The following is a 144,179-nucleotide window of genomic DNA, read 5'->3' on the forward strand; positions in this document are numbered from 1 at the left end:
ATGCTGTTTGATATTGTAATCATATTGTATTGTATCCTATCAAATACATAAAAACTAGTATAAAAAGTGCATTATATGATTTTCAGTGTTGGCGCAGTTGTTATTGGCCAATAAGAGAGAAATAATCTGAACTCGTTAGCGTGGATGTACCTAAGTGACAAAGTCAGAGACACAAAATCACATCATTGCTCAATTCAAATGAACAGCCCTTGTAGGTAAACATTTTAAACACACTGAATCTCCATGCTTTACCATCATTAATGAACCCAAGACACATTGGAATGGAAAATAGTTCCAGCTCTGGAGAAGCATTGAAGACAGGAAGAAGGAGGATCTATGCAGAAAGTCCTTGGAAAAACAAAAAAAGCATTTTGAAAGCATACAGCTTGGCAAACACAAATGCTTCTGTTGATGTTGCCGCGTGTGTGTGTGTGTGTGTGTGTGTGCGTGCGTGCGTGCGTGCGTGCGTGCGTGCGGTAGAGACACCATCCTTCCCAAAGCCTGGAAGGTGTACTTAAAAAGTTGAACAGCTGCGTTGTTGTAACATTTACATAACACCAAATATGTTTGTAAAGTTGCAAAAAGAGGGAAAAGTGCTTTTACAGATTTCTGGGCAACATGCTAATTAGATGTCAGAGGCATCGACAGAGAAGGGGGAAAAAAATAAAAATAAAAAAGCAGCTTTGGTCAAAGGACTGGGACTTGTAAATGGACTGGACTAAGAGATTAGAAAATTAAATAAACAAATAAAGCATACACAATAGAAGAAACCATGCAGACCTCACAGCAACTGGCACAGGATTATATACAAACTGTGGGTGGTACTGTGAGCGACTGTAGAAAAAGAAGTGATACATCTTCTGTGATGCAAATGGTTTTGTTCTGCTTTAATTATATGTTCAAGTAATATAGGTTCATACCAGATAATATGCAATTTGTCAAAGATTAAAAAGATATTCCATTTTCAGACATTTTTTTCAGTATGTCTACAGTTACAGTAAACTAGGCTAAATAAATAGTCCGGCTTACATGATAATGTTTACAGAGAAATAACAACCATGTCAATCAAGTTATTGTCACTAATGAGCGCAGATTTAAATCTGAATAAACATTAAACTAATTCTAAGTAGCAAGTAAGTTTTGGAAATGAATCCAAAAGGTGAAATATTGCATCTCCATTAACACCTCAAGGATACAACAGAACATCATCTGCATAGAGTGACTATTCACTCTGTTTCAAACAGTTATTGCTGTCAATGTGACTCAGTGAGTTTAGTGTCGTTTCTGATTGGTACGTTTAATTAATGTGAATGATTCAGTTTGTGACATGTCATTTGAATCTTAACATTTTAAAGAACTTGCATACAGAAAAAATCAACTTTGGTTTCACTCTGTTCACTCTTCAGCATTTACTAAAGGGACAGTATCAGAATCAAATGTACATATTTTTCCTCTTACTTGTAGTACTATTTATCAATCTGGACTGTTTTGGTGTGAGTTGCCAAATGTTGGCGATATCGGCCGTAGAGATGTCTGCCTTCTCTCCAGCGTAATGGAACTAGATTGCACTTGGCTTGTGGTGCTAGAAGCGACAAAATTATACGTATGAAAAACTCAACAGCAATGTCTCTTTCCAGAAATCATGACCCAATTAGTCAAGATATGAATACTTGGTTGTGGGCAGTTTCATGTAGGAACTATTTTCTTTCTACTGAACTACATCTGCAAACTGTATCACTGCGCAGAAGGAAGCGTGCGTCTACTCATGGACAAGAGGCTTGTGCTCCTGACAATGTAAGATGTAAACATTAAGGGTGTCCTCCTCTGCTGAGCTGTAATATTAGGTAGCTCAGTGGTGCTCGGTGAGCTAGCAGTAGATGCACGCTTTCCTCTGTGTGGTGATTTGGTTGTTGGGTGTTGTTCGGTAGAGAGAAATAGTTCCTACATGAAACTGCTCACAACAGCACAACAGTGAATCTTGAGTAACTGGGTCATGACTTCAGGAAAGAGACATTGCTGTTGAGTTTTTGAAATGTATTTTTTTGGCACTTTTAGCACCACAAGCTGAGTGTCATCTAGTTCCATTATATTCAAGAGAAGGCAGACATCTCTACGGCCGATAACTCCAAGACTCAGCAACTCACACCATAACAATCTAGACTGATAAATAGCTCTATTTTGGGGTGAACTGTTCCTTTAAGATTGGAGTTGTTTGGGATCATTAGTTACTGATATCTGCTTGTAATTTAGGTTTACTTACTGACCTTTTCTCTCTCCTCTTACCTGTCTTCCTCTACTGTGTGCTTTCTAATGAAGTAAAAAATGTCTATAGACTTATTTTGTCACTAAATGCATTTCCTGTCCTAAGACAGTGCCTCCAGGACACAATGTGAAGTTCAATAAAACTCTATTCTCATAACAAGCCTCTATATTAATTATTTCTCGAGCCTCCAAATAGGTTCCACTGGGCATAATTTGGGCATAAAACAAAAACACAACAGACCTCAAAAGCACTGTATAAAAATACTTACAAACCTTCAACTTTGTCCCGTTCGGAACTCTCAAGGTGGATAACAAAGCAGGAACTGAAACTAAACAAAATGAAAATGCAAAATGATCACAGAGGAGGAACTTATCATTGGCACTGAATAATGAAATCCAGCTGATGGAGAATAATAACAGTCCCAAACCGACCCTAGGGATTCCAATTTCCACTCTCATTACCCAGTAATGGTTCAGGCATTAGTGAGATGAGGTGAGTAGAATGTCAGGTCCAGGAGAAAAGGTTCCCTTTCTAATGCTTTTGGACACAAATCAGTGGTATCCGATGGACTCTGAGTGAGGCATTAATGACAGAGGCACACTGCAATATACACATCCTGCAAAGTATCTGAGCTGTCCTTGGCTGTTGATCAAAGCTGTAGCGTTTACAGTACGGTGGAGTTTCGCAGGAGATTCATTATCTGTATGAATTGACTTTGGCATAGTGACACATTGCCCAAACTGCGGCTGCAAGTAATGTGAGATTCAGGGTTAGAAAAGAATGGATTTATATTCTTGATTATGTGAGCTTAAATGAATTTACATTTTGAATCGTATAAAATTCTTTGTAATTAACTGGCAGTGAATTATAATTTCTAAGATACAGTAAAATACTTTCACAGAGTGTGAGATATTACTACTCACATGACTACAATCCATAACCCGCTACTTCAGATATCAAATCTGCTGTTAAGAGGGAGTAAGGTGTATTTCTATTGGATTTTGTTGACGCATGCATGTTAAAGTTGCATTAATCAATCTTTAAACACAAATGAAAAAAGCTGACAGCCCTGATGTATTATTACCTAATCAAGTTGTCATGGCAGACAGGTTAGCAAACAATTGGCTGCTTACATATTCAGTAGTCACGAGCAACATTATAAGGTCCCAATCACACAGAAAGTGTTTTGTAGGTTGGCGCACCGCACTGGCTTTTTCAAAGATTGAACGGCGCTAGTAAAAAAAAAAAAAAAAAGCTTGCCGTGCCTTTTTTATTGTCACGGTACATTTCAGGATGCCTCTGGGGCAGTTTGACTAATACGCTTTCTGTGTGATCAGGGCCTAATCCCACTGTTGCTATCTTTTTGGTCACCATATCTATATTTTTGCACCTTTTAGATCTGGTTTAGTTGACATCTCTGTGCAGGTTATACAGTAGGTTTGCTGAAAACCTGTGGACTTTAAGGGGGACCTATTACGCTCATTTCAGGTTTATACTTGTATTTTGGATTTCTGATGTTTACACGCTTTAATGTTCAAAAATTATTTTCCTCACACTGTCTGTACTGAAACACCTGTTTAGCCTTCTGTCTGAAATGCTCTGTTTTAGCGTCTTTGTTTCCCGAAAAAGCCCAGTCTGCTCTGACCGGTCAGTGTTTCCGGGTCTTCCATGTCTCTGCATCTCTGTATCATCACTGCAGCCAGGGAATGACTGTAACAGAGTATAGCAGCACTTTCTACCATAAAAAAAATCACCATTAAAACATCTGCACCAAAATCTCCACAACTGGACATACTCTGACAGGAATATGATCTGAAATCAGGGAGAAATTAACAACGTCAGCAACCAATAAGTTTTCCTGACATTAGCTTGTGGCTACATGTAGCAGTGTACTTGCAGTCGAGGAATGACTGTAACGAAGTATAGCGGCACTTTCTACGATGAAAAATCACCAATTAAAGCATCATAACCAAAATCTTCTCCACCTGACATGTTCTATAATGAATACAGTCCAAAATCAGGTACAAATTGAAAACATCTGCAATCAAGATTACATGCCTCCCTGACGTTAGCATGTGGCTATGTGTAGCAGTGTATTTTCAGCTGGGAAATCACTGTATCGAAATAAAGTGACACTTTCTACCATGAAAGAAAACACAAGTAGAAGCTTCTGAACCAAAATCAGGGCAAAATTACCTACATCAGCAAACCAAGATGACATGTTTCCCTGACATTCGCATGTAGCTACATATAGCAGTGTACTCTCAGCTGGGGAATCACTGTATCTAAGTATAGCGGCACTTTTTACCATGAAAAATCAAAGTAAAAGCTTCTAAAACAAAATCTTTACAACTGTTCCAACACTGATGCAATCTGAAATCAGGGAGAAATCAATCTGCAACCAAGATTACATGTTTCCCTGACATCAGCATGTAGCTATGTGTAGCAGTGTACTTGGGGAATGAAGATGCTGGGAAATGAATGCAACGGCATATTGCAACACTTTCTTCTGTCCCAAATACACCCTTCTAAACCAAAAACGTCACAAGCAGACATGTTTCGGCAGCTATATGCTCCAAAATTGGGGAGGATTTAACAACACTGGCTACCCAGATTACATGTTTCCCTGATGTGCGCATGTAGCTACATGTAGCAGTGCACACTAGGTAATGTAAACTCTCAGTAAATCAGTAACGTGCCTGAAACAGTAGAAATCTGTCACAAGCTGAAGTCAGCTTCTCTCAAAAGTAAAAAAAAAAGACGTTGGAAACAGAGTATTTAGAATGAAGGCTGAGGTTTTTGCCCACAAGGATTACTTCTGCATACATTAACCTCACTATTCTAAACTTCGGCCAACCTTACTATGAACATGCAACACCTTAACATAATATATATGACAGAAAATAAGGAAAAGCATAACAGGTCAACTTTAATGTCTAAACAATGAGCTTAAAAAAAAGGCTAAAATGCTCCACAGAGATGCAGAGCTGAGTGATCATTACAGCGAGTTCATCATTACAACTACCTGAATATGACCCTTTGTCATTTGATTTACTGTTAATATCTAAAATATTGATTGATGCAGCTTTAAATTAAACAAACATGCAGACATTTCCTGTAGAAATCGATGGCTTGGCTGGAACTGGACAATTTGTCCTGCAGCTGTAATTTCAGCGTAATGGATATTCATTTTCCGAGATCTGAACACCTCAGGAGCTCACGTATTTATCTGTGGGGACTACAAGAGGCAGGGAAGACGTACAAAAGAGGCCCATTGATTTCTGAATGTACTCATTCATTCATAACAATAGTGTGGGGAAAATATGGCTTAAAATATTAGTCACTATTGAATATTACCCAATTATGTGGTTACAAATTTGGTCTATATGGATACTTGAGAAACACATAAAAACCACGCAATTTCAATGTTCAGCTTTTTCTGTTTTTTACAAAACCACAATTATTATGCCTTTGTGAGAAGATCGTCCCTTACAGCCAGCCTACTGACAAAATGTGGTCGATACACTGGTTAAACCCCATTAAAGTGCCAACTTCTGATATCTGAAGCAGGTCCCTGATTTTCTTTTAGTCCCATCCAACCTCAAGTTTGCATTAAATGAGGTGAATGAAAATAATGAAGCAGATATGCCCATATGTTGTTGACTATGCTGTAAAATACAAAAAAATAAAGGGGTTGGAGATGGGAATATGCTACTTTACTACTACTGTGCAACTACTGTCTGTGAGTAGAAACATCTCAATGCTGCAGATTCAAAAGTCACCATACAGACTTTATTATGCTAGAACAGTCTTCTCTCAGATTCTCCTCGCTGCCACTCACTCAACATTCATACATTCGGATAGTCAAACTGGAGCAGAGAGCGAAGAGGAACTGTAGAAGAGCAGACATCCCCCCGTGTCCCTGCAGTCTGGCCCCTCACTGAGTCACTTCCCCAGATGAGTTTAATTAAGATCACAAGTTTGAGGAAAGCCTGGATCTGACTTTGCTGTGGTCTGTCTCAGGAAGGCTCACTATTGAGTCCTTCTTGGGTCGTCCCGAGTCCCCCAGACCTGTTCCCAGACCCCCTACTGCCAGCCCTGCACCGGGCCCGAAACTCTGTGCAGAGCCAGGCAGGGATGCTACAGGGAAGGCCCCCACAGACATCTGGTGGGGCAGTACCACTCTATATGGTATAGCGCTCCGGACGCCTGTGAGACCTGCTGGGGTCTGAGGGGGTCCAATGGAAGTGGAGGAGACTTGTGTAGACTGGGGGGGACTAGGGGCACCTGGTTGTGCCCCCTCATGAGGCAGTGAGGGCTGAGAGGCTGACAGTGCCCTGGCATCTTGGCTCAGACTGCCCATTTGCAAGGAATGAGTACTCTTATGTGCACTGGGTCGGTGTGCTGGGCTGGCTATGTGCTGCTGGGCTAGAGAAAGCTGGGAGCCTGAGGTCTGACCAGCCAGGGCACTGGATCCATACTGGAATGATCGTCCTCCAAGGGCCAGCGGGCTCTGAACAGTGGGGCTGGAGAGGACAGGAGCAAAGGCACCAGAAGCAAGGAACTGAGACTGCAGTGGAGAGGCTGAAGCAGGAGTGGACACACTTTCCATCACCTGGAATCTCCTCACCATCCTGGGGGACTGCAGGTTCCCCGCTCCCATCGTGTTTCCTTGCATGGGGGCACAAAAGTTCATGGCTACGGCCTGCTGCAGAGTGGCGATCGCTGAATTCGGAGCATGGCCTGGAGAATTAAACATTCCACCATGTAGAGGAGGCGTCGTGGACATGGCCCGTGGTCGTGGTACATCAACTTGTTGAACCATCTCCCGATCATATTTAACTATCTCTTGGATCATCTCGTTCTCACGGTTGTTGAAAACACCCGAGTTCAGATCGTGCTGAACTTTGTGCATCAGGATTGAGTTCTTCTTGCCTGCAATGACAAAGAGAAAGAAAGTAGCACTGTTGCTGAAGTAGGCACTATGGTTGCTAAAGGAAACACAGCCTGAGTTATAAAAGTTTGGTCCCCTATCCTACCTTCTCTTATTCACAGTCAATTTTACCAGAGACAGAAATAACAGCTTCACTGTTTACCTTTATCCTATTCCTGGCCGTGATGGATATAGTAGCCTATAAGTGGAACTATCTGCTGTTCTCTCCATGCACAATATCCATCACTGACAACACACAGAGATAGAGAGCAAAATAGAGATCATCTTATATTTTGCACTGGTGGGGATATGGGGACAGTGTTTATGCCAACCAGTGTTTTTGCAGAGTCACCGCAGTGCTGACAGTGTGAGAGAGAGAGTGTGTCTGTGGCCAAAGCATTTGTTTATTTGTGCCTCTATGTCTATGGATGGACCACCTGTGTGTGATTAGACCATGCACGTGTTCTTGTGTTTTATTGTACATGGCTAGTGCTTGGCAGGCATTTGCCAAGCACTGGGGAAAATAAACATTATTTGGATATAACTCCAGCTCTTTGGGTGTAGCTATTGAACAGACCTCACCTTTTCTTAACCCCCACAACTATGCAGCACCAGAGACAACTGATGCTTCTTTGGCTAATTAGATGGTGGCATGCCCTACACAAAGAAACAGCAAGCTCACAGCTTGAACACTTGGGTTTGATGGGTTACACGGCGTATCAAGGGTGATGTGAGGCTGAACAGAGACATTATCATTTCAGCTGTTATTGTGGTGACAAAAACACATGGTTGAGCAGTTGCTGTTTCTGTTGACCTAACTGCAGTGTGCACTTTTTGTAGCTGATGGAAAAACCCTGACATCTTATGTACCCTCATTTCCTGTTGTGAGGGGGGAAAGGCTCAGCAAGTTGTCTATGTAGGCTACATCAGAATCCCAAACGGACCGTCTCTTTGTACTGAGAGAATATGCAAAGATGAGAGGACACCCAAATGTAAGAAGAGAAACAAAAGATGCACCTGCATTCAAGGGCACAAGCAGTGCACAAGCCTGCAGTATACAGAAAGGACCAAGAACAACTTCTTATGATCAAGACTCAACTGTTTACTGCATCCAGACCTCCCTTCCCAAGCATTTTCACACCAGTTCACGCCGTAAAGGAAGACTTTGTCCCCCAAATTGATGATTTGTATATCAGTTACTCATCCTTTGTTATGTTGAATTTGTGAAGAATGAAGAATCCAAAAATTCTTGATAAATTACAGTCATAGGCGACCCTGGTTAACAACAGCAAAACTATATCAAAATATCAATTAACAAACTCTGACACAACTTGTGCAGTATAGTCCAAGTCACATTTATCCAGTCGTATGCTCAGTACTTCCCAAAGAGACGGGCCATTCCGACGGGAAGCTGAACTTAATTTTTTTTAAATTTTTTAAAATTTTATATACTTTATTAATCCCCAAGGGGAAATTCAATTTTTTTTTCACTCTGTTTCTCAATTACACACAGGTCCGAACACGCACATGCACAAACTGGACCTATACTTGCACTAAGTGCACATGCACAGGCACTCTGAGCGGTTGGGGGTTCGGTGCCTTGCTCAGGGGCACCTCGGCAGTGCCCAGGAGGTGAACTGGCACCTCTCCAGCTACCAGTCCACGCTCCATATTTTGGTCCGGACAGGGACTTGAACAGGCGACCCTCCAGTTCCCAACCCAAGTCCGTATGGACTGAGCTACTGCTGCCCCTGTGAAAATGTGAAATTTATCTATGCTCTCTTTGTAGCCAGACTCCGTTAACAAAAACAGTAATTTTACCTCGCTGAACACAGGAGCTGCTCGTCTACCTCTGCCTCCATCAGTTACTTTTTTTTTTTTTGGTGAGTCCAAACTAAGCGGTTACAGAAAATGAATGAATGAATGAATGAGAGTTGTAATATAATGTAATAAAGTAATAAAGTTTCGCTATTGTTAAACGCAGACCCCTGTAACTTCATTTTTATTAAAAAAAAATTCTCCACTTCTGGATTTCCCGTTCCTCGGAGACATGCGAGAAAAAGCTGTCTTCATAAATTCAAAGCAACATCAGATGAGTAATTGTCATTTGGGGGTAAAGTATTCCTTTGATTCAAGTGACCATGATGAAGGATATGAAGGCTATGCCACCTTCACAACTCTCATGTGACATCACGCTGTGAATGAGCTTTTAATGCTTCTGACCTCTCACCAGTAAGTAAAACTGTGGAAACTTCTTGGAAGAGTGCACTTAAGACTAAATCAGCAAGTCCAAGTTTCCCTCTGACTCTCTGATAGATTACAGAAGGGCGTTTGTGGAATCAGACTGAATGCTGTTAAATGTAGACTGATGACTGAGCTGTAGGATCTCACTTGGTCCTGGAATAAGGCTGCATGGCTATAGCCAGGCGAAGTAATGCCAGATAGAGACATCACAGCAGGAAAGTGTGTGAGAGAATCATGACATCTAATCTCACATGGTTTCATCACAGCTGTGCCGCTAAAAGAAAGCAGTATATACGTCACAAAGTGGTGAGGTTCAACCCCCCCGGGTTCTCACCGCTTTCAGGTAAGATGAGTGTCTTAAAGACTGCTGTGTCTGAAACCTGCTGAGAGTTGAATTTACAAGTTCCACCTCTGACGTAATGGCCAGGAGGGGCGATGGGGGAGGTTAACAGAGACATCGCTCTTCCTGATGGAAAAGGAGAAGGAGCCTATTTGGGGAACAATTCTGTCTAACCAGTGAATCAATTGCTCGGACATGTGAAGAGAGGTAACTAATGGCAGATCAGTTAAAGAGAAAATGAGACAGTTGAACCAGACAGGATGCTTCTCTGTGTTAGATACACATTAACCCCTGCACAGCTGAACCAGGCTCAGGTTTAGATGAAGTAAAAGAAGCAAAGAGTTTTCCTTGATGGACACTGTTATTTGTTTTCATCTTGTTTTTACTGGATTTTCTGCAAGATGGATGGAGTTGGCACTCTGACTTTACCCAGGCCTGCACCCAGCTGATAGGAGGGCTGAAATGTTGGAGCAGCCAGCCAGTGATGATGATGATGCTGATGCTAAAGGGCAGTCACAGGGCTGCTCTCTGCTCATAAATTCTGCTGAGGGAAAAGGTTGTGACCAAAGGCTAGATTTCAGCTGCTTGCTGGCCTTCTTAGCTGCATCCAGATGATCAACCATCTGCTGTACATTGGAGACACAGAGGGCTTCATAGGAGACGGGCATGTAGAGACATGTGCATGTGCCTGTGGGAGACTTCAACAGCTCATATAGCTCTTGTGCATTATTGTCACTTGGTTCTCTGACGCAGCAGGCGGTCTAGAGAGCTGGCAATAAAACTAGGCTGTTAGTCAGCACAACAGCTTCAATGATACCCATGTAAGAAGAGGTCAATAAGGCTGTTGATGAACTGTAACACAGTCAGCCACCCGACCAGAAGGAGGACACAGATCCAGACTGTGGTGACTCCTGTACTCTCCTTGCATGTTGTATGGGTCCCACCTGTGGACTTTCTGTAAAACACAGTTTGGCAGTCAAGACTTTGTGATGACATCCCCTCTATGAGTTCGGAAGTTGGAGACAAAGGAATCTCCATTTGCTGTGCTGCATCTTAGAAAAGCCTAGGTGCAACATTGAGAGAGTTCTTCTTTAAGGAGTAGGCATGCTACAATACCAGAAATTCAGTACTTGATACCAAAACCGGTGAAAGTCCCTAATTTTTGATACCCAATTCAATGCAATGCAACATTAAAACAGAAATTAAATTTCAACTCTGTTATTAATCCCTGAATGCAAAGTACTCGTCAGTGTGGATTCAACTCATATTCACTCACCTCACCTTGTCACATATTGATGTTTGGTCATGGACTTTCCGCGTCCAGATACAACCTAGAAGTTACCCTGGGTGCATTGGTTCTGGAATGCTGTGTCAGGTTCTGCCTGTTACATGCATTGTCTTCTTTCAAAATACACTTCCATTCTCACGAGAAATTTACCGTTTACACCGTCTCTTTCAAAATACACGCACAACGTCGGTACAACATCGCAAAGTGACTTTTTTTCCCCTTAATCAAACTAACGGACACAAACACTGCTCTCCCACTTGATAGTCGGTGTTTGTTGGACCTATCCACGCCCTGTCCCGCCCACCCTACTCAGACTTTCACCGCCTTTACTTTTGTTCTTGTCCTGCTGCGTTTCCCTGCTGATGCTGCCAGTCGCTGTCAAACAATATCAGCGACTGGCCATGTATCATGTCGACGTTAAAGGATGGCTTTTTTGGTCTGTGTCTGACGTTGGAAGTCACAAGTGCCAGATTTTGATGACTTCAGAGTGAGAACGGGTTGGTGAGTTCATGAGATTTTGTGGACAAGGATACAGCATTTGACCCAAAGTTGAACATTTTTCAACTCTCTGCCACCAGAAAAAAAAACACCAAATGTGCAGCACTTAGCACAGAGTAGTTGCACAGCAACTACTGTAGTAGCATAGTGTAAATACATGGTGCTCCCATTGCAAAGAATTAACAACTTATGCTGGCCTCAGGAAAAAACACTTCTTTTCGACAAGTCGAGGCAGAGCTGTTGATGTGTTGTTCTTCTGCAGTGGTAGGCGTTCTTTTTCTTCCTCTGGCATTTAACACAAGGAGGTTAAAAAGAGGAGAAGTCACAACACTTTACTGGAAACCATCCCTTTATTTCTAGCCCTGTCTGCTGTAACTCTCCAACATTACAGTTCCAGTTGCACCATGCAGGTGTCATACCCGTAGCTCCCACGGGGTCAAATAGCATGTCAGGGCCTCTTTTGAATAGCCTTGATTTGACGTCAGTCTAAAACAGTTGTAGGTGTATGTGCTGCCCCGTCAGGTCCGGAAGATTTGCATCCCCAGTACCTATGACACCTATGGTACAAGAAAAAAAACGACTTCTGTTTGGTTTTGTAGAATGTTGGCATTGACTCAGTACCGTAGTATGAATTCTTGTGGCACTCCTATCAAGGAGCACCAGGTCTTCCTTGCAGATGCTGGGGTTGTTCCCACTACACTTCCCTCTGAAGAATCAAGAAACAGCAACGGTGTCTGCCTCTGCCCGGTAGCACTGACCCAGTGTTACCAGGCTGCCACCACTCTTGGTAAGTTATAGATGGCAAATAGATGCTATAGGTGATACCTCAGTGTAATAATAACTCTGATGGCACTGAAAGAAAAAGGAACAGCGCAAGCAACCACCTGACTGAGACGTAGGCACATGAGTTGTTTGAGGTGTCAATGCAGAGCTGAAGCTGCCTCTTCTGCAAAACTCACACATCAGCTGCATAGCTGTTTTTACAACAATGCCTATTCATTATCAAGTAACACCTCCATTCCGCCTTAAATCACTGCTATACTGCCCCGTCTGCTGATCTTATGTGCCACTGTGTTCAAAATGTGATGCATTAAGGGTGTGAAGACGATGGACAAGGCATTGGCTTACCTCTATGTAGGAATGGCTCAAAGGTGAGGGACTGTTTTCATAAGAAACGGATGAATGGCTGCTAGAGTGAGCTGAGCTCTTTCTAAAATGTGTTATTATGGTCTGTCAGGCTGAACTGATCCTAAAAAAGCACTCCTGGTCACAGATGCTCAGCAACAACAAAAAATATGATGCAACTTAAAGATCTGAGTTTGATTGATATTTGAAGCACTGGATTTTATAATGAGGGCGTCATGGAGATGAATCCAACAATCGCTCTTTACATTTGAAAGGAACAAAGCTTGTGTCATTATTTGCAAGTCTGTATTTACATTTCATATTCTTAACATGGCTTTGTTCTGATAGCCCTCTGTGTGTTTGATCCAGATGCTTTTTCTGACAAACACTGCTGACAAAGCCAAACAAAGGAACAAATTATTGGTGATCATTATTCATCACATGGAGCCTAATGGGAATATTTGGTCGGTGGATCTGTCCTAAAACAGTTAGACAACCCCCTCAAAATATGTGAGCGGGCTGACTGAAGGCTGCTCATGTGTGGAATCTGGCTGCTATGGCAACAGCTGGCAGGTGGCAGATACAGGGCTTTTGTAAACATGGGAAGTGTGGTCATGTGAAAGGGGGATGTGACATCAGAAACACTGCTGACCTTGGGAGGCATGATGGGAGGGGAGAGGTGTCAGCATTGTGAAGAAAAATAACATGTTTGTGTTTACTTGTTGACAAGGGGCCCCCATGGCTTCGCTAAGACAAAGCAGTCTTTGCATGTTTGTGTGTGTGAGTTTTGTGGGTGTGTTTCAAAGACAGATTCACTGCCGAGCAATCATTTAACAAAACAGTAAACTCATCTGGAGCGAGCACAGAGGCACAAAACAGTGATTTTGCGCAGCAGTTTCTGCCATGATATTCACAAGAGTCACATATGTTTTCAATATGGCAGATACCCACAGAGAGCATTAAATTGTGAGGACAGATTTACACTCAACAAACGACATGACAAATGATTCACAGCCATGAATACATTTTCACCATCGACTCCTTTCCTCCACCGCGCACACCGTCTCTAGGATCATTCACACAGCTGTCAGACAGTGACAGAGACATCAAGTTAATGAATGAATACATTTTCCTTATGCTTCATTTCATCTTATGAATGACTCATATGCCTATGAAGACACCATACCTGTGGCTTTTATCAGTGAGACGTAATGCTAATTATGCATGACTAAATCTCCCAGACACATTTCATAAATCAGGTCTGGATGGAAAGATGAATTTGTTACTTTCAGGACTAAGATCTGAGAATTATGTTACTAAGTATGAACCTGAGTTAGCTTCTCCCCAAATGAACCAAAAGAAAACTAGAATTACTGCTTTGTTGCTGTATGCCTTCACAAACCCCTCAAGTTGCAAATACAGTTTACATCCATGTCTGTGAAAACCTGGATGCTTCACAAACATCTTCCCCTCATTAGCACAGAAGATCTATACAATCAGTACAGTTTCAAGGTGGCCACTCAAAATTAGAGTCACCTGTACAGTATCTGATCAAATGTCTCCCTTTCTGTTTCTGAGTTATGGTGTGAATAACGTCCAGCAAAGTGTTTCTGCAGAACATTATAATGTCGCAGTGAAGTTGACCTTTGATCTTTTGGATATAAAACTTCATCATTTTCAACCAATTACACATTTGTGAGAAATTTTGTCCTAATTAAAATTAAAATTCCTGATTTAAGGCCAAAAACATGTTTTGGAGGTCACAGTGATCTTGAACTTTGACCACCAAATTCCAGTCAGTGTATTGTGGAATTCAAGTGGATGTTTGTGTCAAATTTGAAGAAATTTCCTTAATGCCTTCTTAAGATATCATGACATTCACAAAATGAGACGGAGACTGACGCAAGGTCACAGTGACCTTTGACCACCAAGGTCTAATCAGTTCATCCTCGAGCCTAAGTAGATGTTTGTGCCAAATTTAAAGAAATTCTCTTAAAGTGTTCTTGAGATATCATGTTCACAAGAATGAGATGGATGCAAGGTCACAGTGACATTTGACCTTTGAACACCAAAGTCTAATCAGTCCAAGTAGATGTTTGTGCCAAATTTGATGAAATTCCCTCAAGGTGTTCTTGAAATATTGCATTCACGAGAATGCGACGGACCAGGTCACAGTGACCTTTGACCACCAAACTCAGATCAGTTCACCAATGACTCAGAGTGGACATTTGTGCCATGTGTTCTCTCAGAGTGTTCTTGAGATATCACATTCACGGAATAAGATGGTTGCAAGGTCACAGTGACCTTGACTTTTGACCTTTGACCACCAAAATCTAATCTGTTCATCCTCAAGTCAAAGGAGAAGTTTGTGCCAAATTGGAAAAAACTCCCTTAAGGCATTTGTGACATTTGTGCCAAATTTGAACATTTTCTCGAGGCATTCTTGAGATGTTGCGTTCAGGAAAATGGGATGGACAGATATACAGACATATGGAGGGACGGACAACCCAAAAAACATAATGCCTTATTTATAGCAATCTGTATCCTTCCAGTGGTGCTCCTTCTGTATCCAATTTGGAAAATTCAAATTTTGGTTCTTAGTATGTTTTTTAGCATCAAAATACTTTTTTTCTGTAGCCTTTCTTAGAATTTGATATTTTGGGGTCTCATGCTCAGTAGTGCCCCTCACAAAAGTTCTGCGAAACAGCCCCCAAAGCTGCTTTCACCTACATGTACAAAAATCGGTAGGCAAATGTAATGTCCGAAGACATACATAAGAGTCTCTTGGACCCATGCTCTAAACCCAACAGGAAGTCGGCTATTTTGAATTTACTGTGCAACTTTTGTGCATTTTTGGCCATTCTAGGGGTCGTACTTTTGAACTCCTCCTACAGATTTAATCCAATCGACTTCAAAGTTGGTCTGTCCCATCAAAAGACCTTATCGGTGACATACAATTAAATTGATATTGATTTTGTTAGGTGGTTTTTTAAGGTGGTGCGTATACTGGACAAATGCAGCGTTCACCCGGTTAAATAAAGGTTTGATAATAATAAAATAGCACCATCTTCCACTTCAAAGTTCAGATCTTCTGAGCTAACACTTTCCTCACTCTCTGTGCTTACACTGTCAGCAAACAGCGTGTCTGGGGGTTGGCATCAGCGCTGTAACCTACATCAATGCTTTTTGATAACAGCACAGCAAGAGCTTCCATTTAAAAATGAAGAAGAAAGAACACAGATGGACCTGCCCTTTAAATAATATCACATAAAGTTCACTCTCCTGGTGCAGGTTACCAATCTTACCTATCCTGTCCAATCTGTCAATGGCAACTGTCTCAAAGGCCCTCCTCATCATGGGATACTCCTCCAGCACCTCATTGAAATTGTCCACAGAGAGAGAGTACAGGCGACAGTAGGTGTCCGCTCGCACGCTGGCCGTCCGTCTGCCACGGGTCAGCAGACAGATCTCTGGTGAGGTGAAAGAGAACAGACAAGAGACAAAATCACAAAATGGCAGACTGACAGCTTTCAGGGTGTCAGACGGCGACAGAGAAAAGAACAGAGATACTATAAATATGGAGGGATCTGTTTAGCAGTCTGAAATTGACACCCCCAAAACTCTTAGCCTCGAGCAAATGTGTGATCAGAATAAAAGTGGTTCATGCATGCAGAGGTTCTGTGTAGCCAGTGTGACCCACTGACAGTAAAACTGAGTGTGCTTCCTCCAACCCTGGCACAGCACTGACAGCTGTGTGAAGGAAACACTCTATATTTGGAGATGTGCAGCTAAGCTTCATTACATTCAGTTGTTCCCCTTCCCTTCCCCTAGTATCTTTATCTCTCCAGCTTTCTACTTCTATGATCTGGGGCTGACGGTTGTCTTGACAACCATATGCCCTCCTTTTCCCCCGCCTAAAAGGTTGATCTCCTCTGACTCTCTGTGGGAAAGAGAGGAAAATAACGAAATGTGAGGAGACTACATTAAGAACATACATAGGGGCAATACAGTGGAATGCACTGTGACTGTGTGTTAATGACCATGGTGTCCCCTGCTGCAAACAGGAAGCAAATAAACCAGGTGAGCTTCAACATACTGCAGACACACAAACATACGCATGTCATTAAAGCTAGAGTGCAGGACTTTTACATATAAACAGGGCTGGTTATTAGTATTTGATACCTTTAAGATATGAACCTGGTAGTATTGAAACTTCTTCAATAAAACAATATTAGATGCATTTGATCATTTTTGTATCCAGATCTAGAAATAAAAATTCAATTTATATGGTTTTGCAAGCAGCCAATCACTGCAAGCGTTCTTTGATTTAATGCAGTGTGTGATTGGCCCACTACCCCAGCAGGTACAACCTATACAGTCTGTGGCGTGGTGAAGTTGAGTGTGGTGTAATTGACCGAGCTGGCAGTTCAGTGTGATGAGATGCCACCAAAACTGTGGCGTCTAGTGGCATTTTGCTCAAATGAATCAAATGAAGTATTCTATTAGTATTACACTGCTCAAAAAATTAAACCAACACTTAAATCACACATCAGATCCTGAAGAACGAATTATTCAAGTTGAAAATCTTTACTGATGTTCATTGTATAATTTGTTGAGAATAAAATGACATAACAACAGTCAATGGAAACCAAAATCATCAACCCACTGAGCGCTGGATTCAAAATCACATCGAAAAATCAAAGTAAAAATTGAAATCACAGGCTGATCCAACTTGTGCAAATTTTATCACAGCAACTCATAATAATAATAATAATAATGATAATACATTTTATTTATAAGGCGCCTGTCATGGCACTCAAGGTCGCCGTACAACAATTAAAAAAAAAAATACAGGTAATACAATTAAAACACATCTAAAATACAACAGAAAACAGTGCAGAGTTTGCAGCAGAACATTAAAAGACAGAGGAAACATTAACACTCATACGCCTGCCTAAACAGGTAGGTTTTGGGGTGGGACTTGAAAACTAAAATGGAGTCAATGTTCCTGATGTCAGGGGGGAGGGAGTTCCAGAGACAAGGGACAGAGCGGCCGAAGGCTCTGGACCCCATGGTGGATAGACGGGCTGGGGGGACAGTCAGGCTGACGGAGGAGGCAGACCTGAGAGACCAGGTGGGGATATTGATGTGTAGGAGGTAGAGAGGTATGAGGGAGGGAGGTTATGGATGGCCATAAATGTATGGAGGAGGATTTTATAGTTAATCTGGTGTTTGTTGGGGAGCCAGTGGAGTTGATGTAGAACGGGGGTGATGTGACTGATGGATGGTGTTCTGGTGATGATACGGCCAGCAGCGTTCTGGACCAGTTGAAGTTTATGGAGGAGTTTGTGGGGGAGACCAAAGAGAAGGGAATTGCAGTAATCCAGGCGGGAAGTGACCAGAGAGTCAACCAGGATTGTGGCGCTCTTGGGAGTGGGTGAAGGGCAGAGGCAGTTGATGTTGCGGAGGTAGAAGTAGGCGGACCGGATAGTGTTGTTGATGTGGGTGTGGAATGATAGGGTGCTGTCGAGGACGACACCCAACCTGAGGGGAGGGGGAAACCGAGGAGTTGTCTATGGTGAGGGTGAAACTGGGATGTTTGGTGAGGGTGGACTTTGAGCCAATGAGGACTACCTCAGTTTTATTACTATTGAGTTTGAGGAAATTTGAGGAGAACCAGGCTTTGATTTCCTGCAAGCAGGCACAGAGGGAGGAGGGCGGGAAGGTGGAAATGGGTTTGGAGGAAACGTAGAGCTGGGTGTCGTCCGCGTAACAGTGGAAATGGATATTATGTTTACAGAATATCAGTCCAAGTGGGAGGAGGTAAATAATAAATAGGATAGGGCCAAGGACAAAGCCCTGGGGAACACCGGAGGAGAGGGGGATGGATGGGATGTGTATGATTTCAACTGGATGAACTGAGTACGGCCAGAGAGATATGAGTGAAACCAGTCTAGGTGTGTGTTATACCAATGGAAGCTAGTCTGTCAAGGAGGATGGAGTGTGATACAGTGTCGACGGCCGCGTTCAAGTCAAGGAAGGTGAGAATGGATAATAGTCCAGAGTCAGCTGCCAGGTCATTTGTGATTTTAAGGAAGGCCATTTCTGTGCTGTGGCGGGGGCGAAAACCAGACTGGAACTGTTCGTAGAGGTTATTGTTGGAGAGATGAGCCTGAACCTATGATGCCACTGCCTTTTCCAGTATTTTAGAGAGAAATGGCAGGTTGGAGATGGGACGAAGGTTACTGTACTTGCTGGGGTCTGAACCTGGCTTTTTCAGTATCGGTGTCACTGCAGCAGATTTAAGAGATGGTGGGGCAGAACCAGTGGTCAGGGAGGAATGGATAATGGCGGTAATCAGGGGCAGCAGAGAGGGGAGGCAGGCTATAACCAGGGAGGATGGCAGGGGGTCAAGTTAGCAGGTGGATGACTTGGATAATGTGACTCAGTAGTGTGTATGGCCCCCGCGTGCCTGTGTGCACTCCTGACAACATCTGGTCATGGTCCTGATGAGTCTATGGATGGTGTCTTGGGGGATCTCCTCCAAGACCTGGATCAGTGAGCTCCTGGACAGCCTGTGGCTGATGAATTGAAACATGTCCCATAAGTGCTCAATCTGATTTAGGTCAGAGGAACGAGAGGGCCAGTCAATGGCATCAATGCCATCGTCATCCAGGAACTGTCGACACACTCTGGCCACATGAGGACGGGCATTGTCCTGCACCAGGAGGAATCCAGGGTCCACTGCACCAGCGTAACATCTGACAATCGCTCTGAGGATTTCATCCTGTACCTAACAGCGGTCAGAGTACAGTTGGCTATGACATGGAGGTCTGTGCAACCCTCCAAGGATTTGCCTCCCCAGACCATCACTGATCCACCGCCATGATGTTAAAGGCAGCATAACGTTCACCACAGCATCTCCAGACTCTTTCAAGCCTGTCACATGTGCTCAATGTGAACCTGCTCTCATCTGTAGAGAGAACGGGGCGCCAATGGTGGACCTGCCAATTCTGGTGCTCTCTGGTGAATGCCAGTCAAGCTGCACGGTGCTGGGCTGTGAGCACAGGTCCCACTAGAGGACGTTGGGCCCTCATGCCACTCACATGTTTAAGAGGTCTTATAGAACAGATTTATGTAACTTTATACAAAAAATAAAAGTCTAATAAAGGTCAAATAATTTTTCAAAAACATTTTCTATGCTTCATTTGTCTTTTTAGCAAAGGTAGTGAAGCTGAGCTAATGTAATTAAAACTGACTATTTGCTACAAAACAAAAACACTTTTGATCCTTTATAGTTGTTAAATATCCATATTATATATATGCTGAATTAATTCAATCAGTATGATGTTACTGTCTACAGCCATGCTCAACCAAATGGTTGAATTGTACCATGAAGTGACTTCTTATCTGTCTCTGCACAACAGATACTGTAAGTACAGTACATTCACATACACCCACACACTGTGAGTCAGGATACAGCAGCTTTATATTCAGAGATTATTTAAGTGTGACCTTGAGTGTAACTATGTTTTCTGCCCGCCTGTTAAAGGATTTATAGTTCCTCTGTAGATTAATGATTAATAACCTACGCAGATTGACGCTCCACTGCTTACTATACGTTGGTGATTGCGTCAGCAGCTGTTTGAACTGTATGAACCTGACATGTAAGAACTCACAGCATTACTCTGTACACTGATACACTTTGTGACTCTGAATACAGTGTAGTCAAATTAGCTACATGTCAGTGAAAAGAAGTTTCTGAGTTTTCTGTCTTTCGTATGTTTGGTCCAGTCATGTTTTAAGAAACAAAGGTTAATTTTTATGCATTATAGATGCTCCAGTTTTGTAGGAGTTGTCAAAAAAACTCCCACAAGAAGTTCCCGACTTCCTTTTATAAACTGTCACTTGGGATCTTCCTGCTTATACAAAACACAACCATTTACATATTGTCGGCATCATTAGTGGGACGTGCTGGGAGAGAATAATATTCTAATGAAACCACTGGGGCTGCATTAAAGAGCTGTTCAAACCACTGGGTAATCATTTGTAGCTTGTGGATAGGGCAACTGTCACACTCAAATATTATGAAAAATACAGAGAAATCCAGGACAGGTGAAGTGAATTGTAGCAGTGATTTAAATATTCGTAGCACTATGCAGGATCATGACTGCTTTAGCCTTTTCCTTTAGCTTGAGCAGCAGTGTTTCCTGTTCACATTAGTAGGAAATACAATATCCAAAATTCTCTTTTACAGTTTTATCGTCCAATATCTTCACAGGGACACCCCTTCTCCTGTTTCTGATATCAAACATATTCTGTCCCTTATTCTCCTCTTCTGAATTCTGTAAATTGATGCAGGATTACAGATAATCAGTTAACCATATAAGCCCCTCCTAGAGTTAAGTCAATTTCAGGTTTTGCTGGTCTGGTCCAGTGTATGATGGTATGATGGTGGTGGTGTGCCATATTATGTCATTCACAATAATACCGGTATAATTTTTAATATTTTATGAAAAATTCATATCATGATACTTGCCACATTTTGACTTGTTGAATTGTTGACATATTGACGTCATACTGTTACCCACGGCAACAACAAGCATGGCTGAAAGCAAAATTATTACTGAATCTGCGGTGGTTCCAAAAAGAGGAGCAGCTTCAGTAGTGTGGAATAAACTGTGGCGTCCTGAATGTTTTATGAACAGCCCTGGACTTCTCAGACTCTTTTAACGAATTACCGCTCAGAGGGAACTCATTCAGCGGCTCCTCTGGCAGCAGCACAGCGTCTCTCGTTCTCCTCTTTAGCTGAGCACACATGGTGTTGTCAAGTGATTTTGTCATAAACCTTTGGTAATGTAAACCAACGTGACGCTCGAGGCTCGACAAAAAAAATCCATATATGTGAATGTGTGATAGTTGTGGTATCATAACAGCCTGTCACAGGTTACAGCGTGATGATCAGAGGAGAAATGGCAGAGCATAAAGGTCCAGGTGGGGAAAAAAAACGACTCAGTCATTTAGGATTTTGCTAAAAGAAATCACCTGTTGATTTATATATATAGATCCCAGGGAGCATTTTTGTATTTGGGAGCTGTTTAAATGTGTAATTTGTGGTAGATTTTATTATTATAATGTATACAGAATCTGAATCTCACTCTGAGTTACTGTTGTTCACAAACTAAAGAAATGAGATTATTTGTGTTTAATTTTTACTGAAAAGGCAAAATGTTAAACAATATCACTTATTTTGTTGCATTCTATATTCTTAATTTAATAATAGTTTTCTTTCTGTCATATTGTCAAGAATATCATTATCAAAAAAAATACCCTGAAATATTGTGATATTATTTTAGGGCCATATCGCCCATCCCTATGAAGGACGTTAAATTTTGGTGGAGGAGGGAAGATGAGAAAAGTGCATGTTGTGTTTGTCTATCAAAAAGTTCATGTGTTGGGGCGTCAGTAGCGTAGTGGATAGTGCCGGCGCCCCATGTATAGAGGCATTGCCTCGCCACAGTGGCTGAATCCGGCTCGCGGCCCTTTGCTGCATGTCAGTCCCCACTCTCGCTCTGTCTCTCCATTTCACCCTCTGTCCTGTCAATAAAGGCAAAAAGCCAATAAAAATAATCTTTAAAAAAAAAAAAAAAAAAAAAAAAGTTCATGTGTTTTTTGGGGTGACAAGATGAGACGAGGCAACTCTGTCAAGCCCCTTTTACACAGCCTGTTCACAGCAGGAATGTTGCGCCATTAGATTTCCACAGTTTATTCCACAGTCGGTAATAATTTTTCTTTCAGTTTTTCACATGATATTAAAAATTATACCAGTATTATCGTGAACGAGATGATATGGCACAGCCCTAGCCTACAATAAACATAAATGAAAATTAAAATGTTCAGAGATAAACGTAATTCATTTCCGTGTAGCCTAATTTTTGGTCAAAGCCACAGGGAACCACTGGAGAGGGGTTTAAGAACCACATGTCACCTACCTCCAATTTAGAGGGATTACTTCCTTATGAATGTACTTTTCTTTTTAAGGAAAATCCTGCATTGTATGTCTTTAATATCAAATCACTTTTTTTTTCTTTTTACAGTTTTTTACACTTGCCCAACCCTAGCCCCTTCACCTCTACTATTATTAATAAAAATTTTAATTAGAAGAAAAAAATGTGACTATGAGGCAACATATTGTGAAAGTTTTGGCAGTTTACACCAGTCACAGCAGCAGTAACTGCAAACTAACGGAGCAAACTGCAAACTCTGTCTCCAATATTTTCAGCAGTTACCTAATGAGTAAATGCAACTGTAATGCTTGTGATGGCTCCGGCTGGACAAGTGGTGCATTGTTCTGTCTGACAGCAATTTGGACAAACAGCCAGAGGTTAAGCTGCAGACTCAGCGGCATTTACAGCCACAGAAAACTGTTTACAAAGCTCTGTCTTCTTCTAAATACATTAATACAATAATGGAGTCGGTCCAGCCAGAGTTATAAATATACTGAATAACACAGAAAAGAGACAGTAACGTAATGATTCCCTTCACTTCTCTAAACACAGCTAAATTCTAAAAATATGAATTGGAGCAAAGTCATGTTTGGCCTGACATCATCTACTTACTGCTACTTATTAATTTAGAGATTTTACCACAAACACACACTGTACTGCAAACACACACTGTACTGGTTAAACCATCTTGCTCCTCCAGTCCGACCCTGCTGTTAGTTTTGTGTTTAAAGAGGGACCTGTGATTTCCTCCCTTCTGGCAGAGACGGCTCTGAACAATCTATGCTTGACATTACAAATTGCTCCGTCATCACCGTGGTACTATGCTAATTAGGTGATATTAATTGGATGTGCGTACGTGGGATGTGTGTGTGCATGTGTGTCCATGCCACTCCAACTGTGCCCTGGGCAGCTGGCACATCAACATTACTGCCGGTGAACTCTGGTCTGCTGCTGTGGGCATCGGATGTTAAAAAATGCAGTCCGAACCATCAAACCACGAGTAAAAAAAACGGTGTGTGGGTGTGTGTTTGTGCACGCCTGTGTGGGTTTATGGGTGGCGATGGCAACAGAGGCACCACATGTTTCTAAACAGCCACAGAGGAACAACAGCCTGGGAAAGTGGGACAGACGTGGCTGTGAGGCAAGACTGCACAAGAAGTCCAAGTAAAATGTCAGGGTTTCTTTTTTTTTATTTAAATGCTTGTTGCTACCATTCTTATTGAAATAGTAAACACACATGTCTGTGATATTACTGTAGTGGATTCTATTGGGACTATAATAGTGAATAACACAGGCCTGGAATTATCGAATAGAATAGAATAATTATTATAAGACAACAGAATGTAACAGAATAGAGTTCTGTCGAATCCTGTTATTCTTTTCTGTATGTTTAGGAATATTTTATTATCTCTTCTATCCTATTCTACTGTGCTCTGTTGTATTCTATACTATCTATCATGTTATAAACAGAATATAACAGAGTAGCATGCAACATAACATGACATAATACAACCTGACAGAACATGATAGTGTAGAATAAAGCTGGACTGCAGGAGTTTTAAAATGCCAACTCAAATCAGTTTGCATCAAGTGCATGAGGAGAAACTTCACAGATTTTCTTCCTTTTAATCTCAAACGTGAACAGTAGGGATGCACGGTATATATTGGGCCGATAATAGGGCTGTACCCAAATATTCGGATACTCGAATATTCGTTTCTATGGGTAGGTATACATTATGAAAATCTGGTATTCGATTTTTGTTTTTTAATTTACTTTTATTTATATATATATACAGTACAGGCCAAAAGTTTGGACACACCTTCTCATTCAATGCGTTTTCTTTATTTTCATGACTATTTACATTGTAGATTCTCACTGAAGGCATCAAAACTATGAATGAACACATGTGGAGTTATGTACTTAACAAAAAAAGGTGAAATAACTGAAAACATATTTTATATTCTAGTTTCTTCAAAACAGCCACCCTTTGCTCTGATTACTGCTTTGCACACTCTTGGCATTCTCTCCATGAGCTTCAAGAGGTAGTCACCTGAAATGGTTTTCCAACAGTCTTGAAGGAGTTCCCAGAGGTGTTTAGCACTTGTTGGCTCCTTTGCCTTCACTCTGCGGTCCAGCTCACCCCAAACCATCTCGATTGGGTTCAGGTCCTGTGACTGTGGAGGCCAGGTCATCTGCCGCAGCACTCCATCACTCTCCTTCTTGGTCAAATAGCCCTTACACAGCCTGGAGGTGTGTTTGGGGTCATTGTCCTGTTGAAAAAGAAATGATCGTCCAACTAAACGCAAACCGGATGGGATGGCATGTCGCTGCAGGATGCTGTGGTAGCCATGCTGGTTCAGTGTGCCTTCAATTTTGAATAAATCCCCAACAGTGTCACCAGCAAAACACCCCCACACCATCACACCTCCTCCTCCATGCTTCACAGTGGGAACCAGGCATGTGGAATCCATCCGTTCACCTTTTCTCGTCTCACAAAGACACGGCGGTTGGAACCAAAGATCTCAAATTTGGACTCATCAGACCAAAGCACAGATTTCCACTGGTCTAATGTCCATTCCTTGTGTTTCTTGGCCCAAACAAATCTCTTCTGCTTGTTGCCTCTCCTTAGTAGTGGTTTCCTAGCAGCTATTTGACCATGAAGGCCTGATTCGCGCAGTCTCCTCTTAACAGTTGTTCTAGAGATGGGTCTGCTGCTAGAACTCTGTGTGGCATTCATCTGGTCTCTGATCTGAGCTGCTGTTAACTTGCGATTTCTGAGGCTGGTGACTCGGATGAACTTATCCTCAGAAGCAGAGGTGACTCTTGGTCTTCCTTTCCTGGAGTCGGTCCTCATGTGTGCCAGTTTAGTTTGTAGCGCTTGATGGTTTGCGACTCCACTTGGGGACACATTTAAAGTTTTTGCAATTTTCCGGACTGACTGACCTTCATTTCTTAAAGTAATGATGGCCACTCGTTTTTCTTTAGTTAGCTGATTGGTTCTTACCATAATATGAATTTTAACAGTTGTCCAATAGGGCTGTCGGCTGTGTATTAACCTGACTTCTGCACAACACAACTGATGGTCCCAACCCCATTGATAAAGCAAGAAATTCCACTAATTAACCCTGATAAGGCACACCTGTGAAGTGGAAACCATTTCAGGTGACTACCTCTTGAAGCTCATGGAGAGAATGCCAAGAGTGTGCAAAGCAGTAATCAGAGCAAAGGGTGGCTATTTTGAAGAAACTAGAATATAAAACATGTTATCAGTTATTTCACCTTTTTTTGTTAAGTACATAACTCCACATGTGTTCATTCATAGTTTTGATGCCTTCAGTGAGAATCTACAATGTAAATAGTCATGAAAATAAAGAAAACGCATTGAATGAGAAGGTGTGTCCAAACTTTTGGCCTGTACTGTATATATATATATATATATATATATATATTTTTTTTTTTGGTGCTAAATGTAGTCTTTTTGTTGTTGGTAAATGTAGGTTATCAATAAAAATCAAAACTTTTAAATTTCATTGTTAAAAATGTGAAAATATAGTATCGCCTACCAATGGAGCTTGTGCGCACGGCACGCTTGAGCGCATCCGTCTGAGGCTGTGGATCAATGCCAAGTTTTACCACTTTATCACTATTCCCTCTAACTTGTAGCTGTTTTTTCGTTATCTTTTGAATTTAATATGAATTATAGAACCGTTTTTGTCAACATTTGTTTCCCCCGTTTTGTACAATGAATTATTGTTTAAAGTTTCAACAAGGTTCTTTTGGAGTGCGTGACACAAGCGTGTTTTGAAAACAACCACAGACTGTCACCTGCTCAACGCATCAGTTCCTTCGGATGCCATGACAGTAATAGCCAATAAAGTCAAAATATCATTTACAGACCGATTTAACAGACGATCACTGCTGCCCAACCCGCAGGTCCATTTGCGGGTCCCGCGGGTTATGGGTTGACCCGCGCATCACTACTCAGCTCAGTCTATAAATGCTGTACACAACAGTAAGGCTGTAGACATTATATTCTATTCAGGCCGGCAGAACCAGCAGCGCATCGGCTCTACAGTGCACGGCACTGCTGATTAACCACTTTATTGCAGCACAGAGTGTCTGCCAGCAACCAATTACTTGCAGAGGCTTCCTACAATTTGTTTCAGCGGTTCCGATTTAAACAGAAGACAAATGAAACAGGATGACTAGCCAATGTGAAAATTAAAAGAAAGCATAGAATAATGTACCGCTATACAATTAGGTCCGAAAAACTGCCGGAGTCCACCAGCCGCCACCTAGACTGAACATCAGTACCGACCAAAGTCTCAAAATGGATTTTTCCTCTGATTGTATGGAGAGGTGAATCGGATATACGTATATTGGCCCACAACTGCTGTGGTCTGATCCCAGTTTTAGTCACAGAGGAGTAATATAACAACACACTAGAAAAGAATAATAGGAGAAAACATAATGGAGTCTATTCTATCATATCATCTAGGGATGCATGATAATATCTGGACGTCATCGGTAACGTCCAACACTGGCTTTAAAAAAATTCTCTAACATGCTTTTTCTTAGTTTGCAAAATGAATGAATATTACATACATACAATAGCATTGTATTTCATGTCTGCATCTGCTGATGGGCCATCATGATGGGAGTATGCATGTATAATATGATGTTAATGCCACTACAGAAGAGACTTGGTGATCACCAAAATTAAGTGGGAAGAAAGTGGATATATCCATATCGGTATCAGTTAAATGAGTTGTTGCATATTGGATATCGGCAAAAGAATCCAATAATGTGCATCCCTAATATGATCTATTCCAATCTGTCATGTAAAAAATATAACAGAACAATGAGATAAAACAGAGCAGAGCAGAACATGACTGAATAGAATCAAGCAAAGTATAATAGAGCAGAACAAAACAAACCCATAAATAATAAAATACAACAAAATAGAGAGGAATAAGGGAGCAGAATAGTGCAGTAACTGATGATCCAAAGGTGACAAAGACATCGACATACCTCCAAAGTAGGAGCCGTCCATCAGCTTCATGCCGATGCTTCCTTTGGTCAGGACGCTGACCACCCCATGCTGGATGAAGTACATCTTCTTGCCGATGGTGCCCTCTCTGATGATGTAGTCTAGAGGCTGGAAGACTTCAAATCTCAGTTTGGTCAGCATGGCCGTCACAAAGTTGGGATCAGCGTTGGCAAACAGTGGCATAGAGGCCACCAGCTTACGGCAGTTGAAGTTGACGATTTCCTACATTTGAACAGGAAATAGCAGTGGATCATAACAGTGTACTGGATTGTTGGGCGTGTATGTTACACTTTATAAAGGCCTCCATCTGTATTAAGGCTTTCTTCTGCATTGCTAAAAAGATTAATTCCGACATCAGAAGAAACAGTGAGTTGTGGAAAGTAGGTGATAAGATTTAGCTTTGTTTTGGGGCTGGTCTGCTTCAGTATATCAGGAAAAACAACTTGCATAACTACTGAGTTTATGATTGATTCAGGGTAAGCACGTTTCATAACTTTCATTTTTGTATTTTGAAAAAAGGGAAATAATCAGAGTTTAATTTTTTAAAAGATTTATATAATCAGATAATAGTAACACAGTTTCCTGAGCAAACACACATGTACGTGTTTTTGTTTTTTTAATTACCCTGAGGACCCTGGCAGAGCTCATTCGAGTATTCTCCCTATTTTCCTCATTTTCTGTTACCTTAAGCGTACTCTGGGCTGTCCTTGAAGCAAGAGGACCTTGTTTACTGTAAACTGCAGTAAACAGTGTTTGCTGGCAGCAGGAAAAACAACTCTTGAGTGCGTGGGAACATAAAGTCCATGTGAAAATTACTTTTAACCCATCTGTTCCTTTTCTTTTAAACCTAGTTATTTTTCAGTGAGATCTGGAGGCACTTGAAGTAACTCCACTGACTACCTGGTGAGTGAGTAAATTAACAACAGTTAATGAGTAAATCAATACAGAGAAAGCTGGAAGTGACATTTTTAAACATTGGGTTTTTCTACGGGACAACATAGCTGAGCATTATAATGAATTCATTCCAGTCCACTTCATCAGTAGAGAGCTGAGAAGTGTGTGTTTGTGGGTGAATGAGCACATTATAGTGGATGCTTGGGTGTTTTCATACCTCGCGCAGCGGCTCATTAAGCTCCTCCAGGATGCTCTCCTCATCAAACATCTTGCCCTGGTATCTGTGCTCGTAGTAGTCATGGATTTTCTGTCGGAAGTCGGCTGGTAGTTTGTGGAACGACATGTACTGCTCCACTTGTTTGTACTGGAGGATGGAGAGAGACATGACAGATAAGCATAAGTTGATGAAATCAGGATTCAGCAACTCTTTTGTTAATTCTGACAGAGTCTGTCCTACTTTGCAGCGTCATGTGCAGCTGTGGGGACACCATGCATTTCTCGTGTATACTCAAAAAGCTTATTTCTCACTGTGTCTCGTCACGTGTGCAGTTACTGAGACATACAGCTTGGCAAACATGACAATCCTGCTACCCATTTATACCTTGTAGCTATGGGAGGAAAACGGTGATGAAGCTGTTAAGGAAACATGACAGCTCTGTTAAGCCCTTGAGGATTCATCACGCTCTGCTGTGTTTAAAGAAGAAAGACGCTGCTATTGTACATCTCAACAGTGAGTCTCTCTTTATGTTTTGGCGCACTAAATGCTTTATTTTGATAGGACAAATGTACAGAAATTTATCAGGCTTTCCACGGGGAAAACATGTCTATTACAGCTCTGTGATTTTCATGAGTAAAATATATAAAACAACTCTTACATGATCTGAAAAAAGACACAAGTAAATAATTAAATGGAACCAGTGGGCATCTGTGTACTCATGTTACTATTCTCAGAAAGGAAGATGTTTGCTATTTATGTTGGATTTGATAAATATGTAACTATGTGCAGAGAAAAAGAACACAGGAGGCTGGCTGCGGCACATTGTGTTCACTAACCCAAGTGATTCACACCATCACATATTCGCCACTGTTATGTTTATCTGCATCGAATGCAGCCAGAATGTCCACTTCTCTCAACTCATTATGACGCTCCATAACACATTTCATGCCTGGATTCCCTGTGAAAATAGCAGCCGCTGGATCTACTGTATGGCTTCTGCTGTGAGGTGGAATTGCATGGCACTATGTCAGCTGGGGAGTAAATCTCGCTATTATTCGCCATTCTATGTACACAAATGGCTTTTGGGGATGCGGCATTCATACCAGGAAGATGGGACATTGTATGGCGGTTTCACACATCACAACCTTCCTGCACCACCTGGCTTGTGTTTTAGAACAAAAGGCCAAGAAGATAACCCCTGAAAGCAGTGGAGAGCTGTTCACTTCCTGTTATATCAACAGCAGATTCAACACTTCAAAAAGATGGCTTTCGAGCCAATCACAGCACAGAGAAGGCACTGGTCAGGATAAGAAAAAACTCTCTGTATTTGTACTACTCGATCTTACCGCAGCCTTTGATACAGTCGACCACTAAGCCACTTCACAATCTGGTTGGTCTTTCTGGTACTGTTTTTAGCTGGTTTAAATTTAAGGTTTCTGACAGAGAATTGTATGTAACAAGGGATGAATGTTTATCAAATAGCTATAAACTGGATTGTGGGGTCCCCCAAGGTTCAATTTTAGGTCCAGCACTTTTTAGTCTCTACATGCTGCCACTTGGAAACATTACCAGGAGGCAAGGCATCAATTCCATAGTTATGCTGATGATACACAACTGTACATCGCCTAGTCTCCTAATGCCTCGGGGGCAACTGATGCCCTTTTTTACAGTATCTTAGATATCAAGTCCTAGATGTCAGAAAACATTCCTCAACTTTCTTCAACTCAACTAGGACAAAACCAATGCCTAAGTTATTGGTCCTGAAGCTTATAGAGAAACTGTTATATCAGCAGCAGATTGGCTAACACTCCAAAAAGAAGTCGAAAGATGACTTTCAAACCAATCACGGCACAGAGACAGCACTGGTCAGGGTTGCTATTGACCTGAGGTCAAATATGGATATGAAAAAAAAAACTCTCTGTATTCGTACAACTTGATCTTACAGCAGCCTTTGATACAGTCGACCACTCAATTCTTTTAGCTAGACTTCATAATCTGGTTGGCCTCTCTCGTACTGTTTTTAGCTGGTTTCAATTTTAGCTTTCTGACAGAACATTTTATGTAACAATGGATGAATGTTCATCAAAAAGCTATATACTGGATTGTGGGGTCCCCCAAGGGTCAATTTTCTGTCCAACACTTTTTAGTCTTTACATACTGCCACTTGAAAATGAGTCATCAGGAGTGTAACAGTATTTTAACGGAGCAAGGTAAGCTAATTGCAAGCATGCTTGGTTGAAAAGGAGTAAAAACAATGCTTTGAGATGGCTGTCAGAGATGGCAGAGGTATGGTCACATAATCCCGTTTGAGCTTTAACAGGTGATGTGTTCCACGTTTTTTTCCCCCTATTGCTCTTGGAAAGAAGAATAGAGTACTGTAAAGAAACTGTTACCATTGGAAATCGCTGGTTGAGGTTCAACGCTGGAGGTTGCACCCATAATTCACGCAAGGGATCATGGGGGCTAGGAATAAGGTGTTTAGCGCTTTGTGTTGAATTCTGCTTTTATGAAAAGTGCTGCATAAATAAAGTTTGATTGATTGATAGATTGATAGATGCAACAAAAATCTAATCGGGTAAGAATCAAACATACGAGCAGGAATAATATGATTGGATCAGTTTTTCAAGGACCCTAAGCTGCTTCTGTAACAGAGATCAATACTGTGCAATACCGGCTTCAAAATGTTACATAAGGTCTCCCTCTCACCCAAGTGTTTGTGTGTGTTTAGCAGCATGAGTCATCCCTCTGTGGGATAAACTGTCAATTGGATGAGTAGTAGATTCCAAGCAGAGGGGTCAAGGGAGAACCTCCCATGTTCAACACCACAACAAGACGCAGCTTACATCTTCTATACAGAGCTCAAATATGATTGTTAGAAAAACATTGCTCAAACAGCCTTACAGTGCCATTTACTGCCAGTGAAACAGAAATTGATTGCACCCTGTCAAGCAAAGCCATCGCTGTGTACCGCTCACCTGTGGTTTTGCAGGGTCTGTATTAATCAGCAGAGTTATAATTTTTTTGAAGTTATAGTTATTCTGGCTGTCAGTTTTCAGCATTTTAACCTCAACTGGGGAATAACATGTTAGAGAAACAAGCAGAATATGATAAAATAAGACTTGGCTGAGGAAATCCTTTCAATTATTAGTTGAGTAAACTCAAAAATGGTTCACACAACACACTCAGCTGACATTGGTGGCGGTGGAGGAACACATGAATGTACCTCCATACAGGGCACAAGGGGTCAGTGAACAATTTATGAGTAATGATGTGAATTATAGAGGACAATATTGATTTAAAGGAGTACTTCACCTCGCAACTGACCATTTGTATATCTATGACTAACCCTATGTTACAATGAATATGTGGAGAAAGCTTTGATTTTCTCGTATGCCTCCATGATGAACAAAAAATCCGAACATGAAGAAAATTCTTGATGAGTTCAAGTAAAAGTGGTCCTTGTTTAAGCCTTCATTTATCCAGTTGTATGCTCAGTATTTCCCAAACAGACAGCCCTTTCTGACAGGAAACTGAACTGAAAGTAAAACTTATTTATGCTCTCTTCGAAGCCATACTCAGTGTTGTTGTGTGTTGTCATGTCATTATACACTACCTCATGGGTGCCGGTGATTGTGTGTGTTATCACATCCAGGGTGTTTCCATTCACATATCAACTCCCTATCCCATATCCTGGCCGGTTTTTTTTCCTCGTCGATGGTGCTGCTGTAGCTGACCGGCACATCGGGAACCCACAAGCGGGTCTTCCAGCTCTGGTGTATTAAAGGAGCTATATGTAAGAAATCTAAAGCACATAGTCGTAAAATCCTCCTAATATGTCACAGAGACTAAGGAATAATGTTCATATAACATACTGATCTCACCGACAACAATAGCACAGCCAGAATATTCGCATTTAAAAAAATATTTTATGATCCGCAAATCATGTTTATGTTTTGAATTTGTGTTTTGGCCTGTTGCGCCACCCACCGCCGTCTACCAGTCACGCAGTTAGTAGAGTCTCAGCATCAGTTACAGTTACGACTGAACTACAGCAGCACGGCAAGCAGCATTAGCAGTGTCCCAGTACATAGCATTAGCAGCCGGCTCCTCCTCAGCTGTATCCCGGCAGCAGCGTTAGCAGCAGAGAAACCGGACTTGATGAAACGGTCCGCTGGAAAACCCAAGATCACGGACGCGGCAACACGGCCCTGCCACGGCAGCCGTCCGTGGGCAAACAAATCAGTCTCCAGCGTGCTGCTGTCCAGCGACCTCGAATCTGTAGGGGAGGGGGGGCAGACACGACTCGCGGCAGTATTTTGAATTTGAGTGCAGTAACCGTTTTGGCCACATTCTTACATACAGCGCCTTTAATTTGTGCTTGTCATAGTGATTTACTTGCATGCCATTCTGTTTGTTGCACTAACCCTATTTGTTTATTACGTTACATATCATAGGCCCCAAAATATTTATCCATATCTCAGTACCGAGCAGACGACTACATAACTGAGACTTGGATTACATTCCACAAATTTTGAGAGAGTTTACATTGATATAGTTTTGCTGTTGTTAAGCACAGCCCCCTATGATTTCAATTTATTAAGAATTTTTTTCTGGTTTTGGATTCTTAATTCAACAGATGCATGAGAGAAAAACAAAGTTTTCTTCACATATTCAATGTAACATGTGTTGAGCACTTGATATATAAATGATTATATAGTTGGTGAAGTATTCCTTAAAAAAGGAAGTGTTTAATGTTACAGACACTTGGAGACTATGTCAGCAATCATGAAGGCTTAAATGGCTCAACACTTTACTATGATGGTCACAGCCACACACGGTAATGTTTTCCCAGTCCACACTCTTTAAACTCATCAGTTTGTTACTTACACAGGTTACTTTAATTTATGGTCAACCACACCTATAACTAACATCACACAGTTGGTTTGATTTAGCATCTACTTATTTGCTTTTAACTTCACATGGTTTAATTAAGTGTACATATTCTAGCATTATAGGGTTACACAGGCAAACTGTTTGATATTAATCATCTGTTTCTTTGTGTTTGAGTTACCATGGTTGTTTGGGGAGGTCACTTCCTGGTGGAGCAAAAGGCGTGGCTCAGGGCTGAGGACTCATAAATGGAGCCAACTCGTTGGACCAAACATCTGCTGCCGTGTCATGGGAGGGATTTGGGTTTAGTTGGTTATGCGTTGTACTTAGTTGTAGTTGCTGTCCATTTTGGTTACACCTTGTGTATTATTTGTTTTTTCCAAATCACTATATTTGCTCAGTCAGGTGTGTTTGTTCATTTTTTTGGTTTGGAATTTTTCATGCACTTTTTGGGGCATATAAAAACCCACGGTTTGGTCAACAGCTCCTGACAGCACCTTTTGTTCTTCCTTTAATTTGCCACCCATCTGTATCTCATTAAGTCACTAGATGGCCAACAGAAATTAGACCTATATAGACCTATGTATGAACTGAGGTGTGGAAAAAGTGGAGCAGATCTAACAAAGGATAATCTTCAGCTGCCTCTTTTTGTACGTACTCCATCCACTTCTTTAATCATCAAGAGTGCCGATACCACCCAATCAGGATTTATAAGGACACGCCATGTATGGAGGACCAGCAGGGGCGCTGACAGTAACCTTGCATGTAACAGCCAATGACAGGTGCATGTGATAGGATGGCTCCCTGTGCGGGAAATTACACTGTGTCACACTCTAAGGTGACATATGGGTTAGAGAAGAAAATGGAGGCTTGACCCTGGCGGCTTGGGTGGCACGGCAAATCACAATATCCTTTATATAGCACATACTGGCTGTCATGGTGGGACATCATTAATTTTGTTTCTCTACAGGAGGATTTTCTCCCCATAATATAAAGCAGCGACAGAATGTAAGAATTATGTAAGAATTGCAGCATCGGTGGAAGAGAGTGACATTTATCCTTATTTTCAGGAAAACTTCATTTCTATTTAGATTACTATAAATCCACTTTATCTCTTATAATCCTGCTTTTTATTAAATTTTCCACATACCCTTTCTTTCCCTGTCTCTTTCAGGCACTTTTATCCAATGATTCCCCAGTATAATACTGTTCTACAGTGTGATGCATGTCCTAACAGATAAACACTACATACACAGCATGACCTTATACTTGACAAAATGAAAATCTGAGTGGATCGCTTACTTTAATGAGCTGCATTATGAAATTACATCTGCAATAACAATTTACTGCATCCTATTCTTTCTTACATAAACCAATTTCAAACTCAATCTCATTCAGTCTTAATTAATTGCCTCGAGCCACGGTTCATTTGGCATGAAATGTGGTGGCAGCGCTAAATGAAAACCTTTACAGGGTGTCATCTTCAGCCCCCCGTTCAGATTTCTAACACATCTTGAATGTAGATGACAACAATCTGAATTTTTCTTTCAAAAATTTGTAAGAAAAATGAATTCAGGACATCAGAGGGGGATCCCCAAAATAAACATACTCCTAACTAACCCAACAAGGACGAAAGACATGTCACTTAAATGTGACAAATCTCGCCCCATTTGCAGTGAGTCAGTAACAATAAAGATGCAGACGGCTTCCAGCTCATTCAATCAAGCACGGGGATAAACTGAGGGACTCCTATTAAGTGTTTCCTGCCTCAGGATTCAGCGTGTGGCAGTCTTGATTAAACTGGAATGACATCTCTCTCTCTGTCTCTCTTTTGTTCCCCACTTCTTTAAACGTGCTCGTTGAAGGAGCTGAGTTTTATCGACTTTCTGATTTTCTCAGCATTAGACTTAAAGTCAGTGGGACTGGAGTGAGAACTCAAATTTACAGTAAAAAAAAAATTTGCTGGTTTAGTAACTACACAATTTGTTGTGGCAAAGCTGTTCAATGATTCCTCTTGGTAGGATATATTAAGAAAATATGTTAAAAATCCTTAATGCATGCTGTGTTACCATGCGGTTATGTTGTTGTTTGAGAACAAAACAAAGTGAAAGATGGGAAAGATGACGAGTGTCTGGCACTCTAAACTGTAAATCAGTGCTCTGACTCACACTGTATTACACACTTCTGAACAAGTGAAATCTGAACAAATGCCAGCATTTACAACCAGACACTATGAATATCTACCCTCCATGACGGCAAGTTCCACTCAGTTTGTTTTAAAGTGTCAGCACAAGGAATACATACATGTCTGAGACACAGACTGTATAATATAGACGAAATACATGACAGCTCCCATTTTTATATACAGTATTGGGTCTGACACAGCTAAGATCCTCTTATATTATAGTAATAATGCAGTGTCCTTCTTATAAAATCAAACTTTGCTGTGGGGGATGTAGATAAGGCTGGACTTAGACCCTCCAGAGGTTCTTGTATAAAACCAACAAATGTATTACATTACTGAAATCCAATCTGTTCTGGACTTAGTTAAGGGGGGGAGGGTTGAGGCAGCACTGAGGTTTTTTATGGGACATAAAGCCTCTAGTTGGTGGCTTGCAAGCATGATCCATGGCTGTCACTGTAAGCTGCCACAGAGGGAAGGGAGAAATTGAATTGGCCCTCCCATTAATGGGTCATGTCACAGAGCGTCAGGACTCAGGATGTGACAAGTCTGTGTGTGTGTGTGTGTGTGTGTGTGCGCGCGCGCGTGCGCATGTGTGCGTGTGCACGCGTGCATGCGTGCGTGTGTGTGTGTGTGCATGTGTGTGTGATGTCCTGCGTGTATAAAATCCGAGTTGACTTCAGCAGTATCTTTTAGCTCACTGACTGACAAGTGGAGACAAACCCACAGAAGAGTTGCAATTTTAGTGGAAATAGTTATTGGTTAAAAATATATATAATTGATAATGATGTGATTTTTTTTTTTTTTAAAGATATTTTTTGCCTTTAATGGACAGGACAGTTAAGTGTGAAAGGGGGAGAGAGAGAGGGGATGACATGCAGCAAAGGGCCACAGGCTGGACTCGAACCCGGGCCGCTGTGGCAACAGCCTTGTACATGGGGCGCCTGCTCTACCACTAAGCCACCGACGCCCCAATGATGTGATTTTTGCCAGGGAATGTACCAAACAAGCATGTTCCCTTACGTCTGGAATATAATTTGTAGACCGCAAAATCAATCATGATTTATTTTGCAGCCCTATTACAGCCCATCAACCCTTTGAAACTGAAGGAAGATATGACCCAAAAAAAATGAGTAGGAAATTGGTAAAAAAGAGAAAATTAAAAACAAGAAAATTTGTAAAGAAAGAAAGAAAGAAAGTTACAAACAAACAAAAATGGAAATGACCCAAAAATTACAATAATTCTGTAACGTACTCTTAAAATGTAACAATAATCATTATTACAAATAAAGTTTTTCCATATTTTTTAAAAATAATTTTCAAAATCTTTTTTTTTTTTTTGCAAGTTGCTCATTGCCTTTTTCCCCATGTTTTTGAAAGAAATCACACCAGTTTGCTCAAGGCTCAAAGGTTTGAATACTAGTGAAAGGCATCTGAAAGCAGCACAAGAAAAGTGATGTTGCTCCAGCTTTCAAAGGGTTAATTACTGCATGACCTATATCCTGATTTCATTATGATTTGACAATATATTTCGGTTGTTACATCTTGTGATGCAGTTTCTTGGACACATCATCAGTGATAGTACCTAGGGTCATAGGGGGTCTCGGGTCTTTCAACTTCAGTCCCACTCACCCAGACGACCCGACCGGGGGTGATCAGTTCCCGGCTTGTGTCCAAGAAGGGATCGCCCACTGCTTGTCCCTCCTGATCCACAGCCATCGTGAGGCTCTCTCTGCGGCCTTGGAAGCTGTACTGATGGCTCTTCTCTTGCGTGCTCCTGTGATGCCCAGGAGGCTGTAGGCCTTACAGAGTGACTTTCCTGCAAAGCCCCTTCCCCCGACTTCAGCGGGCAAGCACGCACATGCCACCCCCGTCTGCGGCACTCCTCCACCAGCTTCGCATATTTCTCCCTCTTCCTCTCACTGGCTTCCTCCATCCTCTCCTCCCAGGGCACCATTAGCTCCAACAAGATGACCTGCTTGGATGTCACTGAGAGCAGGACGATGTCTGGTCTAAGGCTGGTTTCCACAAAGTTTTCAGGGAATCTAAGTTGCTTTCCCAGATCCACCCTTAGCTGCCAGTCCTTCGCTGTTCCAAGGAGGCCTGTTTGGGCTTTCGGTCGGGAAGGTAATTGTTCTCCGGCTCGCACGAATGAGATTTCACGCCTTGGTGGTTGCAAGCGCTTGTTCTGGTCGATGGCAGTGTTGATGGACTCAGCAACCGCCTTCGGCACCTGGTCATGGCGCCAGCGATAGCGGCCATCTCCAAGTGCTTTAGGACAGCTGCTGAGGATGTGCTCCAGAGTTCCTCTTCCTTGGCACAAGGGACATGCTGGAGTATCGACCTTGCCCCAACAGAAGAGGTTCGAAGGGCTGGGCAGGACATCATAGACAGACTGAATGAGGAATGTGATGCGGTAGGATTCTGCCTTCCACAACTCAGGCCATGAGATCTTCCTATCCATGGCTTCTTCCCATCTGGTTCATGCACCCTGTTGTCTCAATCTCACCGTCAGGCTTGCACGCTGCTCCTCGACCCCAGCCCTCATTTCGCATTGGACCAGGTCCCGCCTTTCCTTGTCCTCAAGTTTGTTGTAGTGAGTTGTTGGAATGGTTCCCAGGCCTGCACAGCCGGTCGCCACAGATCCCACAAGCTCTCTGTGACGCAGCCATGACTCTACATGGTCCACAGCCTCCTATGCCCTCCACGTTCTGCCAGTCCTCACCTTGATGCCAACTTGAGATACTTTTGGGTCCTAGGATTCCCTGTACTGGAGCACCTCCCTCGCTCTGGTAACTATAAACTCCTCGGTAAGGCTGTTGATGGGGAGCGACAGCTTGTTCTTGTTGCCGTATAGGGCAATGCTGCTTAGACTTCGAGGTAAGCCCAACCAACATCGCAGGTGGCTGCTGACCCTCCTCTCAAGTCCTTCCACAGTGGAGATTGGAAATTCGTATACCAGTAATGGCCACAGTATCCTAGGCAGGACACCATGCTGGTATAACCTTGAAGTTCCCTGGAAGACCTGACTTGTCGACTGTAGTCAGCCAACTCTCCAGTTGTTCATTGGTTGCCCTGATGGAAGCGGCATCCTTTAGGGAGCAGTCAAAGGTTTTTCTGAGGCTCTTCACGGGTTTCACTGTGACTGATGGAATACAGGTACCTCTTAGAGAGAAGTGGAACTGGTCGATCACCTTCCCTCTCTTCAGGACTACAGACCTGGATTTTTCCGGCTTGAAGCGCATCCAAGCCCAGGTGGTTAGCCTCTCCAAGCCCCGGAGGATCCATTTGCATCCAGGGACTGACACTGTTGTTACTGTCAGATCATCCATAAATGCTCTGATGGGGGCTGACGGGTTCCGGACTTGGTTTTGGGGCCTCTGCACTCCGCCTCGGCAGACTTGACCAGCATGTTCATGGCCAGGGCGAAGGGTATCACTGAAATGGTACATCCAGTGATGATCCCTTTCTCCAGTTGGTGCCGCTCAGATGTAACTGTGCTGGAGGTGAACCTCAGATTAAAGCTGTTATAATAATCCATGATGAGGACTTTGATGTTGCTCGGGACATTCTAATATTAGAGACACCGCCTCCCCTCATGTGCACTGATGACATAACAATCAGTCATAACAGTATAGCAATAACCTCTGGTGATGTGTTATGTGCCTGTGTTATAAATTTGGGAAGGGGTTTCAAAGATGCAGGCATTTGATAGGCAGGGACGGTTTAACAAATCATGTTCTCAACCATGTTATGGGAACTGACATTAAAGGCATTGTAGATCCAGTGTTTTTGGATCTTGACCAATGCCAGGGACAACTGTGGCTCAGAGGTAGTGCGGTACCCCCCCCCCCCCCCCCCCCAGTCCGCATATCGAAGTAACATGCAAGATACTGAACCCCAAATCACTTCCGATGTGTGTGAGTGCGTATGAATGGTTACTGAGGAGGTGGCACCATGTTCAGTAGTCTCAGCCACCAGTGTTAAAGGGCTTTGAGTGGTTGGAAGACTAGAAAAGTGCTATACAAGTGCAGGCCATTTACCATTTAAAAGTCAGGACATCTCCTCCTCTGGTGCATGAATTTTGGCCAATAAAATCATTGGAAAAACCCTTGAAAGCCACTATCTATAGGATTTGAAAATGTATGACTTTAGCACCTCCAATAGTCATATGAAAAAATCCATCAGCGACACTAAGAATGACATGTCAGCTGGATTTTTACAAAATAAAACATACGATATCTGAATAATTTCTAAGAGTCTACAATGAGGAAAAATAAATCTACATATAGTGGCTATAAGGCGGTGAAGACAGTGAGAAATCGAGCAGTTTGGACTTGGACTCTTTAAAATATAAGTTTCAGAAGAAGTTGAGTGTGGCTGACAAAAAAAAAACTTAACTCAAGGTCCACTAGCAATTTCTGGAGCTTTACACCGTATCTGACTGACTATGAGATTTGGTTGAAAGCTTCAGAAAAAGCAAGTGAGTGGACCTTGAATTAAATTAAGTTTTTTAAGTGTCAGTGGCTCAGGTAGTCCAGGTCAGGCTTCAGTGGGCATCCAGGTTATGAAGTGAGCACTTCCTCAAGTCGCTGTTTCATGTGTCAAGGCCCAATGGATCAGTGCACATCTCCAGAGGCCCCAGGGGTCACATCTCGCTCCTCTCACTACCATTCGGACACGCTGCTCTATTGCTCTTGAAGGGGGGGAAGTGATGGGGGAGGAGGAGCGGGAGTGCAGTTACATAATGGCTAATGCCCTCTGTCCATGCGCGGTGTCCGCTGGCAGATGGTGTATTGCCCAACAGTCAAGGGCAAATGGACATATGAAGCAGGGGAGGGCTGGGGGGATGGAGGGACGGAGATGGAGATGGAGATGGAGATGAGAAGAGTGTTGTAGAGAAACACAGGATGAGGGCACCAGTCACCTCAACATGAAGACGTGGATGATGAGGGAACACTAAGCTGCTGCCACTGCCTCATTTAACTGTAGTAGTAGTACTGTTTGTAGAGATGCACATCTACAACTTCATGTCAGACACTATGGTCCTGTCTAACCGTTGGCCGCATCACACTCCAACATGTTTAAGAATTATGTTTGAGAATGGAGATGCTGTGAATCCCAGCCACGGGTACTTGTATCCAGGTGATACTCTAAGGATTGTGGGGTGTCTTATGTAATTTGAAAAAATAGAATTTACGATTTGATTTTAAAAAAATCAAACATGTGAAATGGCAAAAAGTAATGCAGAAATGGTTGAAATAGTCAGTGGTGAAGTAATTGATAGGAAAAGGCAGGGGCATCATTTCAGCAAAAGCTAAGGTATGGCAATATGACAGAGCTACTGATGATGGAGTTTCAAAAATATAAACTTAAATAAAACTTCACTTTGGTCTTTGACCTGTCAGAAGTACATACTATGCTATTGAAAACTGTTTCAAAGGACATGAAGCTGTTTCTCACATTCATAATACCTCATGTCTGCATGTAATGCATGACTTGGTAAGAGCAGTGAAAACATCGGACCTATTTCGGCGCATATTTCAGCACCATGGACAGCGAGTGGACATTTAATTATCATTAGTCATGTGTTTAACTTCACAGAAAATAAAGAAAATAAATTAATTACAAGCTCATTTCCAGAAGATAACCAAGGGATCAGGTGTATGAAACATAGTAAAACAAAGGCCAATTTGGTGCAATACTGTATAGGCGAATTTATTGGAGTGTCTCCAGAGACTGAAAATACAAGCTTAACATGCCGACATGAAGAAAAAAACCCCCACATACAATCAGACAGGCTTCAAGACATCATTTAAACAGGCTGTCTACAGCAGCAGAGCAAAATGCTTTTACAACACACAGATACTGTATTTTTCCAAATAGTAGCCCGGGCGTTTATTTCACAAAATCGATTTTGACCCCAGGCATTTAAAAGAACCAATTTTGTTAAAAGGCATGGCATATAGGTCCACAGTAACTTATTACTATTATTATTATTATTATTGGGTCTAAGAGTGAGCTACAATGAGTACCGGGCCATCATATCACAGCATCCGCGGTGAGAGGACACGGAATTGTGTGCGCTGTTACGTACACGGGTGTAGGTGATCACGAATATTTGATGCGGGAAAGATGGAGCCAGATGTATTACCTGTTTTAGATACGTGGCTGTCTGTCCGTCTGTAGCACGAGTCATGTGCACCACTTCACCACCGACCCATGAGTAAAAGCGCAAACAGTCCCTCAAGGATGGACAGCCATGAGGCAATGAATGAGGAAATAATCGCCCGGGCGTTTAATCGGACCGGCGTTTAATATGCAAAACGAGGTCAAACCCCTGGCGGCTATTAGGTGCCCGGCGGCTATTTGGAAATATACGGTAACTCACATAACTCATAACTCACGGAGGAGCGAAGTGGCGAACAATTTGATTCAGTAACACTCGTATTCACTAACACTCGTATTCACTGATGAGCATGTTATTGACCTATTTAAGCACAATACAATGAAAACAACCAGCCAGTGCGCCTCCAGTAATGACTACAGAACCTCTCTCTCTTTTTTTTCTCCCGATTCCAAGGTATGGCAGCTGCCATACCTCGCCATACCTAAATGACACCTATGGGAAAAAGCTAAAAGTAACAGATCAATAGTTTAAAAATTGAAAGCCAGCTAAAAGTTACCTAAAGTAACAAATAAACAGGTAAAACAATAAGCAAAACATAATGAATAGAAAATGAAATTGTCAGCTGAAAGTAAAGGACAAACAGGTGAAATAATTAGCTTAAATCAAGGGTACAATGGTTGAAATTGTTAGCTTGATCAATGGATAAATTGTTGAAATAATTAGCTAAAAGTAAAGAATAAATGGTTGAAAAGACTGACTAAAAGTAATGGAAAAATGGCTGAAATCATTAGCTAAAAGTAATGAATCAACAGGTGAAATAATTTGCTAGAAGTAATTGATTCACTGTTGAAATAAGTAACTGATTGATGATAACTGATGGTTGAAATAACGGCAAAAGAAAAAGATAAATGGTTGAAAAAAATGGACTAGAAGTAATGGTAAAATGATTGACATAATTGACAAACGTAATGGATAAATCGTGGAAATAAGCAGCTAAAAGTAGTAGGAAAAGGGTTAAAATAATTGACTAAAAGTAATGGACAAATGGTTAAAATACTAGACTAAAAGTAACAGAAAAATGGTTGAAATACTAGACTATAAGTAACGGATAAATGGTTGAAATAACTGCAAAAGGAAAGGAAAAATGGACTTGAAGTAATGGTAAAATGATTGACATAATTGTCAAAAGTCATGAATAAATCGTAAAATAAGTAGCTAAAAGTAATAAATAAATGGTTGAAATAATTAGCAAAACTAATACATAAATGATTGAAATAACTGACTAAAAGTAACAGACAAATAGCTGAAATAATTAGCTAATAGTAACAGAATAAATTTGCTAAATGTAACTTGATAAACAGCAAAATAATTAGCTAAAGTAATGGATAAACAGGTGAAACAATGAGCTCAAAGCAGTGAATAAATGGTTTAAAAAAGTCCATCTTCAGCCACCATAAATGGTATTAGTGCGAAGGCAAACCAACATAAACACTGACAATTCAACTGAATGAAGAAGTAGTTGACAGCTGGGAACCACTGCTTCACAGTGTTTCTCATTAGCGTCTCTCTCCCTTATCTCACACTTACGTGTCTCTATTTATATTCCTGTTGCGAGACCTGCTAAACACACCGCTCACCAAACAACATGTGTCCATTCTGATAAAACAGAAATATCACCAGCAACTCTCCAGCCCACACTAAACAGTTTGGATCAACACTCTCTTTGGTCAGCAGGCATCTGCATGCAGACAGGACAAGGTGCTTAGTGCTGGAGCTATTATGACATTTCTGTCTCAACGCTGAGCACGATGCTAACTGTTTACTCTGTGTTGTGTCAACACAAGTCCATGCTGTCGCTAGCATTTACATTATCTTGGACAAAGAATCTGTTTCGTCAGAGAGGCAAGTTTCACCCCATAGCTCAGTCTCCAGCCTGCTATCTGGCGGTAATTTATTGCGGACTGCAGTTCAGCATGGTTCAGTTCATTGGTAAATGATGAACAAACAGTCATGGGGGACTGGAGAGGGACGGACATGTTGGATGAGTTGTCTTAGTCCAGCCTAGCAGGGTGTTTCCACTCTGTTCATTATTTCACTGCTGTGCATCATGGAAGAAGAGGAGAATGAGACTGATGGCAGGAACTGATTGCTGCTGACGTAACAGCACTGACAGAGTGCAGCTACACATAACTGACATGAAACAGAGACTCCAGCACAGACTCAGCAGCTCATTTGGCCTTTCTCTCAATTTTTCTCTTCAGTGTCTGAGCTCGCTGCAAGAGGTCGTCCTGTAGACTTAAAGCATTAATGTCAAATAGCCCGTCTGGAAACCAATTACAGTGTAAAAGTACAGCAACTTTTTTTCAGGTTAATCCAACTAAGTTATGTGCCACATTTAGCTCGGACTGGATGAAAGTTACAGGAGGTAAAAAACCCACTAGAAGTTTATGGCGAAGTATTTCCCTGCAAAAACTCTGGTCTCTGTCTGTATTACCTTATTTACATCTTCTGTTCTCTGGACATTAATGGGCGTGTACCCCACAGCTCTCAGGTAAGGTCGGGGCTTTATAAAAACAGAGCGACCAGGTGCCAGACTATAAGCAGTAGGCATCCAAGAGACACAATACAGCAAGACGTAACACCAAACGAGAGTGAATCTGGGGTTGGCAAGCGTATTTACAAACAGTAATTAAAAGCGGCTGTGGTTCAGAGGTAGAGCAGGTCACCCATTAATAGGCTGCTCGATCCCTGGCTTCTCCAGTCCACATGTTGAAGTGTCCTTGAGCAAGATACTGAACCTCATATTGCTCCCGACAGCTGTTCAATCATGTATAGTATATCTGTAAAATGGTGGAACGTCTGTTAAGGCAGATCAAATCTTGATCTCAGACCTTGATCTACCTTTCTGGCAAATTCCACTAAAATCTTTCCACACTTTTTGATGTATCTGCAAACTAACGCCGCATTTCCACCAAGCACTTCAGGCATAGTATCCTTAGAACTGGAACGTAACCTGTATGGACATGAAATCCTAGATCTGTTTGGCGTTTACACCACAGACCGCACTCTTAAATGTAGAGTTGTTAGTGCATAGTAATAGCGGTGCCACTGCTCTGTCCAGCTCTTGCTGTATTTCGTCTTCATGGGCAATTCAAAGGATTGTCTGCACCTTGTTCATCAGGTTAGCAACAACAACAACTCATTTGACTGATAACTAATACTAATATCCACTTTTTTCCCCACCTAACTTTAGTGATCACCAAGTCTATTCTGTAGTGGAATTAACATCATATTATGCCCGTATACTCTGATCGTGACTGCCCATCAGCGGATGGGGACGTGAAACGCAATGTACGTAATATTCATGCAATGTGAAAAATAAGAAAAAGCATGTTGGCTGATTCTGTGTTTATTTTAAAGCTGATATTGGCTGATACCAATGACATACCAATATTATCAGCATGTTGGACGATTCCAATACTTAATTTCAAAGCCGAAATCGGACGATACCAATGACCGTTGTTCTAATGCGTAGTGAACTGAACTAAACCAGACTGCTTGGTGGGAACGAGACTTAACAGAAAACCACAGGCAACAATATAACCTTCTTTGCAGAGACGCTAAACTTTGAAAATAGCACCTAACTAAACAAAGTTTATTACAGGAAAGCAGAAAGAATGAAATAATAAAAGGCGAAATAATGAAGAATGAAACACAACGAAGATGTAAAAATAGAAAACATGATCAAAAGAAAAAGGAACTTTAGAAAATGAAATTAGATTTTAAAAAATGCATAGAGAAACAACACAAGGTTAAAAGTTGGCAAGATCAAAAGACAATTAGATAAAAGCAAGTCTATGAGAGGAGTGTATTTTGAGAAGTGGATTTAAAAGATGGTACTGAATTAGCAAGTCTGAGTTCTTTAGGCAGTCTGCAGATCTGAGGCCGCTGACTGAAAAACACAATCACTGTTTAAGGGTCTCAAGTTAAAATCCAATATGTCAGTGATGTTAAAAATTTTTTATGATGATAAAAAATGTAAATATAATATTTAAAAGTTCAGTTTCAATATGTCCAGGTGACTGTGGATAATCACTGTCCACGATTTTTAGTTAAGGGGTAAAAGTTATTAGAAAAAGGGGTCATTGTTTTCTGAAAAGAGATGTTTCTGTTGAATTCTGAATCACTGTATCTTTTACCCACACAACAAAGACCCGTTATGTGTTTATATGTATCCACTGTGTACAGTGTAGATGGATGTTGTACCCCAGATCCATTGATAATGCATCCATTCGCTGCAGCATTAACCATTCTCATGAATCTGACACATACATACAGTAGCTTCATTACTTTTTCAGTACCACCACAGCCCCTCCCACAGGCATGTTGGTCTGCTATAAACTCAGCATCATCATGGATGCTCACTGATATCATGACCTAGAAAGTAACGCAAGATTATTAGCTCCTCAACATGACGCACAGCCAAGCCTCAAGAGCCAGAAAACAAACAGAATAAAGTTACACGTTAAGGCCAAAACAGCATATGATTGAATAAGAGGGACGTAAACCTGATCAGTCTTTGTTTTAAACATTGGCCAGAGGCTTCGGCTAAACAACAAAGCTCAACCAATCACTCTGATGTGCATGTGTGTGTCTGCACGCATGTGTATGAGTGATAGATAGCATGAGACTTCTCCACATCACGCAGGATCTAAGGAAGCTAACAAGACGCAGAGCACCGCTGACACCATGGCCTTATAAAGCAGGAGCCTGCAGACACCAGGAGCTTTGATCAGCCGGCGTACGGAGACGTCAGACAGGACGAGACCCAGCAAGCTGCAGCTGTGAATATCGAACCGATAGAACAGATGCTGTTCCCATCAAAGTGTGTTTGAATCAAATGAACGAAGCTTCGTATCAAATTGGATAACCTTATTCACATCGTTGTAGAGGACAAGCACTGTAGATTAAAGCTCTTTATGGAGTCTCGTTATGGCGCCGTGCCATGCTCCAGATAGAGGGACCACCTGGGTGCTCGTAAGGTAATCCTGTAGCTACCTGTGATGTAAAGTGATCAAAAAATAGACTGTAGTAAAACCACTCAATAAAAACTAGCAAGCTGTGCTATTTACTCAGATATGTTTGAGTTTAAAGCCACAGTGTGTAGGAATTTCTCCCGTCTAACGTTGAAATCATATATTGCATTCAAACGGATAGCGCACTCTGGCGCCTCACTGTTTCAAACGCGTATTGCAACAACGGTAGTCGCTGTGTACCAAAAAGCTATGATAACGTTGATGAAACCATGTCATCCGATACTTCATGGAGTATTCATTCAGGCTCCTACACAGACACACGGGATGCAAGTTGACAAACCCCCTCCTCACCATGCTGGCTGTGTTTACAACGTAGGACTGTTGGGGCGGATGTAAATTGAAACAAACCAATCACATCTTGTCCTTTGACAACTGACAAGTGGCTCAACCTCACACACCTCATCCCTCTCCTCGCAACACTGCGCCGGCCAGCGCCGCTACTACCCCGGCACTACTGCAGCATAACAAAGTCCCACTCTTTGAGCATAATGCAGGATCATGTATTATGCAGCATCACGGGAGACGGAATCCTCGTCGCCAAGAAGGCGCAAAAGGGAGTCAAAAAGGCAACGTGACCGGCGATTGCATTACCATTCTCCCTCAGCAGCTCTCTCCACCTGGAAAAGGCTACCCCGATGTGGACCCTCATTTTTTAAATTCACCGGTCACGTTGCCTTTTCTATTCTCATTTGTGCTTTCTTGGCGACGAGGATTCCGTCTCCCATGATGCTGCATATGCATGATCCTGCATTATGCTCAAAGAGTGGGACTTTGTTTCAAATTTGCTGGGGTAGTAGAGAAGCGCCTCTTGCTCCTCTCCTTCAGCTCCTCAGTCATGCAGCGCTAGCCTGGCTCTCAACGAAAACGCCGAAGGCGGTGCTGTATGTCCCTTGCTGGCGGATGTATTCTCAAGATGGTGAAACATTATGGAACCCCACAGATGACTTACCCGCAAAATGTACAAGCAAATCCGAAATTCTCCTTTTACGAGAATAAGTCAGATTATTGGTGGAGGTAATAGTACACCAGTGATGACATATTTATGAATGCAGACATCAATTTTTGTCAGTAAACAACTGAAAATGTTACACAATGTCCCTTTAAAGGGTTAGTTCACCCAAATGACAAAAACAAAGCAAATAGATTAAGATTTAAAGATTTATTTTTGAGATGCCCATAGACGATTTCTGCTTGCTCACCGCTCACAACATTGAGAATCTAAATTTAAAAATATCAACAGCAGCATCTCTTCCCGGAGAAAATGTCCCTGTAACTCAGGATAATCCACAGAACACACAGTCCACAGTTTCACAGGGATTATATCTTTGGTCTAAGGTTGTTCTAATCACAACTGTTTACAGCCCAGTCTGTGGATCACTCAGAGTAACCAGGACACTGTTTCAAAAGAAGTGACGCTGCTGGATATAACTAAATATAGTCTGGAAGATAAACATCCTTGCTGTCTTTCCGAGAGTCAGGTGAGAACACTGACACCACTGTTATGTCTATGCACTCAGTTTGAAGCTAAGACTGGAAGAAGTGGGAAACAGCTGGCGTGGAAGTAATTCTTAATGCATGCAACTCCCGTAAAAACACAACTTTTAATTGTATTTTTGATAGATACAGTGTGCTAATTAGTGACCTTTAAAGGTGCAAGTGTGCATTTTTTTTTTTTTAACTTTGCACGGAGCCACCTATTACCTCTTTTCAACAGTCATGGGCTGGCTTGGTTTGGTTTTGGCTGTCAGCCCAGCACAGCAGGGATTTGCATTTCCATTACAACAGGTCTACCGTCTTGAAGGTGTGTCTAAAACTGATGATGGCTTGTCTTGAGTGATGACGTTTAATAGCACAGTGCTGATCCACAACTAAAGTCCCCTGTTATTTTTGCTGTATATGTTTTTCCACAGCAGGACAGGTAAAAGAAGTTCACCTGTTGGAGGTGAGCGGTTTGCAGAGGTGCAGTAAGAGCCTGTTGTCTGCAGCTCTTCATCAACATCTCACTGTGCTCACTGTGGCTGTTTCTGCTCCTACTCTTCCTCCCGGCCGTATCATTAGACTTGCCTTTATTAAAGAAAAGCTGCTAACAAAGCTCTGCTAATGCAGTGATAAACACATTTCATTTCTCCTCATTATTTTGTTACATATAAACTTTTATTGTGAAGCACCAAAATACGGAAATGTTGAGTTTTCGAGCAGCAGCTTCACACAACCTCTAATCCGGCGGATAGCAAACATGAAACAGTAAAATAAAGCAGATATCTAAAGTAAAAACAGGACGCAGGAGAGAAACTAAACGTCAAACTACAGAGATTCAGTGAGAAGCTACAAAAGTACTGAAAGCTGAACACACAGAGACTTTGAGAACGTCTTTCTCTCTGGTCTCCTGCAGACAGAGGTGAGTAGGGTCTTGCAACATACACGCTTACTTAGGGGGCAGAACGGGGGTCGTCGAAGGGTTGGCTGCAGTCGGCGAAACACCACCGCTACCCGCTTAGGGGCGGGCGGCCCGGCTTTTGGACCTACTCTAAAGGAGATCCATCCCGGGCATAGCTTGGCGTGGCACAGCGCGTCTAAACTGACAATGGAAACACAAATTGGCTCGGCACAGCCAAAGTGACAATAGAAAAAGGGTATAACTGATCCTGCTTGCTTCGCCTTTATGCTAAGCTAAGCTGCATGCCTCCTGGCTCTAGCATCATACTTAAAGGAATACTTCACCTGCCTAATGATCATTTGTATATCAGTTACTCACCTTGTGTTAGGTTGAATTTGGGAAGAAACTAAGTTTGTCTCACATGTCTTCATGGTGAACGATGAGACCACAACAGGGAAAATACTTGATGATGTAAAGTCATAGGGGGCCACATTCACAACAACTATATCAAAACATCCGTTTATAAACTTGATCTGCATCCAGAAACATCCAGCAGTAAACATCCTGTCAAATAACTCAGGACACCAAAAACTAGCCAGATCCTTACCTTCTCTTGGTATTGCCGTCTGGATGAGTCCAGAGATTGGATGAGTGCAGTTGCGTGGCCGATGAACATGGCGTAGCAGGTGGCTCCTACGATCATACTCAGCATGGTCAGCCAGATGTCTGACATGCTCTCCGGAGCTTGTCTTCCATATCCAATACACAGCATGTGGCTCATGGCCTTAAAGAGGGCGAAGGAGTAGAGCTCGCTCCATGTGTCGTTCTGTAGGAAGAGACAGAGGGAGAGCAAAGAGACAAGAGAGAAAAAGAAATTAGGGAAAGAGGAAAAGTTATTCTGCCCTCCTAGAATGGGAGAATAGTTTCCTTCACGCTACAATGATTCTGACCTGATGACCTGAGCCGGTCGTCTCTGCCAAAGGTAGACTGTTAAGGCACACAGCAGTGAAATTTATACAAGTTAGAGGGCGACAGAGGCGGTGGTACAGAGTGAATTAAAGTATAAGCAGTCTAAAGGGTGAGACACTCCCTGTGAAGTGAATGAATCTGTGTCTGGTGATTGTTTCAGGTTTGGTGGAGAGCTTTATCATCATCACTGAGCTGCCTCGCCCCGTCTTGGACAGAGCAGAAGGAGAAGAAGCAAAAAAATAAAAAAGCAAGTGTTAATGAGGAGCCTGTACATCTGCCTGCTCCAGTCTGGCTTTGATTGGTGCTCACACACTCAGTCAAACCTAATCCTCCTGTGTTAGATTCATTAGACGGCCCTCCACAGGCCCAGCTGAACCTCACATCCTCCTCTCAAACAGCTGTCCGGGGTTCACCGCTGTATGTGTGTTTCCTCGCAAACTCCTCCTATCCCTCTCCAGGACAAGTGTTGTCCTCAATCGCTGATTGACTGCTTGGATTCGTATCTGATTTTTGTTTTTCCAGGAGCATTTGCATATCATTTGAGATTCAAATTCGGCTGGTTTTGCAGGAGGTGAAAGAGGACGAACTGGCAGATGAAAAGAAGTGTTTAGAAAGGTGATTTGAGCAACAGCAAAGGAAGAAGATGAGATTTTAGAGGCACTTAGCCTCAGGCAGAGGGCCCTGGTGGCTGACTGTGAGCCCCAAGCGTGGCTCAAAGTTTCATATCTGTTTTGAGCTGTCAGCTGGATCAGTGGCTTGGATTAGTTTGAGGAGATAAAAACCGGGCCGAGTAATCTTAGATAAAAGACAGAGAAACACACGACAAAAGTTTGAAGCCTTTAAGATTATAAGCACCATCATCACATCTCCAGCTTTGTTGTTATTTCTATACGACGCAGCCTTGCAGCTGCAGTCCTTGTCTCACTGTCATCCTCGAGCCTTAAGCCCATTACAACAAGAAATAATGCAGACGAACCCTAGCAGAACATTTAAAACAATTTCAGGCTGAGCGTCATCCCCGCTGCCCCCCGGGTGGTGAACAGACCCGCAGCTGAATCCCTTCAGTCAGCCATCAGCACGCTGGCCACAGCGCAGCAGGAGAAGGAGGACCTCACCCAGAGCCCAGGCACAGAAATAAACACCTTCTTACACATGGCTGCACCTGTCTGTCTCACTCTCACAGACACACACACATTAGGATACAGTATTTCAGTAGACAGAGCACAAGAGAATGCCTTACATGTCACTGGGGTGAATCCTAAACATACTGAACAATACATTGTACAAAAGAAACTAAATGCTAAACAATAAAAATGGACTGCTGAGTAGATCTATACTTATCTACTACTCTCACATACTGCTGCAGCATTTATAAGACCACATTACTGTAAACGCACCCGAGTCCTGCAAGTGGATTTTTAATCATCTTGGTACAGAATCAAGAGGTAACAGTATAGCTCATAATGGGCCGAGGGTGCATTGCTCTCAGTCTGTGTGTGTGGTGACTGTTAGTAAACGCCCATGGGTATAAATCAGCTCGTCTCTCCTCTGTTCCCAGAAATGTTTTTGTCGATGTAGAGGCATACGTTCCAGGTAAGTCTCCTGTTTCTGATCTGATTTCCATAAAAATGCACAGCACAACCGTAAACCTGGATTCAGCAGAACTGATACTCTGAGCTTAGCTACTGAAACAAATGGATGCATTTATATCTTACGAATGTTTATATATGCTGCAGTTAAGGTCAGTAGACTGGTTACATGTAGGCCTGTTTTAAAGAATAGTGCATTGCATTCTTGTCAGGAGTTAAGATGAGAGGATCGATACCACTGTCATATCTGTGTGGTAAATATGAAGCTACAGCTAATTAGCTTACCTCAGCAAAAAGACTGGAAATGGGGATACCGCTAGCCTGGCTCTGTCCTGAGGAAACAAAATCTACTGACCAGCATCTCTAAAGGCCCAAACACACTGAAAGCATCTGATACTTGTGCTTTGAGGTACACATATTGTTTAAAATGGCCGAACACACACCATCAGCTTTATGAGGCTGGGTTTGTTTTGCAGGTTTTGTTTTCTGATTTATATATTTCAAATTTGAGCATAGCGTTAGTTCAGGCAGGACACGATGTCAACCTCAGCTCACATCCCAGCTCCATCCCCTGGTCTCAAGCAGTCCAATCAACTGATGGAGCAGCTGATTGATGGAAGGGAGTCAGGTGATAGATCACGTGATTCCTGTCATGCAGCCAATTGGTAAATCTCATTCAGGACGCCCTATTTAAACTGCTCTGGCCTGCCTACTGTTGCTGCTTCCTCTGCAAGCTGCTTTGCGCCCTGCCTCCACCCCAGCTCCTCCTTTTCATGCTGTGTCTGACTTATCAATGTTCTGTTTGTCATTGATGCTGCTCTGTTATGTTCCCAAGGGGTCTTTGCTGCTGCTCTCTCTGCCTCAGGCTTTCCCTGTTTGCACATGGAAGGGCAGAGAGTTGTACTCTCTTCGCCTTAGGCTCTCTGCGTAGGCCTAGGAAAGGCAGAGAGGCCCCAGAACAGAGTCACACCACCAAATATAATACCGTAAATGGAAATAAAGCTTTCTTTGACTAAAGTGGTCCTGACTGAACTAAATTAAATTGGCTGAATAAATTGGTCCCTCTCACCCCTTAAAGATGCAAAATGGTTTAGCCTGCCCCTACACCAGGATTCTTCTCTAAACACAGCTAGATTTGAGTGAGTGAATGCTTACGCTGCTAAAGCACCAATGCACACTGCCACGTCTATACCCCAAGAAAGGGAAATCAGGGTTCCAAAAAAAAGAAAGAAGAAAGAAAGAGAGAAAGGGAAAGGAGGCAAACTGACTTTGTAAAAAAAAAAAAAAAAAAAAAATTAAAAAATCAGCTAAAAGGTGCATGAGAGAGACATGGACCCAGAGAAGAAGGATGGTGGGCCCACAGAGACTGCTTATAGCGCGCACAATGTGGTGCTATGCCCCCAATGTGGTACTATTTCTTAATTAGAAATGTATGAAACATTTAAAGGGGTATCTGTAAAGCATACAAACTTGTGCCTGCCTACAAACTTTTCACAAAGCACTGCTGGTTATGTATTGTTAAACAACTGAAATGTCAGCATTATGGCCCAAACGCCCTCAAAGTGATAACTGATGTACCTCATTTGACATTTAATCCTTGACAGTACGTTCAAAAAGCACACGTTATTGTCTTAAGGGGTTTGTGTCTTCTTCGCTGGACACCTGGCAGCTAGCCAGGGTAGTTATCTCTTCCTGTTTCCAGTTTTTATGCTAAGCTAAGCTAACCAGCTGGTGGCTGAAGCTTCATATTAAGTGGGCAAATGGTATCAATCTTCTCATTTACTCTAAGAAAGAAGACAAGACAAAGAAGGCAAAATAAACGTGTATTCCTTTACAAGTGAGCGCATTAGTAGAGAAACCTTTAGAGACAGAGACAACACACACGGAGCAGCTGTAACCGGCCCATATGTGTTTACGTTTGAGATAATAGCTGATTAAAACTGACAGTGTACAGCTGTCTCTTACTATCAAAAATTACAGCCTTCATATTAACACAATAAACTAATTGTACAGAGATACCACTCTGTGAGGGGCAGGGGGGGAACAAAGAGGAAACAAATGAAATTAACTCTGGTGTTCATTTTATTTGCTCTCAGTCCTCACTGAGCAGCATGGATTGTGGCTAATTGTACATAATGCATTTAGGGAGGAACCCAGGGACATCTATGATGCATGATGGAGTAAGTATAGAATAGTGAGTGTACGTGCATGGTGGCACGTCCGACTGGGTTTACATGCTGTTTGGGACTCTGTGTTTGGATGTGTGTGTGTGTGTGTGTGTGTGTGTGTGTGTGTGTGTGTGTGTGTGTGTGTGTGTGTTAGATTTGTGCCAGTCATGCTGCCAAGCAACTCCTTGACAGTGTGCAGTCTCTCTGACACTCAAAAACTGGCACAGGGAGTTTGTTTGCTTGAAAGGACTGACATTTAGATGACACTGACATTTAGAATTTTAATATGTAAACTGCCATAAAAGAGCTTGTTAGCACTGTTAAGATTCATTATTTAGAAGCAGTGGGTTCGAGTTTGTATCCATTATTTAAAACCAAACGAGTGTGGAAAGTTGCAAGACGGGGTGGCGTCTGCTGGAAGCACTTGACAATATGAATGAAGAACGCTGACATTAAGGGCAGAAATATTACTCTTGATTGGAGTACTCATGCATAAACTTAGATAGGAGTGTGTGTTAATGTGAAAATAACAGACTAATCAGCAGAATTTCAGCACATCACGGTGGCTGTGTTTGCAAAGGTAACTGCAACATCACCAGTTTGAATTCAGAGCTCGCACAGGAACATTTTCTGTCTCTGAATATAACAAGCAGCCTATTAAAAGGTCTTGGTTGACCAAATGTAGCATTTGTATGTTTGCTGAAAGACAGGCTGACTTAACAGTAAGTGGCAGCTATAATGTATTTTCTACAGAGCGAGTTACTGCACCACAAAATGAGAACATAGAGGCTCATACACACCTTCAAAAACTTGCAGATGTGTAGGAAGACACTTTCCACAGATAAAGAAATAGTGAATTCCTGCACACTGTCCTGTTTCTGCAATAAACGTTATTAGATAAACAATGTTTCGATAAACAATGTTTCGAGTAAAACAACAAAGAAAATAGAAAAATTCTTCTTTTACTGACGTATTTCATGTTGTAGATAGGGATGTCCCGATCCGATCCTTGGGTATCGACACCGATCACGTTATTTTTACAAAATCGGAATCAGTAATAAAAGATTGGAGGAATCAAAACCACAAAAATGGCCAGGTTTTTCATCTATGTTGTTCATTGTTGCCTCCGCTTTCCAATGTACTGTAACCGAGTGTCCTGGGACCGCCTAACTGAGTGCAGCTAATGAGAGTTGAGACAACAGGTTCAGCGGCCACTGTTCTCTCTTTATTCCGAGCAACACAGCCACACCTAACAGCGGAACTTCGTCTACCACAGCCCTACGGCAACTCTGGAAGGACAATTTGTTTACAATTCAGAATGTGTTTACATTTTGTGCTGCTGAACCACCGATAAGCTTTTTGGATACTATTCAAATAAAAAACAAACCTTATGGGACAACTTGGATGCATTCTTTTTTTTTCTTTCTTAATTCTTTGCAAAGTATCGGATCGGACTCGGTTTCAAATTAAAGGACTTGGTATTGGATCGGATGCAAAAAAAAAAGTGATTGGGACATCCCTAGTTGTAGACAAAATGTTTAAGTCCCTCAAGCTTGTGTTAACCACAAACGTTTTTTCAGGCGTTAAAAAACCTGCTGACTCCAAAACGAAGTAACCAGCAGTGCTTACTCATTACTGGTATTCAGGATTATGAAAGTTGCTCAGTGGTGTTTGAATTCTTGGGTTTAAAATGACCCGTATCTTCTGTATCACTGCGCCCATAGAGCTGGCATACTAGAGACTTTGTCAGCCAATCAGCTAACTCCTGCCAGCCGAGCAAGTTACTTCCGGTTTAGCCTTGTGCTAACTTGAATGGGTATAAAAATGACTCTAGAATTTCAAAATGTTAAAAGACCAAATGGATCAAATCCCGATAGTGAAACAGGTCATGTTACTGGGGTTGTGACGCTCAAAATAAACAGCATCCATTGATTTACAGATGTCTCTTTCCTAATGTAAGTCTATGGAAAATGTCTTTGTGGGCCCGATGGCATCACGGTGCTGATCCAGAAGTTGTAGTTACACAGCTTGGCCACTATGTCAATGGGCTTCAGAGTCTGGCACACTTTCTGGGGGCCTGGTCTTGGCCTTGGATGAACAGTGCAAAAGCCACACTACATAAAATACAAAATATGTTGTGTTGTAAAAGCTGATTTGAGTCTTTATCTCTGGCTCATTTGTGGAAGTCTTTCTCAGCTGACTCCTGTGTATCTTAAATTCTGACTTCATCAGACGTGAAACGGATGCTTGTAAGTCACGTGGCAGGATTTTAATTGATTTGCGAGAGGAATTGGACTCGACGGATCATAGCTTTGCTGCTCAATAAGCTGTTGTTATTGAGTTTGAGTTCATTAGCTTGAATTGGTTTTTCATCTTTGACAGATATTGAGAGGAAGAAGTTAAACATCATGTGCTTGATGAACAACGTCGACATAAAGTACTAGATGAGATGAAAGGGTCTGGACTTGTTGATTAAACTAACTATATTTCATATCTTTTGTAAAGTTACAGTGGAGACTCAGCAGTCACATTATTTATACATCACTGAACTGTTACATAAAAAGATTACAGCAGCTAAAGGGAGGGTAGTGTGTATTATTTGGGAGAACAGGAGAGGGGCGAGTTTTCTCTCCCCAGATTTATGTTTTCAGCTCTTCCTTTTATAATCTATTGTACTTTTTTTAAATATTAACTTCTCCCTTCTGACAACACAAAATACAGATTCAGCAGGATTTGTTGCTTCGTAAATCATTGTTATATATATATATATATATATATATATATATATATACACATATATGAACACATATGTACAGTATGTAAACATTTTGAGAAGGCTACATTTTCCCAGCTTGACATCTGTAGGTTTTTTTTTTTCATCCTCCTCCCTGAGGTATTCAATGTCGGCAGAAGTGCGATGGTGAATACCACAGCTGTCATTCCTCTGCTTTCAGCAAACCAGACAATTTGCAGAGAAGGTGTGCAGAGGAATGAAAAATACAGGTGCATTTGGAGGGAATCATTTGCAGAGGAGGAGCAGGTTCAGTCAGGCCTTCAGATCCTGTGAAGGACCCACCTTGGTAGGCTGTGTCCTTCACAGTATCCAGCCTCTGAGTTGAGACACAGCTGTAGATTTCAGACCGCTGCTGGTGTGCAACCATGTGCATCCAGAGAATGTGTCTAGTTGATGATGCAAGCTGTGGCCATATGACTCAAGCTCAAAGCATCTGTGCTGTTATGGTCATGACAAGTAAGAGGCAGACCCTTGTTGTAGTAACAATAATAAGATACAGAGGAATAATTCTATAATGCTTAAACTTAATAACATTTGGAGGAGCCAAGTGCTTTTTTAGCCGCTGCAGCGTGGCTCTATAAACTGAGATATTAGTCGGTCCACTCCTTCGGTCCCGAGGGAAATATCTAAACTGGATGGATCACCATTTGTCCGTGATAACAAAATGTCTGTTAAGCTAATGAGATTCTCATTAGCCTCAGTTTTTAACATTAGTGCTAATAAGCAAATGTTAGCCTGTTTGATCAGCTGTAGTATCACACGGCACCGTGCAGTCAGTCCTTTGCAGCAGGGGGCTGTGGGCTGGAATTGAGCCTGTAGCCGCTGCGACAAGGACACTGCCTTTGTACATGGGACACCAGCTCTACCCACTGAGCTACTGGGGGCCCAGTAAATTACAAATTAAAATAGAGGCATATAGTGTCTTTTACAGAAACTCCGGCATCTGACAGAGTTTTATGAACAGAGCTGCCAAACATGCCGAGTCACATCTGTTTTTATACAATCACATAACTAATTAAAAACAAACTAATCAAGGAAAATGACCACATGGACAAACACCAACGTGAAGAAAACCCATCCAAAGTGATAGAAATCACCTTCCTTGGAGAAGAATTTATTTGATGAGAATTTGGGGGTGGGGTTTATGACACTGCAAACAGCTGCCGGGGGGCCATCGCATAGATGTATAAAGAGAACTGGATACAGAGATGGAGGATGGGCTTGGTTTATTCCTGTCAAAGTTGCTCAGTGGTGCATGAAGCCAAAAAACTTTCAACTGCAACGAATAAATTACCCGGACGACTGGCACTGACTGACATTGTGTGGCCCACAGAGAGCAGGCACACTAGAAACTTCTCCTGACAGAGCTAGCTACTTCCACTTTCGCCGACCGCTAACTAGAATTGGGATAAACTGATTAAATTGTGCAGCTCTTCTAGACTTTCCAAATGTCATTGGACCAAATTGATCAAATTCTGGTAGTGAAACAAGTCATTTTGCAAAAGTTGTGATGATAAAAACAAAAATCATCCACCTATTTACAAACATCTCTTTCGCTGTGTAAGTGAACAGGAAAAATTGTTTTGGGCCACACGGCATCACATGATGGACGTAATTATGTTTGACTACCAGGATGTAACGATCCATCAATCTGGATATATCGATTCAATGATCAATGATCTAGATTCATCGACGCAAAGTGACAACATCGATCCATATCATCTTTAGTATACGCTTTTATTTTGAAAGTCTGTGTCACCATCAAACAACGGCAGGCAGACAGCAAGCAGCCAAGAAGACAATGTGGATAGTGTTATTTACTCCGTGATAAATCAGCAGTGTCAAAATATTTTCAATTTCAGAGAAAATAGAGATCAACAGACAGAGCACATGTTGTATGTAAAACAATTTGTTATGAGATAGAACAGGACGTAACGTTACCTGCCTGGACGGCATCTCACTCTGTTAACTTCTCACTACAGTAACATTAGCTGCTGTGTTTTAACAACGTTCAGCTGAAAAAACGCGCATGCAGGCTGAAATTTTAACGTGCTTAGACTTTACAATATCAGCAAATATTGTATTGTTGTCCAGAGAATCAATATAATATCGTATTGCGATGAAACTGGTGATTTATACCCCTATTGACTACTATGAAAATTAACCTCAAAGCCCGGCACGCTTCCTGGGGCCTGGGCGATTGTATTAGTTTGACTTTAGGCTACCTCTGGAGCTGATGTGGTCCATCTTTACAGTCTATGATATAGCCTCAGAGAACTGCTATGGTGGCTGTAGATATTTTCTTATTAACAAGTGAAACGATTGATACATTTCTCATCTTAAAGTGATTATATGTGACAGTTTCAAAGTGATAAGCTGTCCTGAACCTGAACTCACTGAACTTCATCACTGCTCAGCTAAACATGACAACTTTTCTTCTAAAAAATGGGGTTGGTCTCACGGGGGGAACTTGCCCCACAAACACAGCAGTGCCAACCAGGCTGGGCAGTATTATTTATTTATTATTTATTTATTTAAATCTAGCTGAGGCTTGACCCAGCAAAACACAAAATATCTCAGATTGGAGTCAATAACCCTCTTTAAATGAGTCAGTTATAACCTATGGCAAATAAAACTACTTTACCTGATGGTTTCATGTTTCTAGAGACCTGCACATCTCAAACACCCCGAAAAGAGCTGTGTAAGTTAAGAATTCAGTCACTCTCTTGTGCTGCCTAAATCACACACATTACTGTACCGCCCACTTTAAATGCTGTTCTCTGCAAAATGTACTTAAGAAATGGACGTTAAGTCACTGACATCTGTTACACTTTATAGGAGATAAACCAAATTAGTACGGAGAGAAGCTGTTGGATCATAACAAGCAGTTGTCACTCAACTCACACACACACCAACACCTCCACACACACACATCTCACACAGTAACTGTCCATTATTCTTATGCGCGCTGACAGGCCTGCCTGCCAGTCAGATCACTTCAGTAATTGAATGAATGGGGGATATCCTTATTAACTTTCACAGCTGGAGGGTTTCTTGAAGTGCATCTGTGCGTGTGTGTGCATACAGAGCACATGCATAGACAATAAAACCACACAAATTGGGGAACTATTGCAACTCTTCCTCTACAGTAAAAATGTCTCTCAGCAGCCTAAATATTGAACACAGAAACACTGCTCAGACTGAAGCAGGACAGGAAGACAGAGGCTTTATTCTAATGTCATTGATCCCAGAGCCAATCAGGCAGAGGCAGATGGGACAAACCCACCTGACATCCATGTAACAGAACGCTACTTAAATAACAGACTGTAATGACTTTGGTATCTTGTGATCAGTATGCTGTGAGGCTTATAATAAACTCCAGTCTGCTGCGTGCGTATCTTTTACAAATGACAGATATTGTTTTTTAATGCTTTGAGGCAGAGCTGAAGACGTTAAAGGAAGGAAGGGTCGGAAGGAGGCTATTTTGATTATCATGCGGGTATTAGAGTGCCTTCAGGGCGAGTTAATGAATCACGTGTTGTTTCTGTCTGTCTGTTTATAGCCTAAGTGCACAGATGATGCAAAAAGGAATAGCAGGGTGGAGTCCGGTAAACGTCCAGCGCGGGCAGGCAGCCAGCCTGAAGTGAGGATCATTTAATGCTGCGTCTCTCATTCAGAGCAGCTCTGAAGAGGATCTCTGACCTTGATTACCCCGAGATGGAGAGCAGCAGAGCACACCAGGCGGCCACACCCACATGGGTGCTTGCTGGCATTGTGGCATCTCGCTTGGATTTTGGCACATGGGCGTAAACAAGGCGCATCACTCTGAGGCATTGAAGAGAAAACTGAATGTAAACATGGTGAGATATATTTCTCCGCATTCATTCCCTTTGGTGGTAATAAACATAATGCACAAAAATGTCTTTGTGCCATATAGGAGCTGCCTGAGATTGGAAAACATTAACACAAAATGAAGCTTTGAATTGGGACTTTAATGCCTATAAGAGGCTATCAACACATTTTTATTTGCAACTAAAAGCTGAGGAAACAACTCCAGATGCCGAGGGAGCAGCAGGCGTGTCTGAGCACTATGGGCAGGATACAAGTGGAGGTTAGTAACATCCAAGCTGTTGTTAGTTTTATATCTCAGTCAAACTCTGTCAAAGTCTACGATACTTTTAACGTTAATGAGTCAAAAGTGACATATAAAGTTGGCACACAGAGGTAGGCGTCTTGTGTGTGTGTGAAGATGGTCAGAGCGAGGAAAAAAAGATGGCCAGAGATGAAACGAGAGGTGGAACGATGGAGAAGCAACAGTCATGCCCCCTAGGGTCAATGGGTGTGAGATCCATCTGTTCCTGGAGATCACACTCACACACGCACACACCAATGAACGCAAGCACGCACGCCACTGTGTCATAGTACACAGTGTTTTCAGAGGAGTATTTTCGAGGGTGGGATGTCACAAATCTACGTGCCAGAATTAGAAGGTTCGGCATATGAAGCATTTCTCAGCGACAGCGGCGTCAGACAGCTCAGGAAACAGACGGCATATGACGAATGCACGAGGAAGGACTCATCTAGTCTGCTCAGCTTCCTCAGACACAACAAATATGTGATTTCACTCCAAGAGATAGTTTCAGCTGGTTAAAATCATTTGCAGCTTCTGATGCTGCAGCAATAAGCAGCAGTAGGCCAGCGACACCGTTTGGCTCTCTCACAGTGGCGGGGTGGTTTATAGGGCACATGATGTTGATGTCAATCAGGAAACTGTGTCATTTCGCACTAATGCCAACTATTTCTCCTCGGCCTTAAGCAATCACTTTACTCCACATTCCTCCTGCAGTTATTACCTCTGCAGTCAATACAAACTGTCCTCTCTAACTGCCGAGCCATTTATCCTAATAGTGCCATTCTCTCTTTCTCTAGTTACTCCCACAGCATTTCAACAGTGTTCCCTAATGCACAGCATATATCAGGGCTGCAACAAATGGTAATTTTCATCATTGATTACTTTACCGATATTTTTTTTTTTACGAATGACGTATTAATCATTTGGTCAGTAAAATGTCAAAAAAAGTGAAAAATGCTTATCACAATTTCCCAGAACTCATAGTGACATCTTCATTTTGCGTCCTTTGACCAACCAGTGGTCCAAAACCAAAAGCCCATCATATATTTACAACATCATACATCACTGACTGTCATAAATGGCAAAGAAAAGCAGCAGAACCCTACATTTAAGAAGCTAAAACCAGCAAATGTTCAACATTTTTACTTTAAAAATGACTGAAACTGTAAATCACTTATCAAAATACTTGGTGATTAATTTTCTTTAGATCAGCTAATCAATTATTGAACTAATTGTTGGAGCTCTAGTATACACACCCTGTTTACTGTGTGCTCACAAGCAGGATTCACAGCCTTTCATTAAGTCCATTATATGCTCAGGCAGTATCTATTTTTTCATACCTTCATACCTTCCTGACCTGCATCAGGATATACAGATATGACAGTCTATGTGAAAAACAAACAAACGATCAAACGAACAAAAAAGTAGCCTAAAAGCTGAGCTACTAGTGATAGGAGTCATTGTCACATGTATGACATTGTCTATCCCAGTGGTTCCCAACTGGTCCAGCCACGGGTCCAGATTTCACCTTAGTCGTCAGTTCAAGGTCCACACAGTTTAATACATTCAACGTCATACCTGCGTTTGGCCATGTCGTAGGGTAGTTTTGCTGTCTCTGCCAATTAGCTGTCCGTTATTTACTCACTCTAAAGCAGGAAATGGCACTTCAAAATAAAAACTTGCGTTTGCGAGTCACTTGCCGTCCATTCAGAATGGACCCGTGACCCACTTTTGGACCATGACCCACCAGCTGGGAACAACAATGCTGTGTTTTTACTGTGCAATTAGCCCACATAGACAAGTTGTTCTAGGTTTAAATACATACAGTACGGCCCATAGAATAATGAATAGATAGGAAATAAGTGGCCTTCTTTATACAGTACAGGCCAAAAGTTTGGACACACCTTCTTATTCAATGCGTTTTCTTTATTTTCATGACTATTTACATTGTAGATTCTCACTGAAGGCATCAAAACTATGAATGAACACATGTGGAGTTATGTACTTAACAAAAAAAGGTGAAATAACTGAAAACATGTTTTATATTCTAGTTTCTTCAAAATAGCCACCCTTTGCTCTGATTACTGCTTTGCACACTCTTGGCATTCTCTCCATGAGCTTCAAGAGGTAGTCACCTGAAATGGTTTTCCAACCGTCTTGAAGGAGTTCCCAGAGGTGTTTAGCACTTGTTGGCCCCTTTGCCTTCACTCTGCGGTCCAGCTCACCCCAAACCATCTCGATTGGGTTCAGGTCCGGTGACTGTGGAGGCCAGGTCATCTGCCGCAGCACTCCATCACTCTCCTTCTTGGTCAAATAGCCCTTACACAGCCTGGAGGTGTGTTTGGGGTCATTGTCCTGTTGAAAAATAAATGATCGTCCAACTAAACGCAAACCGGATGGGATGGCATGTCGCTGCAGGATGCTGTGGTAGCCATGCTGGTTCAGTGTGCCTTCAATTTTGAATAAATCCCCAACAGTGTCACCAGCAAAACACTCCCACACCATCACACCTCCTCCTCCATGCTTCACAGTGGGAACCAGGCATGTGGAATCCATCCGTTCACCTTTTCTCTCGTCTCACAAAGACACGGCGGTTGGAACCAAAGATCTCAAATTTGGACTCATCAGACCAAAGCACAGATTTCCACTGGTCTAATGTCCATTCCTTGTGTTTCTTGGCCCAAACAAATCTCTTCTGCTTGTTGCCTCTCCTTAGCAGTGGTTTCCTAGCAGCTATTTGACCATGAAGGCCTGATTCACGCAGTCTCCTCTTAACAGTTGTTCTAGAGATGGGTCTGCTGCTAGAACTCTGTGTGGCATTCATCTGGTCTCTGATCTGAGCTGCTGTTAACTTGCGATTTCTGAGGCTGGTGACTCGGATGAACTTATCCTCAGAAGCAGAGGTGACTCTTGGTCTTCCTTTCCTGGGTCGGTCCTCATGTGTGCCAGTTTCGTTGTAGCGCTTGATGGTTTTGACTCCACTTGGGGACACATTTAAAGTTTTTGCAATTTTCGGACTGACTGACCTTCATTTCTTAAAGTAATGATGGCCACTCGTTTTTCTTTAGTTAGCTGATTGGTTCTTGCCATAATATGAATTTTAACAGTTGTCCAATAGGGCTGTCGGCTGTGTATTAACCTGACTTCTGCACAACACAACTGATGGTCCCAACCCCATTGATAAAGCAAGAAATTCCACTAATTAACCCTGATAAGGCACACCTGTGAAGTGGAAACCATTTCAGGTGACTACCTCTTGAAGCTCATGGAGAGAATGCCAAGAGTGTGCAAAGCAGTAATCAGAGCAAAGGGTGGCTATTTTGAAGAAACTAGAATATAAAACATGTTTTCAGTTATTTCACCTTTTTTTGTTAAGTACATAACTCCACATGTGTTCATTCATAGTTTTGATGCCTTCAGTGAGAATCTACAATGTAAATAGTCATGAAAATAAAGAAAACGCATTGAATGAGAAGGTGTGTCCAAACTTTTGGCCTGTACTGTAGATTCTTGCTCGTTGCCACGGCGGATACCGACACATCAGTGGGCTGAACGGTGATGATGTGTGGAATAAAATCACATTGCTGATAAACTGCTTTTGTAATTGGAAGACATCATCTCAAATTAGAGTTTTATTTGGCAATACTCTCAAACAGGGAAAGAAGCATTTTCCTTTTTTTTTTTTTCCGACTCCTGTAACGTTATTCCCACCATTCACAATCCCCATCTCTCTCAGCTAAGCCGCCTGTTCCACCGGTACAGACTGACCTCTAATGGTGCATGCTGTGCACTAGCAATGCACGATATTGGATTTTTTGCCAATATCCATTACACCGTTATATAACAACTAATTTGGCCAATTACCGACTATATTGATTGATAATTCCACTTTTTCCCCACCTAATTTTAGTGATCAAGTCTCTTCTGTAGTATAATTAACATCATATTATGCATGTATATTCTTATTGTGATGGCCCATCAGCAGATGGAGACATGAAATACAATACTTTTCAATGTATGTAATATTCATTCATTCATTGTGCAAAATAAGAAAAAGCATGTTGGCTGATTCTGAAAGCTCATTTTGAAGCCAGTATCGGCGAATACCGATGATGTGCTGATATTATCGTGCATCCAAACTGAACAACACAACATCTTTGTATCAGTTTAATTCATAGAGGAGCATCTGTATATTTGAGGGTATGGAAAATCATACCTTTGGGATTTCTAAATACCCTGGTATACTGTAATACCTTGATACCGCCCAAGCTTAGGCCATAGTCTGAGCAACAAGAACTGTCAAGATGCAAAATGTTTAAGTCAGCTCTGAAATCTAGGCTTGAATATTCTGCATCATGAAAACCATGAATATTTAAATTTGTATTTTTGGTCTCTCCTGGCTGCACTGCCAGCAGGCATACCACAGGCAATACAGGCAACATATGTTAAATTGTATAAGGGATGTCGCTGATTATTTTAATTTGTAATTTAAAATGCTTGTGTGTTTTTTTTCCTTCCTTAATGTTGAATAATGAACTCCCTGATTAATAATTGTGAAAGCTGTGAAACGGTGATATTTCCTCCGCCAGAACCCACGATACCAGGATCTCATATAGTGATACCTCTAACATGTACGTGTTAGTGAAATACAGCATACTGTATAAGTTCAAAGAAGAAGTGTGACACAGGCAGGTATTGAGCAACAGGGCAGACAGGCAGATGTGTTTCACTGCTCATATCCCCTGACTTCTCCCTGCCTCCGGCTCTGTCTGTCACCACCTCCCAGCCAGTTATCTCTGATAAAGAATGACAAGTCAGACAGGGTGGAAGGGGTTAGATTAGAAAATGATAAATACATGGGCAGGGGAAAAAACATTTGCAAAAACATGTCCTTCTGTATTACTGTGCTTTTCCTCTGTTAAGAGTCCCATATTATGCTAATTTTTTAGGTTCATACTTTTATTTTGGGGTTCCTCTAGGACAGGCTTACATGCTTTAATGCTCAAAAAATGCTTTATTTTTCTCATATTGTCTGCCTGAATATATCTGTATTAACCCTGTTTGAAACAGGTGACTGTTGCTTTAAGCCCCCCTCTTGGAAAAGCCTGGTCTGCTCTGATTGGTCAGTGTGTGCAGGTCTTCAACAGCTGCGCTCTCTCTCTCTGCTTACCTGCCCCGTTATTGCAGCCAGAGAATGACTGTAATGGCACTGTAGTGGCAGTTTCTACCTTTATATAGACCCTTTTATTGTTAGTAAACAGTATGATGTTTTTTGGTGGGCGGGGCTTAGCTGGAGGCAAAACAATTCTCCACAGACATTAGTTAGCACTTGCTAGCGAGTTCTGTTGGCTTGTGTTAGACAATGGAGGAAGATGATCACTCAGTGGATGGATGATGTCACAGGAAGCTTTGTGGTTGATTACTATGCTAATCTTACAAAGGAGAACGACTGAACGGTTTCCACCAGTTTGTTTTGCTATTGAAGCTATCGTTAGCTAATGTGCTAAAAAGTTAGCGTTACAGAGAAATCCAACAGTCCTCTTAATACTTCCCTATTTTCTGATGAGGTGGACATGATAACTTTTAATACACATAACTTTATTCATCCCTACAACAGGAAATACTTCTCCCTTAACCTGATATGAAGTGTGCGCTGCACATGGGAGCATTTTTGATGATTACTTCTGTCCAGTCCACATCTAGGCCTAACCATTGTTGTTTTTGTTTGTTCACGGGCAGTGACGGCTGGTATGCGACAAAATTTAAGTTTTGAGCCATGACTCCTTCTATTCTGGCTCCCAATAACACAACAAGACGACATTTTAAGACTCCTATGTTGCCTACAGCCCTGTGGTGGAGAGTCATGTTTTGCCTCCAGCTAACAAACTGACGCCATTGTGACGTCAGACCTAAAAGGGCCTATAGTATAGATGTGACATCACAACCTCCTGGAAGTCCTGACGGCTTGTTTAAAGGCAAAAGTTTGAGCATTTCAATACTTTCACAGTATTCAAATGGCAACTATTCCTGCTATGTAATAAAAAAAAGACACAGAAATGTGACTTTTTTCAGTATGGGGACTTGAAATTCCACTAAAATACCAAACTAGTCAGACTGAGTTGTGGGGAAATTTGTCCAAAAAGATAGAAAATCATATTGAACTTCTTCATCTGATGTAATTGTGCAGCCATAAAAAACATCTTTCCTTTAATAGTGTTGTAACGAGCAGATATATACTCTCAGTTGCCAGTTTATTAGTCCCTCCTGCCAAAAACTAATGCAGTCTGACAGCACTGCAATAAATCATTCCTTCGTTAGGTTGTAATACTCAGTGTTCCTGGAAACAGTTTTAGAGAGATTTAATTCAACTTTATGGTCATTAGGAAGCTGTTGTATTTTACTAATGTGTGATATTGATATCTGGATTTTTCTCTTGTCTTAAAGCTTCTGGGGAGGAGATTTAAAGTGAATATTAGGGTTCAAGAGGAGCAATTGCTTCTCCTGTTTGGCAAAACACTGGTTCACAAAGGGTTAAAGTTCGAAAGAAAAATGTTTTTAATAATAATGATTGTTCATTAATTTTCTGGTTAGATCATCACTTCCTGCAGCTCGAGAGTTTCACCACTTGCTCTCCAGAGAGGGTTTTTTCTTTCGTGCCAGCTATAATTTTGGAGAAAACCTCTCCTAATGGCCTGTCTATCAGCAGATGGCCAGAAGCTACCTGCCAGCTAGGAGGAGGGAAGGACATCTGAGAGGAGAAGTAAATAGGAGAGAGAGAGAAAGAAGAGAATGGCTAAAGAACAAACCACATGGTGTGCTGTATGAACCGAGCGAAAAAAAACCCTCTTTTCTCATCCCTCACTCCTGCTTTCTGTACACTGGCATGTCTCCTGGGTTTAACTAGAGAGGGTTTAATTGAGGCCGGTCCTGTGTGTGTGTGTGTGTGTGTGTGTGTGTGTGTGTGTGTGCAGACTCAACCTTAAATAAATTCTATTTCCCCATCTGCCTGCAGATAACACACCCTCCTGCTCCACGGGGGATATGTTTCATGCTTTAGTTTTGCAGTAATTCTTCTTAGTATACTGATATTCATGTGATCGTGTGACTTACAAACACACACACATAGACCGTTTAGCTTACCACCATCTTGTTGAGCGAAACCCAGCAGTCAGACGGAAAGTCCTGCAGCATGGGAACGAGGAACTGGAGACAGCCATCCCAGTGACACAGCAGCAGCATCATACCAATCAGGTTGAATATTCGCATCACAGCACTGGCCAGGTCATAGGTCATGTGGAAGATCTGTCAGGAGGAAAACAGACGGGCAGAGAGAGGGTTAGAAAACTGGAGAGGGGGAAAAGATGTGTGAGGGGAATGAGAATTGAGTTTATGTTTATACAGATGGAGGTAAAATATAACAGCATATTGTTATAGTGAGGAGAGACCTGGAAACAGCTGGTGATGTTTTACTGTATGGTCTACAGTACATCAGGGGTCCAGATCCTGATTCATTCAGAGGTTTGGACAACCTTCATATAGTGAAAAGAACAGGATGTATGATGAAGTGACTATTCAGTAACAAGCCGACACCCTGTGTGTCATTCCTCCTCAATCTTAGTCGAATAATAGCATCAGGCAGACGGTCTACATTATAACCAGGTGGGGAAAATGAACAGGAGTCTGCGGCCTGACTTAATTCACGATGAAACCTCGTCAGACGCTGATGAAGCTTTGATCAGCGGCGCGGTCCGGCCCCCTCTCTGCTGTTTCTTAGATTTACTCCCCTCAGGTAAGAAGGCTTATTTGTGTGGAGCTGGTGTTGTGGTCACAGCCTTGTAAACACCACTTGCTGTGGCTTTGTTGGCTACTGGCCAGGCCTTGTTACCAGTACATGTGTTTGTGCATTAGAGTGGGTTTACATCTGTGTGTGTGTGTGTGTGTGTGTGTGTGTGTGTGTGTGTGTGTGTGTGCACACTCCTGTGAAATCCTTAGCGTAGCTGGGCCAACTGGGCCTTTGCTAAATTGTAAGTAAAAGCATATTCCCCACAAGGGACAGAGAATTATCTTTAAAGGGAAGTAGGCCAGATGCCACACATATGTCTGCATATTATATATACTTATGCATACTGTACAGCCCTGCTTTATGGGCCAGTTTATGGTATGTTACCGGAAACAAAGGCTCATCTCTCACTTAAGACACAGGAATCGTCCTACATGTGAACTAGGCCAGATACTGTGTGTGTAAATGTGAAGGGGCACCCCCGTTTTGAGTTTACAGTTTGGGAGCAGCCACGTCGGGACATTTGACGACTCATCCCGTCACCTCAGAGACCTCACTGCCCTAAACCTTCAGCTCACTTGCATATCAACACCTGCATCTCCTACAGAACCCCAGGGTGCAAACATCTCTTGTTAGTTACAGTGCCGACACAAGAGAGTCAACCGGTCTAACATATTCCTCCATCACAAATTATGCTCCACTCACTAATGTGCAAAATTGATTCTTGCTCATGTCGCTCTGGGCCTGTTTCTTATAGTTGGTGTGTGGCCGTGCTCACCAGATCCCATGAATTTATCTGACTTTTTCTTACATGTAATTTACAAAGAAAGTTTTTTTTTTTTTCATAGAAAGGGCAGCGCTAGTACAATTATTATCATTATTCAAATCCGAAAATTCAAATTTTGGTTGAAGTATGCATGTTTTAGCCTCAACATGCTATTTTCCTAAGCCCCTCTAGCAACTTTTTGCCCAAGTGACGTGATGTTGGTCGCTACATATAAAACCATGTACTGCTGTGGATGCCATGTGAGTCCTGCTCCGAAAGTCACACAGTAACAGACAGATTAAACAGATGAGTTGGCGGTAAACTAGCAACTCACTGTGTGATGTGAGGTAAAATTCCTGTTTCTGTCAATGGAGTCTGGTGGCTTTGAAGTAGGGCTGCCCTCAAATAGCCGATCAATCATTAGTCGACTAGAAGGGTCATTAGTCGCAGAAAACTTACAAACAGACAAACGTGAAACTTTATTAAGAGCTGTGCAGGAAGAGGCCACGCTCAGCAGTCAGACAGGAGTCAGGTTACAAACCAATCACAGCCGACAGATATCTTTCCCTTCTTCTGTAAATATTCAAAAGTTGATCATGTTAGTGCAGGGCTACCCAGAGCTTTACATCTGTCCCACGGACGATAGGCCTGCACACTTATAAACAGCTCGTGGAAGAAGATCAGCTTAGCACAAGAGTAGTGCCCAGTGCCCGACCTCTCATTTCCAGGCAGTTAGGGACGGGGCGTGTGTATTGCGCCTAATTTCCAGGGCTGGTACCTGCGGTTATTCCACAGGCTAGTTAATAACATGTCGGGCAGGAAATCCAAAGTGTGGGATCATTTTGAGAAGGTGAAGGACGAACCCAAGGTGATATGTAAACTCATCTTCATTGGTCGACTACAAACATGACGTATGATCTGAAACATGGAAGTAGCTACATGCCCATTAGCCCACAGCGTCATTAACAGGCGGCTCGCTCAGTGTGTGACGTGCACTTGTAGATAAAATATAGGCCTATATTAATGAAGGTTCATTAGTACGGTTTTGTATTTCTCTGTAATGTAGCACAGTGTTAACAATGTTACTGATACTATTCTTTTTCACACCTTCAACTCAAACCATTGTGTTGCCCTGCCTAAAATACATCATTTAGTAATTAGATTAATATCATAAACATGCAGGTGACTAGTCGACTAATGGCCATAAATGAAGACTATTGGTCGACTAGTAAAATTGTTAGTCGGGGGCAGCCCTTGTGCATTGCTTAGCTTTTGTGTACCAATACTCCTGCCTGCTTCTTCGCACTGGAAGCTGACTATGGATCTATTAATGTGTTTATACAGTACAGATTGCAGTATTATACTGAATATCAATGCATCTTCATCTGGTTAAATAAAGACGTAATAACACCATGTTCCACCTCCAAGCTCAAATCTTCAAAGCTAACACTTCTGTCACTCTTGGTTCTCACTGTCAGCGAACAGCATGTGGCGTGATGGGGGTGGGGGTAATATGGGGTATCAGCGCTGTAACCAGCGTAACCACTTTGTGGTAATGGTTGTGTGGGATTTCAATTTGAAAAACACAGAAAAGAACACAGATGGACCCGCCTCTTAAATGCTCATAACCCTTTTCCTAGCTGTCTAAACATATCTTTAGCTTCATACATTCAGCATCAAGGTGTCTCTGCTTGGTGGATTACATGCTATTTGACTATCTATCAAATATATGTTGAGTTTCTTCTTTGTTCTCCACTTTTCAGCATATTTTAAGTTCCCCTTTCCCCTTGTAAATTAGCTCCAGACAAAATGCCAAAGACACTACTTTCTCTCTTATAGCAGCTAATGGCCTTCGCTAATGTGGAGAAGGAGAAAGGGAAACACACTGTGAGGCCCTGCCCTGTGATTAGGAAGCATTCCCATCATGATTAATGAGGCTCCAGGACTAATGTTCCCCCCCGACACCCGAACAGCACCTGGCCATGTGTCACTGTCAGACCACAATCTGGGTCAAAGCACATTACTGTGACCACAACTCACAGCCTGAAAAACACAGATAAAGTGCTTTCCTGCTCCCGTCTGCTGCACATTGTCAAACACACAGGATGATCCAGTCGGTTCCGATGACAACTTTCAGAGAAAACTATTGAAGCTGATGAATATTACTCCCACGACCAATCTCCACTCTCACGCACACACGGACGATCCAACCCGTTCACCGTCATTGTCTAGCTTATGAAAAAGGCATCCTCTGGGGCATGCCAGCAAGTGGAGAGCCTTGATACGAACTTCCTGCTGCAGGAAATTGCTCTGGTTATTCCCGACAACCCTTATCTCTACCTTTGTGTTGGCCGCACACAAACACACGCAGCAGTCTATTCAAAGCTCATGTAGAAAACACACAACTTGTTCTTTCCTTTTATTAATTATGAGAACGGCTGTTGACTCGGTTGGCCTGCAGCTGAGCTGAACGGGGGAAATCATCTTCTAGGAAACCCCGCCGCAGCAAGCTGAGCTAAGCTGAGCCGAGCTGAGCTGGACAGAGACGCAGCCAGCCACGTTTGGATCAAGCTGAGCGGAGCAGAGCTCAGGATGAACTAAGCTGATCAGGGGGCAGGGCTGAGCCGAAAGCAAAGGAGCATTCAGTTGTGAGTGTTTGAATCAGTAATTAGGGTTCTCATGGAGCTCAAATTACCACTCGGTAATCAGAAGAGCAGTGGTTATTTTCAGAGTGAGGGAACACACACTTTTGATTCATGGATGCTCGTCAGGGGTCTTCAGTTTGCATACGCAAGCACATCACAGGCCAGGCTTAATCGTGATTCTGTGGCGTATATGATGGATGATAATGCATCTATCTATTGACAAACTGGTGTGTATGTGTTCAGAATGTGTGTGTAGCTGCGATGCCACATTAAAATAATTATAGAAATGGAGGCAAAAAAGGTAGCTTTGTTACGAGAGCAAAAAAAAAGGCAATTAGTGTCTCCCGTGGTTGAGTTCATTCCTCGGAAAATCCCTCTTCACTTTCCCACTGATAAGCACAAATTAATTTTTCATGAATCCTTAACTACATCAGTACACTCAGTTATAATGAGCCATTATCCAGCTATCAGGCTTATTGCTACACAACACTGTAAAACCTCAGTTTTTGTGTGTCAGGGAGTAATTATACAGAGGATTGTTTTGTTGATGAACAAACAGAATTACTTGTATACTGACATAAACCACTGCACTGGAATCCAATATTGTATTATTAATTAGAGCACAGTCAGAGTAGCTTTTTTATGAGGCAGGGAAATACTTTGTCGTGATATCCACACTGCAGCTGGAAAATTGGTGATGATTAATACAGCTCTGATGCTTTGATGTGTCGCAGGAAGCTGATGGGTCTTTTCTGTTAGACTCTAAAATTCATCGGCAGGATTCATAATAACTGTACTCTAATGTGAAGGCTATATTATAATCTGCACATTCCTTCACAGATGATGGTGAGCCTGCTTCACAGCAAGGAACTCAAAAGAACTGACAGGTAACTCAGGATGACTTACACTGAGGAACTATTAGGAATGTTGTCTGCAAAGGCTAACAGTCGTCTTATATGGCCTGGTTGGTTTCGATATACAGTTTTAAAAAATCTGATAAAGATATATCGGCAATAGTTTTTATTTAATTTTTTTAATACGTCAAATAATTATCGTGTTATGGATCCCTTGAATTTGGTTTTTAACAAAACGAGACATTTCGCAGTTGAAAAAAATCAACTCATAAGTGCCCTCTGGTGGAAAAACTATGTCATAAATGACCACAAACCTAATTTGGCATTTCTGTACAGCAATTCCTTTGTTAGTCATCAACCAGCATAAACACTGACACCAATATATCTGTGATAAACTATCATTTTCATTGTTGATTAATCTGTCGATTACTTATTTGATCAGTTCTATAAAACATTCGAAAATGGTGATAAATGTCAATCACAACTGAAGGAGAATCTGTTTAAATGGTGAATGCGCTAGGAAAGGTAGTATCGGCACGGTCGCTACCTGGAGCTCGCATAAACGGAGCCTGGGTTTGTTGAAGGTGGCAGTGTTGTTTGGGCTGAGAAGGCCATGTGTAATGTAAGGTAAAGGAGGTTGTTGGGTCGGTGCGGGGAGCAGTGAGAGCTGGCATTAGGGGAGCGTCTCTGGGATGCCAGAGATCACTGTCTAGCCTCCTGGAGGTGTCGTGGGACCAACTACACGAAACAAAGGAGGTTTCTTTCTCTAGAGCACAAACTTCTTGTGTTTATTTGAATGAATTAAAGTCATAGAGGAGTAAAAACACCACCTTAATAAACTACTCAAACCGATTAACTGATTATCAAAATAGTTAGTAATTAATTTAATAGCTGACAACTAATCGATTGATCCACTAATCATTGCAACTCTAATCAGCCGACATATTACATGGCCAATTTAATAGTTTAGACCTGGAATCCTTTAACCAAAAACAAACAAGTGTTAGTTTCAATTTCTGTTTTACTATTTTTCATAGTTTTACATAATAAAAGTTGTTATTTTTTGGGTTAAACATGAATTAATTGATGAGTAGAGAAAGACAATATTATTGGCTATTACTGGTTTATCAGATATAGTAGATATGCAACGACAAAAATACAAATAGACTTATGTAAATGTTTAAAACAGTGATTTTTCCTATATAAATGACCCTCATTTTTCAAAATAAAATTGTTTCTATATATTTCTGTTTCTATTGATGATTATTATACATAATCCAATTTTTTTTTATTGTTTTTTACCCTGACACATTTTGCTGTTATTCTTCTTTCTTCACTGTATTGTTCAATCATTAAATACTTAAAAAAAAATCTTGATTAATATAATTTGATACATCAACTCCTAAAATGTCTGTTTCTGAAATATCTTCCCATATATCACATCCCATATCAGTCAGGTTATAGACAGGCACAGCTGCACAGATGGTTCAGATTCACTGCCTAAATATTGCACACTACCTAAAACAGTGGTGCTCCTGCTGCGTTCCTCCCTTGTTGTTTCTTTAAATGTCTCACTACTACATGAGTGTGTTATAAGCATGTGTTATCAGCAGTATGCTCACTGTATTCTTCATATACTGTCAAAGGGATGATAAAGATGAATTCTCCACCCTAAGTCTCTCGTCCTTGAGTGGTCAGAGTAAACCCCAAACCCTTTCAGTGAAGATCATAAATGTTGAATCAGCCTACCTCCTCCCACTGGTGGATGTAACGGATGAGTCTGGACAGCCTCAGCAGCCGCAGCAGACTGAGGATCTTAGTGAAGCGGACAATGCGGAGCGCCCGGGCCGTCTTGTACACCTCCGAGTCCATCCCTTTCTCCACGATGAGGAAGATATAATCCACAGGTATGGAAGAGACAAAGTCCACCACGAACCAGCTCTTCAGGTACTTCTTCTTGATCTTCTTGGGGTCGAGGATGATCTCGGTGTTGTCCTCGAACACGATGCCGGTCCGGAAGTTCAACACCAGGTCCACGAGGAAGAAGGTGTCAGACACCACGTTGAAGATGATCCAGGGCGTGGTGGTCTCGTCCTTGAAGAAGGTGATGCCCACGGGGATGATGATCAGGTTGCCCACCATGAACATCAGCATGGTGAAGTCCCAGTAGAACCTGATGGCGAAGCAGAGGGAGAAGACGATTAGAGACAGAGACACTGCCACCCTAAACACCGTGACAAATGGTTTAAAGTGCACTGTATCTTGTTCTGGGGAGGTAACCTATACCATCTGACTCAAGACAAGGTCAAACTAAGGACGAGCAGACAGACAGGTGGATAATCAGAAAGATGAGCTGGGTGCAGTTCAGTCTAAATCAAAGAACAGACACAGGCACCCATACAGTAACGCTACTGATGGAGGATGCGTCAGCAAAACGCTCTGCAATGCTTAATCATCACCACAAAATCAAACTGTAGTTTAGAATTTAAAGCACTGCATTGTAGAGATGAGATGATTAGTTGATAAAGAAACATTTTTGATAATTAAACAATCGCAACTTTTTAGGCAAACATGCCAAATATACTCTGACTTCAGTGTGAGAATTTCCTGCTTGTCTTTATGTGATGTTAATCTGAAAATCTTTGAGCTGCACCACATTTAAAGACTTCAGGAAACTGCTGATTTTTCCCACTATTTTCTAACATTTTATGGACCAAATACTAAATCTATAATAATAAAACAACCCTTAGTTGCAGCTCTCTATGTGTTCTTGCCATGGTTGTTCACAAAGTCACACTGCTGTCTGGCTGAAAGTACGTGGGAGCCTGCAAAGCAAAGGGAGGAACTGATTGAAGAGCGTTGCTGAGTCATGATTGTTCCCTGACATAATTCCCCACAAAACCACTAATCAGTATGCTTATTAAATTATAATTTAACGGCAAAATCTGAGTCACAGCCAGTTAAGAGCTCAGAAAGTTGGCTCTCTCTTCAGAATGCTGTTGATGTACACTTGGGATACTTGGAGGAGCTGTCCTCAGTGCTGAAACAGATGTTCAGACACATTCCAAGTAAAGACGTAAGTTTTTCAACTTGACATCAAGTTCAACAAAGACTTTTTGAGGACACTTGCTTGTTATAAATATATATATCATATTGCAGATACCTTAACATTTTGCCAAAGTGAGCAAGAGTTGCCCAGAGCCGATGCATTTAGCAAAACCAACTCAATGTGGGAATCACTATCTCTCTAAGGAAACACAACCCTTTGGCACCCTGACGAAGACCTTAGGGTTGAAACCGGTTGGTGTTTTAATGTAAGCAGCCATGTTTGGAAATAAAGGCTTTTTAACTTTATTCAAATGCATCTGAAGTTCCTTTTTTCTTCCCAAAACAAAACATGTCTTCATCTGTGCCTTGAACTGGGGAGATCAAAACAGTCAAAAAATAAAAATAATAATTCTTTATAATTGACCAAGTTCTCCTCTTAAGTTTCATTTTTTGCTCCTGAGAATTTTAAGAACAACTGTCTAAGGTTAAAATGTCTATATTTGGATATTTGGATCATTTTGTGTAGGTATTTTTGATTTATTTTAATCTTGTCTCCAACTGAAGGAGTTTTTTAAAGATGAAATTCTATTCCCAAAGGACCTTTACGCATAAATGCCTGAATTTTTATTATATGTTTTGTCTTTGCTCACACACAGCTCGACAGAATCAAACTCTATCTTCCATGTAAACCAGCTCAGTGTAAGAGTGTGAAGTGTTTATGGACCTAACTCAATTTGACCCATACCTGAAGTCGCTGTATGGGTGGATAATCCAATTACCCGCTGACTTTACGCGCTCCTGCTCTTTCTCCACCGCCTTCTGGCTGCCAAACATGCGCAGGGAGAATTTGTTAACTCCGGGCTGAAGCATTGAACTAAACTGCCGCTGCATGTACGTCCGGTTCTCCCTGGTGTCTCCATCATCCGGCACTATCTGAGAGCCGTCCTCAGCTTTGGTAAAAGTGACAGAATTTCTCGACTGAGTCGGAGTGTGTCCTTTACTAGTTGGGGCGTTGGAGAAGGAAACTCTGGAGTCCTTTTTCTCCATCACTGCCGCGGTCCTGACCTCGGCACTGCCCGGCCCCTGTGTCAGGGGCCCCGGTGAAGTGACAGAGCCGTCCATGCCTGCAGCCTGCCCCTTGCAGTCTTCAGCAGCCACTACTCCATCTGCCTGCTTCTCCTGCCTTGAGATGAGAGAGGAGAGGCTCCCTGAACTGGTAGGGTCCCTTCTACAATCTCCGTTTTTGTTGCATATCATACCGATGGCTCCCTCTCCTATCACGCCTGTCTCTGAGACTGTGTCCCCTCCAGCAGCATCCCTCCGGCACAACTGAGCAGAGGCTGCGCTGCTGCCACTGGCACTGACAGGTGCGGAGTCCTCCTCGTCTCGCAGGAGCCACAGCTCATTGTTGTTGGAGTTTTTGCGCGCAATGGACGCGGCCCCGCCTCCTGGCGTCAATTTCTTCATCTTGGTTCCTCCGCTGCTCCCATGGTCCTCGCGTCCGGCCGAGCTGAGGACTTGAGGTGGTGGAGGCTGCTGGAATTTGGGCTCCTCCTCGCCGTCCTCCGCCTCGACGTCCATCACGGGCAGAACAAAGACAAGAGGGATGCTCCCAGTACCTTGAACCTGGCGACACTGGGCGGCGGCGGGGGAAGGAGTGAGGAGTTCAGAGCAGCAACAGCCCTCCTGCTTTCCACTCCACCACTTTAGGATAACAGCGCACCGGTGGCGTTGCTATGGCTGCAACCTGGCTACTGTAGTTGTGTGTGTGCATGTGTGTGTGTGTGTGTGTGTGTAAGAGAGAGATGACAGCATTACCTTTGGGCTGCAACCACTACAGTTAGATTATATTGAAGATACGATCAAAACAATAACAGTGAAAACTCTATTTTGCTAATAAATAACCACATCAAATTTATTATTAAACACAAATAAAATCACCTGATGGGAGCGAGGAACAGCAGGACAAAGGTGACAGATGAAGGTCACAAGAAACAACCAACTTCTCCTTTGTCATCCACAGCTTTTCTGAAATACACTATAAGCAGATAACCCACTCTGTCATGATCAGGTGACCCATAGTGATTCTAATACTTGATCTAGTCTTTCTTCACTGAGAGACTGTTTCAACAGCGTCTGCCTGTTGCTTTAGGTTGACAGTCTGCCAATATGGTTAGCGACCCACCATTCTTGGTTAAATGGCTCCACCTTGTGGACAAATACACGCATTGTACCCAAGTTTCCTGAGCACCCATTAGACCAGGGGTGTCAAACATGACCCTCTAAAGGTCCCAATCAGGCCCCCTGGAGGAGTTTGCCAACTAATAGTGATGCACTTGTGAAGGCTAAGAGGTGTCAGATTTCAGGAAGTTAAACAGTGAGGCATAAGCGCTGTATTGTAGGCAACTGGACTCACTTGTGTTTCTTGAAGGCGTTTCGCCTCTCATCCAAGAAGCTTCTTCAGGTCCAAGTGACTGGGGTGGAGTGGCAGGCTTTAAACTCTGTGTGGGTGTGAACCCTACAGAGTGGTTAAGATCACATGTGAGACGCTGACCCACCTGGCCATCATGTGTGTCGTTAGGGTCAGATGGCACCAGGTATGACTGGGTGTGAAGTCGTCTGGGGAGGGATCCCACGACCGCAATTTAGGTGGGTGATAAGTGGTGTTGTAGGTCACCTCCTCTGTTTAACAAGGGTCACTCTAGTTTGACGTAGATGGCTTCTTTCACAGCGCTTTCAAGGCATCTTTATTCTCTGGCCAAGATGTGAACATTGCTGTCCTCAAAGGAGTGTCCCTTCTTCTTAGATGTAAATGGACAGGTGAGTCTTGACCCGAGGAGCTGGCTCTCCTGTGCTGTGCCATGCACTTGTGGAGTGGTTGTTTTGTTTGACCTATGTATAAATCTGTGCATTCCTGGCTGCACTGAACTGTATACACTACATTACTCTGCTTATGCCTGGGTGTTTTGTCCTTAGGGTGTTCATGCTTGTCTAGTTGTCTAGACAAGCATGTTGCTTCTTCCTACTCCTTTTTGGACATGAAACTTGAATTTATATTTCTCATTTGTCTCTGTTTTGTAGTTTTTTTCCTACAATATATTCTATTATTATTATTATTATTAGTATTAGTACTATCTAAATGTTTGAAATAAATAAATCAAAACTTGCCTCTGTGTTGGATACAGATTGCTGCCTTTGCAATATAAACATCACCTATCTCTTCTGTTCTCTGTGTGCGAGTCCGTCCCCCCCCCACCTCCCCGAACTACCACACCAGAGGAAAAGACCAACAAAGGACAGTTTTTAGGGCGCAGCGCAACCCTTGTGAACCACTGTATAAAGATTAAAGACATCTGTACTTTACTATGAATTTCAGATGGACTCCATTATGTTGCATCGTGTTTGTTAAATTAAACCATGACTTATTAAAACTGCTGCTGCTGTCAAAAAGGAGGATTGATTTTAAGGTTTTCATTTATTTTCATGCCCATACATTGCTGAACCTCTCTGCCCTACTCAAACTCCGATCTCTTAGATCCTATGCACAATGTCTTTTAACTGTCCCACTATGGAAGCTGGTGGGTAAGGGAGATCTTGCCTTTGCCGTAGCTGCTCCAAAGCTCTGGAATAGCCTTCTAGTCTCAAACAAATGCTCCCCTTTCACTGACACTTTTAAGACAAATGTTAAAATATACATGTTTTCAATGGCCTTTGGTTGTTTGTAGTGGTTTTAATATTTTAGTATTTTCATCATTTTACCTATGTAATTGTTCTTACCGGTGTTATTCTGTTTTATATTTCATAAGATATGCAAAAAAAATCCTCCGCACACTGACATAGACTTTACTATCGAAATTTTATGAAGGGAACAATGTGTTTCGCGTTTAGCGTCATCAGGTTCACCTCATCAGGTCAGGCGTTGTTCCCTTCATTAAATTTTGATAGTAAAGTCTATGTCAGTGTGCGGAGGATTTTTTTGCATATCTTATGATTTACGTTCCTGCTGCCTACCAGCACCTGACGATCTGTGGCTGTGCAAGGAGATTTCATTGATTCTGTTTTATATTTGTTTGTATAGTATATATATTTGTGTGTCATTCTTTTATTTTGTACAGCACTGTGGTCAACTGTGGTTGTTTTTAAATGTGCTATATAAATAAACTTGATTTGATTTAAAATTACCGCCTTGCAGTTGTATGTCTCTGTGAACCAGTCACAGTTTACATCCATTCCTGTCCAGACTCATACGTAGCCATCAAAGTTGACAATGCTTCAGATGTTGCTACAAAGATGATGCATATTCTGAAACGTGGATGCTTCACACACATCTTCAACCTGGCAGCACAGGACGTCACCACAATGACTACAGTTTCAAGGTGGAAACTCAAGCTTAGTGTCCCCACGTCAGTATCTGACCAAATATCTCAAGTCTCTTCCTGAGTTAAGAGAAGTGTTTTTGAGAAACATTATGGTGTCACAGTGAAGTTGACCTTTGACCTTTTGGATATAAAAATGTCATCACTTCATTATCTTTTTCTGTTTGACAATTGTGTGAATTTTTGTCATAATTAGTGGATGAATTCTTAAGTTGTGGCTAGAAACATGTTTTGTGGGTTCACAGTGACCTTGCCTTTTGATCACCAAATTCTTACCAGTTCATCTGTGCATTCAAGTGGATGTTTGTGCAAAATTTGAGAAGATTCCCTGAGGGCCTTCTTGAGAGACTGCGTTCACAACAATGAGACAGAAGCAAAGTCATAGTGACCTTTGATCGCCAAAGTCTCATCAGTTCATCAAGTCCAAGGGAACGTTTGTGCCGAATTTGGAGGATATTCTTTCAAGGCGTTCTTGAGACATCACGTCCATGAGAATAAGACAGATGCAAGGTCATAGTGGCCTCTGATCACACTGATCACAAAATCTGATCAGTTGAGTCCAAGGGAATGTTTGTGCCAAATTTGAGGATATTCCTTTACTTTAAGACGTTCTTGATATTGCATCCGTGAGAATGAGACAGACGCAAGGTCATAGTGCCCCTAAATCTAAACACTTCATTGTTGAGTCCAAGTGCACATATGCGCTAAATTCGAAAAAAAAAAATCCCTCAAGAAATGTGATATTACGTTCATGACAGTGGGACGCACGGACAACCTGCAAACATAATGCCTCTGGCCCTGGCTAGTGCCAGCCCAGAGGCATTACAAATAGATGGAGCATGTTTTTTTGGTACGTCCACAACTGCTCAGATGTGCAAAGTTGCAGTGGAGTTCTTGGATTCTCAAAAGTAAAGCTTTCAATAAGGTTTAACCTGCATGTTTAAGCATTTCAAAAAGGTATGGGATGAGAAAGACCAAATTAATTCTTTAAGTTTTAGAACTTTTTTTTCCTTGTGATCACATTGTGTTTGTTTGCAGGACTGTGACTCCAACAAAGTGATTATGATCAGTGCAGCCATTTTGGCCTCCTCGTATACAGTGCTTCCTGTCTCGCTATTCAAGTCACCCTTTGAGTTTAAGGTTGAGCAAGTAAACACAAACACATAAAATCAAATACCTTTATTCAGTTTGTGCAAGTTGTACAACAGATGGTTGTTCCAGGTATTCGGAAGGTACAACACTTGACACAATTCTGACTAGGTCTTCTTAATTTGTGTAACTCTGAAATGGTAACATCCAATCACAACACTACTCAGGTTAAATGGAACATATGGCTTCTGAATCATCTACACAGTGAAGGGAACAGAGACGACGGCCCAACAATCGCATACAGGATGTTTTCTATCTCAGATCACATCGAGTGAGAAAGAAAAACATCTGAAACGATAATCTCCGGTACTAAATATAAACTTCAGTGTGTAGTATTCAAGTTGCGTTCGACAGAAGCAACAGATGTTACTTGCACTTGGTCCTTAATATATTTTTACTCTGGATGTGACATCGGCAACAAAAACATCAGTGACTAAAACTTTGATTTAAAATGTTAATAGGAAAAGGAAATAAAAGCTGGATTTAAAAGGACAAATGCTTTCCTACTAAAAAAAAACTGTAATTTCTTATGGCAACCAAACCTTCATTAATTATTTCAGCATTTAATTGTAAGTATCACATTTACACACAAAAGAGAAAATGGTGCTTGTTAAGGCAAAGTATAAAACTCTGCAAAAGGAGGTGTGCGGTGGAGTAGGGACAGGTCAAACATGAATTCAAACGCACTCCAGTGGTTGCTATAAGAATGGCAGTGATAAATTAGGATCTAAAATGTTTCAGATCCTCTCAACTGAACTTGTGCTGTTTTGCAAGGAACCATTCCAGATAGAATATAAAACAGGGTTCCCACACATTTCCACTGATGAAGTTTCAAAACCTTTTCTGTGACTTTTCCATAATATTCTACCCCATTTCCACGACTTAAAGTTGTTTCAATAGGTAAGCCCATACAGAGATACAGCCATCATTATGAGACACATACTTAAGGCATGTGCGCATAAGCAAGCTCCTGGTGTTTGATAACTTTACTCACTGGTTAGACATTCCTGCCACCAACTAGATGCATATGTCAACAGACCAGACTGGCACATACAGGTACTTTGCAAGCTGCAGTTAACCAGCTACAAATAAGCTTCTGTTTCTCTTCCGATGTCATAGCTTATTCCCCTGGTCTTATTCATCTGGTCTGTGATATTAGTGACATTTCAACAGTCATGCAGCGCAGCAAAAGCTTCAAGGAATGTATTTTGCTTAACGCAAGACATGGTCTGGGATTTTTAGTAATGCATTTTAAACTACAGCCAAAACGATGCATTTCCAAAACTCTGTTAATTACAAACCACCTCCAAACCTGGTTATCAGTTTTTTCCAATTCCAAAACTTTTTCAAGTAGCTTCATGATTATGGGAACCCTGTGTAAAAGCAAAAACTGACAGCTGTGAGGTCTGTGCAGAATCAGCATCAACAGAAAAATAACCACAAACGAGGCATTCCTCACATGAACGGTCTAATGATTTTACAACGAACACACACTTTGCTAAAACGGCATTTTAACTCATGCAATATTTGCCCCGCAGCCTCAAGCAGAAATTACTTCACACTATGTTCTGTGGCTGCACAATGTGGAGAAGAATACAGAAGAAAAAAAATAAAACAAGAGGAAATCAGTCAGTTTCTTAGAACATTAACACCCAAGCACAAAAAAGGTACTGAAAATTGCAGGGTGCACAGTATGATGTGCCACACAACAGCTGAGTCCTGGACTGCCATCTGGATGTCCATCTAGGATAGAAGAAAAGATGCATGAGTGAAGAATGAAAGTGGTTTAAAAACTTTTGTCTCATATTCAGACTCTTATTGGGTTTGAGTAGAGCAGTAGCCCACAGAATTTATATTTCAGGGAGAACATCATAGTCTGACGCACCTCATTCAACTTCTAATTAGAATTCCTTTGCCTCACATTCTTGTCTTTGTGGTTTGCAGTAGAATTGCTCTTCCTGAAAAACATTACAGAGCAAACATGAGTTCTGTAAAAATATATAATCTGCAGAGACAAACAATATATGGAGCTGCTGTGTTTACTTACAGAGGAGCAGAGCCTGAGTCGTCATCTGTGAATGATCAATGAAGGAGGGCAAACAAAAACAAGAGTCAGTTGATAGCAGGTTACATGTCTGTTACTGGTGTGAGCAACACATGCCTGCCCCCCTCCCCCACAGATGATGGTAGCAAACGTTAGAACATGACATCCTCTGCAACATGATCCAATGAGGTTATGTTCAAATCCAACTAAACATGAACTGAAGCATGCCAACCTGCTGCATTTCTGGCGATGAATGATGTAACAAAATCCTTTTACGCAGCAAATCTACACACAATCATTTATGTTCTATAAAAAAGATGTCACTTAACAGACTGCTGTGTCTTTTTAGCAAATCTGTGATAAGATTTGAACATTTCTATTCATGAACATTTTTGTACACTGTCTAGAGTCACCCCTTAGCATCACAGAGGCTCATGCAATACAAGCAAAGAACACCAAATGAACACTGCAGTGGCTGTAATAAGATAAAGAAACAGTAAACACCTTTGAACTGGCAGAGCTAACACACAACCTGGCATGTACAGTGGCAGTATCACACCAGAGCAAGAGCACGTAGTCACAACTTAAGGCTATCTCTGTGGCCAAATGGTGAATGAGACAGATGTAAATGATGTACTGACCTGGAGAAGAGGGTTGCCTATCATTTATCATGCATAAAGTACAAGATGCAGGAGACATGCAGACAGAATGCTGAAACCTCTCACTTGTCAACCTGTTCAAGTTCATGTCAAACCATTACACTAGCTTACGTGTCTCATTTGACTCTTTCATTGGCTCAGACGCATGTTTTAAAGGGGGGACCAATAGAGAGTGGGGAGAAAATACTTTAAGCTTGCTCTGAATGCAGGGCCAGTGAAAGAGTGACCAAATCTTTGAGCACATTCCTCTTAGAAGTGGTGACTATGAAAGCAATTCATTCAGACTCCCATAGCTTTTTCCACTCGGTCATCTCAGCTCAACCACTTCAGTCTGACATGCAGTTTTGTCCACTTACCAAAATGCAAAATCAGCAGCGAACAGAGAAGTAAAAATGTAAATAATAAAAATAATAGTTGCTATCACAGATCGTTTATACAAAAACGGAAGCTAACTCCTGATCCTCAGTTTAAAATGTAAATTATAGCAAAATCAAAGACAATAAGGATTCATATTGAAAGCATGCAACTATAGTCCATACATCCCCATTTTAATTGTCTTAATAGTCTTCAACATGCCACTGAGGGATATAAATCTTCTTAAACAAGGCCTACAGTTTGACACATTCTTGTCCTGTTGGAAGTTGAATGATTTCAAAGGGGCTTATTTATGTTCTTTTAGCCACACAATACAAGAAAGGACAGAGGATGCAGGTTGGAAAATGTCCATATCTGCCCTCAAAATGTACATTTACTTCCTGGTGGATATTTGGTCACTGTAGTAGCAAACTATTCATGATATTCGAGTATTTTTCCTCTACCAAAACCTGTGTAATTTAAATTCCTGTAAAATAGGAAAATGGCTGACAAGTTTCAGAATTCATTAATGATTGTGTTGAATTGACAAGTAAAATTCTCAATTCTGAGTGGCTGTTCACACCAAAAACAGCACTGTGTTAAAATAGGACAACACTGCTGACGACGTGTTGCTTCAAATATTGTTGAAAAGATTAAATACGATCTAGGAGGCCTAGTAACTGTATCAGTAGCACTTTGAGTGCTTTACAATGAGACAACTGTAGTAAGTTATCACAGTAGTGATAAACCATGGGCACAAAATAATGTTGGGCCTTCGGTGAACGTCTGTCGCCCAAGTTTTGGCAGTGTGTCCTACACTGTTGGCACTAACTGCTTTTTTTTTTGGATAATTTAGCATGTTGAATCAGCATCGGAGACAGCAGAGCCCGTCAATTAATGAAATCTTTCTGATTGGCAGTTCTGCTCAGAGCACGTAAAGAGAAAACAGAAGTTAAGAAATTAACAAATGGCTAAAGCCAAGAGCATACAACAGCAAAACAAATTTGTTAAATGAGGTAAGGTTATGTTTTTAGCTTTTTGTTTATGTTTTATTCGCTAGCGCACAATAAATATCTTTTGTTCTTTTCACATCAGGTTGTGTTGTCAATGTGCTAATTGGCCAACTAGCATCTTTAATCTGTCTAATCCCTAATACAGACTACCGCCGCCTGCTGGCATGGAGAGTTATTTCCTTTCACATGTGCAGAATGTACGTGCTACCTGGCTGTTTGCTGTAGATTTTGAGGTGTGTTCAAGTGCAGCTTTTTAGCCAAGACACAGGTGACATGAAGGGACCCAACGGTCAGCCTTTAACGACACTAGCTTGATGTCGGTTTGGTGTGTTTGGGCCTTTGTATTTTAAAGTTTGCAAGGTTAAACAGCACAATGAGCCTATTCACATAACAAAATAATGTCACCTTGCATGTATTTGACTGGGAAATTCAGTGCCAGACCAAATGACGTTTAACTTATTTGCCCATAACCTGCCCCTTTTTGTTTTTGAGGCAGCATTTTTTCACACAGTGCTTATGTCAGTTTGAATACAACCGCAGAGTTGTAGTGGTGGAGGTAACATGGTGTACGTACCGTCGTTGATCTCATCAGGCTTTCTCCTCTTCTCATAGATGAAGATGATGGTCACCAGGATGATGACCTCGGCCACGATGCCAAGGAAGGGCCAGAGAGCGGCCAAGCGACTGCGGACACGCAGGTGGATCTTGTCAGTAGTTGTGCCAAGTTCATTGGTTCCGGCACAGACGTAGTCTCCAATGTCGTTTTCGATGCTCAGGTCTTGAATGGTCAGAGTGGTCTTGTTAGGGGTGCTCTTGATCTCATATTTGTCACTGGTGCCGTTTAAGATAGGCTGAGGGTTGTGTTTAAGCAACAAGTTAGTCATGCAAATAGCAAGACAGGTGTGACCATTCATTATTATTCAATGTCCTACAACTGAATTACTGGACATACATCATTTACAACTTATGAACCATCACAATATTTAAGTTGTTAAAAATGTTTAGTTTTATGTCCACCGGTTTAGAACTCTAGATCAAAAACATCATAAATAATTTTAACACATACTGTTTGGACACCATCTTTCTCTTTGTGCCAGTTCCAGTTAGTGGGCAGTGGATAGCCATGGCTCACACAGACCATCACACCTTTGTCTTTCTCATTGCCGTGCTCAGAGTGCTTGTAGGCAGCAACGTGGGGAAGTGCTACAGCAGGAACAGAAGCACATATTCAGATTAGAATATGAAGGTTTGTATATTAAATAAATAAACTCCCTTCATAGTTTATCCTGAAGCAGGAGGCATCTTCACATCTTCACAAGAGTTTGAAGGAGCTACCCACATTGTTTAATTCCCATTTAATCCCCAGTTTGCTTAACTTCAGTTCAACTAAATTATCAAACGGTCTCCCCTGTGTATGTGCAGATGACACCCAGTTTTCAGCTGTGTTTGATGCAGATTGATTTTCTTAAATGGTGATTTGCACAAAGAGAAAAAAACATCATAGGAAGTCAGGGCTTATGTCCGGTAAGTATTTCTCAATAAAGCTCCAGTGCTGCAGATGTTCAGTGACTTATGTCTCTATACCAACCACAATTTTAAATAGCTTCAAGCATATAATAAATGAAATGTATTCCTGGTAAATCCCTAGGGCACTGTCTATACTATATGTTGTGAACAAATGGCCACATATAAGGGCTCATTTATGCTCAATGTTTGATACCGAGATGGAGAAGGACGGAGCCTTCTGTCCATGATCTGCATTCAATTTGCACATTTTTGTGCGGGCTTCCTGAAAGCTTGCAAATATGGACGAAAAGGAGCAGCTCCCCAAAAGTGAAGCCAAAACATCTCAATCGTCCCCTGGTGGCTGGCTGCAGTATAGGTTATAAAGCCACGCCAGATCAAAAATCATGTCAAATGAATTTTCCCCAAACATGGTTTCTGTCATTTTAGATATTCATTCTCATTATTTAATTTCATAAAATGGCAGATTTGCATGATTGACAGCTGTGTGCCAATCAAGTGCTCGCCATCTACAGCACTGCCTGCAACTGGTCGGATGACGGGAACTTAGTACTGCAGAGGAAGCTATTGCATAGACTATGGCTCTAAATAAAGTCACTAGTGCCAGATGGCAGCGCTGGTATCCAGGATATTTTGGCTTCATTTTTGTAAAGTGAAGGTAAATGGAGACTTCCACATCCATATAGCCAAAGCCTGCCCTTAAATATTAGCAGTACTTACTGTTAATAAAAACAAACATCAAATTACGTTTCCTGGAAAACTGCTGCCGCTTCAGGATAAACTGTATGTAAAACGTCTATAAAAACATTTACAACCATGTTAAAACCCCAATGTAAACATGGACATAAACTTGACATGAAATAACCAACAAATACAACTCTGATCTGTCATATTTATGAATTAACTTACTTTTGACTTCAATTGTCTGCTTCACCTCTGGATCAGTCAGAAACACACATTCATACTTTCCACCAGAGCTGTGGGTGATCTTGTCCAAACTATGAGAGGAAAACAAATAAAGGATGTGAGAACTCTGGGTGTCACTCCTAATTAATAGACCACAGGTAAATATTTCTCTGTAGATGTAGCCTAGAGCAGGTGGACCAACTCTGCTGATGCCACTTCAATGACTGATTAGTTTTCCACTTAGTTTAGTAGAAAATTCACAACAGAACTCTGTGTATGCTCAAGAGCCGGGGGTAAAAAATAAAGCTGCTTGTCCATGCAACAAATATTTCAAATTTCCCCTGGTAATCACAATCCCACTTTTGTTTGGTGCTGCTGTCCCGTACAGTTCTGCCTGCTCTCTCTAATGGGGAATTAAGGTCAGGGCAAGTGAGCACACTGCTAGGGGCGCTTATCCCTGCTGCCAAGACTACCGGCAAAGCTGCACGACTGCACGGTCCATCTCTCTGCTAATCAAGAGCAGTGAATGCCTGAATGGCGCCCCTAGCTTTGCTGCTAATGGAGGCAGCCAGGGAGAAAGGGAGAGTCGTGAGAGGGGGAGGGACGTCACGACAGACGAGCAAAAGGCAGAGTGCGATGGAGAGAACATTAGAGAATAAAGATGGACAGTGACTGTAGTAACAAAGCCAGAAAGGGACAGCATAACCATCAGAGTAAAGGACTAGAGCAAGACACTTTCAGGCTACAAAATGGCTTTCTAAACCAATGACACTCTTAAGTATCAAAGCCAGCTCAGCTTTCCATTTTCTAGTATGGTTAATTCACTCAGTACCGCTGAGTAAATGATCATAGGATGAGCATATTTACAGTGCCATAGTAACTGCGGGGCAGATCTGCTCATATGGCACAATTGGGTTGACGTAGCTACTTACTGGAGGACTGTGTATGAATGGGCTTCATTGGACTTAGATTCTTCCAGGACTTTGCCATTGTGCACCCAATGGGAGCCCTTGCTGGGAAGGCTGGACTCTGTCAAGTTGCAGCTGAGGATCGCGGAGGTCTGGTTGGTGACCTCAGAAGGTTCGGTGATGATGTCTGGGGCTTCAGATAAACAGAGACAAAAAAATTAATCATTTGCCATCCTTTTCTAAAATGTAACATTTCAGCTAACTGGCATTAAACAGCATTTTTGCAGGTATAGACACCAATGCTGCCCTACAAAAGCAAAACCCAGTAACTACATATTTGGCCATGTTAGTTTTAACATGTATCTGGTTTTCTGTTTTACAATATAAAAATATTATGCCATAGAAATGTGTAATTTCTGTGAAAGCTTTTTACATTTGCAGTAACAAGAAAACAGAGTACCTGCACTTTGGTGTGTAGTTCCTGAACTCTGCCTTTGTAGGTCTTAATACCTTTACACTTCATTACTGACCTGAAGGTATTGCCTTGGAATGTATCAGTATCACTGGGTGATTCGTTTTTAAGGCATGTTTAATTTACATTTTGGCTCTCGACACTCAACAATTGTCTTTACAAAAATAAATGATTAATGGAACTAAATGTCATCAGGCATACCATGTATGTGACAGTCCTATTATCGCACTCAATAAGCAAGAAAATAAAAAGGTAGGCAAGGTAGAGGAGGTCAACTATGAGACCACAGCACTTGATTGTTTCAGTTATTCTTCTTACTCTTGCCAGGGTGCAAATATAGATTGGGATTTTGTTAAGACAACAACTGTTGGGTGTCAAGAGGATATCGAAGTATCACCAACTATGTTATCGGCATTATCCTTCAGCTTACCGAGTTTTAGGTGGAAATCCATTCTCACAAAATAGAACAAGAAAACAGTGTGACACAAGAACAAGTTCTGAACAAATGCGCAGAACTTTCCAATAAAGGTGGAAAGAGCTCCCCAATACGGGGAGATCTGTCCCACCGACACTAGAATGGAGGGGAAAACAGGAGTTGTACTGGAAATCTAAAAGATACAGTAGTCTACAACAAGGTCACAGGGAAAAGATCTTTAAATACATGCAGAAGAAGCAACAGGAAGGGGATGAAAAACTGTTGGCAGTTATCGCTGCCAATCACATGGTAAAATGTTATAATTAAGGATTTTTGCTTCAACTGGGTGAAGAAACTGACCAATTCTTCAAAACAATAATACTGGACCACAAGGCAGAAAGATACCCCATGGCTGAGTCTATTTTTCATAAGTAGTTGCCATCTTCTGTGCCTTCAGTTCAGTCGGTTATGGGCCACAGGAATGGTCTACAAGCATTAAACAAAAGGGGCATTGCCAATGTTAGTATCAATTAAGGAAAACACTAGCAAAATAAATATCTACCAAGAAGCGATAGTAATCAAGAAATCTGACACCCCTTTTTTGTCTTTCTTCAAACAATTACATACTGTTTACATGCAATAATTTTCCTGCAGGAGCCATCTGCAAATTTCCAACCTTATGACCAGTATTATATGAATGACAGCCTATCATAACGCTACCTAAGCCCTGAAACAGGGTAAAAAAAGGCATCAGATTGAAGACATTATGTATCAAGTAACACGGGATTAGGGAGCGGCCCAGCCATGCTTTATGACCAGGTTCGGTTTCTACTACAGGATAACCGTGGAGCTTCTGAGGAGAGGAGGGGGAAGTGTGGACTGGGTGAAGCAGGATGGAGAGGGTACTGGACCGGGAAACATGGGAGTTGAGTGTAACAGGAGCTGAATGTCCAGGACTTCACTAATGAGGAGATAACAGCCAAGCTACTTTGACCGGAGTCTCCTCATGCTTCCTCTGCCACTCACTTTCAATCACAATAATGTTTGCCTGCGAGCGGATCCACTTGATTTTTGGCGTCTTCCTCAGATCATTGCGGTCAGGGTCGTTGGAAGCGCGGCACTCGTATGTGCCTGAGTCGTTGAGGGTGAGGCTAGTGAGGTGAATGGTGCTAGTGGCGTGTGCTATATATGTGGCATTTATTTGCACACGGTCATACCGTGCCCCGTCAAAGAGCTGGGTGAAGGTCTCGTTGGGCTCTTCACCCTCTACAAACCACCACTGCACCTCAGGGATGGGGTTCCCTATCACCTCACAGTGCAGCTCTGCGCTGTCATCGATCAGCTTCATCTGAGACAGGGGAGACTTGATAAAGCCCGCTGAGCATGGTTTACAGTCAGCCCAGCAACAAGAGATTTCAAGAAGTTTTTGAATGTGGTGGGTTTAAAGCAAGCCAGGTGATTTCATGGATTGGTGATAAAAGGCCGTGATGGAAGAAAGACAAGCAAATAGGAAAAAGAAAGAAAAAGAAACAAAGTTAATTAAACACAAATGAAATGAAAATATGAAAGTACGCACACAGAAAAAGCATAGATCAGAGCAGCATTCCCCCCCCCAATTATTCTGATCATTCCTGGTACTCTGACCCATCAAGACAAAAAAAAGAAATGCAATTAGGGATGACCTGAGCTGATCTGAGAGCACAGCATAAAGCAGCACACTCAGTTAGGCCTGTCACAATAACTACTTTTATTGGACGATGTATTATTCCAGAAATCAGTAATTTTGAGACCATTTCATGTTGCAGACTTAATGACGATATAATAGCATAATATTGCTAGTACAACCATTCGAAGAGCAATGCTATTCTAATTCTTAAAAGTATTCAACCGTTGGAATTGAGTGTATGAAAAAAAAACAACATTTTTTTTAAAAAAGTAATTAACATCCGCTAATACATACAAGAAAGTATATATAAAATATATCTTATTTTAGTATCTTCGTAGGAGTAGCCCCAAAATACTCATTTGAGACTTAGTACAAAATCTGGCCAACAAAAGTAAAACCAATTTATGCCTCTTGGGGCTAATGAACAAGCTTAGTGAAGATCCCAGAACACAGCAGGTACCTCCGTAACCAGGTGGCTTGATGGAGGATTTATAGAGTGGAGGGTGAAGTCGTTTGAGGATAAAACTACAAATGACAGACTTTTTGGCTCATTGCCTGGGGTTGGCAAGCTAACCGCCATCAGGACTGTGTGTCTTCCTTTTCAAAAATGCAGCTGCAGGCTAACGGTAAGCTGTGTTGTGTCATCTTTGAAGTGTTGTTTAGTTTTTCTTCGGACTCGTGCAAAAAGGTGAGAGTAGAGAGAAAGAGAAATCTTAAAATGGTAAGGAAAACCCTGCTGTTGGCTAAAATGTTGGTGACATTCGTATGTCACTAAATATGCATGTAAACACAACAGTCAACATCAAGGCCAGCAAAATGATTGAGTTTATGTCCTTATATCGCAAGATAAATTGAAAACATAATTGTCATGACAGGCCTACACCCAGTTTCCAATTTATTATGTACATCATGCATCAGGAAGGCCATGGTGTTTCTGTTTATACTGTTTTAGAAAGGTAATCACTCAAGGCTATAATCATTTCAGAGGCTGTAATTTGTGTTGCAGTTGAACTGTGCAGCATTGCACTTGGAGGTGTTTCTTTTAAGGACTGGGTAATCATCTCTGTGACACACTGAATTCGTTATCAGAGGATTTTTTTTAGTGTCAATTCAACATACTAAATTAAGTGCCTTTAAAGGCCTTATATTAGCAATTACTCAATAATTCATGTTGGGCCTGTAAGCTAAAAAAGTTTGATCAAGACATCCCTAAAGGCAGTTAAAGCAAAAAAGAAATACACAAAGCAAAAAGACAACAACAGAACATTAAAAGCATCCAACAGCATTCCTATGAAATCAATACAAATGAATGAAACAGAACATGAAGAGAAAAGCAGATGAGGTTGAAATGAAAAACATTTCACATAATAAAAATAATAATAAAAAATAAATCCATGAAAGCCTTGGGACATGCAAGCATTCTGAGCCGGTGCCATTTTTCTGCTGTGCCTTGTGTCACCCAACGGTGGTTAGGGTGTTGAATTACACATCGCCTATTTTTCAGGACATTCTGCAAATGGCTTCATGCAGGCTGTACACATGACATCAATGTTTGTGAAAGTCAACACAGTCGGTCTCCACTGAGTGGCAAATGGAAACATACTGCATTTGCCAGTGACACATTCACATGGGAGGAACATTAAAAACACTTGTTTGTAGCTGTTGCGCAATCAACTGTACCAAACAGATTAACAAAGGAATGCATGCATTGTTTGAATGAAATGTGCTGGTCAGCTTGATTAGGGTGTCAAATCCTGCTTGGGTGTGTATCAGGAAACTTATTTTGTGGCTACACTTTAAAGCGTACAAACCCCCGACTGACTGTTGCATGCATGCAATGCATTTGCTTCCAGATATTTGTTTGCTTTCAAGTATCGCAGCTCTCCACAGTCACAGTGGGCTGGGTGGACTTGTTTGGGCACTCAGTGGTGGTCAGCGGGATGATACACTTAGGTGGGTCCAGTGAGCAATAACATTCTCACGCTACAGGCCAAGACACGGCCAGCTTTTCAATCCAAGACTAATACAGGGCACAGGTTAACAGCACAAATGAAAAGTGAGTTTATCCTAAACTTACATATCTGTTTTTTGTTGTTGCTGTTTCACATGCAGACCCTTTTTCTAGATTCCTTCGATGAAAATATAGTCAAGTACAGGTAAAGCTAAATCAGTGATTGCTCTCTTAACACATTATACATGTTAAAAAATGCTTGTTGAAAATGCACAAAGACTTCCAGGATTTTTTTGGGTGGAGCCTGAAAACATGGCTTGATGACGCACTCAGTATGTTTACATGCACGCAGTAGTCAAGCTAAGCTCATAGCTCAGCTAATCAGTGAAGTCGGACATATTAGGCCCGTTTCCACTGAAGAAGTTCCTGGTACTATTTGGGGGGCAGGAACTACTACAGGAACGTCCTCTCGCTCGGCCCTCTCAACCGCCGTGTCTCCACTGAGAGAGCGGAGTACGAGGAAGGTTCCTGTAAAGTTACAGGCTCTGGATGTTACGTAATCGTTGCGCGACCATTTTGACCGGGGCGACGTAGGGACGCCATTAGCCGATAGCGGTGTCTGTAATAACTCACTAAATGGCCCGTGAAAAAAATATTTTTTCCAGTGGATGTCTTAGTTACAACATGATTGAGCTAACTGGAGTAGTTTCATGTTGTATCCGACAACGGGAGGCTTTTAACAGATGACGTCCTGATGTTAACTTTGCTGCTGCTGTTAGCTGATGCTTTCTAGACATCGTGACTTCCCATAACTGAATAAATACCACACACAGCAACACAAAACTGCTTTGCTAGCTCAATCATGTTGTAACTAAGATATCCGCTGGAAAAAATATTTTTTTCATGGGCCATTTAGTGAGTTTTTTTAGATGGCGGCGGAAGCTATATGAACGAGCTAGCCCTCGTCTGCTGAGTTTTAAAAATGCCGGCTATTTTGTTGCTTTCTGTTGTCGTCACATCCCTCCTTGAGTATATCCAATCAGCACCAAGTAAATCCCAAGCCCCAGCCAGGAGTCTTTCGGGGCCGTTCTGAGTACCTACCCCGAGGCAGGGACTTGTTTCGCCCCTGTAAAAGTTCCAGGACTCTGTCCTTCGGGGGTGGTTCCTGCGGTGGAGACACACACCAACGGCCCCGGCCCCGTAAAATTACCCCGAAGTTCCTGCGGTGGAAACGGGCCTATAGTCTTGTCTGAGTATACATGCAGAAGAGAAAATCGAATTTCTGACCAAGTACATCCGACTCCGCCTCGATAGGCAGCGCTGTGTCCTTTTTAATATAGCGCGTATTGAAGTAGTACCAGTTGACCCGAAGAGGAAGCTAACGACGAGCGAAGATGGCGGAGCATAAATGTAGTTTCCTCATCCGTCCAGAAGTGTGTCTTCTGCTTCTCAGTTGCCATGGTGTTTGTTGTTTTTCCGGGAATTACTACACAGCTACATACTGAACTGCTACTACGTCATCTCCTTCTTCTTACGGGTGAAAGTGCGCAAAAAAAAAAGGGGTGCATGTGCAGAACGCCGAGTCTGACTCCAAGACAACATGGATACATGCAGCAATAGTTCGATTTTCAATCGTATTACCTAGGTGTGTTAGTCGAGCTACAGATAGTCCAGTTTCAGTCGGACTAAGGCAATAATTTGATTTTCTCAAGGTGCATGTAAACGTACTGACTGAGACGATCCTTAACATAACCCCTCCCCCACTATATAGTACCTAATATTAGACCAGATGGCACCAGTGTTGCTTTGTTTATCTACTGTGTGTGTGAGTGTGTGCAGCAAGTTTGCTCTGTTCAGCAAGTTCTCACGGCCTTTTCTGTCTGATAAATACAGGAATAAACAACTCTATTGTGTGTGACATTGTGTGCTACTGGGTTAGCTCCTAACGGGAGTTAGGAGTTTCAGAGCAGAGAATACTGCTCATATTTTTCAGGAATTTGAACCTTATTTTTGTATGCTTGGTGATTTTCTAATTATTCATATTTGGCTGGGTGGTTAATAACACATTTTCTATTTATTTTTACTTTAGCCTGACTTTTATTTTGTGTTGGATAATCAACTTTCAGAGCACTTCCAATTGAAACTGTCAGCAGATATTAATTAAAGACAAAACAAAAGAGGCAGACCTGTGGATTTGTCAACAAGAACTTCAAGCTCAACACGTACATCACGTACCCTTTCAAGCTAAGTAGCTTCCACCAGCACTACCAAAGGCCACCTACATACCACATGCTGAATGAAAGTTCAAAATTAAATATAGTCTACGCCCTAAACTTAGCTGCCAATAGATGTATACCACATGAACCCTGACAATGTAATTTAGTGCCTTTAGCCCTCTGCTCTTTAATATGAGAACCAGCTCCATGTGTTTAAAGCCCTTTCAAAGAACAAATTCCATAGTTGATATTTCCATATGCTTAACAACAAGCTACATGAGCAGAACAATGTGCAAAAAAAACCCTTGGGAATCTAATTTTACCATACAGAGGAATAAAAGATTAAATATTTACTGTGATACAGAGATAGCATGCCCTTTGGTAAGCACAATAAAGTAGAGAGGAGCCAATAAACACAGACTATGGGGATACATGCTTTATCTCCACAGTTTGTTTTATATTCAAGCAGCTGGTTGAAAATTAACATCTCGTGTAGGAATTTACTGAGCCTGTTGAAAATACAAAAGGCTATACACACAAAGCCTTAAATATGTAATCCTCAGGCCATTTCCAACCCTCAAGTAACAAAGTATATTGAATTTTCCACGCTGAACAGGAAAAGCTAGCACAATGTAACATCCTTTCCAACAGAAGATGGATGCTAATGCTTTCCATATGAAGAAAGCAGTAATACACGTGGAAGTAGGTGCACTGTTTAAAGAGGTCATTTCAAGTTTTCATTTCGACCTTGTATTATTTGGTGAAGGTCACTGTTTGGGAATAAAAAAAAAACCTCAGATTTGGAAGAAAATATTTGTCACTCAAAGCCCACAGACATTCTCTGGATGTGACCTGATCTTTAAGGTCTGTCTGTCTGTCTGTCTGTCTGCCTGTCTGTGAGCAGTGCACTATTCAGGTAGCCCACTCAGTCTGATCACTCAGCTGTGGTGGGACCTGACATGTGTCACTACTATAAGAATGTCAACTCCCACACCCTAAAGAACAGCCTGCCACTGTCAGTGCTGCTGGCTAGACTGCAGGCTTTTATCATAAAAGGGTAATTTAAGTGAGAGCAGGTTTAGCAGCTGGGATCTCAAAATGGTGGTCAATAACAAAAATGGGTCTGTGTTCACCACCATTTACCAAATTACTGTGACTAAACATCCAGCACTTAAAATGTGTGAAATGGCTGCCTTCTCGTGCCTTTTTCACACACATCAGCCTTACCTACCTGCCTGCCTGCCTCATAACCCACTTTCCATGCCAAAGTTAAGCTAGAGAAGAAGCTGAACCTCTAGGGAAATCTAATTTTACTCATGATCTACTCCAGAGCTGTCGTGACCAAAGCAGGAAACACAGAGCGGTATGAGGGCTTCTTGTGTTCGACGCACATGCACACATAAACAGCCTGGTTGCTGGTACCAACGCTCTGCAAAATAAAAGTTGCCCGGTGTTACCCATGCTTCAGTAAACCATGGCAAATAAAGGGTGCATTTGACTTTCACAGCCCATGGTTTAACAACATATTATGTCAGAGCATGTGCTTGCCCGACTGTCTTAACTGCCTTGGGATGACGAAACACCCGAGGGGAAAATGACGCAAATTGGATATTTTGAAATGTACCTATGAGTAACTCAATGTTAAAACTCAGTAACACAGAAAGCTCAAAGGAATTTCAACATTATTTACTTTTAAGCAGGGGTGACAAAATAAAAAAAAACAGCTATTAAGAAGTAAAAATTGCAGATTTGAACAGAACAAGTTTGTATTGGTAAATTTTTAAAATATATTTTTATTTATCAACAAAGTGGACTAATTTGGAAAACCCTTGGGCTTAAAGAGTAGGTTACGTACTCATAAAGCCCATGCTGCACTTTCGACATATTTGGACAAATTAAAGAATAAACATTAGAAATTGATATAAATTAATTACTAACACTTGAAATGAGAGATAATACTTTAATTTTAACTAAAATGCTTCTACTACAAGTGGGGCAGTGTATTAAAACGACACAATGAAAACTGAATCTATCACCTTTGTATACATTTTGAATTGAGTGCTGACTGTCATGATATTTTAGGGTTTACAAGCTAATTTGGGGGATCATTTTTAGGAAATTATGACAACGATGGTAGCTTTATAATAAAACTAAAACACTGCCGCGATTTGCATTGCTGACAGACATTTAATAAGCAACTAATATCGCTACCACCGAATTCCTAGGGGCATTCATTTCTTCCTTCTTTCTCTAACAGCTGTCACTGCAATGCTGACACACACATCACATCTGACACATTCAACAGATAATTGATAAGGATCACTGTAACCAAGCAAAGATCTGTGTGTGAATACATTTTAGCTTTTCATGTGTGGTCAATCAATGAAGACACAAGGTGATAGGAAGCCGTTGATAGGAAGGGCCAGTGGCAGGTCATTTAATGGCCATCAATACGACTAGGATCGCCAGCCCTTAAGAGCAAACATGCTGTTACAGAAAATAAAAGACGACTTAAAATACTGTATTGTGACAGCTGATAGCATCACGTGGACTGGGCCTACTGGCTCGATGAATCAAAGACAACTGATGACTGTCTGATCAGAAAAAGCAAACATCTATGCTCAGTGGGTGAAGCTGTCATTTCTAACGTTGTTACCACGCCGGAGCTGCGGTTCCTTAAAGGCTGTGCAGAAGAGACTTATCAAATGACTAAGATTATTTAACCATCTGGGGTGAGAGTGAAGACAACAGTCTTTATTAATTACTAATGGATGGCAACCCTTACTGACGTTACATAACAACGAGCTCAGCGGACACCACAACAGCAAACATTACCGAGGCACCATACGTTTTAAATTAACATTGCAGCTCATGTGATCGATTACATCAGCTAACGTTTCAAAAATATCTAAATCCCTTTGTGTAAAGCTGGCACATACGAAGGAAAGAGACACTCAACGTTGTGTTAATGCTGTTTAACCACAGTCACGAAACAGCCGGTTAGCTTAAACGTCCGAGTGGATTTTGCGACTGTAAATTAGCAAAATGTGCCGCTAGCATTCACACCACGCTTAGCATTGCTATATATGACTATGTTTGCTACTAACGCCGGACATGTTTTGTATTAAAATCAAATGTTAAAAAGGTATTCGACCTCAAATAACATACATGTCGTTACGTTAACAAAACAGGAACCTGAATGGACATTTTAATGTTCGTAGTCAGGGCAAAGTCTACATCTTCTCAACCAACATGGCTGACACAAAATTCTTACCTGTGGACGCATTAGCTCGCCAACAGCTCAGCAGCAGGGCACTGACAGCCCACAGTAACTTCATAGCTGATATTTCGGTTTACTAATTCGTCGAATAAAAAATAGCTAAGTTGATTACGACGGCTGAATCTCGTTCCGTCCTGTCTTCAGAACTTCCAGCCAGATGTAGGAGCTGAATGCTCAACAGCGGAGCCGACGGAGTTGGTCGTCCTCTAGTTGCACCCGTACGCACACGCCCTGAGCAGCACGTACGCATGACGTATTGTTTCGGGGGCGTGGCCACGTCCGACGAGTTAATGTTCTTATATAGTTTTGTAAAACACATCTCAGTTTAATATCTAATGAAAAACAACCAAACAAAATAGATAATAAGAAGTGTTTGAAGGAAATAACATTTTTAAGGGATATTAATGTTTCAAAAAAGTATGTAATGATGTCATAAAATCATATTAATGCCACCATTTAGTGTCAAAATAGCCATTGAAAACTAAGAAATTACAGATTTTAACAGAACGAGTTTGTATTATTAAATTTGTGTGCAAAATGTTATATTTTTATTTAAGCAACAAATCTTGAAGTGAGCTTATCTGGAAAACCCATGGGCTTAAAGGGTACATTACATACCCATAAAGCCCATGCTGGACTTAGGACATATTTTGAGAAATTAAAGAATAAAACAATTATAATTTGGTGTAATTGAATTATTGACACTTTAAATGAGAGATTAGACTTCCATTTAACTCAAATGTTCTCACTCAAGTGGGGCAGTGTATATTAAAATGTCTGAAAGGCATTAATGACAACTGAATCTGTCTCCTTCGTATACATTTTGTATTAAGTATTGACTGTCATTATATTTCAAGAGTTACAAGCAACTTTGGGGGATCATTCTTAGGAAAGTGTAACAGTAACGGTAGCTTTATAATGAGGGCCAGAACCAGCCGCCAATGGGTCCAATCTAGATGACTTTTCTCACCTAATATCCTCCTGAGACCTAAACTTTTCTTTTGTATGCACTTTCAATTTCTATTTGGGATTAGTAGGACTTGATAGGTATAAAAAACATAACATTGTCAACAATAATAAAGTCCCAGTGTCCTCAAATGAGACGATAATAAAGTCCCAATGTCCTTTAATGAGCTGAAAATTTCCAATGTCTTCAGACAAGTAATTTCAAATAAACAGTGTCTTAGCTTGTTGCTGTCTATACTATATTGGATCTATACTAAAAATGTATGTACAGCAAAAGCCAAGAATGGCGTGTGCCAAACAATATTCAACAATTTCTACAATCAGGCCTCCACCTCACCATTTGTCTCCCCAATTTTCTGTCTCCAAAATGCTGGTAAGCACAGGTCAAACTTTCTCCCATCAAATCTGTTTTTATAGATCACAACTTTTGCCTCTTTCAGGCCTTTTTCTGTGTGTACGTTATGTATGTAAATGAGACCCTAGGTTTCATCGAACATGTACAAACAGAAAGTACTAAGGACTTTCCAACAGAGAAGGCAGGACTGGAGCACACTGATCAATTTACAGATTTTAATTGTGCAAATTAAAGGCTGTAAATTGATCAGAGTGCTCAAGTCCTGCCTTCTCCCTTGGAAAGTCCCTGTCCTTGAATTGAGAGGCACTTAATTTAGCCACATGCTGTTGGATGATAAGCAGGGAACACTGTTTCAGACAAACTAGGGTCTTTCTTAATCAGGTAATGCACTATAGACATTACACTACACTAAACCATTTCAAAATTCTAGATTGTGTTGCAAAATGACAAAGTTTGTAAAAAGGCAAATAAAGATGGATGACAAAATTGAAGTATTAAAAAAAATATATGTGGGCGTAGTTGTCCAATGGAGACTTGAAAAGAGAAACAAACTAAAAAACACACACGACAAATTACTGACAACCTATTTCAAAATAAAAAGACAGGTTGAAAGTCTGTCTGTGGCCTCACGTTAATCCCGCTATTTAAAAAATAACAATTTCATAGTACTACCCAGAATTTGAATGTTTTGTCACAAGATATTTTGCGTATTTTAAATCCAACATGGTGGCTCCACACATTGAATCTGTTACTACATACCAACCATATCGCCATATTTCACGATCCATAGTTACAATGGCACAAAAACTTGCAGTGTTAACCACAAAGGCAACAATACACCGATAATATGAATGAGCTATTTCACATTGTAAAGTCAAATTCATAGCCACAAGTGAAGTGGATGCATTCATCCTCTAGGTACACCAGTGATGTGCGTATAACAATCCCCTCACATTAAAGGCCTTTGAACCTGAACCCCAGGGGGGGAGCAGAGGTACAATGCAGAGGAAATACACCCATATGGCTGCACAATGAAAGGAAGCAGTATTTATTGGCTTATTGATAGTACCTAAACAAGCAAGCACCCAAGAATTGAAAGATTTAACAGAGACTGTTTACTATCTACGTGCCTTTGGAGCTGCCTGATCTCATAAACTGCGTTATGCATTGAGATCACTTCCAGCCATGCTCACTAATGATGTTTTTGTTCCCTGGCTGATGCCCGGTTGTTCTAAGAGCCGGCGAGATGTCATTAAAGGGACAAATATTTGAAGCTGGGAAACACAAACCAGCACAGCTCATAACGTGTCCATTTGCCACAGAATGTTTACCATAGTATTTTTTTCTTTATTTGATATTAGGACAAACAAGTGACTGTTTTTTTATTCAATTATAGCTTATTTGCTGCACCAACGTCTAGCCTGGTTTATTGTGCTCCCATCTAGTGTCGAACCACAGCACCACACATTGTGGTTGTTCACATACAATTAAAACACATTTTGTTTGAAGTTAAAGTCCGTTTCATGACTACTGTTGCTCATGATTAGACCTTTAAAGAACAATGTATACACACACCGAGAATGCTTTACATGAATTTTGAGTGGTAGCACCCAAACAGTTTTATTTTCATATCAGTTCTTTTTTTTGACACAATCATACTGCAAGTCAGTTTTTTTTTTCAACTGCCAACTTTAGAAAATATTTAATTTACCTTTAAGTTAAAATGCACTGAAATGTTTCTAAGTGTTTTTCAGCTTTAAGATAACTTAGCAAAAATCCTTAAGTGTGTAATTTAGTAATGATTATCCACATCATTATCCAAACAGCACGAGATTACTGCAATTTGACGCATCATTTTAAGTGCAAACAACGGTACCTGTGTGGTGTCAGGTAATCTGTTAGGTGGATCTTGACGATAAAAATCACTTCATAAGCTATATGAATTTTGTTTTGAGAGCAAAAGGAATCGACTGTATCGTTCTAAACCATGAGGAGACTTAAGCGCACACTTTCACAGTGCACTACGGTGCACTTTGGGTCGTTTTAAATGTGAGATATGAATGCTACTTATAAAAAATGAATAACTGTACATTTCTTTTTGCTTCATAGGCAAAAGGACGTCGTTTTAAATCATACAAATCTGGAGATTAAAAAAAAAAAAAAAAAAAAGAATAGCGACTGTCTTCTTGTCCCGAGTCTTCTACCTTTGGATTCCTTTGTTTTCTCTTCCTGTATGAGGTGATTCAGGCAGATTGAGCCTCTTGAAGTTTCCATGCTTCTCCACGTCCTCCCTGACAGAAGCTGCACTCCAGGCCTCCGCCTTTCCTTTGTTCGGATGCCTGACGAAGGTTGGAGCAACAGGACGGGCAGAAATACATGAACCTCACGTATCACTTTCCCCTGAATCTGGCTTGAGTGCTCCTGGCGAGATGCACTCGGGTCTCTGCCCCGAAGCGGGGAGAGACTGGAGGTCACCGCTCTGAAGTACAGCAGCCTAGGAGCTATAAACAGCTCGTGGGGTGATAAGGACAAATGGTTCTCTATGAGTTATCAGTGGAGTTCTCATTGCTGGTCGAACTTGAGGACTGAGGGGTAGACGAGGATGAAGAGGACGAGGAGGAGGAAGAGGTAAAGTTCATCCCTGATAATTCTGGAGGGTTCGTCGCCGTGTTCTGTCCACTTAAGCTTTTCCTGCACACTGGACACGTGTCATGCTGCAGAGAAAGAGTGGTATAAATGAGAATTAGCGTCACTGCTCATGCTTCCCCATTACACAGTTTCAGTTAGCACACAGTGAATATTTGAGTGGGAGGAGCATTAGATAGCTGATATTTAATACCTGCTCCAGCCAGGGGACTATGCAATCGTTGTGGAACATGTGATTGCACGGGAGCTGCCTCACATTTTCTCCAACACTGTAATCTTCTTTACACACTGGACATTCCAGTCCTGAAGCTGCAAAACAGAACAAGTTGAAAATGTCAGAAACATGAAATATGATCTATCAAGTGGTTCTGGATGAGAGGTTTATAAATAGTTACATAACATTATGAACCATCGATGTTATTTAGATAATATAATCTACTCTTGGTAACTCTAATAAAAAATAACTTTCTTCAGATTTGCTGAGAATGTCACTATATTCACACAGCACTAAATGAGACAGATAACCTATAAAATACATAATACTCCTCTGCCTGGTTGTGCTTCTAATGGCATTACTGCATGTAAACGAAAACAACCAATCAGAATCGAGGAGTCCCGAACGCAGCACTGCTCATGAACTGCGATGTAACTGTCAAACTAGGCAGCGCTGATCAAATATTAATCAAGATTCTGTAAATGCGGGGGTAGGGCTGGCGTCCGAGTACAAAGGCCATGCTCTTACCGCAGCCACCATTCAACTCCTGTGCTGCATGTCATCCCATCTCTTTCTCCCCCCTTCACACTTAATACCGTCCTATCAATTAAAAGGCAAAAGCCCCAAAAAATACTGAAAAAAAAATATATTTACTATATACTGTTTCTCACCTCAAATGTTTTCAGAAACATATTCAAGTGTACTGTTTAGAATCATGTCCTTCCTCCTCTTCTGAGTGCCTCTAAGGCAGGGGCATCAAACATATGGCTCGTGGGCCAGAACCATCCAGTCAAAGGGTCCAGTGCGGCCCACTAGATGACTAGATTAAGAGGAGCTAGGTTACAGGAGCAAGTTAAACAGTGAATATCTGCTTCATGTAAAATGCTGCTTCAGAGGCTTCTCCACCCTGACCAGATTTTTGTTCTCTAAAAAACACTTAATACTTAAAGATATTGAACACTGTGCAAAACATTGTCAATCAGCAGCTTTAGTACCAAAGAATCTGAATCAGACTTGTATCTTAAAACATTGTTGGTGGAACCCTGTTGCTAAAGAATAGAAATGTATGGATAAATGCATATGTAATGACTGAGAAGTAGACTGTGGGGAAACTGTGACATATTATTGAAATAGTGCTGATTCTTCTTAAAACTTCTCAGGTTGTTCATCTGTCTTATAAACACATGAATGTTTATAGAATGAACTTGTACTTCAGTTGGTTTTTCTAGGTTATTATGCAGTGGTTTTATTGATCCAGCCCACTCAATGTCAAGTTTGGCTGTATGTGGCCCATGAACTATAATGAGTTTGACACCCCTGCTCTAGGGGCATTCACTAGAATCGACCGAGGCATCAAAAGCAACCAGTCAGAGGAATCTCTAACACAGCTGTCAATGATGTCAATCACTCTGTTGACTGCGGTCCATTCTCGGAATCCATCTGCTGTATTCGGCGTCTGACTTCCGGCAGACGGCGATACAGCCTCTGGGCGCAGACCCCCGATTTTTTGGCATTCCGGACAGACGTGCAATAGATGTCGTACAGAACAGATCAGCATAATAAATTACCAGTAATCCGTATGAGACAGAAAGAGAGACAGAGACAGAGACAGAGACAGACGGTAATGACAGTGGCCTACAACAACATTAATAAAAGTAATGATATATAAACGGAAGTTGGAAACGGAAATTCGCCTCCTCCGCCCAAATCAAACCGGAATACCAAAAAATCGGGGGTCTGTTTTTAAAGAACAAAAATCTGGTCAGGGTGGAGAAGCCTCTGAAGCAGCATTTTACATGAAGCAGATATTCACTGTTTAACTTGCTCCTGTAACCTAGCTCCTCTTAATCTAGTCATCTAGTGGGCCGCACTGGACCCGATGGAAGAGGAGGAAGGACATGATTCTTTTTCACAGATTATCTGTCTCACACATTTCTTTCAGAATATAGTGACACTTTCAGCAAATATGACCCAAAGTTATTTTCATAGCAGTCACCAACTGTAGCTTAAATAGCCAACAGCCACAGCACGCATGAGTACAATGAGATGAGATACCTTTTTGTTTTAAACCAAAAGAAAGGGTTACATGCTGTGGTACAGGTCTGACTTGCCTTCAGCTATACAAAGTGGCAGCTGCACAACCAGTTCTCCACAATCTGATGTGATGGGATGGTTGTGTTAAAGGTGAAGTACACCCTATATTTTAAACTCAAACATTTCTATGGTCTAAGACAATGCAAAAAATTCTAGTAAAAATGAACAACTTTCTCCCAAATCCAAATCTAGAACACTAAAACTTAAATTTTGTGATGTCATTGGGCAGGGTTCAACGCTAAGGTTTTTTTTTCACTTGCCCGGTCAGACAAGTTGGTCAGAGATCTACTTGCCCGAAGTCAGTTTTTACTTGCCCTATAAAAATTGTTTAATTTAAGCGGCTATCAATTAATAAAGACTGCTTTTATTTTCATGTTATGTAATCTTTATTCACACTGTATTTATTAATTAAAACAACATATGTCATGTATTGTAGCTTAATTCCTACACAAATATGACAGTGTCAGGGCTTAAAGTGAAAAATTTGTCAATCGTTCTCCATCTATAATTTTGCGCCCTACTTGAGCCATGCCCACCTCTATTTATTTTTCACCCCTCTCTCCAGTTCTGCTGTATTAACACTGGGTTTAATATATTTTGCTTCCATCTCTCTGCCCTGCTCTACTCTACTTCAACGCTACTTAGCTCTCTCTCTACTCTACCAGTAGACTACCACATCCACCTGTTGCACAAAATGCACACAGCAGTGTTTCCCCTATGATGGAGTTGTAGCAGTGGAGGTGCGTGAAACATGCACGCATTCACATGCGTGAAACATTTTTGTATGCTTGCTAAGCACAGCCTGCTGGGATGTTTCTATGTATGTACTGGCACCAGAAGGGCTCTTTAGGACTAAGTACATACAGTACATGTGTGCACAGTAATGAGCAGGTGAAATGTCTGTCTAGCTTAGGTGTCTCAAGATTTAGGAACATACAATTTTATTGAATATAATAAAGTAAAAAGTCACCTGACATGCTGCTGTTTTGTGCTATGACCTATTTAAGTGTTGGAAGTTGTTATTTATGTGACAACGCCTGAACGCAACACAAGCTCAGCAGGAGTGCCGTGCTACGCTGCTGTGCGAGCGGTGTGTTTGTCTGTGCGTAACAGCAGTCTGTTGGTTATTTACACAGTGTCCATTTCAATAACTTTGTCAGCTGACAAACCGCACCGGGCTTGGGGTCAGGTTTGGTCAGGAAAATGTGGCCCGAGCCGCTCTAGCGTGCTCACCTGTGTGTGTGGCGGAACTCCGCCGTGCGCGATACAGAGACCAGAGGAGAATTGTTAACGCGTGACCATGTAGAGACAGAAATGACACGATGGCATAACACCATAAATAGTAGCTATATTGTTATGTTATTATATGAAGCGTCCGTCGCACAAAATATATCAATGGGGGCTGTGGGCAGGACACACAATACATTTATTTTATCAATTAGTTATTAACTTTTATTATTTTTAGCAACTTGCCCAATCGGGCAAGTGAGTTGTTAGTTTACATGCCTGACCGTGAGTTTTACTTGCCCCGGGCAATCGGGCAATCCTTATTGTTGAGCCCTGTTCGGTGTAAAGTATAAGAGTATATGGGTACATTTTCTGTTTCAGAGGTGGGAACACTTCAACAGCATACATCTAATTTGGGTATAAAAAGACAACAATCATTCTGTGGGTCCATAAAATCAGGCTCCCATTCACTGTCTATGGAGCAGCTCCAGATTGTATACCCTATGACATCCCAAGTTTGAGACTCAATTCTCTGGTTTCAGGCTTTGAAAGAGAGTAACTCATGTTCACAGATATTGACTGAACTTTCCTAGGCCATGGAATAACATATTGGACTTCCTAATTTAGGCGGTGTTCCCCTTCAAGTAACTAGGATGGGCCATTATGATGCAAAAAATGTCTGAATATGAAAAAAGTGCCATTTACAAACTGTCAGATGATGATTTCAGTAAGACTAATGATGTATCTTGTAGCTGACTATCAAATACATGCACTACTTGAGTTATCCGTGTCACCACCAGGTTCTTTTTTTTACAGAATCCTGCCTTTGAGTTCACTTGAATTATTAACTCAAGTCCATGGCGAGATGCTTCAAATGAATTATTCTCATCATGTTCAAAACTGAAGCCCCATGAAGCCAGCTTGTGTGGCAAAACAGTGCTTGCTTTACAATTACACTGCAACGTACTAACAGCATTCACCCATCTTTTGTAAAGATAAGTATACCGCTGTCCAAATAATACAGTTTAAAATATCAGGAAAAAGGAGAACACAAGACATAAAACACCATACTTTATGTTTTACTTACCAACATGCTCATCTGTAATGTGAACGGTGGGAAGAGTTTTTATTTTATCCCTATCAGCTGGCGGAGGTCCCGTGTTCTCAAACTGGTTTAATAACTAAAGACGAGAGGGGAAAAAAAAGATGCATGTTTTTATGCATATTACTGCATGTGCTGCCTATTTCCTTAAATGTTTAATTCAAAAGATAAAAACAAAACCGACTCTCTTTGAATATGGACACAAATCACTTTGAAAACATGGAAAGGTTTCTGAAAAATACCTGAGTTATAATTGCATCTAGTCCATTAGCACCCCAGGCATAATCCATAGGATTTGAGTGAAGAACACCCCTTTAAGAAAACAATCAAACATTTGTTAGTTAGAAGACACCAGGTGCATTTCATTGAGAATTTCTTTTCAGCTCTGTTTCAGACACTCACCAGGGTCCAACACCAATATTTGGCATTGCAGTGGGTGCAATTATTCCATTCACTAGCTGCTGAATGATTCTACAAAAGAGAAGATACAGCTGTGATACAGATGTATTGAGAGAGAAATGACACTCATGTCTAAGTGTGCTGCTATTAAGAGAATGACTTAAGTCCCACTTGTGCTCGATTATGACTCAAGTCCCACATGTCACAGTCTGCACTCCTCACCCCTCTAAAGTGGGAACTCCCTCGTGCCTCCCTGCTTGTCGTCTTGAACCATGACGACTTCTTGGTTGCCTGGCACCGTATCGTTGCCGTGATGCCGTTTCCCTTTCTCGCCTGTTTTCAGCATCCCTGTTATCCTCTGTTCCCAGTCCGGCCCCAAAGTCGAAGCGGTCATCAAAGACACCCAGGGTGAACTGACCGTAGCCAGACGGGAATGTAAACAAGTGCTGGTCCGTATTCTGGGAGGAAAACAGATGAAAGCACACAATAAAAAACATGGGTGCTGTGATCTTTGTGATGGAAACCAGTGAAGCTTTCTCTACATAACTTCAACTATTTATTGTCAATACAACACAACTGAAGCATGGAGAGTGCTGTTGCTGTTAGCTCAAATTACAACCAAATGGAAATGCATACTGACACTCAATCACCCAGTGACTGCATCATCACAGCCCCAGTATTTCTCAGTTAGAAGTTTTCCCATAGCACTTGCATGAACAACATATTAGGCTAAGAATGTTACTTTACAAACAGCTCAGTCATTTAATATAATACTAAACAGAGTGAGACTGTGATCTGTCGCAAAAACAGAAGTGGAAAACCCTGAGAGGATTTCCATCATGTGCAGTACTACATCAGCAAAAATGCTGACAGAAAATACTTCAGGAAATTCTGACAATATTACGCAACAGTGTAGTAGGAACAGAGAGCTAGAGGATTCGGATAAGAGAAAAGAACAGGTTAGAAACCTCAAATGGTTGCTGGTTCTGGGGCCCGCTGGAGATGGTAGACATGGAGCCATTGTCAGCACTACACAGGAGACAAGTAATTGACAAAGTTATGTCTCGACTCAGTGACATTAAAGAAATTCAATCTTTCCCCCTCATGCATCATACTTTCCATCATTCTCAATTATGATATCAGGTTTCCTGTGTCGTATTTCTTCCCCTTAGCAGCGCTGCTACAGCCTCTGATTTCACATGTGATCTCAATTTTAACTGTAACACCTTGAAATATCATAATAGTTGAAAAATTGGACAGTAATACAATATTAGCCAGACCAAGAAAAAGACAGCAATCCATGCCATTGTTGTCGAGTAGTGCCTAAAGCTAATTTTTTTATTTTTTTTTTTAAAGGGCATCGCCAAATAAATAACAGTGACTCTGCTGTGATAAATTACATAAGGCCTCCATCACACAGAAAGCATTTTGCAGGTTGAAAAATGTGCACTGCCCTTTTTTTTTTTAAATTGAATGCCACTAGTGAAAAAGAAGAAGGTTGCTGTGCCTTTTTATAGTTGCCAGGCAACCACGGACTCACCTCCTTATTCTCACCTCCTAATCTACCATTTATCTATTTATTTTAGTTATTTGACAGTAATCAGTAGTTAGTTGCTAAAATGTTGAGGCAGAGGGTACTTGCTGTAGCTCTGGTTGAGGGTGAGAGGCTGTCAGCAGGCAAACAGAGATCTGTGTGGGTACATGAGACCCTAAAAAAGATGGTGGATCATGGGGAGTACCACCAGTTGGTCCATGTACAGGCATATTTTAAGATGACTGAGGGACAGTTTGACAACCTGCTGTCTATTGTCGAGCCATATAGCTCTGGGTATCCTGCAACCACTACCTCCAGTTTCTCCTTCATTGTTTATCAACAGTAAACTTGTTGTCGTAACCACCACAGAAGACAATGCGAAAAAAGATTATGAGAAAAGGGATGACGTGGGGCATTTTTCAAGTGAAGGTATTCAAAGCACTCTGGCAAAAACGCCAGGAGCCTAGAGCGCAACGCAAAAACCTTCATTCTCATTTAAAAGACTTAAAAAGGCACCTTCAGCTAGTAAAACGCTTTCTGTGTGATCAGGGCCTAAGAAGACTTGTATGGAGCCAGAGTCATGTTGTTTGAAAATGTGGCAGAAAGAACAAGGTCAAAGCTTGTGTTACTTGCCCTTGTAGTTGCAACTCATGATTATGTAATTACTATCAATGAATGTGCCAATATTTTCATTTTTCAAAAACTGTGAAAATGCTCATCACAATTTCCCAGAGCCCAAAGTGTCATCTTTAAATTACTTTTTTTTGGTCCAACCAACGGTCCAAAACTCAAAGACCCTTTATTTACTATATAAATGAAAAAAAGCAGCACATTCTTGCATTTAAAAAGCTAGAACCAGCTAATGTTTACCATTTTTGCTTGAAAAATGACTTACACAATTAATCAATATCAAAATAGTTACAATTCATTTTCTCCTGATCAACTAATCAACTAATTATTGCACCTCTAGGAATCAGAAGCAGCTTAACTGGCCAAGTATGTGTACACATACAATGAATTTGACTCTGGTGTATGTTGATAAGTAACATAACTGTTAGGAATGACGGCCAAACACATGAAGATAAGACCCAGATTTAACAAAAAAAGAATTTTTGTTTAGATAGTAAAAGAAAAAAGCTGCCTTGATTAGCAAAACCGTGTTTATTAAACAATGTATACAGTATACACACCTTCTTTCCTCCAGCAGTTCCTCAATAAACCCTGACTCACATCTTGGACAAGTGTACTCCTGTAAACAAAGAGAAGAGAAAACCAGCACATTAGACTCATCACAACAAGCTCAGCTTTCCATTACAGTTACTGGCGTTCAAATCCGTCACAAAACCAGTGACCTAAAAAAAGTTACATGCATGAAAACTATAGCTGCAGCCTATCGGTGCATCAGTGTGCGTCAAGTGTAAACTGCAAACAAGATATGTCAAACACAACTCTACTGATAACACAGCTGGACGGTGAGATAAAGAAGAGCGGTGATGACAGTCCTCCTCATATGACTTAACCTAGCTCTAACCTCTAAAAGCAAAGACATGCAGTGTGACGAGTTTGAAGGTCTAGCTAAAGATTATCAGGCAAGCAACTACCAACTCCCCCATTCATTGTAGTGAATAAAACACATGATTTCTTGCAGCACACATTGTAGACGATCCTCTCCTGGAACACCACCAATCTGACTAAGAGGCCTCACTAGAGGATGCCATCTCACCCCATCCTCACCCCCGTCTAAGGGAACACTGTTAAAAGTAGCCTGCTGTGGCACTATTTGATAACGGAGCTGTAGTCTGTAGGTCTCTCAAAGAACACCAAGGACAGCTGAGAGGACCAGCTGGGTCTCTTTCCCTTCCTGTCAGAGCAACTACAGATGTAGATGTTTGGGAAAAGGTTGTGGATACCACAACATAAAGCCCAACACCACCACAATAAACTACAGCTTCTTCCTTCAAGTTATCAGACTGCTGAGCACAAGGTTCCCACGCATGTTCAGAGACAAAACACCAAAACATTTCCATAGCTTTTCAAGGACCCATGATAAGAATTTTCCATGACCATTCACACTGTGTAACATGAGCCAAACTGTGCATTACACTTTACTCCAAATGTTAACTATATTACTATAGGCAGTCTGCGGACAATGGAAGAGTAGAGCTCACAGAATGGAGGGGTGTGAGCTGACAGTTCGGTTGGCTCGTTGGCTAATTTATTCAAAATGTTAAATGTCTCATATATGTGGTACAATTTAAAAGGATTAGTGGGGCATATGTATGAAAAATTTGCGATTCATGAGACTATGTGTTAAATCACACTGTCACAAAATTATTTTTCTTGCCTGGTGTTATTCAATCACTATTAATGAATGATTCCAGCTAGCACACACACATGAAGAGAGAAACAGGACATTGAGGAGTAACTTAAGAAACATATGTAATGATAAACAAAACATAAGGCAACAATCTATGTTAGAGAAACTATGTCACCAGTTAAAGACAATAAATTCTGGAAGGAATTAATTTAACTACACAGAACGAAATCCCATGAATTTAAAGAGAAATGTCAAGAATTTTACTTATTCCATGGGTTTTTCCAGGCCTGGGAAAATACATTATGTAATTCCATGACAATGGGAACTCTGCGAACACCTCACAGAAACCTGACATTCAACACACACACACATAAGCCTCATTGCCTTTATGTTTACACCTTATGTATGGCTACAGATGTTGTTGTCCTTATGTTTCTTTTTTTTTTTAATACTCTGATCCTGCAGCTGTCCCTCTGCTGTTCTTGCTATGGATGAGACACATGGGCCATTTTAAACAATAAAACAGCAGCTGCACAGGTGTATGAGGTGTTGATGCAACCACAGGGTGTTACCAGCAACCCACAGAATCCTATGGTTGATCTTTGACATTGTGAAACGCACATTTACAGCTCTGTGACAGATGATTCTAGCCTATGACAGATGTGCCACTTGTGTGTTTTACTGAATGGCTGCACAAGAAAGGGACGCAATGGCATTGTTACTGCTGGATCGTTCACAAACACCGTTAAGAATCCAATACACAAAATCAGGCCAGTGTCAACTACGTTCAGCAATAAAGAAATACCTGAAGTCGATAGTTGGAGACGATCAGCGTTACAGATAACAGCTGTGGCTAGTGAATATAGCTAACGTTAACCGTTAGGCTACCATACCACGTAAAACCTACATTAATTAGCAGACGATCCTGCCAAACGTTGCTGCAAATATCGTATGCCAAAGTAGTAGTGATCAGTGTGTAATAACTACGCAGTTCGCGCTTTTATCTGGAAGGATCTACTACTAAGAGAACAAGCTAGCTAACGCTGGGTAGCGCTAGCAAGCTATACGGTCAGCCAGCTAACAGTGTTAGCATGCTATCTGTTGGCCCGGCTGCTAATGCGATTTCTACGACATTAACACCAACACTAATGTGTTTTTCATTTGCCCAACTGTGTCTGTCTTTACTTTCTGTCTACGGTACTCACGGGGAGCCGAGGACTGATCTCTGCGGAGCATCTGTGACAGAAGAACCGGCTGGGCCATGGAGGAGCTTCCGCCATCTTTAACTACTAAACAGGTAGAGAAGAGGAACAACTACGGAGCACCGGAAAGGTCAATGTTAACCCTCCTCGAAAATACGACAAACCATGTGATTGAAATAACTGCTTTGCATCATAGATCACAACAAAATGTGTAAAATGAATAAAGAAAATAAAGAAAACATTAAGAGTAAAAAAAAACTGAGTATTAGATGGTATGTTATACATTATCTATTACAAGAATAGTAAACAAACATTAATATGAACGTTTAAAATGGATTATAGTGAATTAATTAATTGCTTTACAATAGGTGTCAACAAAAGGAATTAAAAAGCTGCTAATTTTACTGTTAAAAAATGAATATTTGTGTGTGTGCATTTGATAAAGACTAATAGCTGTGTGCCTTATATAATATTGCCACATGGTGGTGCTTTTGTGTATCAGTTGTTGAAGAGTGTTACTGTATTTCACATTGTAGCCAGCCACTGAGGATACAATACTCTTGGTAGGTTTCCTTTGGAATCTATGACATTTTCAGTCAGGTTATTATATGTTGGGAACACCGAGTGAAGGTGTCCTTAATTTGTACTCACATACCAACACTTAAGTCTCCACCATCAAATTTGTATCACGTATCAGCACACTGTGTCTCTGAACTCTTATCCCTGCAGGTTCAGGCCCCCCCCTGCACTCCCTGTTCACATATAAACCACAGAGATGTGTTTTTGCAATCTGGCACAGCACTGGATTTATTTTGACACATTTTACTTTTCCATTGGATTCCTGTCAACCACCTCCTGCGCCCAACAGACATACTTGAAGTGTTTAAAAGTAGCATCTGTTTTTGAGCAACGCATCTTGTCAAAGGTGGATTTGTGTGCTGTCCTTGATTATCTGACAGTAGTTGTTGGAACCATTTTATCAAGTGTCAAACCTGAGACATAAAACAGTAAATAAGTAGCCCTTCACATGGGAAATGCATTTTCTTGTTTTATGTGAGCACAGCCAAGTTCTTGTTGGCAGCTCTCTGGCGGCCCTGAGATAGCAGCGCAGGCCTCAGAGATCACTTAGTTACACAACAACTGGAGAAAGAAATGATTGATTTTATTTTGTTTTCAGGTCTGTTTTTATTTTCAGCGATGTAAATTAAAATTTCCTCAGTATTTATTTTTTGCACAGGTATCCTTAATGCGATTACCATAACTGCAGATTGACGGCTATGAACATGTCATAAAAGTCTGGAGTATCTGTGGGGCTTGGCAACACATGTTGAGAGAAAGTAGGAGTTCCCATCCGACCGCCCATCAGCCAATCACATCTCTCAGACCATCTGGCCTGATTTTTATTTACAAATGTCCAGTTTTATGCTCTTAAGGAGAGTAGCCCTGCATGCAACCAGCTCCTGCAGTGTTCATTATTATGCATAAAAAATATTTTCTGTAACATGTTCTAACAATGAAACAACTTAATATTTCCATGACACAATAATTTAATTTCCCAGCCTGGCATACGTAACATAGATATGATTAGTTTTAATGCAGACTGGATGTTTCCTCACAGCAAAGCTCACAATGTAACCAAGTTAGGTCCTAATGTCCTGTCTAGGCCGTCGTTGTGTCTGATCTGGCCATGTGGGAGCAGGAAAGACACGGCTGTCCCATGGGCTGAGATTAGAGAGGGTCTGATAGCACTGAGGTTTGCTATGTCTGCCAGGCTGAGGTAAGCTATTGTCTTTCTGCGCTCAGTGCGTCACCGCCATCCCAGTTGAATGCTCATTGTAGCAATGCAATCTGGGGAGTGAGTGACTTTGGGTCAGAGACAGGTCATGTGAGCAGCAGAAAACAAGTCTAGCAGACAGAGCAGCCCTCCAAATCATGTAGTTTTAGCTCACTATTAATCTGGATTTGAAAAATGTTGTATTATTGTACAAGTGAAATGCACTGCTTTAAAGGAAGTATAAATATATTTGATTTTTTCATGCTGTGATGTGAATTAAAGGGACTGCTCACCCCCAGAAATCAAATATACATATATTTTCTCTTACCTGTAGAACATTTTATCAATCTAGATTTTTTTAATGTGAGTTGCACAGTGTTGGAGATATCAGCTACAGAGATGTCTGCCTTCTATTGTATATAATGTAACTAGATGGCACTCAGCTTGTGGTGCTCAAAGTGACAAAAAATTACATTTGAAAAATTCAGCAGCATTGTGTCTTTCCAGAAATCATGAGCCGCTTACTCAAGATAATCCACAGACCTTGTTTTGAGCAGTTTCATGTAGAAAACATTTTCTTTCTACCGAACCACACTAACTGTATAGCCCCTTTTAGGGTCGACGTCACAGTGATGTCAGTTTGTTAGCTGGAGGCAAAACATGACTCTCCACCACAGGGCTGTAGGCAACATATGAGTCTTAGAGTGTGGTCTTTTTGTGTTACTGGGAGCCAAAATAGAAGGAGTCATGGCTCAAAACTTGAATTTTATCACATACCAGCTGCCACTGCCCATAAAAAAACAAAGACAACTATGGTTAAATGTGACAAGATGAAAGGACTGGACGGAGGTGATCATCAAAAATGCTTCCATGTGCAGCACACACTTCATATCAGGTTAAGAAAAAAGTATTTCCTGTTGTAAGGGTGAAAAACATTAAGTGTAGTAGTTATTATGTCATGTTCCCAAGTAACACTCGTGGTCCCAGAGAGTGGGTGACCTGACGTGGTGCGTTCGTAAACTCAGTCTGATGCTTTACACTAAAATGAGAGCCCTGTTGGTCGAAGAAACTGAGCGTTTATTTCTATATAAATTAACGAACGGTTAAGTTAGACCAAGACAGCACCCTGCCACTCTGAAGAGTGTGGTGCTCTGAATATCCGAACAGTACATTCCGACAGTGTTCCAAATTTACGAACGGTCCAGTTTGTACCAGAGTGCGCTCTGGCACTTGAAATGAGTATTTCTGAATACACCACTCATATCATCTTCCTCCATTGTCTAAAACAAGCCAACAGAACTTACTAGCTAGCGCTGGCTAATGTCTGTGGAGAATTGTTTTGCCTCCAGCTAAGCCCCGCCCACCAAAAATGACAACAGTAAAAGGGTGTATAATCATGCAGAAGGAAGTGTGCATCTTCTCATGGACAAGTGGCTCATGCTTGTGACAGTGTGAGATGTAAACATTAATGGCGTCCCCTTTGACTGAGCTGTTACATTAGCTTGCTCAGTGATGCGAGGTGAATTAGCATGCATGCTACCTCCTGTGCAGTGATGCATTTTGTGGGTGTAATTTGGTAGGGAGAAAATAGTTCCTGCGTGAGACTGCTCACAACAAGGTCTGTGGATTATTTTGAGTAACGCTTTGAGCACTACAAGCCAAGTGCCACATAGTTGCAATTTATTTGAGAGAAGGCAGATATCAGATTGCTGATATCTCCAACACTTGGCAACTCACACCAAAAAAATCTAGACAGAAAAAATAGCACTACAGGAAAATCTGAATTTTTGATTTTGGGGTGAACTGTCCCTTTAAATCACTAAACCCATGTTGTAAAACACTGCAAGGGGTGGAAGTCACTAATTGTTTTTCTCCCTGCTGCTGTAATTAAGTAGCTTTCAGACTGCACATGCATGTATGTGCACATACACACATACATCCGCGTACAGTTTGTTGTTGTTGTTGTTGTTGTTTTGTCGCCCTACTTTTACGGTTTCATTTCTGTTGCCCTCCAAGAGGCAATAAAGTGTTGCAGCCAAGGCAGCAGACAGATATGCCGCAAGGGACACTGCTGCTTTTGTCACTCCATAGAGTTTTTCCAGACACTCCAGCCGGGATTGCCCCACACAGTCCCTCTGGGCCCCCGGATCACACTCACGTACACACATAAACACACACATAGACACACACCCACACACTCAGCAATAACAGCTGCCTGCTGGAACTTCCTGGGCCTCTTAGTCATGCGTCACTTGTTTTCAGTCCCACCCATCGAAGACTCTCTCTCCCTCTAGACACAGTCTGTCTGAAGCCATGTGTCACAGGAGCTGTGCATCAGACACACACACACACACACACACACACACACACACACCATAAGGTCTCTGGACAAACAGCAAAACGGCTGTAACATTAGAATGGACAAATGTATATACACATGTTTGAATCACAGCAGGTATCACACAGTGTTTTTCTGCTCTGCTTGTGTTCCAGAACAAAATCCCGTGATACCACATCAGAACGTACAAGTGATTGGGATTACATCACTGGGCAGCTAACAAAATATAGATGTTGCTAGAGGAACATATGTATACAATTAGCAACTTAGGTTCCACTGCCTTTGTTGTAGTGGAGTGTTTGTGGTCACTCACTGCAGATGTTTCAGCAGAGTTTGACTCTATCTGCTTTTACTGACCAGTTGTTTCATAAGGTTATAGCTGTCCTAATCATGCACACTGCACTCAGGTCAAAATACTATTGTTGCAATAATCTAAACACTATACTCTATCAATCCGTTGGAAGATTTAGGACATTTACACCTCCTGCTGCAGAAGGAAGGCCCTAAGTATTATGGAGGACAGCAGCCACTCACCACATGGTCTGTTCTCTTTCCTTCCCACAGGTAAATGCCTAGAGAGAATCAGAGCTCGGACCAGCCGCCTCAACACCAGTATTTATCCCCAGGCAGTTTGATTACTGAACAGCAAGTACTTAGAATAATTCACAGTGTTGTAGGACACACATCTTGCACTTTAAATGTTTAAATGTGATATACAGCAAGCACTTTATATCTTTCAAAGTGCTTAAGGATTCCTTATTATTGTTGTCTGTTATTTATTCTACCTTATATATAGTTTTAAGGGCTGAGTGAGTAGTAGTAGTAATGATAATAAGATTAAGGGTAGTACAATTGGAAATAAATTACAATTATGGTATGCCAGGTTGTACTATGAGTAGGTTGTCCACAGGAAGGTTGAGGCTAATTGGTAGCATCCATGGGATAGAGACCATGGGTGGTCCGGGAGGGTCCAGCAGAGACCTTGTGTCCTAACAAATTGAAGCACAGTGTTCAGGCCAATGCAAACATTGATAATAAATAAAACATCCCCAGATTTTAGAAAACTTGATGAGGGAGTTTGACAGAGTGTACCGGATTTCTTCAAGATGTAGACAAGAAACCAGACTAGCAGCATGGTTATGACCTAATACACTACCTTAAAATGATAAGGTATAGCTAGCAGCTAGCTGACCTTTAGCCACATGACTCGTCTCGCCCACTATACCCACACATCAGTTCACGGTCAACCCTCTCAGCTCCTTGGCCTGGAGGTGGAAGTCCAAACGAAATTTCTAAGTTAGCAATTAGCTATGAGGTATTACGTTACAAGAGTGTTGGTTAAAGGGATAGTGCACCTAAAAATGAAAATTCAGCCATTATCTACTCACCCTCATGCTGAGGGAGGCTGAAGTTTTAGAGTCCTCACAACACTTGCGGAGATCCGAGGGGGGAGTGGGTAGCAGCACAACTGCACCTAATGCAGGCTGACGGCGCCCCAGATTAAAACGTCCAAGAACGCATAATTGAAACCACAAAATATCTCCATACTGCTCGTCCGTAGTGATCCAAGTGTCCTGAACCCCTGACATAAAAAGTTGTTTGGAAAAACGTCGTTTGAACTCTGTTTTTAGAGTTCAAATGACGTTTTTCCTAACAACTTTTTATGACGGGGCTTCAGGACACTCTAAAACTTCCCCAGAGCCTCCCTCAGCATGAGGGTGAGTAGATAATGGCTGAATTTTCATTTTTGGGTGCACTATCCCTTTAAGGTTAGGGGAAGGGTAAAGGCTACATCTCTTGCTTATGCTAATGCTCACTTAGCAGTTAGCTAACGTTAGCTATGAAGTATTATGTTAAGAGAGAGGTGGTTATAGTTAGGATAAGGGTAATGGGAAAGGCAACATCTCATTACTTAAAAAATGAATCACTTCTTCGTGTATTACGAATTATAATATGGATTATCGTCACATTTGGTCTCATTTATTCCGATACAGTGTAACATTGTAGCAGGGTTCAGATAGCCGTGGTGCTGGTGGGTTTGTCTTGTACTCGTAGTGAGCATGGTTTGTAGGGGCGTGTTGTGTACGCTACAAACAGAATGTGCCTGCAGCTAAAGGCTACATGTCTCCCTTAAAAACTACTAATATTCTCATCAGTCCCAGCTGTACTTTGTGTTAAATAGCATGTGTTAGCATGCTAACACAATACACTACAATGTGGTAAACATCATACATGCCAACTAGCGGTGGGCAATATATTAATTATACTCAGTGTATCATGGCCTGTTCCATGTATAAATGTATAAAATGACTAATGACGTGCCATTTTTTTTAAGCTATTGGCATGAGTGTTGCTTTGGTATTTTGGTTCTCTTACTCTCTCCTATGGCTCTGTTTCTCTCACAGACAAAAAGAACAAAAAATAAATTCAAAAACATGATGCATTACAGGCACTCCCCACCCATCAGGGCTCTTCTCTCCTGGCTGGTAGTGTGAGCAGCCGAGGCTTGTGTTTTTGAATCTGCAGGGCTCCAGACTGCAACCATTCGGCCATATTTTGCTACCATGGAGCACCAGTATGACTGGAGGGCTGTTAGTTTGTTTTTTGTTTACCATGAATAAATTCTCATGTTTTTTCCCCCCAACAGTATCTTTATTGATTTTAACAGCAGTAAACAAAGACATACACATACACACTCCAGTAAGTGCTTGTATACATCCACAGACACATAAAAGAAAAAGACACCAGAACAAAACATCGGTGCAAATTCTCATGTTTAACAGCACTGCAGTAACAGTTCAACTTTAAGCTAACTGCACATCTAATTGCTGACTGGATGCTTTGAGTTGAAAGCAAAAACATCAACACCTCCAGCCCAAGACGAGTCGAGTGCTTCTGAATAAAAGCACCAGTGGTTCCACTTTAATTTATTTAATTATTATTTGGGATCAGTAGGACCGAATACGTTTTAAAAAACTAAATGTTGCAAACGTTAAGTCCCAATGTCCTCAAACAAGACGATTATAAAGTTCTAATGTCTTCAAATAAGTATTTCCTAATTAACAGTGTCTTATCTTGCTGCTGTTGCTAAAATTGGTCAACCATATCAAACTACAAAGATTATTAATCATAAACAAGTTTCAACTATAAAATGTGATCAGGTTTTGCACCTTGTCCACACACTGCAGACTGACTTGGCAGAGATGGCTGCCATCTTGTTTTTATATGGATTAGTGTATTGTGCTCTTACTGCCACTAGATGGCACAAAAACAAGTGTCCATGAATGAGGATAACAGGTCTCAGTTATGTAGAATAAGTATAAGGTCAAGTAAACCCAAAATGTGATGTGATGTGATGTGACGACACAGTGTCTAGGGAGGATATATTGTGTATCACAATACGGCTTAAAAATCTAAAAATATATTCAAAGGCCATATTGCTTTGTCCTGACGCCAATTATTAGCATGCTAGTATTTTCACTGTGTGCATTAGCACTTTCCTCAAAGCATTGCTGTGCTTTCTCTAACAGGGATGCTGTTGACTTTCAGTATTGTTAAGTGATAGATATTCACCAAAACATCAGTTTGAAAATGTCAGACAGCCTGAGAGAGAACATGCAACACATTATAAAGTCAAAGAAAACTCAAGGACATTGAGCACAACACTCAAAACACAGCATGCTGGAAAGACATAGTGTTATCTGTTCTATCAGATCTATCCTACATAGCAACACCAACCACAAACCTTCACAGAAGACAAGAAAAATTCCCAATAAAATGAACGAAGCCTATAGCATTTCCACATGCAATTCCCTGGCAGGTGGATGGGTGTGAGATAACAAAAGGACTGTGTAGAATATTCTCTACAGGAGTGTCTGGAGTATTGTTTTTGGCATGTGCTCTGTGTGTCAGTGTGTGTCTGTTTGTGTGGGTGAGGATGTGTTAGTCCTTGTGTGTATGTGTGCAGGTTTCCACTGTGTGTTGTCAGAATATTTTGCGGGCATACAGTATGTGCAAGTTGGTGTGTGTTTACATACTTGCTCACGCTGTTTGTCTCGTTGTCTCCGCAGTCCACGCAAAGCAACGCTGGAGCTTAATAACACAATGCATGGGTGCAGTTAGTCCTCTAATCTGAAACTGACCATCACTGTGTTTACAAAACGTGCAGCTCTGTAGTGGGGGAATAGATACCATATGGGCCTCCTGAGTTCATTTGCGGTGCACTGTCCTACTTCAACAAGCAGGGGATCTCCCAACAGATGATTGAATTAGCTGCGTCCTGGTGGATACTCAACTTGCTGTTCAACTAAAAGAAGCTGTTGATAATGAGCAAGGCCAAGATCGAATGAAATCCAAACCACGGCAACTTTCCTACTCTTATCTTTGCTGAGTTTGCAGGGCATACCATAACGCATGATGGCAAATTAAATGTTCAACCAACTTTCCATGATAAGCAACCAACATTCCTTTATAAACAAGCAGGTATCTGAGCCAAGGCATATAAAAAAGGTATTTCTGTCTTGTTTCTATGTGAGAGCCACCTGAAAAGCTGATGTGAAATTATGGTCATGGCTTGGTAATTTTCCAAGCCCCAAATTGCACAATTTGACTCAATTTAAGTCAAGTTTGGGAACTAAGTGTAGCGCAATTATCACACTTCATTGACTTTTTTTTCCAGTTATGTGGCTTGATATTTCAACATGAACTCAAACCAGAGTTAAATCAATGACCTTGTCAGTGCCAAGGCAGGGGAGGAAACAATCTCATATTGTACTTGTCTCAAGCACACATGTTTCCAAACACTTTAAAACCCCATAGGAGTCACACACAGTACCTAAATGTTTTGTAAATACCATAGCAAAGTGAATCCATCACACATAACAATATTTTGTATTCATGTTTAACATGCTTTTTGAAATTCCTGCAGTATATTTCATTGCATTGTGAGTGTGTTTTCCTCCTGCTGGTACATATGTGCCAGACCACACACGGAGTCAGATGAGAAGCCGTCCCAGAGGTCACGGCAAGGAAGTGAAACAATTCACCAAGAATAATTGTGGACAATTAGCATTTGCACAACTTCCTAACTCTGATTTGATGTTAGTGATCTGATCCTTACCAAATCAGTGACAAACCTTGCTCATTTGCAGTAAACCTCCCTGGAGTTTCAGTTGTTGTTTACAGGATGATTATACACCTAGTTGCAAAGTTTCTCTGAGCAAATGAATCACTTGTTTTATTGGCACGTGGATCGAAAACTGTGGGCCTTCTTTTCTCAAGAGCAGCAGAGGTGGGACTAAGTTATTGTTTTGCAAGTTACAAATAAAGCGGGATTTATACTTCTGCATCGCATCAACACTGTACTTACGGCATAAGCTGCGTCAACCCTACACCATAGCCTGACGTGCACCTCCCCAGAAATGTAGGCCTAACTACACATCACAGCGACGCAGATCTCCTGTCTATTTTTGTAAGCTGAAACCATTTCCCTCAGTGGACACAAAGCTTTTATTTACTTTTATTTCACAGAGAAATAACAATAAATTGTAAAGACAATAAAGCCCCCACAAAAATAACATTTTACGTCTTGTGTGTGATTTATCCTGGCTTCATACGAGCAGAGGAAATATCCGTTCGTTGCTAGGCTAATTTATACAATGTAAAATGCTATAACATTAGCATGTTATATTTGTTTGGAAACAGTGTTTAGTATAAGACAGTTGTTTTGTCAGTGAACCTTGTGAGTTGTAACGGAGCTGAATTTTGTAACGTTGTTAAATGTTGCTGTTGTCCCTGGCTTCATATGAGAAGAGGAAATCTCCGCTTGTTGCTAGGCTAATTTATACAACGTAAAATGGCTTAGGCTTGTGCTAATAACATTAGCATGTTGTATTTGTAGGGAAAATGTGTCCAGATAAAGACAAGTGTTCGAATCAACTAAACTTTACAGCACTTCACAGAAACCTCTGCCGACAGCTAGTGTTCTGGAGGTGTAACTGCAGAGTGACACAGACACACCACCAAGTCCCACATAAAGTCCTAAGTCCTAAACTTTGAGTTTCAAGTCCTAAACAAGTCACAATGGGTTCTTCAAAAAAATAATGCCAAAATTAAATTTACAAAAGTCATGAATGTTTTTTAAAATCTGTATCTATTTGTTAAAACAAGTTTGTTTAAAAGTTACTTAGATGTTAAGCTAATGTTAGCTTAGCATTAGTTTGCTAACTATCCCAGCTGGCACCGCATGTCTAGATAGTAAGTGCATTTCTATTAACCCTAGAAATGTGCAAAACCTAAATATCGCAATAAAAAACTGGTAATGGAAACACCTACATTTCGAAAAAAAACCCTCTCAAATATCGAGAAAAAGTTTTTACGCTCTCATGAGGTGGTTTTTCAGACGTGTCGATCACTGGACATTCAAGTCCTCTGTGAATTCCTCGTTCACAAATAAAGTTTTGAAAAGAAAAAAAAAAAGATTCCTCGTTCACGGTCCTCTCCCAGAAATCCTTTATCCGTAGTCGCTGCCGCACATAAGGACTTTGCCTTTGGAATACCACTTGCTCTCTTCGTCTTCGATTGTAGACTACTGCAACAGCAGTAGTGGCAACTGAGATGATTGTTCCAGCTCGCAAGAGATTTAGAATGTCCATCTTACTTCCCCAAACAAAGTGGAGTCTTGCGGGACGAGATTTTACGAGAATTACGGCTCATATGCAAAACACCTTTAATGGAAACACCTGCAAGTCGCAATTGTACTTTGTCGAAACTTTAGAAATATCGCATTTATTTTGTGCAAAATTGTAATGGAAATGTGACATATATGACGTCAGAAAGACACTGGATTCTTACATCAGACAGAAGTTAAGTTCTGGTTTGAATGAAAATTGGGTTGGCAATTTTTTAAATGTCAAATGACATTATAATTTCAAGTTGTGTGGACTTACATATCTTACAACTATGACGTTGGCATAGATGGAAGGCGTTGCATTTTGGTTAGTTGACACTTGAAAACCAACAAAATATCAACATCGTATGTCAATGCCTAAAAGTGTTTATGGCCAGCTGGGATGTTAATAAAAGCCTTATAAGACTTATCGTTCTTCGTGCAACTTCAAATATCAAATGAAGTTGGAAGTTGTGGCATCTTTGTTACCAGTTTTGACCTGCATGTTTTCATATTGCATTTTTTTTTTTTTTTGGTTGCCCCCCCCCACCCTTCCCCCACATAGTTTTTGCAGGAGAACAAAATTGTCGTATCATTTTTCAGTAATGTGGCATTAGCTCTTCATGGTTCTCTCCTGCAACATGATTGGATGCTGCTGGATCACCTGGGAATGAAAAGCATGAAGGCTGGTTGATTCAGGTAATAAAGGGAAATAAACTGATTTGTGGCACACCTCTAAAACAACATGTTTTGATCTCTGGGCTTGGGGGAAGGTATCAAGTATTTTCAGGTCAAAAGGCTATACTCCAAGTGAAGTCACGAGTCATTGGTGCTAAAGTGCGAGTGGAGCTGCGGGTCTTTGGTAAAGTTGAGTCGAACGCCATCAAGTTTGTGACTTGAATCTGACTCTAGTCCTAGTCATGTGACTTGAGTCCATACCTCTGAAGAGCAGTGTCCTTTTCCTGGCACACATTTCCATCTTGGGGCACTTAAAGCATGAACTGATGACTGGTGTTTCAAATTAGCCCCATTAGTCCTTTCATAACAGATAGATGATGCAAAATTACACTTGTTTTTTTACATTTCCTAAGTAATGCTCTTCTTCTCTATGAGATGTTGTCATCATCGTTAAATGAGCATTACTCTGTGATCATAGTTTGGCTGATTGATAGTCTAATATTCCTCAATAAAATATACATGACCCCAGATCAGAGATCATAAAAAGTAAAGAGCATTTCCGAGAAATCCATAGAACGTCATCCGTGGCCGTATAAACTGTAAGACTGGAGTGTGGGTTGTTGTGTCAGCGTAATGATCAACTGTCAAAAATTAAATGACATGCACATGTGGAAAACTGAAAAACTTGCCGTGTAACAGAACAAGTCTGGTGAAATAATGTCTGAGGTAGATCTATTCTGATGGAGTGATGGATCTGATATCTATTAGTTTCAGCTGTGGGACTGAGCTGTTTACAATCCAGTGGCGCGATCCAGAGAGTGGGTGGTCTCGGAAACACTCCACATCGCCTGGTCTCATCACAACATCATTTCAGATCTAAATGTTGGCCGTTAACTTACTGGAAGTAGTACGGCAACTTGGCGGAAATGAGACCATGTGGACGTCGTTGAGAGACAAGCTTGACATATCGCAGCGGAATGATTACGCATCCCTGAAATGTCAGTGTGGGCGTCACATTATAGCCCCATGTGTTTGTAGGGATGTAAACAACTCAGCCCGAGGCTGTGATGTAACGTGTGTGACTGATCCCATGCTCATAACAGGTGAGATGCACCCATCATCACACCCACACGTCCAGACATGCACACAAACAGGCACACGAAGCTGTGCCTCAGTGGAAATGAAGCTGACCCCTCACTGGTCGCACCGCAAACCAGAACATGTAGAAAAAAGAGTGAAATATGGAGCAAAGTGGGCAGAGAATTCCTGAGGTGTCATGTTAAGTGTAATTAGGATAGCTCTGAAATGGCTCATAGGTTTACTCTGTGGTTATGTCATTACCACCAGTGGTGTGACACAGGCGCATCATATCCGACATCAGTCAGAGGCCTGTGTGGTAATGATATACAGGTTGTTCCTGGTGAAGGTATTACACAGTCATAATGACAACAGCAAATGGTATTTGCCTTGTATCCATCAGGATGGTTTGTCCAGACGCATGTATCAAAAGTGCTGTCTCAACTTATTTTTCAGTGGTGTGTTTTCCTGGAAGACCACAGCCGTTTCAACATATGCACCGCAAAGTGCGGCAAACTCTTTATTTTAGTGGGTGTTCACTGCAAATTCCTGTGGGGCTGCCACTTTTTAAACTATGGTGAGAAACATGGGTTTGGTGAGTTTATTGTGTGGGTCACGGAAGAATTTATAGATGGCTCGCACTCATAAAGATATGGGTATAATTGTCTTTAACATTATATTTCCACATACATCTTATGTAATGAGGTGTAGATTAGGTAGTTTAAGTTTAGATCTGGAGTAAATCTCTATGTAATCCCAAAGATGAACTGAAGTAGCATGGGAGGCCTCACTGGACAGAAGTGGTCCTCTGCCTGGACATGCCCAGTGGGCCACACTGATGTCATGTCTGCATGCCTGATGACTAAATGTGACCAGTATGTTTGTGTGGCTCTTTGGATCGATCAATCATATATAATTTTACACACAATGCACAGGAAACATTAAAAGACACACACACAACGTGTGTTTTATGTGTGGGCACAGCAACAACCCCTCGGTGGCATTGTTATTTGCCCTGTTCGAACTAACAAAACATCTAATTCCATTCCCAGTGTAATAAAAGGGTACTTGGACAGGAATATAAACATCTCCCTAAAGTCGAACCAGATGCTGGTGCATGGCGGAGCACAGGATTCTGAGGAAGGAGAGAGAAAGACAGAAAAACAAGGGAGGTACTTTATACAGGGAAGTGAGTCAGTACCCAGGCCTCAGCACTTCGAAACATTCATTCCTCAATTCCTTTGCCCTCCATCCCCCTGACCCACCCACCTAACCCAGAGCAGGGGGACATCCCTCAGGAGACAAGGGGGGAAAAGCTGCCCAGCCTGGATTTGATTCTCTGCCGGCACTCGCATGAGGCCTCGAGAGGCCTGTCGGAGAGGCGACTCAGCCACTGCACGCACAGGAGAGGAGGTCTAACCACCACTGCACGCATAAACTGAGTGCCTGGCTGGCCGCTGGAGCCTCACCCACCACCCTAAATCTTCGGCATGAGAGGAAAGCTGTCCAGTTTCCTTTAGGGTGCAAGTATGATCTCATTTGGCTGAAACTGGCTATGATTAAGACCGTGACACAGTTTGGAAAAATCCAAATATCGTAACATGAATGTCAGATACAGTTTCACAGTTGTAGAGTGCTGTGTGCGCTGTTAAGGATCAAAGGTGGGACCAAGTCATTGGTTTGCAACTCAGAAGTAAGTCTCAAGTCTTTGCATTCAAGTCTCAGTTCAAGTTCCAAGTCAAGGTGGGTAAATCCCAAGTCAAGACTGACAAGTCCTAAGTCAAGTCCTAAACTTTGAGCTTTGAACTTTGAGCTGATGGCACAGTGGTTAGCATTGTCGCCATACAGCAAGTGGGTTCCTGGTTTGAGTTTGGGATGGGGGGGTTCAGAGCCCAGGTTGTGGGAGCCCTTCTGTGTGGAATTGGTAAATAGTAAATAGACCTGCACATGTATAGTGCCTTCCTAGTCTTCTGACTCAAGGGACGCTTTACACTACGAGTCAAATTTACCCATTCACACACACATTTACACACTGGTGGCCGAGGCTACCATACATGGTGCCACCCGCTGCTTGGTTTTAACACACTCACACACTGATGGAACAGCCATTGGGAGCAACTCGGGGTTCAGTATCTTGCTGAAGGATACGTCGACATGCGAACAGGAGGAGCCAGGGATTGAGCTGCTGATCTTCCATCTTGGAGTTTGCATGTTCTCCTCGTGTCAGTGTGGGTTTTCTCCAGGTACTCTGGCTTCCTCCCACAGTCCAAAGACATGCAGGTTAATTGGTGACTCTAAATTGGCCATAGGCATGAATAGTTGTCTGTCTCTACGTGTCAGCCCTGTGATAGTCTGGTGACCTGTCTAGGATGTACCCCACCTCTCACCCGGTGTCAGCTGAGCCACTGCAACCCCCAACTGGATAAGTGGTTACAGAAAATGAATAAATGAATGACATTTTAAGGATTGTACTATTTTGTAAAAACAAGAGCGACTGAACTTTATTAGAAAAGCAGTGCTGACATTGCACTCTCACAGCACGTAGCACTAATAACCAGTGTTCTCCCACAACAGAATTAGTTTTACATATTTCTGTCCTGTCTTGTGTTATATTCATCTAGTATTTGGAAAATGTCTCTAACTTTCTGTTCCCGAATTGGCTTGGGGGTATTTTCAAGTATTTTCAAGTCAAAAGGTTCCAGCTCAAGAGAAGTCATGAGTCACTGGTGGTTTAGTCCAAGTCGAGTTGCAAGTTGTTGTTTTTTTTGGCTTTGTCAAGTCGAGTCTAAATTCCTCAAATTTGTGACTCGCATCTGACTCAAATCCAGTCAGAGTCCACACCTCTGATAATTTGTACAACGTGTTGAGGTAAATTGAGAAAAGCAGGTTGCAAAGTGAAGATCAAGCATGTTCCAGTTTTAAAAGTCATAAGAGAAAGACAAGACATTGTGACAAATATTAAACTTTATGTTGTTTGAAATGGCAGTACAAAAATACAAAAATATGTTGATGCATTTGTCATTCAAATTTCACAGTAGGTACACGGGTAGGTACACATGAGACTGTTATTTACAGGAGAGACATTGAGATGTTCCATAAAACAAAATAAGGATTACTGAAAGTATTTAAGACATCTGCTTTGAGTTTAAAGATTCAATTGACCATTTGACTATTCGTATCGATATCTACCGGATTTACCACTAGGTGAACAGACTGTCTCATCATCACTGATGACCATAATCAGGTATGTTCAATTGGCAGTTTATTCTCAGACAAATTTGATTTTCCTTTCAATCAGACTGTGCTGATTACATTTGTCTGTCCGGTAAGTTCTTTAAAAGTTTCCAATCAAATCAAAGCAGCAAAACAGCAACAGAGGGAACGAGCATGACCTACAAAAATGCGTTTACAAAACAAATCCAAGGACTCAACAGAGGCGGTATTGTAGAGGGCTTAGGGTTGTACCAACAGTCCTCTGAGACTCCTACAAACACAACCAAACTGTTAATTTAAGTGATCAGCGGGTGGCCGAGAGTTTGGATCAGGATCCAGAGTAAACATGCGTGTGGGGGAGACTGTACAGGTTTGTTTAGACTGAGCCCCTTCCTCACCTCCAGACGGAAAGCGTAAGTACATACAGCCCAACTGTAGCTGTTGTCTTCTTGTTTGTGGTGAATTGAAACCACATTGACTATAAAGTGGTATCAACCTTCCAAACATATTAGTGAGGCTTTCCATCCGCTCAAGGGGGGGGAAACTGCTTGTTTGCGGGAAATATGGAGAACGTAAAAACTGTAAAAAGTCATAAAATGCTAATGCCAGCAGCCAATATTGTACACACACAATAAACAAAACACAATAAATACATTTTATGCATCAGCTTTCCCAAGGATATATGGATTTGTTACTAGGATAAAAACATAAATAGAGTTTGATACCTTCTCCAATAAATAGTAGTGGTATTCTATTTACAGTATGCACACATCTCCCAAAGAGCCAATGAGATATTTCTATCTCGAGACACGTGTGTTCATCTGCCTCCATTTTCCAAACTAAGACAAATTGCTCACAGGGTTTTGTAGCTCTTTTTGAGGCAGTTACACTGTTGTATGTCTTCCAACAGAGGTCTTTGAAATGTATCGTCATTCTGTGTACAAAGAAGAGGGGGAGTGATTGTCAAATTTAAAAAAGTCATCACGGGAAGCTAGTGGCGTGACACTTGGAGATATTTGTCAGCTAACTCGTCTCTTGATAAAGGACTGTGTCTGGAGGTGTCCATCTAGACCGCGTTTTCCTCGCTGCCTTCCAAATCTTGAGGTTTCCGGGGAGGATCTGCACAAAAAAAGGGAGACATAAAATCTGAGAGTCGTCATTGTGACAGACTGGTACAAAGAGGAGGTGACAGGTAGATTTTTGTAGCCTTACTGTTGCAGTGGCCGTAGTGGCGGACTCCTATGGAGCGTCCGAGGAAGCAGGTGGCCCGGCGGAGGTGGCAGGCGCTTGGGTAAGTGATGTTGTCATTGCCACAGATTTGTTGCTCAGATGGCATTGGGATCGGGCAAGGAGTTGTGCGGCACATGACGCAGTGAGCGCTGTTGGTCTGGTCAGTCACACAGGTGTGGGTACCTGGACACACCACGCTGGAGCACGACTCTGCAAGGCATAAAGAAAGAAGGACAATCAGCAAATGTAAGAGTGTGATATTTTGAGTTTGTGCAGAACAGCTTGTCTCGAAAATAGCAGACGAATCTTACTTTTGCAGTCTCCTTGGTACATGACCTCCAAGTCCGGGTGCCCCATGCAGCGAGCCATCAGCAGAGTACACTCATCCTTATATGACTTCCCGTCGCTGCCGCACACAGCGTGCTTCCGGGTAATGTGAGAGCAGTCTGGAGAGCACACACACTGAGGCCTTCCCGTCTTCATTTTGCAAACCTTCCCAGGACTGCATTTGACTCCTTCGCAAGTCTCTACAAAAGCACAGCGAGTGGTTTCATATGTGCGTGAGCTCTGCGCAGTGTCAGTGTAATGTTACCGTATTAACAAGTCTGCAGACATCAGGTGATCTGCAGGCATTTTCATACAAAACAAGCTTGAGTTCTGGGGTTTTCCCAGACCATAACACAATTTTCACCTTGCACAATATTTACAATAATCACATCTCTTTATTGACCGTTACACACAGGGGCGTCTCGCCTGGTGGAATGTGGGGCTGGCGTGTTTTCATAACAGATCTATGTGTACGGCTGCACACAGACTGGGCTAAGCTCCTGCAGAGGGGCTTTGGAGGTAGATGGAGTTCAAATAGCTGTCAGAGAAGTTTACAGGCTGAGAAAGGAGGAAGCCCCGGGCTCCTCTGACACCCCATAATGTCAAAGCACAGGAGGAAGTGTAATCCTACACAGTGCAGAGTCAACATGAGACAATGCAAACAGGTCTCTTCCCAGGACCTTTACAGTTGATGTCTGATCGGCTCTGAGTCCTGAGGATTCTGTAAACAATGAGGAACTTATTTTTTATTTCCTGTCTCTACCAGCATTTCAATATCCTGTTTTATTACAGAGCTGTTTTTTTTTAATATGACCGTCCTGATCTAACTTTTGGTCGCTTGCCATCTTTCACTATTGCTGCGTACACCTCCGAAAACAGTCTTGTGATGATGTCTTCCTCTGAAGTGACCAGCCACTGTTACACTTTCACTGACGTGTCGTTCACGATACTGACGTTTTCCTCCCACAGAATTCCAAATGATCAAGTTAGTGAAGCACATTATGAGTCCCAGACATCTGGGCATGTGGCAGGCATTTATTCCAGCCTGCAGGAATGTTTTTCCGTATTTTGCTTTTGCTTTCCATTTTGACAAGCTTTAAAGAAAGTGAACACATAAAGAAAGGAGGGATGGAGAGGGTTTGAAGTTGCAATTTGACCAACTTCATTCATTTTCCATTTGACAGCTGTTTACCTTTATGTGAGAGTCTTTTTTTACAAAGCCGCAGGCTACCTTTGACTGTGGTCTCTCTCTGCGTATTTCAGGTTTATCTAAGTCCAGTCTCTATTTCTGAGCCATGCAACGATGCCAGAAAAACCTGAAGCTGCGCTCTCTTGGGTGTGTTCTCCCCAAAAATGCCAGTAGCTAGATTTTTGCTGGACCTTATCAGCATGGAGAAATTCACATTTTTGGCCTCTGATCACATAGTGCAAGTGCTGCTCATGAAAACAGAATTTATCTGCAAAGTGAACCTGAATGAACCTCGCAGAGATTCCAGGAGGGGAAGCGTCTCAGGACAGCTGGGTGGAGTTATGTGGAACGCCTCTTCTCGATCCACGTCTGCATTTTGTTAGAAAGCTGCAGCAGGCGGGAACTCATTGTGTAAATATCTTGATTCACAAATGGCGTGGTTTGAATTAACTTTCACTGACTCTCCACAGAGAGACATGAGTTATTTAGTGTAATGGAGTAGCCAGTTTTTGTCCCTGTGATATTTTAAACACAAGTTAAACCTCCTGTTTGAGTCTGCAAATAATATCTAAGCTGTGATTAAAACTCCCAGTACTTACCTTAAAAACTACCACTCACAGTAGCAGCCAGTCCAGTTAGATTTAATTATAATGTTTACTCACAACGTGACTGTAAGGAATTTAAATGTGGGTTTAAAGCAGTTTAACTTTGGGGTTACATACAATGACTAATACCGTGCCCCCCTGCAGTGATAAAGCAAAGCAAGTAATTGATTCCTTCAACTCATTAGTTTTTTTAAAGGTTTGTTTGTTTACCTTTGCATGGTTTACAGGAGACGATCCCCAGGAAGCCCAGCAGGCTGACCTCATTCATGGGCAGGCTGGTGTTGGACCACGCTGTGTCCAGGCGGCCCCCGGCACAGCACTCCTCTCTGGTCACCCCTCTCATCAGCACCATGTCGCACCTTTGGTCTTGACTCTGCTGCAGCCAGCACATCCCAGCTGGAAAACGGAGCATAAATAAAACACGACAACAGATATAAACTCATGTATAAACACATAAAAATGTATTATAGCATTATGATTTACAGTCAGCTGGACTTCTTCTAGTCATATCCATTAAACAAAATGGCTAATTTGAAACTGTGGTATTAAAAAGGCTGGTATGTAACACCTGTCTCCAACTTTAAAAAGTATATATATACAAAGATAACTGATCTACTGCACTATTTTTTCAAAAAGACTGAGATAATAGTACATAAATATGACTACAGGGAAAAAGCACCTCATCAGTATGATAGCTCCAAGAGGATTCATGCAGTTATTTTAAAAGCATGACACACTGGTGGTTTGCTTTTTCAAAATTTAAAAAAAAGAGACAGAGAGGAAAAAGTCCACTCACCACCGGCAGGATTCCTCCCAATCTGATACAAAGTGAGAATCACACCAAAAACAGGAATGAAAAAGATCATTGTGTACTATTGTTAGCACAAAACCTGCTTTTTTTCCTGTCCTGAAATCTCCCCTCAGATGAAAATATCAGATAAAGAAGCAGTGATGTTCCTCTGGCAAACGCAACGGATCACTCTAAGTCAACTCTGGAAGTAGCTCTCCCTTATGTGAATGAATGTGTTGTGGATAAGTGATGTCGTTCCCCCTCTGTATAAATATTTAGCCCAGATGGAATTATGCTGCTGGGATGGGCGATCCTCTCAGCCAGTAATAAGCCAGGGCAGGACACAGTTTGACTCTGACTCAATTTCCAGAGTCGGGAAATGATCCATGCCCTCCAGCGCCAGACGCTGGGCACTTAAATGACCTCACAAAACATTTTCACACCATATTAGACTCATTAAAGACTAATTAATTCCTAGAAAAGATTTAGAGCAGGGTTCTTAGATTAGCTTTTTCATTATTAAACTTTGAATTAAGTTCATGCAGCGTCTGAATGGACTAATTGAATTAGCTGTTCAGGTATTTGGGAAAATACTTTATTGCATAATAAGCTCTGAGTGTGACCTTTTAAGAAGTTTATTTTTCTTGTGTTTTGTTCTGTTTAGTCTGATTTCTCTCTTTTTCTGTGGCACAGCTCTCCTCAGAAATCATACACTGTTTGATCATAGAAGTTTTCTGTCTATAAGCGACTCTGTGGGGCTGATTTAAATTACACACTTATTTCTTATCTCATGATTGTGTTCAAACAATAATCTTTTGAGGCGACGTGCTCCAGCTCTAACCTTAAATTGTGCTTCTTTGTGGTGTAAACTCAGAGCAAAGGAAGAACCACCGCAGCAAAGGGATTACTAAAAAGGTTTCAGGCCATATTATTCTAAAATAATTTAATATCAAGTGCCCAAAAATATCCATGATGACAAACATCATACCTCGTAGTGTTGACTGTCTGGTTTTATCAATGAATGCTGATATTTCACTCTACAGCTGCGGTTAGACTGATACAGAGAGACGAGGGGAGGAGTGGGAGTGAAGGTGGTCTGCCCTTGAGCAATATATCAAGTTCAATAAACACACCAATGCTGAAGCTCATCATGAACATTCATGCGCGCTCATTTTTAGCCGATGCTCAGACGCAGACGACCACAGCATAGACTGAAAACACTGGGACACTGTGGATATATATACAGTATCTGTACACCAGACACCATCCGGTTTTCAAAAATGACTCATTCGGGGTGCCTAATCTGCATTATCATCATGTTTGATCAGAACATCTGCACTGCTCCCCTCTCCTCCTGCACTCATTCACCCCTGACACTGAGAGGTATGCACTAACGCCAGAGTAATGTGAGTCTGCCCATCTGTCTGTCACCCCCTTTTTTTTAATGCTCCCCTTTTGATCGTTGGTGGGGGGTGGAAATGAAGGTAGCATATGCTGTAGTATATCTAAGTCTTTGTGAGTGATGTTGCCTTCTTCAGCGGAGATCCCCAGGGCACCGAAAGAATGCTGCCTGACCTAGGAGGGGAGGAAAGAGAGCAGCAAGCGTTGGCTGTGGGTGGCCCTGCCTCTTCACTGGGTCTCTGCAGATCCACTCAGCTCCTCATATGGTTTGGATCATCACTGCCGAGCCATACAAATGAATACAGCATGGTGGGGACTTTGGAGCACCCACTAATGTATGATCTTTATTAGGGTGCAGCTCACTGTGTCCCATCTCTGAGAAATATTGGTCTCTTTCAAGTGGCTGGGCTCTGGGGAGTAGCATGAAATCGAAGAAGCCCGTGGTGGACTGTGTCTAATGTGAAATAGAGTGAGTGCATCTCCACATGGCAGGTGTGGAGCTCAGTCTGTCATACTGTACATTTGCCTGTTGTTACTACAGAAAAAGGCAGAAGCACCACTGCCATCTAGTGGAGGAAGTTGGGATTGGCTTGTGAGAAGCAAGGTTGAGTTGGTTTACCCATTGGAACTTTAGGTATATTCGAAACCAGCTCTCCTTAGATGCAGCAAAAATATACATACATTTAATTTTTAGAATATTTCATACTGCTTTACAAGCTCATCACAAGCTGGAAAAACAACACTTGCCCCACTGCAAACACTGTAGGCACTGGACAAAAAACCCCATCATGTTATCACCACTGTAGCATCATTCAAAGGCAGAATCTACTGACCTTTGACAGCTTTGTGTGTCTTGATGATGCTAGTCTAGTGTACAAAGTGATTAATGATCTGGCTGCTCCTCCATTTAAAGAGTTCAGACAATGTAGGACGGCCAACTGAGTTTCTACTGAGTTTGGTAGATCTCCATTAGAGCTACAAACTATTGGAACTCAGTACCAAGTGAGATAAGACAGTGTAAAAGCTTTGCTGGTTTTAAATCTAAGATGAACTCATGGCTAAAATCAACCCAGTCATGTACCCAACACACATGAACTCAAACACTTTGAAATCTTGTTATATCTTAATGTTGTAGTTGTATTATTGCCCTTATAAAGGCAGGAAGCTCTTTCTAACCCTACCTACAGAGGGCAGTGCTCTCACCTGCCATGCCAGCCCTCACTGATAGATAGATAGAAAGATAGATAGATAGATAGATAGATAGATAGATAGATAGGTAGATGGATAGATAGATAGAACTCCTTATATATGTTCCGACTGCTTCTTGGGACCCTTGTCTTGTTTTGCCTTCCTGCGTACCGCACTGTCAAATAAATTGCTGAGTTGTTTCTGTGACTTACCAGTGACTTTTCCTGCAATGTTGACAATCCTAGAGAGCTTGTTTTTGTTCTTTGCACTCACATTGCTGTACCATACTGTAATGTTGATGATACATAACGTAACCTGATTCACTCTTGGTCAGTTTCTATTATTTTCTATTTCTAGTATACCCTTAGAATACCTGTGCTGCTGAAACCTAAACTAAGCTAGCTAAGTAGCAAATGACTGTAACTTAACTAGTTGTCCGGGGAATAAAGGCCAGAAAGAAATCAATTGCATTTGTTAACAGAAGTTTTGCTTTAACTTACCTCCATACAATGTGTTGCTATACATTCAAATGAAATAACAGTTAGATAACATAAATAAATTAGTGTCAGCTGTATTAGCTGAGCTAACATTGACATTTCACCTCTCAGTCAAGGCTTCTTTACTTTGGGTCCATGTCATTGGTCCGACAGCCCACTGGTCCGACATCCCATTAGTCCGACAGTCCGTGGTGCTGAACGGCTCCCGGTGGGCGTATTTCTGCTTTGATGGTGCGCTGCGACCGGCTCTGGGTCAGCTGGGAAAGGCTTGAGGCGAAGCAGGCTCACAGCTTATGTGTTTGCTACTTTCTTTTTCATTTTAACCCACACCATGATCTTTTCCTGACCCTAACCAAGTGGTTTTTGTGCCTAAACCTAACTAGACCTTAACCACAGGGCATCATGATGATTTCAGAACGGACTTCGGAACAATGGGATGTCGGACCAATGGGCAGTTTCCTTTACTTTATGAAGTTCAGAACTAAAGAAGACCTCTTGGATGAGAGGTGAAACACTCTCAGGATTACCATGACCTGGATGACTGAGAACCTAACCCTAACCTAACCCTGACAAACATAGTGTTGTGTCAAAGTCTGTTGCCCCGTCAGTATGTGTTTCTCCATACATAAACCTTACCCAAACACTTGGCCCTAACCCTCTCCAACACTATTCATCTTGTGTCAGAGTCTGTTGCCCTGTCAATATGTGTTTCTCTCTACATAAACCTTACCCAAACACTTGGCCCTAACCCTAATTACTGAGGGGAGGGAAACACTGTTTGACAGGGAAACACAGTTTGATGCAACACCTGGTAGCTAACTAAAACTGTGTCATAGGCCTATGAGGATAAAGAGAGCTTCAACCCCCAAATCAAAATACACATCTTCCTCTTACCTGTAGCACCATTTATCAGTCTTGGTTGTTTTGATGTGAGGTAACATTACAGAGTAGAGATGTCTGCCTTCTTTTGAATATGGAACTAGACGGCACTCACTCACTAATGGTGCACAAAACGCTAAAAAATACATTTCAGAAACTCAAAAGCAATGTCTCTTTCCATAAATCATGATCTGGTTACTCAAGATAATTTAAAGACCTTGTTGTGAGCAGTTTCATGTAGGAGCTATTTTCTTTCTACCAAACTACACCTGCCAAACGTATCACAAAGGATGCTACTGCTAGCTTAGTTAGCAGCACTGAGCTAGCTAACGTAACAGCAATGCCAATAATATGCAGGTTACATTTCACACTGACGTGACGAGTAGATGTATGCTTCCCTATGCGCTGTAATATGGTTGGCAGCAACAGCAGCTCAACAGCAATGTCTCTTCAAAGAATTATGAGCTGATAACGCAAGATAATCCACAGTCCTTACTGTGGACGTTTCATATAGGACTATTTTTTTTCTAAGCACGCACACCTGCCAACACCTGTATCACAGCTCATAAGGAAGTGTACATCTACTAATGGACGTCAGCATGAGCTGTAGCCTGTAACGTTAGCTAGCTCAGTGATGCTAGGTGGGCTAGCAGTAGCTGTTTTTTTGTGATATGGTTGGCAGGTGTGGTTCAGCAGAAAGAAAGTAGTTCCTATGTGAAACTACCTACAACAAGGTCTGTGGATTATCTTGAGTAACCTGGTCATGATTTCTAGAAAGAGACATTGCTGTTGAATTTTTGAAGTATATTTTTTTTTTGCCACTTTGAGCACCACAAACCAAGCACCATCTAGTGTGATTATAGTGGAAAGAAGGCAGACATCTCTATGGCCGATATCTCCAGTACTCAACAACTCAAAAGGATGTTTTTAAAACATGTTTGTTACTTTTTTTTTAATGTCCAACGTCTGAATATGCTCCCTGTTACAAATGATGACCTAGTGTTGGTGTTGGCAAATAAAGTCTAATACCTTTGAGAGGCATATTATTATTACAGCGCTTGAGGATATCCTTAGCTGTCACTGCTCCTCATACAGACTTGTAGCATAATATCAATCAATACTGCATTACTGGGATTACTGGGAGACAAGGTATAGTTGCAATTGCAATCAACCAAAATGACCAGATGAGGGCGCCCATTGCCTGTTCCTCAATCTTCCATCCTAATCTCTACAGCCCTTTTAAATCCCCATATGTCCTCACTTCATTAAAAGGTGTTAAACCTTTAATTTTGGACATCAGAGAAGTCCTACATGCAATTTACACTCATTATCTCCCAGACACGTGTCATCTTCTGCATACATATGTGATGTCTGTCACTGTAACCGCCCTGAGGAGTGACAGCTGACATTTCAGTGTCAGTGATTATGACAAGCAGTTACAACATCACCATCAGATGAGGATCAGTCACATGTTTCTGCTTTTGGTTGCGGAGTCACACCAGTAGGTTTGGTTAATGTCACGGTGAGTGATATAATTTGGTCATGTATTGCTTGCATCTATATTTATTTCTCAATTTCTTTAAAGATAGTAAGATTTCCCATTGAATGGCATTATTCTGTGAAGTGCATCCTTCATTTGACAGATAACAGAAGTTGCACTCTTGACTGGTATAATAGGATAGGATATGAAGTCTTTACCTTTGTACAGAGCATGAAAGAAAGCACTTGGTTTATTGCTATCATAGAAAGTAAGCCACCCACCCCATTACAATCCACCCACTGGCCTATCTTAAGTCATAGTGTTGCTGTGTACGTCACACGGCTAAACAGGGCTCAGCAGTGGTAATTGCTCTGTCTGCCCCGGACTGGCTGAAAGCAGCTGCATCATCTATCCACTCAATTTACTCCTAATGCTTGTTACTGATTGAACCGGCAGTGAGGGTAGGAAAAGTGACAAGGCCGGATAGAATCACCCCCTCTGTCCCTCTGCACTTTCCTCCTCCACCTCGCTCTCACCCTCTTCTTCCCTGCTTCCTTCCTGTGTTTAGCGTTGCCCATGTGAAGTCCCTCCAGCGGTTCATTAATGGAGAAGGTTAATGTCACTGCACGCGCTGCACATACAAACAGCACTCCCTCCCTCCTCTGCCCCCGTGTCACCTTTTCCACTCTCTTTCCCCTCTCACTTTGCAAGCAGAGCTGGGCACTGACGTGGTCGTGACTAAAGGGTCTCCCTCTGTGTCAGAGCTGCTGTTGTTCAGCTCCGTCTGCGTGCTGCTCCGGATCTCTCTGCTCTTCCCCAGTGGGTTGGAGTATCCCCTGGTGCCCATCTCCTCTGCAGACGTCCTCATGTTCCTGCATTCATGACGACTTCCACAAGCTCTCACGTGTTTTTATTCGGCTTGAATAACAGATTCTCATGACCCTTGTGTCTCAAGACATAACACCTGTCTTAATAAAAGTTTTAAAAAAGTTTGGAAGGGTTGAAAGTCAAGGCAAGACATGGTGTTTATCCAAAATTGCTATTTCCAAGTATGTTTTCCACCATGATAATTGTCAGTATATTACCATCCATGTATCCAAAATATTGGACAACAAATATAATCTGTGTCAAATTATATTTGCATCAGATGATGAAAGCATCTAATTTGCCTTTTTATGGCTGATGACTGCCTCATTCAGTAGTTTCGGTTCATTGCAATACGTCAGCTGGTAATTTCATTAACTGTCTAATGTGGTGATCGACTGTTGAGTATGTGGGGAATATTTTTCCTGAGAAAAAAGTTTCCTGTGTATCGAGTCCCTTGGCGTCATTACTTTATGTTCCTAGTGCCTATCAATACTGCCACAGTGTTTTCATTATACAAGCAGCACCAACAATACAAGTGCTCGATTCAAAATGTCACGCTGTGTCTGTTTTTGTTAATTATTTCTGCAAGTTGCTAATTGTTTGGAGTGTTTGCACAGTGAGGGCGATGATCTGCTGCTGATCACGGACAGAGATTATGGTCATGTCTGACCTGGGTGTTGCAGAAGTTAATACTTATATTAGTGTGGGTATTGACCTTGATTGGTAGTGATCTCTCAAGTGGCTTGCAGCTTAGTCCTTTGTGGCTTTAGAGAGTCTGTAGAAATATGAATTAAACTCTCTCAACTTAACTCAAAGATTTGTTATTCTCTGTGAGTCAAATTGATAATCAAAGGCTAAATGTGATCAAAAACTCTCCCTGTTTTTATGCATCTTTTAATTAATCAAATCAAAGACTCAAAAGCAACATTAAACATCTCTATTTGATCAAACTCTTTGTAAAGTACCAGCTGTGTCCTGATCACGGCTATACCTCCACCATATTGGTCTCCATACCCTGTCTGTCTTGAGACGGCGACTGATGTGCCACCGACCATCTGCTGTCTTTACACTTCACGTTGCCTTATGTTGCTTTGAAAGCTCACTTATACAAACAGTGTTTGTCAGACGTGGTTTAAAGCTGCCACATTTTGGGCTGCTAATTGATATTCGGTTTGCTGTGACTCACCTACTGTAGGCAGGCAGCCACTACACTTACTGTAGTTGTTTCCTGGGTTGCTGGCACATCAGTCGCAGACACTGCAAAGTTATGTAATGTGGCCAGCAGTGCGCCCAGAAATTTTTCACAGGGGTGGTTAGATGGGCTGACTGAAAATCATGAGGCAGCGGACCAAAACAGAAGGTCATAACTAAATTTCAGGAGTTCTGTTACGCTGATGAAGTATATAGGTTTGCTGAAAATCGTGCCGCATACTGATATACGTTGGTTTTGTATTTTAGTTACTAATAATCTGATGTGCATAAAATGATACCAATATTGTTAATATTTTGAGTTCTACAACAATCCTATTCTAAAATGCTATAAATCTGTATATGCGTTGGTGATTTATTACTTCATACAGGCGAGCCCGGTCTACCTACGAAGTCATCGAAATCCGGTGCTTGGGCAATGACTTGTAGCGTCAGAAACCAGTGACAAAAGGCGTCCTTCAACATCGGCATGATACACGGCTGGTGTCCATTATAGTTTAATGGGGCCCAGTGGCATCAAGGGATACACAGTGGGACAAGGACGAAAGTTAAGGCAGCGAAAGTCCAAGTGGTGCAGGCAGGAGGGATGGTGAATAGGTCCAACAAACACCGACTTTCACCTGAGAGAGCGGTGTTCGTGTCCCGTAAGATTCTAAAGCCAAACCCCAGATCGTCAACAACCAACGCACCCAGGGTACCTTTCTCATTGTATATGGACGTGGAAGGTCCATGAACCAAACGTCAATATGTGACGAGGTCAGAGTGAGAACTGACCTATGGCTAAGCCACACCCCCCTCCACTCACTCGGACAAACTTTCTCAGGAGGCAATTGATGTTTTTTGGGGACATAACGATCAGATGTCATTGAGAAGTAACCAAAAGGGCCTAAACTACACACTGGAGGGATGTATTCATCATTTTATTGTTAAGAAGGTTGATGAAAAGCTTAAATTACAGGCCAAAATTTACAGGTCACAGTGTACGCCTGTGAGCCGCATCTCGTTGCCATCACCATCAAAGACAGCAAGTTAAAGTGCCACTGAAGTTAAGGTTTTTGGCTCAGAATATGAGAAAAGGATAACGGCCTTTTTATCATCTTTACCAAGAGTGTCTCTCCGTTAGTTGCTACAGTATTTACATTGAATCATTCAGCATAACGTTTGCCAACCTTTATTATCTCTGTGATTACAGATAAATTAATGAAGCTAAGCTCCAGAAGTTAACGTTAGCTTAACTAGAGCCCTTTGGACAACAGCTAACAATGATGTACGATCACCAAAGTACAAAACTAGAACAAAATAGGCTAATGAACTCCCAGCAAACAAGGTGACATGATGAACAACGCAGCTAGGAGCTAACGTTAGGCTAACTTTAGCTAACATTAGCTAGAGATGTTAAAGATAACTTTATATTTCTTTCCAGGAAAGTGACAATATGTTGCCTCAAACACAATGTTGACTTACCTTAGAACAGATGTAGACATCATTGTTAATCTTATTCACGTTGAGTTGATGTTGTGGTCTAACGTTACCACACAACTTTATCCAAAGGAGACACTTTTCTCTGTTGAGATGTGGTTTAAAGTGTAAAAAATACACGTCGTCGCCCAGCCTCTCAGGATACCTTGTGTTGGAGTTTAATATGGTCGGACCAATGGGCTGTCGGACCAATGGGCTGTCGGACCAATGGGCACTTCCCATAAAACCGAACGAAACTGACTGCAATGCATTTCAATGAACGTCCAGACAGAGAATGTCCAAGTGTATGGGAATGGCTATACGCACTGTGACTGGCTCATCGATTTTGAGGGCGAGACTTAGCCATAGGTCAAATGGTTATATAGGCTGATTGTTCCTTAAAAAGACAAATATACAGCTTTAAATGTCCAGTGTGTAATATTCAGAGCAATTTCGTAGCATCTACCAATGAGGATGGCCAAATGCACTCTTTGTAATCCTTCAGTGTTCATAGTTCATGAGGTTTTTACTGGGAGACAAATTATCCATCGAGGTCTCTTCCTCTCAAAAACAAACAGACTCAGTAATTAAAACCAGTAAAAACACAGAATAAAGTCATTTCACAGTAAAAATCAGTGTTTTTCTGACATCGCTCATCGCGGTGGGACTGCTAACTACTGTGGCCGATGTGGAAATGCAAAACACGAAAACAGCCCTATCTAGAGCCAGTGTTACTGTAGCAAGTGGATACTGTAGAAATATGGCAGTGCAATATGGCAATCTCTGTGGATGAGGACTGGCTCCCTGTGTGGATATAAACGCCTCATTCTAAGGTAGCAAAACAATGATTCTTATTTCAGGTAATTGTACACTAAAGAAATTATATTCCACCTCTGCCGATACATCCCCCTACATCCCACGCACTGGACCTTGGATTCAAAGAAGTACATTGATTGTAAGGAACAAAACATTGACTGGGAACAAGCCTACTGAAGCTTAAAATCACCAGTTATTTTCCATTATTTTTATAAAGGGCGGGGGAGCAGTTGAGGCCAGTGTTGGTGCCACTGAATGTGCCAAGAGAAAAAGTCTCAAAAATCAAACACAGAAAGTGTATTAGAACAGAAACCTCTCGGACTCTTTCCCAAGCCCTGACTGAGAGACCCTTCATCTGGTATTTGCTCAACAACAATACAAACTCTTGATTTCAGTTAACACCACTGAGAGTCTGGAGAAAATAACAGTTTGAGCTTTATCAGAGGGGCGTTAGGTCATTTTTCCACTCCTTGCAAAAGCGAGATATTATTTTTTAATAAAATATAAAGGGCTAGATTTTCATCAGAGTCTGAATGGAGAACAAAAAAGTCCATCCATTTGCTGTGCTTCATGTCATACATCACAACCAGTCTGGACCCTTTTGAAGCTATAACATCCATGCTCACAGAGAAATGAGAGTGCAGCATCCCACAGGGCTGCAGCTCAGACCTGCTTTAAGGTAGAGCTCTCTCTCTGACAGCTTAACAACATCTTTAAATCAATACCATGTGATTAAACCTAAATCAAGTTTAAATGCGTCCATCACATGCTCGGGAATCTGCATTTAGGTGGGAGAAATAAATCCTATTTCAGCACGTATCAGTCATGTATTTTAAATCCAGTTGAAAATATAGTCTAGCAATGTCGGCGCGAGGTGCGATCCAGATATGAGTCACAGACAAATGTCTGCCAGTCTGTCTCCTGTGTAGGCATCATTCTCACTTACGCTGCATGATTTTACCACCAAAGGGTTATATGTCAGTACATCATGAAATACATTTTCCCCTCGAGTATGCAGCAGGAATAATAGAAAACATAATAGCTGGTTAGTTTACAAAAACAAATATGAAAGATAATGTCATCCCTTACGGTATATATAAACCACCGTGTCTGATGGAAAGTGTTATTACAGTTATTTGACCAAATTCTGGGAAAAAAGGCACATAACATGTTTGTTGTTTGTCCTTAAATTACACCAGGAGCAGCCTCCCGTTCCCCGTTGTTTCA

The 144,179-nt window shown here is 41.6% G+C and overlaps 4 protein-coding genes across 4 annotated transcripts; all 4 read right to left on the bottom strand.

The window, feature by feature from the left end:
* Positions 1-3,546: 3,546 nt before the first annotated feature.
* hcn2b (hyperpolarization activated cyclic nucleotide-gated potassium channel 2b) lies at positions 3,547-77,968 on the bottom strand. Its single transcript, XM_049588951.1, has 8 exons — positions 77,026-77,968; positions 74,982-75,405; positions 68,328-68,489; positions 50,143-50,361; positions 28,861-29,007; positions 27,731-27,971; positions 15,997-16,161; positions 3,547-7,198 (listed from the first exon to the last, which is right to left on the bottom strand). The coding sequence occupies exons 1-8, from the start codon at positions 77,859-77,861 to the stop codon at positions 6,237-6,239; spliced, it is 3,156 nt and encodes a 1,051-aa protein (XP_049444908.1). The 5' UTR covers positions 77,862-77,968; the 3' UTR covers positions 3,547-6,236.
* Positions 77,969-81,820: 3,852 nt separating this feature from the next.
* On the bottom strand, positions 81,821-99,437 carry bsg (basigin). Its single transcript, XM_049587295.1, has 8 exons — positions 99,208-99,437; positions 89,238-89,406; positions 88,309-88,397; positions 86,942-87,078; positions 86,450-86,726; positions 83,853-83,877; positions 83,691-83,763; positions 81,821-83,548 (listed from the first exon to the last, which is right to left on the bottom strand). Exons 1-7 carry the CDS (start codon positions 99,269-99,271, stop codon positions 83,703-83,705), a joined length of 822 nt encoding a protein of 273 aa, XP_049443252.1. The 5' UTR covers positions 99,272-99,437; the 3' UTR covers positions 81,821-83,548; positions 83,691-83,702.
* Positions 99,438-102,107: 2,670 nt separating this feature from the next.
* Positions 102,108-113,391, bottom strand: LOC125896131 (E3 ubiquitin-protein ligase RNF126-like). Its single transcript, XM_049588486.1, has 9 exons — positions 113,273-113,391; positions 110,941-110,999; positions 109,185-109,245; positions 108,439-108,674; positions 108,220-108,288; positions 108,060-108,129; positions 107,803-107,896; positions 103,374-103,489; positions 102,108-103,248 (listed from the first exon to the last, which is right to left on the bottom strand). The coding sequence occupies exons 1-9, from the start codon at positions 113,345-113,347 to the stop codon at positions 103,075-103,077; spliced, it is 954 nt and encodes a 317-aa protein (XP_049444443.1). The 5' UTR covers positions 113,348-113,391; the 3' UTR covers positions 102,108-103,074.
* A 15,358-nt stretch (positions 113,392-128,749) lies between these two features.
* On the bottom strand, positions 128,750-133,557 carry fstl3 (follistatin-like 3 (secreted glycoprotein)). The gene is made up of 5 exons (XM_049588758.1): positions 133,164-133,557; positions 132,578-132,763; positions 130,558-130,773; positions 130,229-130,456; positions 128,750-130,135 (listed from the first exon to the last, which is right to left on the bottom strand). Exons 1-5 carry the CDS (start codon positions 133,231-133,233, stop codon positions 130,083-130,085), a joined length of 753 nt encoding a protein of 250 aa, XP_049444715.1. The 5' UTR covers positions 133,234-133,557; the 3' UTR covers positions 128,750-130,082.
* Positions 133,558-144,179: the final 10,622 nt, after the last annotated feature.

This window comes from Epinephelus fuscoguttatus, linkage group LG10 (genome assembly GCF_011397635.1).
Source record: "Epinephelus fuscoguttatus linkage group LG10, E.fuscoguttatus.final_Chr_v1".
In the NCBI taxonomy this organism is placed as follows: Eukaryota; Metazoa; Chordata; class Actinopteri; order Perciformes; family Serranidae; genus Epinephelus; species Epinephelus fuscoguttatus.

Bases quoted from the DNA above. Each gene is read 5' to 3' on its own strand.
- hcn2b (XM_049588951.1), bottom strand. From the start codon at position 77,861: ATGGACGTCGAGGCGGAGGACGGCGAGGAGGAGCCCAAATTCCAGCAG. The intron at 29,008-50,142 runs GTAAGGATCTGG...TCCATCCTCCAG, and splicing joins GACGGCAATACCAAGAGAAG to TACAAACAAGTGGAGCAGTA. The intron at 16,162-27,730 runs GTATGTCGATGT...TCACCTCACCAG, and splicing joins GGACGGCTCCTACTTTGGAG to AGATCTGTCTGCTGACCCGT.
- bsg (XM_049587295.1), bottom strand. From the start codon at position 99,271: ATGAAGTTACTGTGGGCTGTCAGTGCCCTGCTGCTGAGCTGTTGGCGA. The intron at 86,727-86,941 runs GTATGTGTTAAA...CACAACCCTCAG, and splicing joins AGAAAGATGGTGTCCAAACA to CCTATCTTAAACGGCACCAG. The intron at 83,764-83,852 runs GTAAGTAAACAC...AATGTTTTTCAG, and splicing joins GACTCAGGCTCTGCTCCTCT to GAAGAGCAATTCTACTGCAA.
- LOC125896131 (XM_049588486.1), bottom strand. From the start codon at position 113,347: ATGGCGGAAGCTCCTCCATGGCCCAGCCGGTTCTTCTGTCACAGATGC. The intron at 109,246-110,940 runs GTGTGTATACTG...TCTCCTGTGTAG, and splicing joins GAACTGCTGGAGGAAAGAAG to TGCTGACAATGGCTCCATGT. The intron at 103,249-103,373 runs GTATTAAATATC...CTTTCTCTGCAG, and splicing joins TAGTCCCCTGGCTGGAGCAG to CATGACACGTGTCCAGTGTG.
- fstl3 (XM_049588758.1), bottom strand. From the start codon at position 133,233: ATGATCTTTTTCATTCCTGTTTTTGGTGTGATTCTCACTTTGTATCAG. The intron at 130,457-130,557 runs GTAAGATTCGTC...TATGCCTTGCAG, and splicing joins GTACCAAGGAGACTGCAAAA to AGTCGTGCTCCAGCGTGGTG. The intron at 130,136-130,228 runs GTAAGGCTACAA...TTTTTTGTGCAG, and splicing joins CCACTACGGCCACTGCAACA to ATCCTCCCCGGAAACCTCAA.